At 40.4% G+C, this 144,179-nt stretch overlaps 8 protein-coding genes across 8 annotated transcripts; 3 read left to right on the top strand and 5 right to left on the bottom strand.

Annotated features, from left to right (window-relative positions):
- Positions 1 to 3,290: 3,290 nt before the first annotated feature.
- On the top strand, positions 3,291 to 13,739 carry LOC139459624 (DBH-like monooxygenase protein 1). Its single transcript, XM_071241206.1, has 10 exons — positions 3,291 to 3,395; positions 4,030 to 4,222; positions 4,352 to 4,478; positions 5,388 to 5,483; positions 5,980 to 6,159; positions 7,745 to 7,899; positions 10,008 to 10,248; positions 10,924 to 11,017; positions 11,436 to 11,718; positions 13,408 to 13,739. The coding sequence occupies exons 1-10, from the start codon at positions 3,382 to 3,384 to the stop codon at positions 13,693 to 13,695; spliced, it is 1,671 nt and encodes a 556-aa protein (XP_071097307.1). The 5' UTR covers positions 3,291 to 3,381; the 3' UTR covers positions 13,696 to 13,739.
- Positions 13,740 to 31,380: 17,641 nt separating this feature from the next.
- Positions 31,381 to 47,578, bottom strand: LOC139459472 (dopamine beta-hydroxylase-like). Its single transcript, XM_071240913.1, has 11 exons — positions 47,557 to 47,578; positions 46,494 to 46,557; positions 42,063 to 42,267; positions 40,913 to 41,048; positions 40,027 to 40,119; positions 38,546 to 38,743; positions 37,567 to 37,721; positions 36,514 to 36,757; positions 35,570 to 35,666; positions 33,195 to 33,477; positions 31,381 to 31,780 (listed from the first exon to the last, which is right to left on the bottom strand). Exons 1-11 carry the CDS (start codon positions 47,576 to 47,578, stop codon positions 31,490 to 31,492), a joined length of 1,788 nt encoding a protein of 595 aa, XP_071097014.1. The 3' UTR covers positions 31,381 to 31,489.
- A 31,197-nt stretch (positions 47,579 to 78,775) lies between these two features.
- On the top strand, positions 78,776 to 93,505 carry LOC139459623 (tyramine beta-hydroxylase-like). Its single transcript, XM_071241205.1, has 10 exons — positions 78,776 to 78,866; positions 79,338 to 79,530; positions 80,003 to 80,129; positions 82,768 to 82,863; positions 82,992 to 83,171; positions 87,494 to 87,648; positions 89,416 to 89,659; positions 90,431 to 90,524; positions 91,803 to 92,085; positions 92,713 to 93,505. Exons 1-10 carry the CDS (start codon positions 78,853 to 78,855, stop codon positions 93,001 to 93,003), a joined length of 1,677 nt encoding a protein of 558 aa, XP_071097306.1. The 5' UTR covers positions 78,776 to 78,852; the 3' UTR covers positions 93,004 to 93,505.
- Positions 93,506 to 100,908: 7,403 nt separating this feature from the next.
- Positions 100,909 to 110,836, top strand: LOC139458918 (tyramine beta-hydroxylase-like). The gene is made up of 9 exons (XM_071240355.1): positions 100,909 to 101,097; positions 101,607 to 101,733; positions 102,983 to 103,078; positions 103,617 to 103,796; positions 104,270 to 104,424; positions 106,228 to 106,471; positions 107,249 to 107,342; positions 107,811 to 108,093; positions 110,367 to 110,836. Exons 1-9 carry the CDS (start codon positions 100,963 to 100,965, stop codon positions 110,658 to 110,660), a joined length of 1,608 nt encoding a protein of 535 aa, XP_071096456.1. The 5' UTR covers positions 100,909 to 100,962; the 3' UTR covers positions 110,661 to 110,836.
- Positions 110,837 to 115,222: 4,386 nt separating this feature from the next.
- Positions 115,223 to 118,608, bottom strand: LOC139458917 (tubulin beta chain-like). The gene is made up of 4 exons (XM_071240354.1): positions 118,552 to 118,608; positions 116,992 to 117,100; positions 116,254 to 116,609; positions 115,223 to 116,041 (listed from the first exon to the last, which is right to left on the bottom strand). The coding sequence occupies exons 1-4, from the start codon at positions 118,606 to 118,608 to the stop codon at positions 115,223 to 115,225; spliced, it is 1,341 nt and encodes a 446-aa protein (XP_071096455.1).
- Positions 118,609 to 123,123: 4,515 nt separating this feature from the next.
- LOC139458916 (tubulin beta chain-like) lies at positions 123,124 to 125,639 on the bottom strand. Its single transcript, XM_071240352.1, has 4 exons — positions 125,583 to 125,639; positions 125,050 to 125,158; positions 124,335 to 124,690; positions 123,124 to 123,942 (listed from the first exon to the last, which is right to left on the bottom strand). Exons 1-4 carry the CDS (start codon positions 125,637 to 125,639, stop codon positions 123,124 to 123,126), a joined length of 1,341 nt encoding a protein of 446 aa, XP_071096453.1.
- Positions 125,640 to 130,683: 5,044 nt separating this feature from the next.
- On the bottom strand, positions 130,684 to 133,163 carry LOC139458915 (tubulin beta chain-like). Its single transcript, XM_071240351.1, has 4 exons — positions 133,107 to 133,163; positions 132,449 to 132,557; positions 131,978 to 132,333; positions 130,684 to 131,502 (listed from the first exon to the last, which is right to left on the bottom strand). Exons 1-4 carry the CDS (start codon positions 133,161 to 133,163, stop codon positions 130,684 to 130,686), a joined length of 1,341 nt encoding a protein of 446 aa, XP_071096452.1.
- A 4,417-nt stretch (positions 133,164 to 137,580) lies between these two features.
- LOC139458914 (tubulin beta chain-like) lies at positions 137,581 to 140,005 on the bottom strand. Its single transcript, XM_071240350.1, has 4 exons — positions 139,949 to 140,005; positions 139,119 to 139,227; positions 138,583 to 138,938; positions 137,581 to 138,399 (listed from the first exon to the last, which is right to left on the bottom strand). The coding sequence occupies exons 1-4, from the start codon at positions 140,003 to 140,005 to the stop codon at positions 137,581 to 137,583; spliced, it is 1,341 nt and encodes a 446-aa protein (XP_071096451.1).
- Positions 140,006 to 144,179: the final 4,174 nt, after the last annotated feature.

The raw sequence follows: 144,179 nt of genomic DNA, 5'->3' as shown, positions 1-144,179 counted from the left end.
TATCTTTTGCCTTCGACTTTGCCTTGAAACACCGCCGTCGGATATGTAGCATGTTTGTTGTGGAAACCAACACAATATGCAGGTGGCAACGCAAACAGCAAATGACACGATTATATAATGACATCATGGGACGACAATAGGGAGAGGGGACACTTCAGTGTGTTCTAATATTTTGACGTGTATTGAAACTACAGGAGAGCATGAACCTATACTATGTACCTGATTATCTGCTTGGCACATATAAACAAATTGATTATTAAACGCAACAAACTGGATAGAAAATGATGACACAAGTGTGAAGTACAATCGACACCAAATTTAACTTCATAGTAGGATCTTACTTCTACCAAAACAATCAGTTGACACAAAACAGCTGCTACATCTCAGTTAACCATCATCTATTATTCAAAGATGCTCACCATTTCACAAACGCCTGGTAGCATCATTATTTGATGGTGATAAACACATGCTTATGATGCATCGGAAAGGTTGAATGGACTCTGCTTTCAGCAAAGATTTTTTATGAATATGGAAATGGTTTTGTCGCTTTTATTTTTTTGCTACAAGTTAAAAGGCGTGATAAAGTACTTTTTGTTTTCGTCATCATGGGCTGCCGTCATGACGCTGTTCATTTTACCTCCTCTCCACACAGAGCTAACGTATCCATGGTAATATTGTTCCACTATTCATTTTTAATCAAGATGGCGCATCCGCATCAATCATCGATCGATGAATAAATTATTTAACGCAAAATCTTGTCGGATAATTGTTGAGTACATATATTCATAATTTTCCTTTTTTAGTAACACATCAACATGTTCTTGTCGTTTTCAATATGAAGGCATATTACATTATTCATCCCCTTGTCCAAGTTATAGTGAAATAAGGCACGATTGGTTCTTTATGGCAAAAGTTATTACATAACGTTTGGTAAAAAGATACATGCTGATGACGTCATCAGAGAACTACAGACACAAACGGGCTTCCATAGACTCATGTGACTCAGCTACATAAACAACGTCCTCCACATACAGGTACAGAGACACAACGTGTTGACCTGCCCCCCAGCCACTCTGGTCGTGAAAATTCTTATGAAAGAAACGTGTACATTATAAGCGATGTACGGAGCGTTAACCCAGATGTCGACGAAAGTACACAACTAAACAGCCGAGACGTGATATAAAGAACCTCGGGCTCACTTGAGGTTCATGAGAAAAGATTTCGCAATCGGAATAGCCGCGTGAAAATGCGTAATTGGGTGAATACCATTGCTAAAATATGACAGTACAGGCTGATGCATGAATGTACATAAAACTTGATTTCAGAAATCAGAAATGGGCTTGAAATGGGCTTCACATCTTGGATAAATTAAGAGTAACGAACCCGGGCCTTCGGCGTAATCAACGTAATATTGTCTTTACGTGTATTGTATACACTGTATATAAACAGTTTGGCTACGTTTTCATGTGTTAGCTCGATCAAACAATGTACGTGTGGAATGTTTCGATTCACGTGATTAAACTGAACCAAATTTATATAAAAAACTTTAAAAGTAAATCCTACTTGGTGCTGGATGGGATTTTAGATAATGACACACTGAACGTGACTTATCAAACTTTAAACTGAAAATTGGATGTTTCAGTTTGTTTAAAGCGTATGTTGTCTCTTAACGCTAGGATGCAGGTTTATGAGGTGGGAACCGATTAGTTAGCCCTGTTCAAGGATTTTCACTTTACGGCACCTCTTATTACATATTTAATTTAAGACACAATGCTACTCATAATCATAAATTCGGTATCTTAAACGTGATAACTTTTGTTCTACCACTGCGTGTAGTCATTTGCTTTGCCCTCACACGTTCTGGTGCTTTCACTATAATAGTTCAGGGCAAAACCGTACACTATTATATATTGTTACGACACATGGGGGTACAGCAAGCTTTATTACTATCAATCAGGTGACGAGTTTCGTAATAAATAAATTATCATTCTATTAACTTCAATACTTGTGATCGTAGGTTTGGACACAGACTCGGCCTTATTATTGTCCTGGAACTCTGTGATGTTGTCCGACTATAACACTTGTCTTGTGTATACTTATGTTTGGTGTTTTTCCCAACATCGGGCTGGTCCAACCGGCTTAAACGCCAACTTACTCGTGTTCCAGTTGTCACTTTAGACATGTAGGCAAGAAGTGACGTCACCATGGATGTCAATTGTGCTTCTCTCCTTGCTAATCTGTTTCTTAATGCATAGGAATCGGAATTAGTGCTGCTTTTCAAAGCAAAATGGTGCATGCATATTAATAATGTATGATATATTTCAATAACTGTCAAATAACCAATTCCCTACCACTGATTTATCTTCCCGAAAACGAAATAAGAGAGACCGGGAAAACTGCCTCATATGTCATATTAATCCATTAAACATACAGATTAAGAGTGACAAAAACGTATCGACAAGTTGTTTGTTTGTTTTGTTTGTTTGTTTGTTGTTTGTTGTCAGCATTATTCCAGCTATATGACGGTGGACTGTAAATAGTCGAGTCTGGACCAGACAATCCAGTGATTAACATCATCAGCATCGATCAACGCATTTGGGATACGCCGACATGCATTAGCAATGCTGACCACCAGATGTTATAATTGACTGAAATATTGTAGAATGTAGCGTCACACAACAAAGAAAGAAACAAACATGATATGATTTTTGCGTTTTGCTCTACGCTCTTAAATTCTCTGAAACTGCACGGTGGCTCTACACTGATAAACATTCAATTTCTTGGATACCACTGGACGCTGATCCACAATCCAGTGACTGATATCATGAGCATCGATCCACGCATTTCGGATACGATGACATGCATCAACCAAGTCAGCGATCCCGTTAGTCGCCTCTTACGACAAGTATAGTCGCCTTTTCCAGCAAGCATGGGTTGCTGACGACCTAATTTACACCGGATCTTCACGGTGTGTTGTGGCTTTTTTTTATTTAAATCATGTGATTTAACTAAATACCTTGTGTATTGTCAACTTTATGTTTTAAAAGATCAAACCACCCGATGTTGTGTGTATGCCTCGGACTTGTATTGAAAGACATACTGTCCCACCCTGCCGAATGTTCTATTTGAAAGCGTAAATGTACACACACACAATTCGCACTGTCATCCACGGTGTGCTTATGACTGGCCGAGGGTACGGTGAATCTGCTTTTGCTCCCTCCTTTTATGGTAGTGACGCGATTGACGTAGATATGTGATTGGTTTAAGAGTCACGCGCTTGTGGGTCCACGTAGGTCATGTATGCACCACGTGATTTTATACGTTGACTACGTTACCGTGAACGAGACGGATTGAGAAGCTTCGGGTTTATCGTGAATTAACATGTTGGCCCTAAGGTAAGATTTGATTCTTGTGCAGACATACAGTAAGAATACCATGCTAATTTGTTGACAATTATATATTAATTTGTACACGATACTTTTGTCTAGTACGAATACACGAGGTTTGTGCTGAGCCTCACACAGAAGGCATTGCCAAATAGTGAATTATTTTGTTGTGGGCATCAGGCCATGAGCATATTACATGTTTTTCTCCACAAGAACTTGAGTCAACTCATCATGGGCATATTGTAGGATAAACAGTGGAAATTGATCAAACTTGAGGAACATTCAGAAAAGACAGAAAAAGAGCTATATATTTAGCCACCTTCAAACATGGGTATATACTTTTTTATACAGGTAATCTGCGTCTTTTATTTAGGAATTGTATTTTGTAAATAATACAGGTATGTACAATGTCTCCCCAAACTTGAAACCTGCTGCTCCGAGGATGTAACATAAGTGTACGTTCTATCAGGCAGAGGACATGACTGCGTTGAGGATCAAACGTATATCCCTGCACGACCGCTAATTTGACATAGAAAACATAGTAATGAGACGTTTCTGATCGCAAATAAGGTTGAAATGGGTTTAAAGCTTTTGAGTATATATATTCTTGCATGATTTTAATTCTTTACATAAATATTTTCAGAATCTCTGCGGTTTTGGTATGTGTGGGGTTAATCTCTGGCTATGGCTCGTACAGGGACAGGATACCCAATGGCCGCAACCTGCCCCACCCTTGTGTGGCGGGGGAGATGTGGCAGGGGGTGGGGCATTCGAACCCGGCGGGTGGAGGTGACAGAAATCAGTTCGGTATCGATTTTGCAAGTCAAGGCAGAACGGTGAGTAAACATAATACACACCTGCATTTTCTTATAACTATTATCAAGGATGAGATTGCAATACTTACAAAATCTGACGTTACGTGGAGCAATTTTAATTCGTGATACATACATTTCCTGTCTATACAGTGGGCTAACGTGTGTAACATGGACTCTGATGGTGATGGGATGACCAATGGTCAAGAACTGGGTGACCCTCAGTGCATCTGGACAACTGGAGCCACACCGGCAAGGACCACTGGCCTCACGCATCCAGGTTAGGATTGTCAGAATCGACGCTACATTGTTGGATGTTTGCATGGATAATATACCATCCACTTCTGTAATGATTAAGGAAATGTAGTTGCGGAATGCATCTCTTGTATTGTTTGTTGTTTAACGCCGCATCAAGCAATATTCCAGCTATATCTCTAGATAATCGAGTCTGGACCAGACAATCCTGTGATTGACATCATGAGCATCGGTCCACGCAATTGGGATCGATGACATGCATCAACCAAGTCAGCCTGCCTGACCATCCGATCCCATTTGTCGCCTCTGACAAGCATAGTCGCCTTTTACGGCAAGCATGGGTTGCTGGGAACTAATTCTACCCGGAATGCATGTAGTTTGCACAATGCAAATGTTTGTACCAATGGTGCCATTTCAATAATGGTATCCACTCACTCACTATGTGTCTAAATAGTGTAATGTTCCAAAAGGCAACAGTTTGTTGTTTAACCAGTAATATGCCAACTACATGACGGCGGACTGGAATGATCAAGTCTGGACAAGACAAACAGGTAATTGATATCATGAGCAACAACGTCCTTTACGATTCGAGCAATCGATCAAGTCACCGAGGCTCATAACCGATTCATTCAATCGCCTTGTTCAATCATGCCAGCTTGCTGGGGACATAGTCTAGCCCGAAATGATATCGGGCAACAAAAAAGGTTTGGTTTGAGGATAACACTATCATCCTCGATTATCCATTCATCTCAATTCAATGGATATATAAGATACTGGATAATCGAAGACAAAATATGTCAAATCTTTTGTGAATATGAATTTCATATCCTTCTAAGTTGACATGACTTTAATCCTTTATACATATTGTAAACGACAGTTTTCTTGAGTTTAAAATATCAAGTTTCAAACGTCATTTCTTTACTTTTGTTTTAAGGATATTGTGATGTCACATCCAGTCAGACGTGTTCGGGCCGTGTTACGGCTCCGTGTGAAAGTCTACAGTTCGTGTGTCCACCGACTACAGAAGCAGGCAAGGGAAAACATTGCATATTGAAAACTGATAAACTCGTCCTTCAGACTAATGTAATCATTTCGTGCTATCCGTACTTCGAGCTAACCGGGTGCCGATATTAGATCATAGCGTCAATAAGGATTCTCTCGATACTGGCACCTACATTTCTGAAACGTGTTTATGGAATTCGAATTACCGATATTTCGCTGTAAGCAGTTTTATAAACACGTAACATTGTATTCATATTAAAGTAAATATAGACGTTATAATCTATCAATGACGGCCGTCAAAACACATAGCATTATATTGTGGAATATATTTTTCAACTGTATAATGATAATACAAATTTATTCTTTTTTTGGTATTATTAGACACGGCACAAATACGAAGTAAATCCGATAATAAAACGTAAAATTCTCATTCTCGATAGAAACATCTACGTGTTTGCAATTTATGATGAAGTATATATTGTTAACAGTGATACAGAACATGACCTGTTCATTTTACTTTGCAGGAGTTCAAAGTCGGGAGTTAAGATTTCCGAGAACACAAGTGCCTAACACTGAGACGAATTATTACTGTATGACCTTTGACCTGGACCAATCACAGGATTACCACATGATTGCTAGCAAACCGGAAATAGACAACGTAGACGTCATGCACCATATTCTCCTTTACGCTTGTAGTGATGGTGGTATGTATTCATGCACTTTATTCTCCTTTACGGTTGTCATGATGGTGGTATGTATTTTATGGACCATTTTCTCCTTTACGCTTGTAGTGATGGTGGTATGTATTCATGCACTTTATTCTCCTTTACGGTTGACGTGATGGTGGTATGTATTCATGGACCATTTTCTCCTTGACGTTTATCGTGTTGGTGATATGTATTCCATGTACCATATTCTCTTTTACGGTTGTTGTGATGGTGGTATGTATACTTGCACCATATATTCCCCTTTACGGTTGTTGTGATGGTGATATGTGTCCCATGTACCATATTCTCTTTTACGGTTGTTGTGATGGTGGTATGTCTTCAGCTCCGAGTGAGTGAGTAAGTATGGTTTTTACGCCGCTTTTAGCAATATTCAAATCACATCACGGCGGGGAATACCAGAATTGTACCCATGTCGGAAATCGACCCCGCGTTTTCGGCGTGACGAGCAAACGTTTTAACCTTTAGGCTACCCGACCTTCCCCTTCAGCTCAGAGGTGAGAGATGATGGTAGTTGTCGATGCATAGCTTTTTCTTTATCATCTCATTTCAACTTCAGATAATAAGAAGAACAAGACCTATAAGTAAGTTTAAGGAATCGGTACTTTCGACTTGGGAGACAAGAAATATATAATTGAAATGAACAAGTGACATCATTTTCGACAATAATGATACAATTTATAATTTAGTTCCACATAATTGGTGAGGTCAGCGTAACGTTTGAGTGAGTGAGTGAGTGAGTGAGTGAGTGAGTGACGCAGGTCTCATATACGTTTACCACTTTGGTGACACGAGCACGGGTATGGTGCTGACAGACCCAGAAACATAATCGGGTCGAACCCAGATGCGAACATAGATTTCTGGCGTGCTCAAGGGACGCAAATCTGCACAGCGAATGCGGCACCTTAGACGACTGGGCCACAAGTGCCTATTAAGTTAATGTTTGAAGTAGACGTTTGCTAATTTGGTGAATCCCACGGACGTGGCTATGATAATAAGGATGATAATGGTTGAATATGGGATTTCAACCTCCGACCAGCATATTACTAACCTCGCCAATCATCGTACCTTTGCGGTACGTTAGTCATTATCATATGCTTGTTTTTTGTTTTACGCCGCATTCGGCACTATGCATTGAAGTAACATCTGACAATCTGCACGCTTGTCTTTCCTAGTCCATGCCTAGATGCTTAAAAACAAACTTTAAGGGACACAAATTGGTTTAAGAGTTAAGACGACCAAAGTGTATTTGTTTGTAATTTAAAGCCGTACTCGGCAATATTCCGACCGCATGAGGACAATCTGTAAAACATCGGGTCTCATCAAGGCAATGAAGTTACTGATGTTACGGGCAACGATTCACGATCAATCAAGTCACCGAGTCTGACCACCCGAGTTAAGCCGCCTCTTAAGCACAGGTTGCTGGGGACCAATTATACCAACCATGGGCCACCACCTCTTCCCAATACATCTTAACACAAATGGCATTTGATTTTGTCTTTGAAATAATCTTGAAATATTGAAATGTTTGATATAATTAATCGAAAATATTTTCCCTTTTAAGCATCTACAATAGCAAGTCCCCAGGCGTGTGGCATGGCCGTACAGGGTTGCAATGAACTCATTGGTTTGTGGACAGTTGGCGTGTCTGGACAGTGTCTGAATACCGCGGCTGGCTTCAAAATTGGCAGAACGGGCTACAAGAGGGTCCTCCTCGAGGTAAACATGTTAATGAAATGGATTTAAAGGAGCAAGCGGATCGGGCATCTGAAATTAAAATCAGATCTTAGTTTTCGCAACCACTAAACAAACTGAGGACATCCCATAACGCGTCACGTCAGAATGACCTTTCAAGAACTTTGACCGACCAGTGAAATGACTGACAAGAAATCGACATTAGCCAATCAGAAGGCATCTTTCTCGGGCTTTACGACACAAGTTTCAAACTGGCGACTACGCTTCGAAACATATGTTGACGTGTTCTCGATTAAAAAAAATAAATAAAACTGATAAAGAGGACATTCTGGAATGGTTCTTTATAGATGGCCTAGATCGTATGGATATAATCATAAAACCCGTAACTATCGTTCGGAATACTCTCTGTTATATTTTTCGATATGGCATGATTAGAAAACACATTCCGTCCGTCACTTTCATGATCTGGTAAGCGACGCTCTGATTGGTTGGATGAAAGGTTGTTCTGACGTGACCCGTAATGGGATGTTCTCAGATCTTTGTTTAGCGATAGCGAGAACTGAGATCTGATTTTAATGAGATTGCTGAAATCGTTTTCTGGGTCTCTCTGATAATATTTCTAGGCTTGTCAGAACAATAACCGCCCTCGTGTTTTCACCAGAGTGGTAAACGTCTAAGGTCCGTATCATTTTGGGCTTTTCTCTTCAACATCAAAATGACCCGCAGTGAAATAATTGAAAAGTCATTTGAAGCGGAAAACGCCCCAACTCTGTCAGATTGTATGTTAAAGATTATCGAGGCGATGTAACGATTTTACCTTTGGCAACGTCTTGACCTTGGTTTGAAGCTAGCAACAGACTGTGAAGAATAGTCCGCTTTAAAGGGCGTAAACGTGTATTACTTTATAGAAACCCACGAGCCAAGGCATGGTACTTATTAAATGTACAATAATTACCCTTGGGTTAAATGAAATCTTAAAGGTTTTCCAATATAATCTGGGAATTTCATCCTATTCTAAACTTTGCAAAGAGGAAGTACTAATAGTAGATCTTTACGGCTTCAGGCATATAATAAGATTGTGTATTCCGAAATGACACAAAACGAAAACGGGAAGTACATGTCATTTTGTTAACTGAGCTGAGCTAGAACTATGGGACTTTGAGGTTTAACATTTTAAATTAGATATGTTTGATCTGAAATCGGAATTGCTTGCTTCTTGAAACAAACGTAGTTATAGAATATTTTATTCCGGATCTAACTGCCCTGACAGAAGGTCTCAGTTGAGTGAGGTGGAAAAAGGTTTAGCGTAGCTTTCAAAACTATTGCATTGATATGGCGACGTGCATGCACGTGTGAGTGGGGCTCTCTGTACTAGTCCACCATGCCGTGGTTTAACATGAATATCACACTCAGCCACACTGTGTTCTGGTTCAAAGCCGACCAGTCCTTGTTTTAGCCCCTTCATATCGAGCGTAAGGCAGGGTAACAACCATCCTAACGTCTTTTGGTGTAACGCGACCGGGGATCGATCCCCGACCTTTCGCCCTCGGGGCAGACGCTTTACAACTAGACCACGGAAGCGGTCGGTTTCAGTTGAGTTGCCATAAAAAGACAAAATATTTTTACATCTTTAGGCTCTCCAAGTGAGAACATTTGTTCACTGAAGTCGTTTCTGCTGAACCAACTGTGAAACCTTGCGAAAGCAGTAAGAGTGTCCTTTGGACATAGCTGCTCTCATTCATATAAAATCCTAGATGAAAGGAAAATATAAACCGTTTCTTATACAATTTCGACAGCATGCAACAGTGTATTTTATTGTGAAAGACAATATCCTTATTTTAGAACGTATGTATTTCGTTCAAGCATCTTCGGGGACAAAAGATGTTTCGTGAAATTCCCATAAAAATTACCATAATCATATACTTATTGTGATCAGAATGAGAAAATGTACGGCTGTCAATTGATGAGAGAAACGTTTTTTGAGATAAACAAATATCCCATATGCATTTGTTTCCAATACTGCTATGATCTTCTGTCAGTAAAGATCAGTTGAATGTCATTTATATAAAGGCGTTTTGAATGGTTGCTTTATTTTGTCATCGGATTGATTGTGGAAATATGACAAATTTTAGTTCCATTGGAACAACCCGGAAAAACGGTCTGACTTCACAGATGGTTCAGGCTTCACCATCTACTACACGCCCAACCTCCGCCAGTATGACGCCGGGGTCTACTGGACAGGGCAGATGAACCTGGAGATCCCGCCAGGAAGGAGTAGGACGGTGTTCGAATCAACCTGCCCCTCAGAATGCACCAGTAGATTCGCGGACACCATTTACATCACACAGGGAATCAACCACATGCACTACAAAGGTAGGACTCGTCGAATGAAACATTCCTTCACCCCGGGTATTATAGAGCACTACTGGACAACAGGTGCCTAAAATTCAATATGTTTTGAAAACCGGAGCCTGATAACTATTCCAAACACCAATCCCAAACATAAGTTGCATTGTGTACATGTGAAACCTCTCTTCGACACCTACGTGATGAACATTTAATAATTTGTGTGTGTCAAATAATATGTTTATCTCACCGTGTGACCCGACAAAGTTAAATTTTTCAAAAGTGGAGCAGTCACGAGTGAAAGGACATTTTTGTCGGGCTACTCGATGAGATAAACATGCTATTTGACAAGAAAAGACAAATGCACTATTATTTTTTTCAATATGTTTTTTTCTAACAGATTTACAGCCTGAAAACCATAGTGACAGTGGAAGCAGTCCTTATAAATGCATTATTTCATCACTAAATACAAAAAAAATGCCATTGCTTCAGTTGTTTCTGTCATAACATACAATAATCACTGTTTTAAGTCAGCGCCAGAGAATAACCAGTCTCGATTATCCGCCGATGTACAGATTCCATGGGCGTGAAGTTAAATGACGGTGAAAATTATATGCATGGATGAATGAAAATCATAGGATTTAAAGGAATACGTTGATAATGACATAAACATATTTATATCTTTGAAGATGGTTCTTGTAGGTATTGTACAGACGGTGGAACACTTTAGTAATGGACAAAGGAGTTATCTTACCAATGACCAGGAGTACAGCTACGACAGTCCCAAAATCTATGAGTAAGTTGATTATCGGTATTTAAGAGGGAGGTGATGGTGACGATTTCATTTTTGAAAAGGCTAAACCATCGTCAAGACAAAAAGGCAATTCCTGGTGACTTTATGATATACTTATTTTTCCCTTGCTGTATTTAATCATCTTAAGTGACTCTGGGTCTGAAATGACCACCCCAGCACCTCATGCTTATAGTAATTCCTAATAAACTCTGGGATCTGAGGATCAAGCTGATTGTATGTCCGTGTAAACCGAATAAAATTTGGTTGTAAACATATCCGTTTGAGCCTTATCCTAAAATCACTCTGAAGGCAAAAAAGAAGAAACATATGACGTTAAACATATATGTTTAAAGGTAATGTAATTAGTCAAAATAATCAGAAGTGCGTTGGCGTTCATCAACTGAAATATTGTTTCACACAGGTATGACCCTCCGATTGCAGTTCGTCCAGGGGACTCTCTGAAGACGACCTGTGTTTACCAATCCCTCTCTGCTACAAAGACTACAATGTACGGGGAAGCCACAAGCGATGAGATGTGCTTTGCATTTTTCACATTCTACCCAAAGCAGTCAGTAAATAGAGCTTTCTGTGTCGGTTGGAACGACCTCAACATGTGCGAAATAATTGGTGGAAAACTGGATGGATGCGATTTACGTGATTTCGGCAACAATTCGAATCCTGAAACTGCAATGGTCATGGACATGGTACGTAAAAGTCCATTTATTGTTTAGCTCACTCAACTACAATCAGTTCACTTTATGCTATGGTGGACTGTTTGTCTGTGGTTTATCAAACAACGGAAATCAAGTCAATGTTAGTCATGTTCATTGTCCCTTCATTGTAAACTGTGTTTGTTTGTTGTTTAGCAATAATCCAGCTATATGACGGCGGTCTGTAAATAAGCGAGTCATGACCAGACAATCCAGTGATTAACATCATCAGCATCGATCAACGCATTGGGGATACGCTGACATGCATTAGCGATGTTGACCACCAGACGTTATTATTGACTGAAATATTGTAGAATGTAGCGTCACACAACAAACAAAGAAACAAACATGATATGATTTTTTGCGTTTTGCACTACGATCTTAAATTCTCTACGACTGTGTGGCTGGTGGAACTCAGTAAATATGTTTCTTTCTTTTTTCATATGCTGTTAGAGTTTCATTATAAAACATATGGACTTCTTCTCTGACATTGCTGACTTTTCCTTATGTCGATGTCCTCGTTAACATGTTGAGCTGTTGCCTACATATCGAGAGATGTTTGAGTGTCGTGACTTTGTTTATTACTTGCCCGTGAAGAGATCACCCGTTTAATAAACATACAGCTGTATTACACATTGTGTAATACCAAAACGCGTGCTTATGTACTCTCGGAACACGTTTCAAGAACAAAAATTGAAAGCTCTCAACATCCCTTGGCGTATTCAACATTATTGCGTGTGGAGTTGATAGATCACTGAGAGGAGTTTATGTACACTCGATGATCCCAGCAACCTTGTTGCTAGGCTGACGTCACATGGCATTGTTTCGCCGATGGATCTTGCAACAAAATTCCACAAATTACGTCATCGGGTATTGTGACGTTATTGTAAACTTGGAGATGCAAGACCCGTTCCACAAGGCGATCGTATATTGTAGCGTTAGTCTAAGTTAAAGTATGTGAGTTGCGAAAATTTTAGCCCTACGATAATTTTGTGAAATTCAAAAGGTGGACCGTTGTATGGTATTAAATTCCTACGTTTCAACTTTTGACGTGTTTGAAGTATTATTCTGTTAAAATCAATTGGACTATGCCATGGATCGTGTAGGTGTCAGCCTATTCATACTCAACAGTATAATTAAAAAAACGTTATAAATGGCAAGTAATAAATAAAATACTAAACTCGCTCCCGTGTAAAACCAATTTTATGAAACTCGTGAATAGTTGTGGTATCTGACTCGTTTTCGCTCGTCAGATACAACAACTATTCACTCGTTTCATGAAATTGGTATTACACGGGAGCTCGTTTAGTATTCTATATTTTCACATTTTCGACCCCTCCTCCTTTCGACGCAGAAACTTGCATGGATGTTCCCAGCAATGGTATCTCTTAAAATCAGAACTATTGCTGCGGCAACCATATTTAGAATTAGACAACACTTTATTTTTGCCTTTATTCAATACAATAATCATGTACTATGCTCTAATATATTTAATAATATTTAATATTTTGATATTCAAAAAGGTTCGGACATTGATCTCAACATCCCCATTTATCTAGTTCTAGGGCATCTTCGACATGACAAAAAGTAGATCTGTTTAATCACTGTTGATTAACAGTCTCTTTTACTTTTACACATGAAAGTATTAGAGGACAAGTTCATCTCTACAAATGTATTTTCTAGGTATTGGACAACTGTAATCCCTACGGTGGATGTCGCCAGGAATGTCCTGCTGCTATTGCTCGGGCTGAGAAGCATCCTTGTCTTGCCAGAGGCACCATGCAGGAATGGATGTTGAATGAGAAGTCGGAGGAGGACCTTAAATCCTTTAAGTTTGCGGCTGCAATGAAATCGTGTTCGTGTACCGAAGATGATAACACCACTGGTTACCCGTATAGCTCTGGCGGAGTAGCGGCAGTCGTGTCCATCGTCACAACTATTTTGTGTGTCGTGTTTCCTGTGATGCTGTAGAATCTGTGGCGTCTCATTCATACAATAAATAATGCTTATGCGTTTGCGTTGCTTTTAGTCTGTCGTTATGCCGTGGCATGAGTGCTATGATAATTCGTGATGCCTTTCTCTGGCTTTGAGAAACATCCTTGGCCGGATGTTGACCATGAAGGAGAAATGTGGTAACACATCCTTGAAGTGTGTTGCTATATGAAATCTTGTCCTTGCATCATTAACAGGAACAACGATAAACGGGTGAAGTGGAGGTTGGTGGCGGAGTGGATGTTGTTGGCTGTTTTTTGTTTAACGCTGCCCTCAGCAATATTCCAGCTATATAACGTCGGTCTGTAATCCAGTGATTGTCTGGTCCTGACTCGATTACTTTCAGACCGCCGTGCGGCGCTAAACAACAAACAAACAATCCGTAATCAACACATTTTGCATTAACTCAATGTATGGCGGCTTTCTGTTTCGTGAAATAACCTTTTCCCTCGCTTCTTACGACAAGCATAGTCGCCTTTTACGGCAAGCATGGGTTGCTGAAGACCTGTTCTAATCCGAATCTTCACGGTTTCTTAGAGAACGAATGGGACACTCCACTTAACTCGAAACTGCCCCATGAGGCATGACCTGTTCTAACCAAGAGTTCAAGATATATACAATCAGGGTTCTCTGTACGTGTTAGTTTAAAGTAGACTAGCGAGCACCCACGTGATTATGCATGAGTTCTATATCTGTCTGGGTGGGTTTGGTTCTCAAACAAACACCAGGCGGAATATCCTCCGGCTTGGCTATGCTTGGGCTCTAGCTATATATGTCAGGAGTTTGTTTGAACATGTAAAGAAGCTTATGGTGTACACACATTGCGGATGATTGCGACACAATTCATGTAGTCCCAGAGATCGCAGGGATACCAGGACATTCAGGTACAACTGTATATTATATTCCTTCATCCCGCACTCACCAATATTTGACCAGACAATCCAGTGATTGACATCGTGACCATCGATCTACACAGGGAGAGCCTGACTGAGATTATTTCACTTTGGTTACGCCGCGCATATACGTGTGTGTACATATCTACGGGTGCTTGTTCTAGTCCGGACTTTTCATAGTGCGAAGGTTTTCAAAATGCTTGCCAACTAAGAAACCATGCCACACTTTACGTCTATACTCAACTCCGAGCAGACAAGTCCAGTGTTATCTTGGTGTACAACGAGTTAATATTTTAAAGTATTTATGCTTGCTGCCAGTATCAATAACATTTCACGATCTGATGAAACTGCTTACAGGAAAATTTCGTTTATTCGAATTCTGCTAACACGTTTCGGAAAAGTAGGAGTAAGTACCGATAGAATTCTTTTTAATATTATGATCTAATTTTGGCACTGCGTGTCTCGAAGTACGGGTAACACAATGCTTACAATGGTATAGATGACTTCGAGTTTACGAGCCTTGCATGTGCAGTGTGATCCTACAACACGTTTGACTGGACGTGACAACACAATATCCTAAAATTATAAAATAATAATGGCATTTGAAACTTGATTTTTCAGTGTAGTGCAGTAGTTGATGGAAAAGGACTTCCAAAGTAGAGCAGTAAGTGGGTGCAAATGCCTTCCAAAGCTTGATAATCTTGAAAGAGCAGTAACTGGACGAAAATTGACTTCCAACGTTTGATAATCCTGTGGAGCAATGTGTGGGTGAAAATGATTTTCTATCTGGCGGTCGGGTAGCCTAGTGGTTAAAGCGTTCGCTCGTCACGCCGAAGACCCGGGTTCGATTCCCGACATGGGTACAATGTGTGAAGCCCATTTCTGGTGTCCCTCGCCGTGATATTGCTGAAATATTGCTAAAAGCGGCGTAAAACCATACTCACTCACTTTTATCTATCTTTCTATTGCTAAATGGAAACCATGCCGTAGATATTTGTTTGATTCGAACCGTGACTTCAGTACGTGAGGGCAGTAGCCAATACAAGAACAATATACTCTGCCGGGTCACACAAAATACACCCAAATCAAATTAAATTTGTTTTTTCGTATGTGTTGCTGTGAGTAATATCATGTTCGTTGTTGGCGCCGTTCCACAAATAGATCGCAGCCCTACGAGTATATAAAAGCTTTGTTTTTGGTCGTCTTATTGGGTGGTCAGGCTCGGTGACTTGGTTGATAACGTGTCGTCGTACCCCGACGGCGTTGGTTGTCACACCATATGACCCATGTCTGGTCCAGACTCCATTATTTTCAGTCCGCCGTCATATACCCTGAGTATTATTGAGTGTGGCGGTAAACAACAAACAATCTTTGATCGTCATAGTTCTCAAGACGCGTGAAGATTCCGGGGTAGAATAGGTCTTCAGCAACCCATGCTTGCCGTAAAAGGTGACTATGCTTGTCGTAAAAGGCGACTAACAGGATCGGGTGGTCAGGCTCGCTGACTTGGTTGATGCATGTCATCGATGCCAATTGCGTGGATCGATGCTCATGATATTAATCACTGTATTGTCTGGTCCAGACTCGATTATTTACAGACCGCCGTCATATAGCTGGAATATTGCTGAGTGCGGCGTTAAACAACCAACCAACCAACCAACCAGCCATAGTTCTCAAACCACTTGTTGGCCCTGTCTTGACGAACACGAGGGATGGACTAGGACAGACAATGATTTCAGAGGAAGTCATACGGCTCTTGCTCAAAAGATGTGTGATCAAGGTTACAGTCATCAAGCCATCAAGTCAACAAGTTTCGTAGTAGATATGGAGAAGAGATTTCCAAATATGACGCATCAGTAACCAACATGTGTCCATGTGACAGTGATTCACAAGCACGAGCTCTTGCATCAGACTATGCTTTAAGTAGAGATTATTTATGATTGTGGAAAGAGTTATGTTATGTTTATTATTGTACTCATGTTAATAACTTTATTAGCTGGGGGCACGGGTGGCCCTGTCGTCTAAGGCACCACGATTCGCTGTGCAGAGTTGCGTCCTTTAGGCACGCCAGAAACCTATGATTGTGGGGTCGAATTCCGGTTCGCTCCGATTATGTTTGTAGGTTTGTCAGCACCATACCCGTGCTGGTGGGTTTCACCGAAGTGGTAAATGTCTGAGACCTGCATCACTTCGGGCTTTCCTCCCACATTAAGCCGTGATATGACTGAAATACTGTTAAAAGCGGCGTTAAACCCAACTAACTAACTCACTTTATTAAATGCGTATTAACGGCTCACGTTATTTGTCAATAGATCTAACCTCAAGATCTAGTGTATATACCTCGTGACCGTTAGAATTGGAATAGACGTGAAATTGAACATACGGACCCTCCCTAACAACTGTGCTTGCTCTATTTGAATGAGTAAATGTACACATAGTTCTCCGACTGTCTCCAAGCGTTTCTATATGGCGGACCGAGGGTACGGTGCATTTGCTCTAGCCTGACCAAACAAAGTACACGACACCCTCTTTGACACTATTCACTTAAGTGCTGCTTCATTCAAACGTCACGTCTCCCTGAGTTCTGTATCACATGATATGCTCCTTTTGGAGGAGTTCGAGTTTTTATCGTGGCTTAACATGACATGATTTTGCTGTTATACAGTAAGAGCACCATGCTATATTTGTTGACAGTTGTCTTTCCCCTGAATATACTGGATTAAAAAAAATTCTTCGTCTATGTTTCAAATTGTATCGCAAAAGTTTCGCCATCGTGATGTCATTAATTAAGCGTTTGATTTTAAGATTCAAGTGACCTGATCATGAAATAATCGAGGATACCACATTTTCTGGCAGCCAGGGTTGAATAGATTCACCCTGCTTCAACACGTGTTAATCAAGGATGACGCAAAGAAGTACCCTAAATAAAACACATAAAATGCAACTTTAGACGTAAATAGTCGCAAAATCACAGCAGACATGCGTATTGGTACTACACGCAACTATAAGAAGTGAACAAGTTTTTTAATGCTTGACGTAGCTGTCAACTTTTATTCTTGTCATTGCATGCAACAAGTTCAACATAGCGCAAACAACATCAAAGATCAAAATCATCATCAAAGTTGCGTTTTATATTCTAAAATATTTATATCAACTAATAAGTAGCTGGTTTATAATTTCATAAAAAATGTGTTTGTTTTTTTATTAAATCGATAAATAACATTTTTGTAATCTACCTCGTATCAAAAACACGATTTACAAATATTTCTTTACGTGTATTTATTATGTAAACCTTTGAAAGTCACGATATGGCTGAAATACTGCCGATATGACTTTAAATGTTAACTCACTCACTCACGCCCTCCAATTGTGTCAGGTATTTTCAAGTGTCATTTGTCACTCCTTCATGTGTCCAATGACCTATTGCCAATCATCGAAACATTGCAATATATATTTTGTTGTTTACCACCGCTTGTAAATAACCCAATGTTGAACATCATGAGCATCAATCCACGCAATTGGGATACGATGACATGTCTGGTCACCCGATTCATTTTGTCACCTCTTACGATAAGCATAGGTTGCTTGTGACCTGTATTCTGTCCCCGAATCCCCACGGGTTCAATATATACAGTCAGATTCCTTTATGTGTATATAAAAGAAACGCACCGACGTGATTATGCATGAATTCTATTCCTGTCGTTATGGGTTGGGTCTCAAACAAACACCAGGTGAAGCAACCGCAGGCCTTTCTATACTTGGGTCTAGCTACATGTAGGTCAGGAGAATATTTGAACACGTTCAGGACATAAAGGTGTGCACACATTGCGGATGATTGCGACACAGAAAGAACTAATGTGGTCCCAGAGTTCGCAGAGATACCAGGACATTCATGTATACCTTTACATTTTGTACACATGTCTGTGATTGATAGTTGTTTAAGATCACACATTCAACAATATTTCTGCAATAAGACAATAATAGAGTGCTGGCTATGAATGAATGTTGGCACGCAACCAAACAGGTCACCGAACTTGACCACCCGGTACATATTGAGTACATAAGTAAACATATCTGACAAATTCTAGTCCGGAATCCCTACGGTGAATTTGATGTTAGAGAATAGGCTAATGTATAATAATTCCCATCTTCCCGATGCAAGGGTGTTAACTGACTGTAAAAGTCCAGTTTCCACCCTTGCCAAACTAGGCTGGGATTCCGGAGTTACATTTTGGCTGGACTAACGAGTTTAGGCATAGTCCAATGAAAATCGTGTAATGAACCAGACATCAGTTTCGTAAACAACATGGATTTAAACGTGCAGATTTCGGTTGACTGCAGGAGTTGCAAAGCATTCGTACCGTCAACTCGGCGTCGACAGATATATTGCAACTGTTTTCATGTTTATAATCAAGGTGCTCAAGTGATGCTCTCGATCCGTTTTATTACAATAGAGATCATAATAATTGATAGTTTTGACTGGGTGCCGCCGTTTTGTTTGAGGCAATGCAAGTGATATGAGCGATGGAATCTGATTGGTCAATATGAGGGACATAGAAGGGACAGAACTCATAATAGCCACTGCTGGCACAACGATCGAGCCACGAAATTCCATCCTAGTTCGGCAAGGGTGGAAACTGGACTTTGAGTCAATTCTTATAATTTTTTTTATCACAATTTCTTACCTCAAAGGAGGTAGGCCAAAATCTAAACACAATTTAGTACATGTGACTTCATGTTTACACTGACATCCATACAACAACCAGCTATATCGCGGAGTAATATAGTTCCTCAAAAAGAGAGGTGACATGGGCGTATGGATGCACAACTTGCTCTTCAGAAATATCTTACGCATCACATGTGTTCAAATCATATCCTCTTTAGATGAGAAAGGTCTGTAAAGAACTACCTGAGTAAGTCAGTCACAATGACAGCGCGTCGTAATATATTTACATCAAGTACAAGACGTCACAATGGCCGACACGATAAACGTGACGGGAGAGATTTCCGAAGTTGTTAATGAACCTGTGGCGGTTACATGTGTTAGTCATCATTGATCAACTGGTCGATCATTGAAAGGTGAATAAAGATGCTTCAGACACCAAGGCAAATTCATAGATTGCCGGAGACGGTCAATGTCAGCCTAGGCACGGATCGAGTCGATACAACGATAGTTTAGATGTGCATTTCTTCGTTTGTTCATTAGGATACGCCGCAGCGAGGATATTCGTGAACAATCATGCAGTCACGCTCTCTGACATTTCTCAATGTATACTGAAACGCTGAGACCAAGAATAAAGGTTCTAAATGATCAGAAAGAACGCTCATGTATGTTTTCATGCTAGGGCATTCCCAGGGGTTTCCCCAGGAATGTAGAAGTAGTCCGTCAGTGTTTACGTCATTTCGAGAACAGGGTCTCGTGAAAAACGTTTGAACGTTAAATTGTGTCGTTCATACACTTATGAACGTCAATTTCGCGGTCATGTGACCGACCTCTCGTCCAATGTAAAAGCCGTATATCGTGTAAACTTCAAATTAAAAATATTATAGTCGGTTAACTCCCTTGTCTCGGGAAGTTGAATAATTCCTAGGCTGGAATCCTTCTCGAGAGCAAATTAGCATTATCGTTATTATGGTTGGTTGGTTGATTTGTTGTTTAACGCCGCACTCGGCAATATTCCAGCTATATGACGGCGGTCTGTAAATAATCGAGTCTGGACCAGACAATCCAGTGATTGATATAATGAGCATCGATCCACGGAATTGGGATCGATGACATGCATCAACCAAGTCAGCGAGCCTGACCACCCGATCCCGTTAGTCGTCTTTTGCGACAAGCATAGTCACCTTTTACGGCAAGCATGGGTTGCTGAAGACCTATTCTATCCCGGAATCTTCACGGGTCCGTTATTATGGACCTACACGATGTCTGAGCCACATTTGTTCCCCGCTGGTATGGGTAAGGGGACGAGAAATGGGGTTCAGCGTCGCGTTCAAAATTATTTCACTTTTATTGCAACGTACTTCTACGTGTACATGTGTGTACATCTGTACGGCTGCTTGTACTGGTCCGGACTTTATAGTGTTTTCCCACTGAGAAACCATGCCGCAATTTAACACGTGTTGCTGACTTCATGCCGAAGAGTAGTGTTTTGTGCCCTTAATGTCGAGCGACAGGCAGGTTAACAACTAGTTAATCCTTTCAAGTATTTTAGTTTGGCGCTAGTATCAATTACATTATGCAATCTTATGAAACTGCTTTCAGCGAAATCGCGTTAATTTGAATTCCATTGAATCAATGTTCGTGTTCGTACCGATAGAATCGTTAGTGGCACTATGATCTAATGTCGGCACACCTTTTGTCTCGATAACACGATGTGTTTAATCTGGTCTGGAAGACATCTGTAATCGATGGGCAGTAGCTAGGACTGGAACTGAACAAGGCCAATGACCGTCCACTGACCGTCCAAGTTAGCGAAACCTGTACGCGATAGGTTTTGAGAATTGTTTTGTCATTATAACCGACACATTCATGTCAGTTGTAATTACGAATATGCGATAGTTGACACAAACAGGCATCCATAGACTCATGTGACTCAGTTACATGTACAATGAGCTCGAGTGTGGGTACAGACACAAGTGTTGTTGACATGCTCCTCAGGTTCTCTAGTCGTGGAAATTCTGATGAAAGAAATGTAAACTAAAGTACAGAAAGCTGCGTTGAACCAAGCGTCGAGGAAAGTACACAGAACACGTGCTGTAAGCGGCGTTGACCCAGATTTACAACTAAAGAGCCGGGTCCTGGTTTTGAGTGAGACGATGTGAGGTGAGGTGAAATGGGGTTTGACGTCGCGTCCAGTGTGCGCGCGCGCGCGCCCGTGCGTGCGTGTGTGTGTGTGCGTGTGTTTGCGTGCGTGCGTGCGTGCGGGCGGGCGTGTGTGTGTGTGTGTGTGTGTGTGTGTGTTTGTGTGTGTGTGTGTTTGTACTAGTCCGGACTGCTGTCAATGGTGTGGTGTTAGCCCAATGAGATATCATGCCCCAGTTTAACATTAATACCCCACTCAGACACACTGAGTTTGACATACAGTGTTTCTCGTTGTATTTATACCTGAGTATCATGGTACAGGGGTTGTTATCTCAACAGTCGAATGAACCTGCGCGTATTGGTGAACATCATTACTTAAAGATGACAACACAGACTGATGCGAGAATGTTTTTTTCGCGAGTTTGGTATTACGCTTTTTTGCAATTTTCCAGCAATATCACGGCGAGTAACATCAGAAATGGACTTAACAAACTGTACCCATATGAGAAATCGAACCCGGTATTTCGGCGTGATGAACGTGTGCATTTCTGTATGTATACTGTAAACACTGCATATAGACACGTTGCATGAGAAAACAGTTATGGCAAGAATATTCGTAAAGTGCATACCTTGTTGTCGGTGTCATTCGGAGAATACATTTAATTCGCTTGGACAATCTCAGCATATATAAATCAAAGGTACTGGGCTTTGTTAAGGGTAGGAAATAGTCTTTAACAGACAGTTAAATTAGATTTGCTTTGTCGTATAGCTTCTGAGAGTATTAGGGGGGCACGGGTGGCCCTGTCGTCTAAGGCGCCGCGATTCGCTGTGCAGAGTTGCGTCCCTTGGGCACGCCAGAAACCTATGATTGTGGGTTCGAATCCCGGTTCACCCCGATTATGTTCCTAGGTTTGTCAGCACCATACCCGTGCTCGTGGGTTTCACCGAAGTGGTAAACGTCTAAGGCCTGCATCACTTCGGGCTTTCCTCCCACATTAAGCTGACACGCCGTGATATAACTGGAATACTGTTAAAAGCGGCGTTAAACCCAACTCACTCACTCACTCTGAGAGTATTATCATGCACAATGTCGGCATCATTCCACAAGCAGATGCAGCTAATGCATGATGCTGATGCCGATACGTATTGATGCGTACTGTTGTTGACACATGATGCTGATACGTATTGATGTGTACTGTTGTTGACACATGATGCTGATACGTATTGATGTGTACTGTTGTTGACACATGATGCCGATACGTATTGATGCGTACTGTTGTTGACACATGATGCCGATACGTATTCATGTGTACTGTTGTTGACACATGATGCTGATACTTATTGATGCGTACTGTTGTTGACACATGATGCTGATACGTATTGATGTGTACTGTTGTTGACACATGATGCTGATACGTATTGATGCGTACTGTTGTTGAAACATGATGCATATACGTATTGATGCGTACTGTTGTTGACACAAGATGTGATACGTATTAATGCGTACTGTTGTTGACACAAGATGCGATATGTATTGATGCGTACTGTTGTTGATACATCGTGCTGATACGTATTGATCTGTACTGTTGTTGACACAAGATGCGATACGTATTGATGCGTACTGTTGTTGACACAAGATGTGATACGTATTGATACGTACTGGTGTTGACACAAGATACGATACGCATTGATCCGTACTGTTGTTGATACATCGTGCTGATATGTATTGATGCGTACTGTTGTTGATGCATCGTGCTGATACGTATTGTTACTTACAGTAGCTGATACATGATGATGTTACATATTGATACTTACTGTTAGCACATGATGCTGATACGTATTGATGCGTACTGTTGTTGATACATTGTGCTGATACGTATTGATGCGTACTGTTGTTGATACATCGTCCTGTCACGTATTGTTGCTTACAGTAGCTGATACATGATGCTGCTACATATGGATACTTACTGTTGCTGATACATGATGCAACTGTATATCGATGCATACTACTGCTGATACAAATTAATACCTGATAGTCAAGATTCAACAAGTGTTATCAAGGATAACGAAGGACAGTACCAGAAATAAAACGCAAGATAATAATAAAATAATGTACCACACAACATTGAGACGTGCAAAAGTGGTTTACTGCTTGATGTAGCTGCCACTGTAACGTTTTATTCTGTTCAATGAATGCAAAGAGTTCTGGGATGTTATGTGAAAACTAGATACTATTTTAGGTACAGCTGCAGGGCAATATATTTAAAAAACAACTACTATGAGACTAAATACTTGTAATATGTGGTGCACATAAGGCTGATACGCCACGATTCAACTAACTGTTCAAAGCGGCGTTTAACAATACTCACTCACTATCTGTTCTCTTATATGCCAACTTTTCGAAGATAAACCGCCCTTAAATGTCCCTTTTAGTATCCCTGAATCGTCTGATAAATCATGGAATGTTTGAAATAAATGTTTCCTGATGTTGCCCGCTTGATTTCCCGTGGTCCATCAAGGGAGGGGGGCACGGGTGGCCCAGTCGTCTAAGGCGCCGCGATTCGCTGTGGAGATTTGCCTCCCTTGGTCTCGCCAGAAACCTATGATTGTGGGTTCGAATCCCAGTACGTCCCAATTATGTTTCTAGGTTTGTCAGCCCCATACCCGTGCTCGTGGGTTTCACCGAAGTGGTAAACGTCTGAGATCTACATCCACATCTCCTCCCCCTCCCCCCCCCCCCCCCCCCCCCCCCCACACACACACACACATTAAGCTGACACGGCGTGATATAACTGGAATACTGTTAAAACCGGCGTTAAACCCAACTCAGTCACTCACACACCCATCAAGGGAGACACAGCCTTGTGCATGCTGTAATTAAGACAACATTACCCCCATTTCACCAGTGAAGAAATGTCTCAGTTCCCCAACTGAAGGAATATGTGTATAAGCTTTTATCTCAAACAGTCATAATTATGTGTAAATGGCGACCAATGTGTATATTCTCTGTGCCTGATGCACCTTCAACACACATTGAACCTTAAGATTCTCAATATCCTTGGTCGCTCGAAGAAATAACAATAGAAATAATAGCCATAAGAAAAAACAGCATTTTTTTGTGAAATACACTGTGACAGGAATGTTAAAATTGTGTCGCGTTTACATTATACGATCGGAGTAGCTGTAAAGTAACATACAGTAATAGAAAATTGAAAACAACGACCACTTTATTCCATATAGGGTCAAATACATGTAGACATTTTTCAAATAGTCCATTTTCCAGTTGGCATTTTTGTAAATTGTGGCAGGAATGTTAAAATTGTATATTGTTTACATTAGAACAAAGAAACACATCACGAGGAGCAATGGATCGTAGGTGAGCAAACATGGGCGGGCGTTGTACATTCCCTCTGTCTGGGTCAGGTCGGGAATTCAACTGTGATGGTTTTACTTAGTCTGTCATACAGACCATGATACAAATATATCCAATACAGCCCATGCAAGTCTATAATGTTTTGCAAGTCTAGATTACTGCAGTATCTGAAATGAAGAGAGTCTCTTGGCACCTTTTTATTATATTTTTATTGAGATATTTTAACAGCTGTTTTTGTCTGTAAGATATGTTCATTTCAGAGACTAGATGTTAGTCTAGGTTTTACTCACAAACGTGATTATCATGCAACAGGTAATGTAACAGTTTTCAATATACACGGAGACGACACTTCTGCTCTTGACACATATTTAGAAAGTGGAAATATTTAAGAAATGTAAAATAAGTCGTCTGCAGTGTTCGAAATAGACATCGGCCCGTAGACCCATGGGTTTCATATTTGTTCTCGGGCTTATAGTTACTTTGTAAAGATCTTGAATTAGCTGAAAGCACCCAACGTGACGTTGCTAGAATTATACACGGTTTTGAAAAACGTTCTCCCACTGATGCTACTATTGCTAATCATGGACTTTGGAGCATGGTTGGCTGTATAAATGTAGACTACAGCTGCTAGGGCGTCTCTGCAACAACTCGTGTGTCTCAATTTGTAAAACTGTTTTCTGCGCATCTACGTGACGCTATTGTTTCTAACAATAATGTACACAGTTTATGTGGAATGTTGCTCTCAACTGCTTAGAAATATAATGTACTTCATCATGTTTGCACAGGGAAATTCCCCTAGAAGAATAAGTGGAGAAAGACTGTTTTAAATGAAATAACTAAATTGCCATAAATTGCCATGTGGTGCTGATCTGTTTCGATTTTCTAAAATTCACACAACTTCTACTCCTCATTTGCTATACAGCATTGTGAAAAATGCAGTATGTAAAAAGGATTGGATCCAGAAGCAAAATATCTAAGGAATGTACAAAATGTAATAATTTAAGATTATTATCATCATGTCATCTTAAACTGTGAATGTCTACTTTCAGAGAGAGAGAGACGTATTCTTTTCGACTCTAATTGATCATCTTGATGTTGAAATGCATGTTAAAATAGAGATGATTGAAGACCATGATATGTTAACATTCTTTCTTGGTGCAGATAACAATGACATTGATGAAAAAACGTGATATTTCACTATTTTAGAATTCTCAAAGTACTGATTACTCAAACTAAACATATCCTAAACAACATGCGGCAATATTACTGTTTCTAACCTGTTTATATGCGGGACATATAAATAATTTTGATGTTTTGAGGAAACAAATTGATTGATTGATTGATTGATTGATTGATTGATCTTGTCTGGGTCATGATCAGGTCGGGGAAACAGCTGTGGTGATTTGACTCACAAACGTGATTATCAGTTTTCAATATACACGTAGACGACACTTCTGCTCTTGACACGTATTTAGAAAGTGGAAACATTTAAGAGATTTAACATCAGTCGTCTGCAGTTTTCGAAATAGACCTCGTCCCGAAGGCCCAAGGCCGAGAGATTTGATCTCGGGCTGAAAGTTTTCAGTTTCAGCAGGCCCCTACGGCCTGCAGGTTATTTTAAGCTGTAAACATGGTAAATGAATCATAACACTGAGATTGCTTGGTGAAACAGGGCCCAGCTTCAAAGTACTCCACTCGTTAACTCTTCCAACACCAGCCACACCGTAGGCACGTCAAAATAATATATAGTTTCATTAACCTACCTGTCATATCATTCATTTATTAAATCTACCACTTTTCACAAAGTCAGAAAATACGTATTCCATTGCAATGTACGATATTTAACAATAAATTTAACATTATGAACTTTTCTAGCAATATTATTGAAAAAGATAATAATCTGGGACAACGGGTCCATATCGAACATGTCAAAGAGCAATATAAAGACGTTTCAGGCAAATCGTAAATACATTAAATTAAGTAAAAAATAAAATCAGCAAACTAAAGTTTTCAAGCTTACATCAATGTTACTATTTTCCATCTTTTCGTGCGATCTTGTAATGTAAGTCAAATGACATTTCGACATTGCTGTAATGTGATCGGCTGCCTCAGGTCATGTGCTTGATTTTGACCAATCACGATCCCGATATATGATTACGGGTAAAGCGTCATAAGTAACCAATTTGTATCAAATAAAATCGCATGTTACAAATACGAAAATACTCAGCGCAATATTATTGATGTTCAGTGATTTCTAACGATACCAAACATCGAACGAATCTTCCCGCGTGTTATTTATACAAAGCTTCGAAAACGGATGTATTTCCCGTTTTTTTCTCATGTCACTGAGCGGAAAGCTACTTACAACGGGAAATAGGTGATTATAGGTCGTACTCAGAAGTCTTTTCATCATTTCCCGATTACTTTAGTAATGAAAATATATAAAAAATAAGTAAGTAGATGGCTTCCTCACACTTTTTATTGAAAACTAAGTTAGAAATGCATTATATATTAATGTGATAAACATTACTTATTTATAAAGAGTAAGATTAGACCATTCAAATGGTGTATGACATGTAATAGCAAAGATGTTTAACCAGCTGAAAATTTTCTTGATAAATGTTGATTTCATCTGTCACCACAGAGTCTCTGGGAACTCGCCCAGATCTACTGATGAATAAAAGCGACATAAACCCTTTCCATAATCCTAAGGACCCGTGAAGATTCCGGGGTAGAATAGGTCTTCAGCAACCCATGCTTGCCATAAATGGCGACTATGCTTGTCGTAAAAGGCGACTAACGGGATCGGGTGGTCAGGCTCGCTGACTTGGTTGATGCACGTCATCAGTACCGATTGCGTTGATTGATGCTCATGATGTCAATCACTGGATTGTCTGGTCCAGACTCGATTATTTACAGACCGCCGTCATATAGCTGGGATATTGCTGAGTGCGGCGTTAAACGACAAACCAACCAATCAACCATAAGCCTAAGGTAAACAGGTTTAAGTTTCGGTGTGACACTGCCTGGCACTCGGCTTTCAGGGGATAACACAAGTAATGGTCTGCCCTCAGTCAGTATATTTATTTCCGAACAGGTTATTCATGTTAAACTTGCACAATGGGCTCGCACTGTGAACCCGCTGTGTCACTATAGTGCAATCATTTAAGCACAATTTCACCTTACGCCTCACCATTTATGTCTTATCCCAGAATGAAATTCCCCGCTCAACCCCATATTCCAAGATTTTACAAACGAATTGCTCATTTAAAGCCAATATGAAAAGTTATTCATATTCAAAGTAAACAGTTGGAGGGTGTAATATTCCAAGTGTAACTTAGTGAATTCCTCGTCAGTACTGAGCATAATGCAAGATCAAAATGTATTTTAGGTGTACCATTCCAAAGTTTTACAAATGAGTAGGTGTTCGAAGCCCTATTGGAGCATTATTCGGGTATAATTTTCCACTCGATAATACTTACCACCGGAGATGAAACAATGAACAGTGATTAGGAGGAGATTTTGGTCTTGATTGTCTTTCACCCAGTTCGTGCCATGTATGCGCGAGCAGTATCAAAGGTAGCAGCAACCAGGGCGAGTTGGGAACTTCATCTTAGGCCCATCCATGTCAACACTCAAGGTCCAACCCGCAGGCACTTAGCAGGTTCCGAGCGTTTCGATGTGTTCCTTCCCAAGACGCAATGAGCATGCCAGCTACCCAGACGCTATCAGAGGGAGAGACTCGTCGATACGTGATGGACAAGGCAGAACTAATGACCATATCATATATGTACAGTAAATAGTACATTTGTCTTTCTTGTCAAATAACATTTATCACAAGGAGTTGCCCAACCACGGTAGCCATATTGCAAAACAATACAAACAATTGCGCATGCTATTACATTGCCATTTCAGTTTACAACATAAAGAAATGTGTATATGTTTAGGTACTAGTGGTATTCCACACATATATACGATCCTATTTTCACTACACTTTTTGATAATTACTTGTCTTTTGCGTTTCGACAAGGCCCTTAAGTTCCCTCAACCTGCCTCTTCACAGAAACAGTCAAATGAAACAATTACTGAAACTTCACATGCATATGATTCTTCCAACAACACATAATTAAGTTTGAATCCGATTTTGAATATGGCCGCCATGGTACACATTGGTTATTGGTGGGACTAAACACATTATATGTTTTTGTTGTAAATTTCGACCTTGCTTTGACCTTGTTCCTAAACTCTTTCATAATGCATATTTGGCTTCTCAGAAATATTCGCATGATAACACTAACATATTAATGACTTGAACAAATTATTATACAAAGTAACATACACATACAAACCTGGATCGTCACGGGTCTCCTATCATGAATACACCTGGATCTGTTCAAGAGGTTGAGATCCATGAATATCCGGGGTAGAATAGGTCTTCAGCAACCCATTCTTGATGTAAAAAGCGACTATGGTTGTCGTAAAAGGCGACTTACGGGATTGGGTGGTCAGGCTCGCTGACACGGTTCATGCATGTCATCGTATTCCAATTGCGTGGATCGATGCTCATGACGTCAATTATTGTATTGCCTGGTGCAGCCTCAATTATTTACAGACCGCCATCATATACCTTGAATATTGCTGAGCGCGGTGTTAAACAACAAACAAACAAACAAATAAAGTGGTTTGAATCGGATGTTTAACAGCAGCTATATTCTATTTATGATCTTTGCTCAACCAGTTCTGCATCGGCGACCCGTGGAAGTCCGGGGTAGAATAGGTCCTCAGCAACCGTAGATTGCCGTAAAAGGCGACTATGCTTGTCCAGACTCGATTATGTACAGACCGCCGTCATATAGCTGGAATATTGCTGAGTGCGGCGTTAAACAAAAAAACAACAACCAGTCCTGCATTGGCACGTGCGTTCCCTTTATGAAGACATGTTTTGAACAAATCTTTAGGACTTTACTTCGTGTTTTGTGAAACAAATGAGACATGCGTTTTCTTTTTGAAGGTTTATGAAGCTCAGAGCTGGGGCTTCTCTGTTGAGTAAATTTAATTGTTGTATATTACACTATGTATTATCGAGTTAACAAAGGATCGTGAACTTGTGGTTGCACATGGCTAACACTCACCAGCAAGCTGTTATGATTCAAGCAAGAAGAGGACAGACCCAGGACAGGGAGACCACGTGTCGCCACACCCACGATCGTTATTTATTTATGATAATGTTCTATATTTGAGGCCATCAGCGTGAAGGATCCAAGGACATGTTATCTGATATGACAAGTGATTCTATTAACCTCTCTGTCATGATAGATTAACTGGAATAATATGAAGGAATACGGTGGCCTTCAACTTTGTTTTGAGTTGCATATAAATTGTAACCGTGTGAACTCACATATGCTAACCTGTATCGGATGCGCTGGTACGTACGTTGTCTGTGACGCCACTTTGAACAGTATTGTATATACGTAGACATAACAAAACGCCAGCTTCTTGTGGGGGAAAAGGGGGCGGGGAGGCTAAGTGAAGCAAATCCTAGAAGATTGTCACTTTCCTTAAATCAAGGTGAAGACAATTCAAGCATAAACACACATTAAGAAGGTTATCGATAGTATTGTATAGTCCATAGCAAAAGCCTACCCCCTTGGTTTATTTTGTGATTGTCACACTCGGCATTATTCCATCTATATTTTATGGGCCTAAAAGCCACTGACTAATATTAAAAGCAACGATCAACGCCGTGGGGTATGATGACGGGCAATCACCCAAGTCACTGAGCCTGCCCACAAACCCATAAAAAACATGCAACGTCAAAAATGATGACACTAATAGTGACTCAATATTTAGAGCCGCCATTCGCGATATTCTTGAAAAATCACAGATAATAGCTTTATCACATTGTAACCACGTGAGAATCAAAACCAGGTCTTCGACGTGACGAACTATCGGTTGGGTCACTAGTCCTTATACTGCTTGCAGTTTGAGGCCGCGCTCAGCAATATTACAGTTATATAAATAACAAAGTCTGGACCCAGACAATCCAGTGATTGGCATATGGGCTACGATGACAAGCAATGAACAAAGACACCGATTCATTGTGTCGCCTCTTACGACAGCATACGTTGCTGGAGACATGTATTTTGTAACCGGAATCTATGGGTGCGCTAGGATGAGAGAGACAAGAGTGAAGTCACTCATTGTAATAAATAAGAGCAGCTAACTCTAGGTTAATAATCAACAAATGCATGATTATGTTCACTTTGAAGGAAACACTTTTCGTTGATGATGCATGTTTTTTTCATTTTGATTGATTTGTACCAATAATATACACAAATCAGAAATGAAAAAGAATCTGTATAATCTTGATGGCGAAAAAATATTTAATGACAGACATATACATGATCTATGATAGACAATTTTGGTATTTTCATTTCGTGACCAGATGTGTTCAGCGTTACAATGTATGTCATTAGTCGATGTTATTACTAAGATATTTTCAATATAATGGGGTAATTTCCACATGGTATTCATGTGTTTGTGACTTAACTGAACACAATACACTAAAACATATGTGTTAATTATTTGGAAAATCCATATGGGAAGAAGATATGCTGAAAGTTTCAAGAATGTTTCCGGGAAACGAAAATATCACTTTTCGTGCTGTGTATAATCTCACAAAGGATCGACCAATGCACTTTATTAACCAAGACTATAGACAAGCAAAGATGCGGCAATCATTATAAGGGAGAGCCCAATAACTTTTCCGGCGTTGTCGGGCTGGCTGTCGCTGACACTGGGCACATTTATTGGACAGCTACAAGATGACAGTGCTGACAGGAACTTGATGTCTTCTGCCACCAGAGACCAGGAAAGTGCCCACTTAGCGTATTCCCCCACCTCGCCCTGCAGACACGGATGTTCCTTGACTTTAGCTAGAACTTCGGGGCATTCTGGACGACAGGCTCCATAGAAGTTGCAGCTGTCAAGAACCTGGTGAGGAATTCAGAAATTATTTGAGTGAGTGAGTATGGTTTACGCGGCTTTAAGCAATATTCCAGCAGTTCCAAGGCAGGTTGTTTGACACGTATTACTGATGTTGGTAATAGAAAGACGTTACGAGTGAGATCTTTAACAAATACGCTTCCTCACCTCTTGAGAACTAATCTAATGAGACCTTTGCTCAAAGCGCTTGTCTGTCTCTTGTTTAATGCCACACCTAGTTGGTTTGGTTGGTGGGTTTGTTGTTTAACGCCGCACTCAGCAATATTCCAGCTGTATGACGGCGGTCTGTAAGTAATCGAGTCTGGACCAGAAAATCCAGTGCTTGATATCATGAGCATCGATCCACGCAATTGGGATCGATGACATGCATCAACCAAGTCAGCGAGCCTGACCACCCGATCCCGTTAGTCGCCTTTTACGACAAGCATGGGTTGCTGAAGACCTATTCTACCCCGGAATCTCCACACCTAGCAATACTCGAGCTATATGACGCCGCTCTGTAATTATCGAGTCTGGAGACAAACGGAACAATAAATGATATTTTGAATCCCACTCCGTCGGAAGACGATGACACAATACCAACAATGACACAAGTCCCGAGCCTGGCCACCCGATCTATGTTATCACATCTTAAGACAAAGAATGGGTTGTCCTGGAGCTGTTAAAAAACACAGGGGCTGATGGGGTACCCCACGATCTGGTACCCTTTTCAAGTTATGTCCATACGTTGTAATAAAAGCTAAGACAAATATTCACGTTACATGGTAACTAGTAGATTAGTTGAAGGAAATGTGAGTTCGTAGGTCGACAGAGTGGTTGTGATTCATTTACTTCAACGTTTTGTGACTTCAACTTGAATACCGTGCCCATGTAAGTACGTATCCATAGGTTACCAATGTTAACCTTGTGTTTGCGATTAGCCATGTATCAGGGTAGATATAATGTATCACTGTTTACGCTTATGGCTTCAATGGCTCGTCGGAAGAGGATTGTGTGTCTCTAAATACTAGCATAGGTTTCCTGGGCCAATTTCGGACCGGGAATCTCCAGTGGTGCACAGCTTAGTCGCCTCTGACTACCAAAAAATGGGTGCAGTGTATACATTCTGCTATGTAAAATCTGGATAATGAACATATGAATAGAGTTGAAACAAAACCATTATATATGCATTCTGGGAGGTGTGGTGTGTACGGGGGCACTTCGATTCTTGTAATGAGAGATCGCATATTATTTACTGCTTCCAAACCAGGATGTTTTCTGTGCAAGGAGCTGAACAATGTAAAAATAAAATTCAGAAAACATTGTGTTTCAGGACTTCCTGAGAACAAATGCTTTTTCGGAGGTCTATTTAGTTTCTCGACTCCTAAATGCGTGGGAACAGGTACAGTTAATAACCACTCACCGTTCGCCTCATAGAACTTGTTTCAGGATCGGATGCATTAAAAAATGTGCTCATGTTGCATGTTTGCAAAGGACCGGTTTCTAACCCGCATAGTTCAATCGATCCCCAGGTGATACAGGTAGGACGAGTCAAGTTCTCAATAGGGAACACGGTGAAGATGCCGTAGCACATCTCGTTGAAGGTGCCTTCGCCGAAGTATGTGGTCGTGGTCCTTGACAGAGACCTGTAGGTGCACGTCGTCTCGAGTCTGTCTCCAGGGAGGAGTTCGACGGGAGGGTCGTATCTGCAAAGCATCATTTGTAAGTTTGATAAGGAGATTGTTTGTAGTTTAACGCCACACTCAGCAACAATCCGGAGGTCTGTAAATAATGAGTCTGGACCAGACAATGCAGGTATTGATATCATGAGCAGCGATCTCCGCAATTGGGATAAGATGACATGCATCAACAACCAGCAAGCCTGATCACCAGATCCCGTTGTCGCCTCTACCGATAAACATCGGTCGCTGAAAACCAATTCCAAGCCGGGTCTACACGGGTTTTGATATGGAAATGAACATACTGTGTTTTAAACGCTGGGCTAGGTTAAATTGAGATTTTACCACGCTAAATTTAATTTAAATTTTAATCGAACGTGGATTAAAGTAAGTCAATGAAATTGGTTGAAAGCCGCTTGGAGGACTATTTCAGGTATATCATGGCCAACATATTTATTGCATGTAAGGCCTCCGGCCCATATACAAAAGAGTTACAAATAAGTAGTTTTACATATTTGGATATATACACATGTTTAACAATTTGTTTCTGAGGAAAATTGCATTTTTGACATATATAGCCAATTTTAAGAAGACAGCATCATCTCATCAAAGAAGAGAAATAAAAGGAGGTACAGGATAATTTGACAGACAGCGTTCTGGTACAAACTTGTTTCTTAGATCACAATAATAAGGACATACAAAAGTAAAATGAATTTCATTTGCTATAGCTGAATGACATAATGGGCACAACCTCTTCGACTTTTCAGTGGACATTTTTCTTCCTCCATTTATCATGAGATCTAACAATCCGAGCCTAAATTGAATAAATGGACGTCGAAGGGTTCTTGATGTTAATGTAGATAAGTATTTGTCTGGTTGAATAAGACTGTTAAAGGTTCTATACGTCATACCTTGAACTGTTTTCTAGGGTGGAATGCTATGCTTGGTAAAACATATTTATAGATTGTTCACGAAATTGTTTCAAAAAGAGTTTAACATCACCATCTGTTTGGTTTAACCACACAAAGCCGTAGCATTGAGAAAACAAAAGGTTTCTAATATTGTGATGCCCATGTTACTTTGCCCATGTCGTCTAAATGTACAAGCATATTATGAGCAATTTTGGGGATTCGGCATTCATGCATTCCAAGAATATTAAACCATTACTTCAAGCATCTAATTTGGGAGTCGATGTATAACGGGTATCTGCCACACTCGCCGTAGACCATACAATTGGGTGTTGATGGACCAACGGATAAGAATTTTTTACAGGCTAAAAGACGTAGCTTTTCGAGACAATCGTATCGCTGAAATCCTCATACTTCTGATCCATATAACAGTATTGGTTGGATTTGGGCATCAAATATTTAAGAAAATATATTCAGTGTAAAAGCTCCAACTTTCTGCGAGAGAGACAACACATTGATCAAGGCCGTCTTTGCACGCGATGTTAAGTCCGAGACACTTTTCTTGAAGTTCATTGTATGAGTAAACATTACACCAAGATACGTATATTGGCTCAGAACATTAACACATTTACCATCGAAAAACCATCTTTCATTCAGTGCCACCTGACCCCCTCTTCTGAAAATGACAATATTTGTTTGATCATAGTTAACTGATAGTTTCAACTCCTTGGTGAAACCTTCTAAAATGTTTATTTGTTTTTGGAGTCCAACAACAGAATCTGATCCTCAAATGACATCATCGGCAAAAAGAAGTATCAACATTTCTATTACAATTGGGAACATTTGAATTCCATGTTTACCCTTAGCCATAATTTCATAATATAATTCGCTAATACAAAATGAGAACAATATCTGGCTTAAGATACATCCTTGTCGTAAGCCAACAGGACAGTCAAAGAAATCGGTTATTCGTCACGACATCGTACACATGATATTTGAATACATAGCTTTTAATATAGAGTACTTTTGTATTTTGGTCCTTTTGTATCACTCGCGGGTAAGAAGATCTAACCATCGATCTTCCGCTCTCCATGCAGACGCTCTATTTACTTCACCATGGAAGTGGTCAGGAAATAAAGCTCCACACACCTTTGTAAATGAATTATGGTACAAATACCCAGACACATTTTCTTCAGATTCCATTTGCTTACAGGTGAATGATGGGGTTATCATAGCTGTACACGTCGTCCTTGGTCAGATCTCGAACCTTCTCATCATTCCGGAACATTTCCACATTCTGCTGGTAACCTTGTGAACAGAAAACACAAAAAGTTTTCTTCAAGAATATATGCCTATTTTGTATCTTATTGGTAAATTTTTATATTGAATTTTGTCTGTTTTGTTTGTTGTTTTAACGTCGCACTCATCAATATCATAACTATATGACGGACTTCTGGACCAGACACTCCAGTGATGGACACAGTGAGTAAACGGACCATATCGTTGTCACACCACACACGGCAGATATATCACCAAAACTGACCCCCCGATCCATGAAGTCACCTGTAACTAGCATCGGTTTCTAGGGACCAATTCTTACCCGGAATAGCCAAGAGACCCCACACTAACGATGATATGAATTAAATGTCATCCATTTACATTGTCAATAAAAACGTCTTGAATTATCCCGGACATGGTAGATTTTATTGTGTTTGACCCTGAGAGTGATCCAACGAATAAATAGCATATGCTTCTCGTTGTAAGTAGGTCACAGTGACACACCACGGATATCATTTATATATCATCACTTGTTGCTCATCCGTATGCACATTATGTAACAAATACAGACCCGTGAAGATCCGGGGTAGAATAGCTCTTCAGCAACCCATGCTTGCCGTAAAAGGCGACTAACGGGATCGGGTGGTCAGGCTCGCTGACTTGGTTGATGCATGTCATCGATCCCAATTGCGTGGATCGATGCTCATGATGTCAATCACTGGATTTTCTGGTCCAGACTCGATTACTTACAGACCGCAGTCATATAGGTTGAATATTGCTGAGTGCGGCGTTAAATAACAAACAAACAAACGGAATGACATTCAGACATAACATTAAAGCATCCCCATTTACAACAAAGTTGCTGAATTATTCCCACCTAGGTAGTGCATGTGGTTGAGCCCCGTGGTGATGTAGACGCTGTTGTCGACATTCTCCTGTGTACATTCAGAGCTGCACGTGGATTTTTGAGTGACGCGCGGCTGACCAGCAGGAATCTCGAGGCGAGTCTGGCCGGTGTAGAAGAAGCCGGCGTTGTATTTGCGGAGTTTGGGGGTGTAGTACAGGATCATCCCGGAGCTGTCCCAGTAGTCTGTCACCAGCTCGGGGTTAGTCCAGTGGAACTGTGCACAACAGGCAGGTGATACTTCATGATGACTCATGCGTAAAATACGTATAAAACCGGTGCCCAACTAGGCAATATTCCATCCTTATGATAGAGATCTGTGTGAATAATCAAGGCAGACAACTGTACAAAGTGTTGTATCATTATCAACGTCCCAAACTCTCGGGGTACGATAAGTCAACGAGACCAGAAACCCGATCCAATTTAGTTGTCTGTTACGAAGATCATCATACTAGTTTTAGACACCTATTCCAACAACACATGACAACTGCAATATATATGTATTTGTCTAGGAGAAATCCCCCTTGTAGTAGTTTGTTGTGGTACAACCGTAGGGTCAGTGTTCTGTTATCGGAACAATAGTTTTGGAAAGACCATTCTTGATATCGATTGCAGTGGTATTGCTGGAAATGGTATTAAACGCACTCAATCACTCACGTTGAAAACACAATAAATGATTTAGTGCGACCGAACTAAAATGTAGTGTTCCTTCATTTAATACATATGATTAGTGTTAATGACAACAGGGGACACGAGTGGCCCAGTCGTCCAAGGCGCCGCAATTTGCCATGCAGAGTTGCATCCCTTGGACACGCCTGAAACCTATGATTGTGGTTCGAATCACGGTTCGCCCCGATTATGTTTCCAGGTTTGTCAGCACCATTTCCGTTCTCGAAGGTTTCACCGCAGTCTAAGGCCTGTATCACTTCGACCTTTCCTCCCACATCAAGCTGACAGGCCGTGATATAACTGGACCACTGTTCAAAGTGGCACTCACTCAAAGTGGCATTAAACTAACTCACTGACCTGCATCATGACGGTGTGTGTTCCCTTCCCGCCTATCTTGAATCCAGCTTCGTGGTAGATACACTCCCCTGCCATCCCAAGCGTCCACAGACCCATGCTGATGCTGCAGCCGCCTTCGGTCATGAAGCAGTTCTTCGGTTCTGGAATCTTGCTGGCTAAAAACATAAGAATGTAGAGATACCACCAGTTTAGTTGAGACTTCTTATTCCGGAACACAAACTCGATATGACTGTTAGATATAACTGCCCAGATGTTACTGGGTAACCTTGATGCAGGCAGTATTTTATCTCAGGTGAATAAGAAACCCCATGAGGATTCCGGGTTAATATATTCCCCCAACAACCTGTGCCGGTCGTCAGCGGTGACTTAATAGATCAGGTGCTTTGGCTCGCTGACTCGGTTGAATGCTGCTATCGTGGCCCGACATTGTCACTGGTTTGTCTGGTTAAGTCCAGATTATTTACCGGCCGCCGTCATAACAAGCAAACAAACAAACATAAGTGACAGAGTGAGTTGGTGTTAGTACTTTGAACCTTATTTCAGTTATGTAACGGATGTCATTTTTATGATAGCGGCGACTAACGGGATCGGGTGCTCGGGCCCGCTGACGTGGTTGATGATGCATGTCATCGTATCCAAATTGTGTAGATCGATGCTCATGATGTCAATCACTTGATTGTCTGGTCCAGATTTGATTATTTCCAGGCCGCCGTCATATAGCTGGAATATCGTGAGTGCGTCGATAAACAACAGAAAAAATAAAAACAAAACATTTTTCTGAGTAAAGCATTATGTGACGCAGGGTTTGTGAACGCACGATCAAACATGATGCAAACAAACCAAAGTACATTATCGGAGCAATTCCGAATCTGCAAAATACTGGCAAAATTATGCATCGATTTTGTACTGCAGTTACTTCGCCGTACATTGCATGGCTGAGGAAGACAATATTTTTACCAATCTAAAGTAAGACTTCTACCTGTGTCCACGCATCCCGAGACTGTGATGTGATGCATGACGTTAGGGTTGTCGATTACAGGTTGTGTTGCTATCAGGTGGAATTCTTGATCTGCAGGGTACTCATCTGGAAACTCCAGGTCAAAGGTCATGCACATATACGTGGTCTCCACAGCAGGTACTAACGTGCGTGGGAACCTCAGTGTTATGTTACGTACGTCTGAAAAACAGGAACGTCATATTTTCAACTCGAGAAGTCAAGAATGAGAACGTCATAATTTCAACTCGAGAAGTCAAGAATGAGAACGTCATAATTTCAACTCGAGAAGTCAAGAATGAGAACGTCATATTTTCAACTCGAGAAGTCAAGAATGAGAACGTCATAATTTCAACTCGAGAAGTCAAGAATGAGAACGTCATAATTTCAACTCGAGAAGTCAAGAATGAGAACGTCATATTTTCAACTTGAGACGTGAAGAATGTCATTGTGTCAAATTTTAGGGGCGGTCGGGTCGCCTAGTGGTTAAAGCGTTCGCTCGTCACGCCGAAGACCCGGGTTCGACATGGGTATAATGTGTGAAGCCCATTTCTGGTGTCCCCCGCAGTGATATTGCTAAAAGCGGCGTAAAACTATACTCACTGACACTTATACATTTTAAGCTTTGTCGCAGAACGTGATGTATACGTATGTCTTAGACGTTTGCCACGTTGGTGAGGCCCGTGAAGACGCCGGGGTAGAATAAGTCTTCAGCAACCCATACTTGCCGTAAAAGGTGACGACGCTTGTCGTAAAAGGCGACTAATGGGATCGGGTGCTCAGGCTCGCTGACTTGGTTGATACATTATCATCGATCCCAATTGCGTGGATCGATGCTCATGATTTTCATCACTGGATTGTCTGGTCCATCCTCGATTATTTACAGACCGCCGTCATATTGCTGGAATATAGCTGAGTGCGGCGTTAAACAACAAACCAACCACTTTGGTGAACCGACAAGCACGGACACACATCAAGGAACACAATAGTGCGGAATATAGGGTTCAGACTCAGGTTCGTTTGACACTGACACGACGCTCCTCTCCACAGTGACACCTCTGGACAATCTGCATCTGAGGAAGTGCATCAATGCCTGGCTTCACATCTCACCCGCTGAGTGCCGGGTCGAGTTTGGTCTGACGCCTCTTATTACATTATTTTCTGTTATAACAGGTGGCAGTTTCTAGACGTTTACCACTTTGGTAGAACTCACGAGCACGGGTATGGTGCTGACAAACCATGAAAAATAGTCAAGACGAATCTTGGAATTGAACCCAAGTTCTCAGGTTTTCTTACAAGCCTAAGGGTCTCAACTCTCCTTTTCAGTTTGGTAATTATGTGTTTGAAAAAAGGTTCCACATTTCGTTTTTGTCTCGTTCATTTGTAATTGTTGTGAACAAGTAAATAAAAAACGTCAACGCCAGAGATTAAACAAATTATGATAACTGGAAATTAATATCTCTCACGTGATTCGTTGATCGCAGGGCATATGAATTCCTCGGTGTCACAATTGATGATCATCGACTCGCACAGTGGACTATCAAGGGGGTCACACACGCCTGTGGCAATGAACAAAGAAAGTGGAATGTAATGAAATTTGGAATCAAGGCAAAATCTGCACGAAGTTTCATATGCAATATCCTTAAACACAAGAGGCCGACAATTCGATACTTTTGGTGGGGATTACTTATAATAAGAATGAGAACAATAAAAGACTATTTGGGGCGCCAAAAAATTCACACCATGGTGCATACCATGTTGATATAAGACAGATTAAAAAGATAAGTTTTCTGTTGTGCTTAGGAAGCAGAATGAGTTTGCACTGTCATACGTTAGTTTGGACGAGTGTTCCACGACATGGCAGCTGCTATACTGAAATGTCGGGGCCAGTATTATCTGATTCCATCTGGGGAGATGCCTCTGTCCAGAACTCAAGACCCTGGTGGATCAGTAATGCAGTGTGCAGGTTACAGAGGTAGCCGGTAGTAGAGCCGTACACACATCGACACGTCAGGGACAGAATCTCAAAGTCCGTTCTCACTGGTAACTTATGAAGCGACATACGTGCTTCTAAGTGGTACTGTCAACAATAGTTTTTATGTGATAAGAAAAATCAAATTTTCCGTCCCAACGATTCCGAGGCAGTCACGACACCCAAGGCATACTTGTCACCACTGCAATCAGATTGTTACAATGTTCACTTATGTGTCATCGTACCTCGACGGCGTGAATCGATCCTCATGTTATTAACAATTACTTAATTACTTATCTCTAATAGAGCCCAGTGTTGTGTTGAACCACATACATCACTGACCACACAAACATGGGGACCACTTTTGGGGTTGACCTCACCTGGGTGTGTTATCCCTGTTTTCCTCTCGGGAAAGTTGCCGCTCGCCGCAGTCCAGGAACAGCTTGGGTCACCAAGTTCCATCCCGTTAGACTTCCCATCCCCGTCAGAGTCTAGCTCACACAATGTCTTAGTCCACTGTCAAAGAATTATTAAAAAATTACAAATGTAAATGTGATAGTGTAACCTTCGCATTTGTAACCTGTATCATGTGGTCAGGCTCGATAACTTGTCATATTACAACCCGACGGCGCGGAATATTGATCATCTGATTTATTTGGCCCAGTTTCGAAATGCATCATTAAACAAGAAACAAACCCTGCATATATTATTGACATGAACGCAATTTCGATATGAAGTTAAAGACAGTGTGGTCACTGTTCCTTTGTCTGAATGGCAATGTTTCACCCGACGAGTGTGTGAATGTTGATGATGTGAGTCAAAATGGGTGTTAACGCCTCGTTCAAGAATATTGCACTTGTACTTTTGCCGGTTTTATGGTCCAAGCCCACTTAGATACCATTCCGCATTTTAACATGCATATTCCACATTAACACAATGTACTAACTCCGAGCCGAGCATTCGTTTTATCCCCTAATGCTGAGCGGCAGGCGGGATAACAACAAGTACCTACTTTTGACGTATTTTGGTATGACGCAGCCGGGGTTCCAACCACCGACCTTCTGCTCTCCAGACAGACGCTATATCCACAAGACCACGGACGCGGTAGAATGTTGATTAACACCGAGGTCAGCAACATTCAGGCTTTACTACGGCTGGCTGTCAATAATCGAGTCTGAACCAGGCAAACGAGTGACTGAAAACACGAACAACGATCTGCGCCATCGGGGCACATTCAACCCGATCCAAGTTTTGAGACGATTGTTTAACAAAAGAGAATGTGCTTGATGTTAAACGCCATACTCGGCAATGTTCATGCTGTACGAATGCTGCCTGTAAATAATCGAGTACAACGCAGGTATTGATATTTTAAGCAACTATCCACAGTGATGGGATATGATGACATGCAATTATTAAGTCACCAAACCTAGCCACCCGAACCGTGACGTAGCCTCATGCGACACGTAGAGGTTGCTGGGGACCAATTCTCACCAGGAATGCCCAAGGGGTTAGTGAATAGTGTGTATCTACCTTATGACCATTGTTAGCAAAGTCTAAGCCGAACTGATTGTTGTCGCCTCCTCCCAATGCACTGAGATGTCCGACTCCTCTCCATATAAAGTTTGGTTTACAGGGGTGCGGAACCTGATCCCCGTTAGGTATCTGATCTTGGTAGTAGCGGTAGCATGTTGTACACTGCAGCAAGAGCAGCTGCACCAACACCAACAGGCTGTATCTGATAGAAATATGAGTCAGTCAAACCGTCATACATAGTGCCCCCAGTCGCGTAGAAAAGGTTTGTGTTGATGAATACAGAGAATTGCACATAGTAAGGTTTTCAGTGACTCGTCAGCATCAGTTTGTCACGGGTACGGAACAATGTTAAATTATCATGTGTACATACCTTTCGAATACACCACGATGTGATTTGGTATTTCCTTCTCTTTTATGTTGAAGTGTATCAGTTTTGCTTAATATATCCACAGGAGCTAATTCTGTCAAATATTCCCACATCTCACACATGGCTATGTGCGACCAACAAGTTCCCCGTAGATACCCCGTGTCTCCACATCCATAGCTAGTCTTTCTACTGTTGCTCATTATTCTGTCCCTTGCTCAAGAATACCCAGACTATGTGTATCATTGCGTATGTATTGTGTATCTTCATACAAAATCCAATACTTCCACTAGTACTATTCCTACAGCCACCATGCGAGGTGGCTCCGTTAATGTTTCTAGGTTTGTCAGTACCGTACCCGTGCTCGTTGGTTTTACCGAAGTGGCAAGGCTGACCTTACACATCAAGCTTCACTGATGTGGTACAACTGAAATACTGTTTAAAGCAGCGTTACACAAAACTCACTCATTCACCAAGCATCGTATTCTGTAATCTATTCGCACATGTTCTTAAAAATCAAAGTAGGACATTTTGCATTAAGGCATAAAGGCATTTTGTGATAACAAATGAAAGCTTTTCTCAATTTTCCCCGCAAACAACCCAAGATGGTATGCGGTCATATAAGACTTTGGTGCCATGTTAATACACAATAACCAATATTGCCCGTGAATGCATGTACAGAGTAACGCGAATAGGTCCTCTTACCTTAAATCCATTGTGATAAGTGACTTTAATGTTTGTGACGAGAGGCTTAATATATTACCCACTGACGCACACCCGTGTGACGGTTTATCATTGGCAATTTATGGCATTTTCCCCATATCAATTATCCAAACATCGAATGACTTCTGAAAGTGCCATCACTTAACTATAAATTTAGTTCAAAAGATTTTTATCTGAACGATGAACTTGCAGTTTTGAACATTTACATGGAATTGACTTCTATTATACAATTTTTATTGGTGGTTATATTCCAAGCCGAGAAATCGACACCTCCCATAATCCGTCGGGATGTTGTTCAGTTCTGTTTGTTTTGTTTTGTTCACGCTATTATATACTGAAATAAACATCCGGGGCCTGTAGAATATTTACATAAAATATCCAGTGTATTTTATTAACACGGTGGAATTAGGTCAGAAACAAATCAGCCACGCCTTCTAACGGATTGATGTGTCCTGATTGGTTGATAATAGGAACAAAATTCTGACAACACAACATACAACATTAGAACTGCTTATAATATAGCCATGCCTCTATTACGTACAAAGACTGCTGAATCCTCGTTTATACCATCATCTATTAAATTGTGAAATGTATGACCCATTCAAAAGGATATTGAAACCTTCTCTCAATTCAAATCAAGTTGAAAAACAGAAAAATCTAAAGTTCCTCCATATTTCTCATATGGCCTCAGATAAAATAACATAATGCATACAAAACTAAGACATGGTGATAGTGAATAAGAATATGATTTATTAAGAAGAGTTTACACGAGGTTCCAAAATGTCGATGTGGCAACCCATGTGAAAAAAACATTTCACTTTTCCTTTGAATGTCCAAAGGGCTTCACACATTGTATCCATGCCGGGTGTCGAACCCGGGTCTTCGGCGTGACGAGATAACGCTTTAACCCCTAGGCTACCCGACCGCCCCATATGAACGAAAAAATCGTCAGGAATTGCCATGCATATGTAGAGAAAACCAAAAGGTTTCAGTGGAAAATGTTAATGGTAAACACGTTTCTCTATTTCGGTTCTTTCCTCCCTGTTATTAAAAGTTTTAATTGTAAATAAGCTTACATGGAACTATGGGAGAGGGCGTTCTAAGTTGTGATATCTTGTGCCCAATCCTTTCATGAGAATAAATATGTTTAAACTAAACATTAATGCGCTAAACGATGTCCCTGATTTTGTATTGCTGTCTACAGCTATGTTTGTGTTACTCATTATACAAGCAATCTGACGTTATTAATGTTGACGTTGTTATTTATGAAAATTGACGTCAATATGTGTTTGCGTTTAGGGTAAATTTAGGTAAATCGCAAAGAGGCGTGGGTTCTTTCACGATAAAACATTGTTCTTTCGTGACGTCATTTCTGGGAGATTCGAACGTGCTCTCCCAACTTGATGACGTGGTAAATTGGAAGACGTCTTTTTTAGATGAAGTGTCCAGTGAGTTGTTCCACATAGATGTAGCTGAGGAATGTAGACACACGCAAAGGCCGAACGATTGCATCCAAAAGTGGAAGGGATTGGTATTGGGAGAAAGGTATAATCGACATGAAAATTGTGAGCATATCTGGGAAATACCAAACTTAACCCCCTGTTGTCCGACATTGCCGAGATGGTATTGAGTGAGTCATTATTATTCAAATACTGGTATTTTAAAGCGTGTACATGTTATTAACATCCTTAAAGGGGCTGTACATACTGTTGAAATCCTTATGAATTATTCTCCCGATGAAACCTCCATGAACGCTACAAAATATTGAAGTCAAATCATGCCTCGACGTAATTATGCATGTGATCTACATCTGTCTTTGTGGCTTGGTTTCTTAATGCATACTAGGCGAAAGGAACACAAGGCTTGGCTCTAGCAATATATATGTCAGGTGTTTGTTTGAAGACGATAAGGAGCTTAGTATATACACATTGTGGATGATTGTGGACCAGATACAATTCATGTAGCCCCAGAGTTCAAAGAGATACAGCGATATTCATTTTGAACTTTATATTGGTCATATATCAGAGTTTGGTTGTTGTTTAAGGTCACACCATTCCAGCAGTATGACTTCAGGCTGTAAATTACATAGTCTAGTGATTGATGTTATCAACCCACACCCCCCCCCCCCCCCCCCTTGTGTCCTGTACGTTGAGTCACCAAGTCACTGAGCCTGACCACTCGATCCACTTAGTCGGGTCGGTAGCATGGGTTGCTCTGAGCCAAATCTAACCCGGATCCGCCCTGTGGCCAACATATATCATGAATAATCTTTATATGTATTAAGACCTCTCTTTCATTCACGTCGTTTTCGGATATCTTACAAACTGTAGGGTCGGTGGTTAAAATTTTAACGAAGTCGAATCCTGTGATTTAAATGTGTATTTTAGCTACTTTTAGTGTCTTTTCATGACATCATGAAATAACGTAACACATTCGGTGGGAATTGAAAAGAAAAAGGCTAACCTAAAACATTTTATTCCATACTTTTGAAAATCATGGTTTCGGATACCCAAACCAAGAATTGATAACATTCAACGGCCAAAATAGCATGATGATGTGTTAACCGGCGCTGGGAACATCATGAATTATATCTACTTACACCTGTCATGCTGCCTGTTTTTGTTGTTGATTTGCTCGTACTGACATGACATGGACGATGGCCGGGTACAAAAGGGTTTGGTTACAACTATTTCACCACACATTTATCAAGTGTGCTTTCAATGAGTCACTAGCCCAACTGTTTGACCGGCACTGTAGAAGTTGGTGCAAAAGTAAGAAAACGCACATCTTTATGGATAACAACTTCTGGTTTATTGCGTAAAGCGACGTTTCGTTGTCGGTTCTTTCACCGTCACCAAGCTGAGTTGTTCTTTTTTAATCACTAGCTATAGCCTAGTTTAACGATGACTTCCCATGTAGTTTGCAACACTGCAGTCAGCATTATTCCGACATATATGACAGCGGCCTGTAAATATTCGTAGCTTCTATTCGATGACATGCAATAGTCCAAGTCAACGATTCTGACTACCCAATCCATTTAGTCACCGGTTACGACAAGGTTAGGATGCTGGGGCATGTTTTCTTCCCCGGAATCCTCATGGGGGGACAAGTCAAGGTTACTGGGTACGTATGTTCTTAATTACCCAGAATTCCCACGGATGTCTCAGCTTGAAAATATTTTGTTTACCTTAAGTAAACACGAGTTATATCATGTACATGTCAAGCTGCTTACATAACACGGAGAAGTCCACACATTCTATACTGTTAGATAAACACACTATTCCAGCCGTCTTTGTCAACTCTTGTGCATTGCATTAATACGATATTTGATGTAAACTAACCTGAAAATGTATGTTGTCTCCCAGCAAATGTGTTCACATTTGGATCGTTTTCGTTTTGTCGAACCTGAGGCAAAACATTATTTTCATTTTAGCATCTACTAGAACAAATTAAAATACATCCCAGTAAATATGTTCACACGAGCAAGACGTAGAATTTAAGAGTTTAGTTGCTATAGATATGGAGGCTCTTACTTTTACACATTCAAGTAGTATGGACAAGTAGACACCCTCTGCAAATGTCTTTTGATTCTAGTTGGCAATGCAACTTTACATTATGATCATATGAACGAAAAGTGAGTGAGTAAGTATGGGTTTACGCCGCTTTTAGCAATATTCCAGCAGTATCACGGCGGGGGACACCAGAAATGGACTTAACGCTTTGTACCCATGCCAGGATTCGAACCCGGGTCTTCGGCGTGACGAGCCAAGTCACTGAGCCCGACCACTCGATCCACTTAGTCGCCTCGGTAGCATGAGATGCTGTGAGCCAAATCTAACCAGGACTCCGCCTAGTGGCCAACATATATTATGAATAGTCTTTGTATGTTTTAAGACCTCTCTTTCATTCACGTCGTTTTCGAATTTCTTACAAACTGTAGGGTCGGTGGTTGAAATTTTAACGAAGTCGAATCCTGTGATTTAAATGTGTATTTTAGCTACTTGTGTCTTTTCATGACTTCATGAAATAACGTAACACATTCGGTGGGAATTTAAGAAAAAGAAGGATCACTCAAAATATTTTATTCCTAGCTTTTGAAAATCACGGTTTCGGATACCCAAACCAAGCATTGATAACATTCAACGGCCAAAATGACATGATAATGTGTTAACCACCGCTGGGAATAACATGAATTATATCTACTTACACCTGTCATGTTGCCTGTTTTTTGTTGTTGATTTGCATGACGTAAGGGTTGTAAATTACAGGTTGTGTTGCTATCAGGTGGAATTCCTGATCTGCAGGGTACTCTTCTGGAAACTCCAGGTCAAAGGTCATGCACATATACGTGGTCTCCACCGCAGGTACTAACGTGCGTGGGAACCTCAGTGTTAAGTTGCGTACCTCTGAAATACAAGAACGTCATATTTTCAACTCTGAGAGTCAGGATTGAGTGATGTGGCCCTGTTGGTTGAACGCCGCTTTGAAAGTTTTTCGTGAAGCCGACAAGCACAGATAATATCTAAGATGGTTCGCTGAAAGATCAAAGGCGCCGACGACACTTTATTCTGCTGTTCAAATGACCTCCCCCGTGATCTAACGTGTCCTTGGTAACAGCGCTCTGTCATTACTGTCATAAGTTCTCGTACTTCAACCATAATAGTTCAGGGCAAAACTATACTTTATTACACGATTTTACAGCGATTTGTTACGGTTTCATATCTCGTTTTCGTCTTGCTCATTTGAAGCTGCTTTTTTAACGTAAATACATGACATGTGTAAAAGGTCAGCGCTACAGAATGATACAAGGTATGATAACTTCCATGTTTTATCTCCTAAGTGATTCGGTGATTCCTGGGCATAGGATCTAGAGTAACTGGAATGCAATGAAATTTCGAATCAAGGCAAAACAGTGGAATCCTAGAATGGAAATTGTCGTGTTGTCGCCCTTACAAAAGGAAGCAAAAAGTGTCAAAATTAACCACAGCACGTCAATGCGACAGCGCGACATATATCTAAATAATATAATATAAAAATTGCGTTGTCGCATTATCCCGCTTTGGTTAATTTTGACAAGCCCAGCTTGTTTTTGTAACGGCGACAATGCGACAATGTCTCTCTAGGATTCCATACAACACGGATTTACGTAATGAAATATCCACACAAGAAGCCGACTATTCAATATTCTGGGGAGGACAGAATATTATTCGCTGAAAGAAGAGTTCGATCCGTTTTCTGTCTTTTCTAATGCAATATTTTCAGTATATCAAGCATGTTCCACGAATAATTATAATAATAATCATAATCACAAATGTTCATATATATCGCGCATACATCAATTATGTGCTCATGGCGCATATTGAGGTAATTTGTGAGGCTTCCAGCATCTCCAGAGAACAATCATATTCATGTGAGCAAGAAATCAAAAAGTTGGTCACCAATATGTCTGGCATGTCACGAGAGACCAGTACAATCAAGGCTCACTTGTCTTGTTGTGTTCATCGTACCTCCACGGCGTGACTCGTTCCTCGTGTTATTAACCACCAGTTGGTCTGGTTATAAGCCACTGTGACATAGCTCTAATATTGCCTGGTGTTGTGTTGAACACCATTCATCACTGACCACAGGAAAAGTGGCGAACATTTTTTTATTTCCTTTCTGGGAGTGGGAGTGTTATCAAATGGGAGTGTTATCCCTGTTAGTCTCGCGGAGAAATTACCACTCGCGGACCCCGAAGGCGAGGAATTTTTTTATCATTCCCTGATTGTCTTTGGTCCAGACTCGATTATTTTCAGACCGTCGCATTGACTGCAGCAATTCTAACGCGGAATCCCCAGGGCGTTAGCATGGTGGACCCCGTGAATACCGAGCCAAACCCCACTGACGAAGGGTATTACCAGGTAGCTGTGATTCGCTATAGGGGAGGGGGGAGGGGGGAGGGGGGAGGGGGTTCAAATATAAGTAATGAATTTAAACATTATTTACAGACTGGTCATTTAGTATTGGGAGGAGGCTAGGGGGCAACGAAAAATGTTACACAAAATAGGAGGATCCATGATATATGGTACACAAGCATGGTGGCTTTCTCGCCTTCAATTACGGCCGCGAGAAAGCGATAACACGAGACGAGAAAGCGATAGAAAGCGATAACACGAGACGAGAAAGCAATAGCACGAGACGAGAAAGCAATAGCACGAGACGAGAAAGCAATAGCACGAGACGAGAAAGCAAAAGCAAGAGACGAGACAAGAAAGCGATAGCACGAGACGAGAAAGCAATAGCACGAGACGAGAAAGCGATAGAACGAGACAAGAAAGCTATAGCACGAGACGAGAAAGCAATAGCACGAGATGAGAAAGCGATATGAATATCTTGCTTTCTCGCTGTTGTTTTCTTCATTATTGGGGGTTGGGATGTGCGTGTGCTGAGGTGGTTTTTTTCATGAAAGAGTTGGGAGATTTTCTCAGTCACATTTCAAATTATGTCAATGGAGGAATGTTGAAATATTCTCGCTGTTTACGTAAAGATAATTTAACTGTACAGACGTAGGTGAATTATTGCTATTGCTATTGCTGAGTCCGGCGTAAATAAACAACTATACAAATAATTGGAGGCTTGAATCAGGCATTTACGAAGATGTACATTCATACAATGAAACACGGTTGCTCTGGACCCTTTAGATACATACACAAAATATGTAACTATATGAAATAGGTATTTTTGTGTATACTGCAGCAAGAGCACCAACAGGCTGTATCTGATAGAAATGTGCGTCAGTCAAACCGTCATACGTAGTGCCCCCAGTCGCGTAGAACAAGTTTGTGTTGATGAATACAGAGAACTGCACACAGTATGGTTTTCAGTGAATCGTCAGTACTAATTTATCATGGGTACGGAATGATGTTTTTCATATGGTAATACGTTTCGAAAAAAAAAAGCCTCTATGCGTTTTTATTGACATCGTCTAGACTAACGGGTCTATATGAGATGTATAGCTATAATAGTGTAATATGATAATAGATGTCATATTTTAATAATACTCACATGAACAGTTTCTCTGAAATATATGTATTTCTTACATCATGAAGTATTTATCAATCGCTTTCCATATTGTTATCCTTCTTCTCTCTTTTTTTCTGTGTACTTTTGGTGCTTTACATATCCAAAGAAGCTAAGTCTGCTTCCACCATATTCCCACTAGACACACCGTCTCTTCACAGCTATAGCTAGTTCTCTGTCACCGTATTTCTATTCATGATTCCGTCTATTGCTCCAGACTACCTAGACTTTGTGTATCATTGTCTCCACCTATCTTCATACGAAATCCAATACTGCCACTAGTACTATTCCTACAACCACCATGCGACGTGGGTCCGTTAATGTTTTTAGGTTTGTCAGCACCATATACGTGCTCATTGGTGTTACAAACGTGGTTGACGCAGACGACCTACATCACGTGAAGCCGTCCTTCCTCATCAAGCTTTATTGCTGTGATATAACTGAAATACTGCTGAAAGCAGCGTTACACCAAACGCATTCGTTCACCATTCATCTTCTCAGCCTTAATGCAACACTGACTTACAAGGAGAGACAAATTGCAAACGTACCACCAAAGCTACGTCTCAAAGATTGACCATACTCCTTAATACAATCAAGGAAGGACTTTCTTTTTATTAACAGAAAGTAGTTGAGACAAGCAGAGTTAATAATACCCTGTAGATTTTCAAAACTCAAAGAATTCAGAATTTCAGAAAAGAACCAAGTTCAATTATGTCAAAACATCTGGGTTTTCAACTTTGCACACACATATCCCACATGACAAACGGGCGCTCGTTACAATTAAAGAACTTCTTCACAGCTACAAACTTCAACAACTAGAACAGTTAACTACTACAAATCATTATCACCTGGTGCAGTGCGAATGTGAAATGATTTTCGGGATAATAAACATTACCGTATTTGGTTTCACTAAAAGTATCACCACAACTAAAAATCTCACATTTTTGGCTTTAAATCAGACTAAGGCACCAGTTTCTGTCAAATTTTCCATCTCAGAAAAGAACCAAGTTAAATTATGTTTTAAACATTTGATTTTTCAACTTTGTACACCACTATCCCACGTGATAAACATTCCTTGATTCATGGGGCATTGGTTAATAAACTAACCGGGTAGCCCAGTGGCGAAAGCGTTCGCTCGTCACGGCAAATCTCCGGCTACGATTCCCCACATGGGTACCATGTGTGAAGTCCATTCTGGTGACCCCTGACGTGATTTTGCAGGGATACTGCTAAAAGCGGCGTAAAACTATACTCACTCACAAAAAAAGGTGACCATAGATATGATTACATCATAAAAAAAATGAGAGCAAATGTCATCTAAGGTTTACTGAGAAAACAATATTTGAAATGTTGGACTTTGTTGTCATTGATAACATCTCTGTGACACTGGGGATAAGACATTACATTTTTTCTTAAAACGACTAAAATTTGGATTGGTTTCCTGAAAGATGTATATTCCTACTGCAGCTTTCACTCGTTGGTTTAGAGTGGATAAATTAACACAGTATATCAAATGTTTGCCTGTCGGATAAATTAAACGGACTCTGGTTTAATTAACCTAAATAAGTTATGTGAGTATGATTAAACTGCTTTTTAGTAATCCTCCAGAATCATAAAGGATGAGGACGCCTGCCATGGGCTTCACACATTGTACCATTCGTGGGAACGTTTTGACAACCATACTACCCACACCGTAACTCCTTTTGAAAGCTGATCAACCCATATCTCGGTCAGTTCAGTACAACAAATAACTCCAGCTTTAATATGAATCGTGGATATAAATACTTACATTACTCACTGAAAACTGTCACCATAGAACTGAAAGGTCCCTTGTACATACTGTCTTTCGCAATGTAGCAAACAGTGTATTTCTTATTTTATTGCTTGTTGTTTATTATTTCAGTGATAGACATGAGCATCAATCCACGCAAAGTCACCCTGTTTGACCAGCCGATCCATTTCGTTGCCTCATGCAATGGACATTGGATGATTGGGACCTGTGGTCGTTTCCGAAACTCCACGGGTTAAGATACATACAATCAGGTTGCTTTAACATAGTTCAAATGCGCTGGTATTGACCGATGTGATAAGGAAGGAGTTCTATAGCTGTCTTTATGGTCTTGGTTCTCAAACAAACACCAGCCGAAACAAACGCAAGGCTTGGGCTGTAGCTATATATATGTCAGAAGTTTGTTTGAAGACGGCAAGGAGCTGGTGGTTTACACACATTGCGGCTGATTGCGGCCCAGAAACAACACATGTTCACCAGAGTTCGCAGAGATATCAGGACATTGTTGTACAACTTTATATATGGGTACGTTGACACACTATCAGCAAATTCGAATTCACCGATCCTGTCCACTCGATACATTTAGTAACCTCGCATAAGCATAGGTTGCTGTGAGCCAGTGCTAACGCGGTTTGCCAACACTGGCCAAAATATATAAACAATCTTCGTATGTATTAAAGGCTTTCTTTCATTCACATGGTGTTCGAACGTCTTTGGAACTATAGGGTTGGTGGTCGAAATTACAGAAAACCATGTAACCCAGTTCTCTTTTAATGTTTTGTTTGCTCATACTGACATGACTTTCCGATTTGATTTATATATTTGTAAACGCCACCCAAGATGCTTTCAGGGCTGACATGTGTGTTCAACAACGGGTACAAAAGGGTTCGGTTACGAATATTTCACAACACATTTATCGCGTGTGCTTTCGATGAATCTCTAGCCCAGGTTTATGATGACTACCAGTAATAGTCTAGCTGTATGACAGCGGTCTGTAAATACTCGTAGTTTCTATTCGATGACATGCAATTCACAGAGCCCGACCATCCAATCTATACAGTCGTCTCTTACCACAAGACTGGGTTGCTGGGGACATACATTCCTACCCGGAATGCCCATGGGGAGACAAGCCAAGGTTGCTGGGGACACATATTCTCGGCCGGAATTCCCACAGGAGTACGAGCCAAGGTTGCTAGGGACATATATTCCTACCCGGAATCTAAAAGGGAAGAAAAGCCAAGTGGGCTGGTGACACATATTCTCACCCGGAATTCCCACAGGAGGACGAGCCAAGGTTGCTAGGGACATAGATTCATACCCGGAATCCAGAAGGGAAGATAAGTCAAGGTTGCTTGGGAAACATATTCTCACCCGGAATTCCCAGAGGGGTACAAGCCGAGGTTTCTAGGGACATACATTCCTACCCGGAATCCAGAAGGGAAAACAATCCAAGGTTGCTAGGGACACATATCCTCACCCGGAATTCCCAGAGGGGTACGCGCTAAGGGTGCTGGCCCATGGGGACACATATTCCAACCCGTATTTCCCACAGGGGTACAACCAAGGTTGCTAGGGACAGAGACTCGAAAGCCGAGGGTGCTGGGGAGAAATATTTCCTACCCGGAATACATTCCAACAGGGAGACAATCCAAGGGTGCTGGGGACAGCTACCCGGAATGTCCACGGATGTCCCGGCTTGAAATCATTTAGTTTACGTTAAAGTAAGCACTAGGTTGTCATATGCATGTCAACTTGCTGACATAACACATAGTAGTCAACACATTCTCATACTTATAGATAAACACGCTACCCGAGCCTTCCTTGTCAACTTCAACAACACATGCATAGTTCCCAAATCACGGACTGACACCAAGTTATCTTTCCTTCACGCCGCGTCCCACTTCCTAAAAATAACACATGCAAAAGTGACTTTGACTACGAAACAGATATATATGAAGTACTTACATACCTAACAGCATTGATCTTTGGTTATCTTATCAACGCGGTGTCGCAAAACTTTCCAGAACAGTTAACTAAGGCTATTGTGAGCCCTCGCAATAATTTCAAGGGGCAAGAAATTCCAGATTTACAGTATTTTTATGCTGCATTCGGCAATATTCTAGCGGGGTGTAAATAATGACGCCTGAACCAGACAAAGAGTGATTGATACCAAGAGAAATGCTCTATTCTATTGGGTAGTTTGCCACACAATTAAGTAGGTGAACCACCAGGCTGCAGAGGCGCTGATAAACCACATTTATTATACTAAAAGAAGTTTATAAGACAAGGACTGGTCGGTTCGGAGTCAGTATATATGGTATCTCATTGGGCTTTGCACTGTAAAATCGGTTTGGTTTCTTAGTTCTTTAACGCCGCACTCAGCAATATTCCAGCTATATGACGGCGGTCTGTAAATAATCGAGTCTGGAACAGACGCTATGAGCTATGAGCATCGTTCCACGCAATTGGGATACAATGACATGCATCAACCAAATCAGTGAGCCTGACCACCCGATCCCTTTACGACAAGCATAGTCGTCTTTTACGGCAAGTATTTAGTCCGGACTGGTACAAGCAGCCACACACCCACACGCACGTGGCTATATTACTACAATTATCCTGAACGCGACTATTAAAACTCAATATCACCTTACTTCACCTCAGTTGATTAGGATTTTTGGTTCTCAGTATTTATTTAGAAATATCAACGTTTGTTGTCTGGTTGTCTTTGTTGACGGTCTCATAAAAACGGCCAGGGCAACTATACTGAAATATCAGGTCTACCCGTTGCACACAAAACATATATACATAATATATACTACAATGCATTCTGATATACAATTAGCATGTAGAATGCGGCATTACATATATTACTATGCCAAAAACGTAGGCTATAGTGGGAATCATCTTCTGATCTGTATGGTATTAGAAATGATGTGATCATATCTGCTTGGAAGTAGGCGATCAGATCTAATGGGTTCTTATGGTTGGTATGATGAGATAGTGTCGCACTAGGTCGTTGAAATGGTCGGATGTCAACTTCGAAATTTGCATTTTGCAGCCAACGTCATTAATATGGGGTAAAGTCACCTCTGTTTGCCAGACATGCACGAATTCTTCGAGGTATGCGACTGAAGAGTCGACCAATGTCAGCTTGGATCATCAGTGAGAACAACACCGAGTTCATTGAGAGTATGGGTGGACGTACACGTCTGCAAATGACGTCCCTGACGTGAACATTGGGGGAAAGGTCATGACTGTGTGCTGGCCATGGCATGACATGGATGTTTTGCTGTTGGATGAATTGGGTCACAATCTTTGTACGTTTAGCACGTATCCCCAAATTTCACATAGATGTTCTCTATGAAGAAATCCAGCATTTCACGTTGATTTTTCAGTATTTGCCATTTTTTTCATAAGTTGTCCACAACCTCTCAAGATGTAACTATATTTATGGTCCCATAAGTTTTTTATTGAGGTTTGTCATGTGGGATAGTGGTGTACAATGTAGAAAAAATCAAATGACAGAGTCGAAGTTGGTTCTTTTCTGTCGCTGCATAGAGTCAAGCCCATCCCTTGAGGTTTTAAGAATCCACGTTGAATTATTTCACTTGTCTCAAATACTTTCTGTGAACAAAATGAAGTGGAACCAGTGATCGGTTGCAAACAGGCACCTGGTGTAAGAATACATACCCAGTCGGGCGAAATCGTCTGCATAGATTGTCCACGTGTCATCCCACAACTTACTACACGTCATTTGAATCAGAAGCGTCCGCGGTGCAGGGAACGTCAGCACTGAGATAATCAACGTTGAGGTAATGTCATGTTTTCTGACAAATGGAGATTTACTCTCGACTTACACGACCGAAGGAATCGAGTTTGGAGACGTCCTATTGAGCGTTTTATGGACGTTAACGTCGTATAGCTTGATCGTTTTGGGGGTGGGTCCATAATGGCATGGGTCAGCATCACGATGACTGTCCGAACTGCGCTCCATATTATCCATGGCAGAGTCACAGTTCAATACTATCGGAGCAACATCGATGCACTACTCGTGGTGCCATTTGCACAACGTGTTGGGAAACGTTTCAATACCATATTTTCAAAACGACTAAAGTTGTGATTCGGTTGTTGACAGAAATATCCCGGCGAACTCTATTTTCGAACATTTAAGATGGCATTGTTGATATTTCGAGGGATGAGTGAAGAAAAACTCACTGCTTCGTACAATTAGGTGATGTCTTCAACAATAGAATTCAGCTCTATTCCGAAATACTCGAATACTTTCATTGCCACCTAATGTTTTCCGTGTTGACTAGAATAACAATGAACGTAGCTAAGGGCAGGCAGAGTGACTTTGTTTGTTATCAGAAGATGGTGTAACAAAAGAAAGATGGAAATAAGATGTAACAAATGAAATGGAATGGGGATTCGGAACTTTGTACTTCAGGTCCTCATTTGCGAAGATTTGAGTGCATTGCTTCTTTCGTAATCTGTGGCATACCAACTGTAGTTATCAATAGTTATCAAAGCTCACCTTACAAATTAAACTTCTGAAATCTTACAAATTTCAGCTCAATAAAAAAAATAGATATATATGTTTCCACTAAACATTCCCATTCTGTTACTTTGGTCACCTTCTCTGGTGAAACGCTATCCAGACGATCTTGAGGTCTGACCAAAGTCAAAGTCAAACTTGTTGCCGTGGAAACGAAATAATTACATATCCCTAATATAGCAAAAGGCACCAGTTGACAACCTAGTCTTTGTGTGGGCAAGGTTTCATGAAACGATACCTATTAGTTAAAGAGCGGAAGGTCCGGTGTTCGATCCCCGGCCGCGTCATACCAAAAGACGTTAAAAGATGGTACTTGTTGTTACCCTGTCTGGCGCTCGGAATTACGGGGCTAAACAAGGACTGGTCGGCTCGGACTCAGTATACTGTGTCTGAGTGGGGTATTCATGTTTAACTGCGGCATGGTATCTCAGTGAGCTAGCACTATAAATCGGCATGAGTCCGGACTAGTACACGCAGCCACACATACACACACACACGTGCATGCAAAATAAGTGCAATAATCTTGGACGCGACGCTAAATCCAATTTCACTTCACATCTTCTTTTGATCGAAACACTTAAGAATATACATCTCCTATTATTGTCGTTGGGCAGTGAATGACACATATTTCAATGTGTCATGACACTTTTTTCTGTTTACAACTTTAAATAACATGTCGTGATTACATAATCTGGCAATAACATGGTGGCGCATCAACGTGACTTGCTCTCGTAACCTGTTCAAAACAGTTTTCATTGAACGATCGCGAGAAGGGAAACAACTCCTCCCGCTTTAGCCAAGTGTTCGTCATCTGTTTCTGTTGTGGGCAGCTGTCAATTTGAACAAAAGTCAAGTGTAAGTCATTCAATATGAGCAGATTCATGCCACGACTCTAAATAGTAGATGCATCATATGATTAATATACAGGTTAATCATACGATTCTTGATATTTTATTTACTTCTCTTTGAATTCATTTCTTCGCTGTTTTCGCATAACAATAAGGATTTTACGAATGTTCTAATGCATATAATGTGAGGTGAGGTGAAACGGAGTTTAAAGTCACGTACAAGATTATTGCACTTGGATATCGGCGTGTATGCACGTGTGTGTGTGGCTGCTTGTCCGGCCTTTATGCCATTTTTTTAGTGCTAGCCCACTGAGATACCATGCCGCAGTTTAACATGACATCCCCCTCTCAGACACAGTAAACTGACCACGAGCCGACCAGTCCTTGTTTAAGCCCATTTATGCCGAGTGCCAGGCAGGGTAACAAGCAGGGCTGCAACGGTTCGGTTCGGTGCACCGAGAACCGGTACTTGTCGTCTCGATTCGATCTTCGATCTACAATTTCTAGATTTCGATTCGATTCATTCCAATTTTTGTAATAAATTTAAAATTAACAAACATAATCTACCTCGTTGACGAAAAAAATTAAAAGACTTGCGTTCATATCGACGAAATGAAAATGTCCATTTGTTTGAAACTTTTGACGACTGTCACTTGAAAACGATGATGATGCAGAACCACCTGCTAAAATAAAAGCCAAGGTCGACAAGGATAGTTGTGCATTATCTGATCTGTTTGGTGATGTCTTTGTGACCCATGTGGAGGAAGCTAAAAGTCTGTATGAACGTACAGAGAGTAAGATCAGTATGCATACAGAATTTGAGGTGCCCAGCCTAGAGTCTGACCCACTGAGTTGGTGGAGGGTGAGAGAGGGAAAGTGTCCCTTGTTGTCAAAATATGCCAAACAGTGCCTTGGCACACCTGCCACAAGTGTGGCTAGTGAGAGGGTCTTTTCAACAGCCGGGAATGTTGTGACTGCTAAGAGGGCTTCCCTCAGTAGTGACAATGTGGACATGCTTGTGTTTTTATCCAAAAACATGATCATCCCTGATGACTTGATTGACCTCACAGTCTGAGGTGATTAGTTTGTCCTGTTGGTGCACAGTGTTGCACTGTTCAATAAAAAAAGTTAAAGTAAATACACGTTTTGTTACTTATTTATGCATATTATACACGAATCATTGTATATTATTAGACTAATGAATCGAATCGAATGGAAATAATCGAGCATCGAACCGAATCGAAGTATTGGTGAACCGTTGCAGCTCTAACAACAAGTACCATCGTTAATGTCTATTGGTATCACGTGGCCGGGGATCTTGTGCATATAGTATTTGTGAGCTGATTTGGAAAACCACTGAAATAGATATCGATTTCACATAATTCCAACTTAGTTCTTAAACTCCAAAATACTACAACTACTTCTGATTTATATTGCACAATATGGTGGCAGTCGTGACTCTTATATACTCGCTCGAAGTCAACTTGTTCACATTATTTCAGTTAAGAATATACCATCGTAGATTAAGTTAATACATGTATTTGTATATTATCATATCCAAATGTATAACAACGAATTTTTGTGACCCTAAATAATTTTGGTTAGTTTTGTTACTAATTCTTAAGATTTTGCAAACACAGAGCTACTTTTTAAGTCGTTATTACATAGGGTGGTAAAACGTCCCTGCGTTTTAGGTGGGAAGAATTTACGTTTCAATATTTTACATTTGTAATGAAATAATTTAATTTTCCGGCAGTTAACAACCCGAACAGTAAGTATATAAGTAAATTTTAAATAGGATATCCCATGTGTCTCTTGAAATATCATGTTTCTCTCATCTCGTGATGGGGGAAAGGAGATATTTCACTGGATACATGAAATATCCTCTTTGTATTTGTGAGTTCCATTCCTAATGCATAGATTGAGACCCGCGAAGATCCGGGGTAGAATAGGTCTTCAGCAACCCATGCTTGCTGTAAAAGACGACTATATTTGTCGCAAGAGGCGACTAACGGGATCGGGTGGTCAGGCTCGCTGACTTGGTTGATGCATGTCATCGATCCCAATTGCGTGGATCGATTCCAATGACGTCAATCACTGGATTGTCTGGTCCAGACTCGATTATTTACAGACCGTCGTCATATGGCTGGAATATTGCTGAGTGCGGCGTTAAACACAAAAATAAAAAATAAACAAAGCATGGATTGATGGAGGTCAATTCTTATCCGGATATTCATGGGGCTTTTTGTAGTGTACTTCAACAAACTGATTTGTGCATTATATACTTACATTGGCGGCTGTGCAATTTCCTGTTAGCATTATGATGAAACGAGTAATGATTTATTTCCTTCACACACGGCTTTTGTTTGTTTGTATTGCAACGATTCATAGACGATGGGAATAGACTTGATTTCATAACGTTTTTGTTGACTCTGTTGCAATTTGCATATGACGTTGTTATTGTAAAGTAAATCGAGAAATTACAATTATCTACGTTGATAATTATTTGTTTGAGGGAGTGAAGTTCAACTTCAAGTTTGAACAGTGTTCAAGTTATTTCAAGGCGTGTCGGCTTGATGTGGAAGGAAAGCCCAAAGTGATGCATGTATGTCTTTAACCTATACCACTTCAGAGAAACCCCACGAGAATAGGTGTTGTGATAAGCCTAGAAACAGAATCGGGGAGAACAGCGATTCGAACCCACGATCAAAGGTTCTGGCACGCCCAAGGACGACATAATACATTAAACCGTACAGTACGTATGACCAACACAAACAACACGAAAGTACGTAGCCTGTCATAATTACGTATTAAGAGGTCCTACAGTATGTTTCGGATACGCTTTGAGCGACATGTATACCAGGCAAGTACAGAATGTTGTTGACTGTCAGCCTTGGAGCGAGGTCGATCGTTCCATTATGTTTGTCCACTAACATGTGTCGCATCCATTCATTGTACGATGGTAAACAACTCAAGTCCCCAGCGTTACCGAATGCACAGCGACCTACATATCTGCTCACTCAAGTGTAATATCCTACTGCTAAAACTTATTTGCTCAATGACTAACTGACATAATGACACTATGAGTCATATAAAATCCTATGATGGTAGTGGTTGATCGTTGTCAACATACATTATTGTTTGTGTAAAGTAGGTAAGTGTGCACCAGTGAGTGAGTGAGTTTGCTTTACGCCGCTTCTAGCAATATTCCAGCAATATCACGGCGGGGGACACCAGAAACGGGCTTCACACATTGTACGCTTCAACCACCAGGCTACCCCTGCGCACGTGTACACGAAATCATATTATAAATATATTACTGTTAATTTAACATTAGACATCAATGATCACTTACAATTCTGAAAGGATGCTTTACTGTAAAACGTTTCAAATCTCTCAAATGGTAAGGTTAAAAGTCACTTTGATTCCACCTTATTTTTTTCTAATCATAATAATCATATCAGCATTATGACAAACTTCGTGACATGAATATAATAAAATGCGTAGAAACATCTTTGTGTATCCATATTATATTTCTTATAAGCGACAAAACCGTTTCCGTTATAAGAAATTTCTGCTAAATTCAGAATCCATTGTTCAATTCCCACTGTATCATAAGCATGTGTCTATGGATCACTATCAAATAGGTTTCCTCAGTCCAAGTTGAGATATTTCTGATATAAAACTATCGTTTTTTCGTACCGTTGTAAAGAGTGGTCAAATAAATATGTAGCGATACGGATCCACGAAGAACCGCCCACAAGTACAGGGCGGTTCAGGGTGCATATGCCTGAGAAGGCGACGTAACAACATCGGAGTGGGCATATGTGACATTCAAGCAACGCACACCCCACGTCACCAACCAAATACACCGCCAATAAATTTATAAAGTTATACACAAACATACCAAAACATACAATCAAACACGGGCATTTAAAATAGTTAAGGGAGTGATTTGAGCCCGGAGAGTTAATTGTTCCAACGAGGATGGAGTGCTCTGAGCTGTAGGATGGTCTCAGCCTCGGCCCAGTAATTTGAGCCGGAGATTGAGTTGGGCCTCTTAGATCGGCATGCAACTTTTGAACATTACGTGTGTAAACCATGCACAGTATCATTTCAGTTATCAGGTGTGATACATTAGGTCCATTATTGCAAACCATATTCTGGTATGTTCTTATTTTTGTCAAAGTTTTATATCTTCCAACGAGACGACCAAATATAATACAATTTAATAGTGAATTCACTTAAGTGATCAGTTTATATGTTTTTTTCACTATTTTCCTATAGAGCCCTATGGAATCTGTTTCGGCAGAAAATTGAAAATAATTATTCTCTGGCATTGATTTTTATGATTAAGGTAGTTTTTAATCCTTATTCATGATATAACACAATTGGCAATCTTAATTTTACAAACGAACTATTTCAATTGTTTCTTTTCATTCAAACTCAAATGAAAAAACCAAACAGCCTACACTTAGTTCCCTGCTGACCTAGTTTTCAACTTCGCTCCCCGCAATCTAAACCTTTTAGAGAATCACTACACTGTTACCCAAGCCCTAACAGAAGCAATGAGCACAAATGAATCACAATATGGGGCCGGATCGTCATCATGTCTTGCTGTCTACTTCAGTCGTTAATAATCTGTAGTAAGACCGTGTACCGTAACGAATTTGTTTGAGAAAATACAAGAAGGAATTCAAGGTCAAAACTTGTGTTACATTGTGTTACTTGTACACAAAACGTTTGTTTTTTAAAGTAAAAACAACAAAAGTAAAACCCAAGAGGTAAATATAAACAAAGTAAGTTGAGCGTAGCCTACACAAAGTAAGGTTGTGCATTAGCACGATGCAAGGTTGTGTTTAGCCCATTGCATGACAATGCAAGATATCAACTACATGAGCACTGATGTATGTCAGAACGTGAGGCATTCATTGTAACACGAAGTAGTACTTATGCACTGACATATCTGCCAGCGTCTTTCATGTAACTGTATAGCTTCAAAACAGCTTTGAACGTTCCGCCTCGTCAATTTTATGTGTCATCCACAACTCCTAGGCACACTCTGTAAATCACTGCAGCTGAACCAAACCAAAAAAACAAGGACATCGACAAGAAGGTACAAGTTACTTCAAGCAGTTTATGAGGATTATAATAGCGTCGATTTGAAATTAGTTATAGCCATGACAATATGTGTTATCAATTAAACGTTTGATAAAAAATAATAGAATTAATGACAAATGACACACCAAAAGAAATGTATAAAAATGTATGTCTTGTATGGCTCTTCCATCACAATGATTTTGTTACAGCGTTCTTGATGTGTAGTACCATATTACACAGTGGCAGTGATGCGTGCATGCATATACTCCCAGTCAATACCACTTTGAATCTGATCAATATTCTAAGAGATAATGTGAAATATTCACTCATCTGATTTCAAACAAATTTATATTTCATAAAGATATGATTATTAATTAATAGAGTGTAAACTGTTATGTTCTCCCTGCTTGAGGACAGAACGTTCAACCATTGTGATAATACACAAGAAGTCCAAGGTATTCCTGGTAGCAATCAAAGCCAGCTATTGATGAAATGTCCCGTACTTTTGATTATATTGTTGCACCTGTCTAGCCGTCATGTACCAGGTAGTGTAGCGTTAAACAACAAAAGAAGTTGAAGGTATTTTCAAACACCGATATCTAATTACCTAACTTACTGTCAATATTAAGATCATTTTACGAATGTATACTTTGTTTTTGTCGCTTAGATATTAATTATATATGCGACTTTAAACTCACACACTCACTTTTTGTAAATGCATTGTGTTAATCCAAATGCGAACCAAATCAATTCAAAAATATATAACATGATTTGAATTCTTAACATTTAAGTGACGGTTCTTTTGTTCCACAAATATTGACTGATTATTTTCACTAATCCTGCCTTAAGGACGTTCCTAATAAAAGCCCGTGGTCTAGTGATAAGAACATGTGCCGGAAAGCGGACGGTCGGTAGTTCAAACCCCCGCCGCGTCATACTAAATACGTTAAAATATGGCACTTGTTTTCCTGCCATTAAGGCGATAAAACAAGGAATGCCTGGGGTATCCATGTTAAATTGCGGCATGGTATCTAAGTGGGCTAGCACTCACCTCATCACCCTATATACCAGCATTACCTTGTTATAAATTGGCCGTCATTACTTCATAATAACATTTTTCGCGCACTGGGGAGGCGGGCAAGGTAAAACAGGTTCTTCCATGCATTGACATTACATACAGACCGTATTGCCTCGTTGCTGTGTCACATCAGCTCTTGTCAGACCATTTGCATCTACGTGGATCGACCATATATAGCACTCATCACATTGAAAGTCAGTCTGTATCGTCATGATGGTCAGGTATGTATGATCTCATTCAACTTCAATGTGACATTTTCTTATGATGCTTTTACAATGCATGGACAATGGCCTTGCACAAGTGAGATGGCAAATTGCTTGTAAAAAATCGGAGAGGAGCTGAACTTGATCATAATGGCAACAATCCCTCGAATGGCATACTGGATAATTGATAGAATTTCATATGTGTTGTGATTGAGTTGTATCAGCATGGATGCGACCTTAATGTCATTTATAAAACAGTGTATACCATGGCAGTTCTTTCTTCTAATTATCCACACATTAACATGTGATATTAATGATTGTAATGAGAAATATTAACATAAAACGTCGTAATCGTTTCCGTAGTTTTGCTTCATTTTATTTTTTGAAACCTTGCTGGAATTGTTAGTTCAACATAAATGGAGTGAAATTATACACAGTTTTACTTAGCTTCATAGATACAAAATTGTGAACTTATATCTGTTGAAAATGGTAGGATATCTCCATGCGAACAAGGAGGAAGGCGATTTAGGATCAACTGTCTTGCAGATATTGATGATGCGATAAATTCATAAATGTGTTGTGACCTCATGAGCCGTACCTTTTAAGTAATTTACCAATGGCATCATTATATTCAGAATGTGACGATCATATTATTTTAAAGCTACCTGTTTCTTCCTAACATGATGTAGTGATATAGCGTCCGCCCGGAGAGCGGAAGGTCCGTGGTTCGATCCCCGGCCGCGTCATACCAAAATACGTTAAACTATGGTACTTGTTGTTACCATGTCAGGCGCTCGGCATTAAGTATCTAAAACAGGGACTGGTCGGCTTGGAGTCAGTATACTGTGTCTGTGTGGGGTATTCATGTTAAAAGTGCGGCATGTATCTCAGTGAGCTAGTACTATAAAATTGGCATCAGTCCGGAGTAGTACAAGCAGCCAAATACACACGCACACAGACGCACACACACTGACACACACACTGATAAACACACGTGCATGCACGTCTCTTCTCAGTTTGTGACAACAGACCTTACTTGTCGTCAGTATCATGTTGTACACTAAACGCCTATGTATCATATTTCTTTTGTTAATTTTGAACAAGACCCAGCTTTTTCTGCATCTTTTCTATTTTACAATGTACTTGTTCATACACCACGGGTTCGATTCCCGACATGGGTACAATGTGTGAAGCCCATTTCTGGTGTACCCCGCCGTAATATTGCTGGCACATTGCTAAAAGCGGCGTAAAACCATACTCACTCGCTCACTCATTATTATCATGCCTCTACAGTGCGCTTAACTTTCGATAAGTCATATTCATCGTTGCCCTCACCTGGTACATTATTCTCCCCAAATTGGGGATGTACAGGGCAACGATTGGATAATTGTATGGAAGATGTATGACCTACCTTAAGCGTCAAGCGTTTACCAGTATATATCCAGTATATAAGTATATATCCATTGCAAAATTCATTTCACAATTTACATATTACACTTTTGTCATGACATGCGATATGACCTGTGTGTAAGCATGAAATGAATCGCTCTTCTTCTGTTACTCATTGCTGGTGATTTGCATTCAAATCCCGGTCCAAACCAATATGCTTATGACTAACGATGTAAGCATATTGCTCTTGAATTAAAGAGGTATCCGACATAAATTGACGAAAGTCTACGATGAGATCTGTGATTTCGTTGTATAATGCTTCACTGAATCTCAACTAGTCGCCAACGTTCAGTCAGCCGATCTTCGCCTTGGGAGGGCACAGAGATTGTCTTGGAGGTGGCTTAATTGTATATTTCTCTAATTCACTTAGCATCAAGCATTGAACAGACTTGGGAGTAATTAATTCTGAATCAATGTGGTTTCATGCTAATTCATCACAGCAAAGATTTCTACTCTGTGTCACCCATCGCGCACTCAAACCCCTCCTGCATATTGGATTGTTCTGGAGCACATGATAAAAACTGCACTTGATCGTCTTTGCTGGTGTCCTGAATGAAGATCTTTTCAATATGAATATACGCAGTGTTAGGCATAAAGCAACACGACACATCCGGCTAGGATTATTGATCCTATTTTAGTAAGTAATGACTGTAATTGTTCTTTATCCGGTGCACTTGATTTTTTCAACAGGGGAGTTTTCAGAACGTCAATCTGTCTGGACGGACGTTTCAGGTATCACCATCTTCTACACACCCAACCTCCGCAAGTATGACGCCGGAGTCCTCTGGACAGGGGAGACCTATATCGACATCCCGCCTGGACGGAAAAGGACCGTGGTCGAATCTATGTGTTCATCTCGGCCAAATTTGTGGCTGCTCTTGGATCTTGTGCATGCAACCAGAACAACGGCAACTACACGAGGGGCTACCAGTTGCTCCATAGCAAAGCAGCGTCAGTTGAATCTTTGGTGTTTACCACTATGTTTGCAGTAGCTGCTACACTGCTTCTATAGAAATGTTCAAGTTTGCTTCTGTCTTATTTATGACATTGGTAATATACTTCAAGGATTATTATTATATAACATTTTCATTATAAAGTGTGTAAAATAGTTCCAAATCACAAAGTAGTTGCAGGATCAATGATTGACGTTTTCACTTATCATCAATGTGGTAAAAACAGTTCTCAACCTCTTTAACCTTGTGTACATGGGCAAGACTGCCCAATCATGTATTTCACATTGGTCCCATATCGTGATCTGCATTTCCGTTCTTTTGATTACCATCTGTAATGGGTTGACATTGATCAGGCAGCAAGAATATTTCCGTTTTGGCAGAATTAACAGAGCCTCTCTACCCATAATCATCACAAGAATGGTTCACAACATTGTCTATATCTGGAACATGTTCACATGCTCTCGGTGGATGGGGAAGCAGAATTATGAAATTCTTATGTACACAAATCGCTTTCTGACATTTGAACGACTCTTGCATTAATTTACTCTTCATTCTCCATTCGTGTTAAACATAATCTACAGAAGACTCCAGGTCCATTCGTTTAAGTCGCCGCAATTCGCAGTGCAGAGTTGCGTCCATGTGCCAGAAATCTTTCGTGAGTACGAATCTCGTTTCACCCGGATCATGTTTCTAGGTTTATCAGCACCATATGTCTGTGGCTTTCACCAAAGTGATTAACATCCAAGACCTGCTACACATCGGGCTTCTTCTCATGTCAAGCTGACATGCAGTGATATAATTGAATTATTGTCGAAACTCCCTCACTCATGTTTTAGTCAGCATGTATTAGTGTTCCTTTTTCACAGCGCAAAGTCAACCCCACTTGACCACTGTTGGTGCTAGGTTACTATCATCATCACTGACTCTAATCACTGCTAATGCCACTGCTATTGTACGAGGCACTCTATTGTGTACTGGCATTGAAATTACTTTGCAGTAATTTGTAATACAATAGTTAATTGTACAACGTTTTTCGTTATTTGTTGGTGTCACACTGAATTCTTTTGCGTATATATTTCTGGGCTAACTTATTGTTTCAATTTGGAAGTCGACACGCAACAGTGTAAACATGAGGGAGAGGGGCAAATCCGAGGGCCTTATTTCCCTTGTGATCGAGAGATTTTCTACGGAATTGAGGGGAACATTTTGTAGAATATCCCTGGGACAGGAAAACTTTCTACAGAATATTCCTGAGACAGAAAAACCGTCCACAGAATACCCCTGGGACAGGAACACTTTCAATAGAATATCTCTGGGACAGGAGAACCATCCATAGAATATCCCTGGGGCAGAGGGACCTTCTGTAGAGTATCCCTGGGACAGGAGAACCGTCCGTAGAATATGCCTGGACAGATCAACGTTCTTCAGAATGTCCCTGGGACAGAGCAACATTCAAGTTTGTAGTTGTTCTATCAACTTTGCCTTGACTGTAAAACCAATCCTCTTGTGTACCTGATTCCATATATCCATGAAAATCAATACAGATGTACCACCAAATCTCTTTTTCATGATTAACCGTAATTTTTAACACAATGAAGGAAGGGCCTTCTTCATTTACGTTCAGTGGAATCTGATTCGTCTGAAAATCGATACAGGTTATTCTAGCGTTGAAGTTTTAGATTATATAAATAATTATTTGCGACAAGTGAAATTAAAACCATATGCCTTTTCAAGGATTGGCTTGATTGTTTTACAGTTTCAGAAAAAACAGGTTAATGTATATCAGAACAGTTGATGTTCCAACTTTGTACAAATCTATCTCACACGACGAACTTACGAACACACAAAAAAAGTTTTTTTGTCCCTAAACATGGTGGCCATAGGTATTATTATATCTTCAAAAGTTAAGGACAATATGACAAAGATTAAGATTATAGATAATATACATGTGACATTTGGGGATTCGACATTTAGGAGAAAGTAGGCCACTCCCATAAACACAAATTGTGCGCACCTAAATTTCTAAATCATTTACAAGCATTTGACATTGTATGTCTAGTTGAAACCAAATAGGTGGTTACCTGGATATGTAAGTTTTTATTCAGCTGCCATCCAAAGATCTAAATACGGTAGTTGTTGTGGTGGTGTTTGTGTCTGTATTAGGCAAGCTATTGATGGTGTTTGCACCGTCATGCAAACCAATTTCGACAATGTTGTTTGTCTCAGGCTATCAAAACATATTCTTGAAATTGATTTTGACATTGTTCTAGTTTATGTATATATTCCTCCACAAGGATCTACTTATTATGATAATAAGTAACCAACGTGTGCTATAGACCAGCTTGAGCTGTTTTTGTCTGATTTATTACCCGATGTATCAGATTGTCATGTTGTGTTGTGTGGAGACATGAACGCTCGTTGTGGTAATGAGAATAACTACAGAGACTTTAACCAAGACAGCATACAGAATAGAGGTGACCCTTTTCCCGAGGATACCACCCCGCCATTTGAGGATAGAACTTCACAGGGTACCAGTATGAACAGATTCGACCGCACGCTGTTAAGCTTATGTGATGTATTTGACTTCTGTATTGTGAACGATCGAATGGAGGGTGACACTAATGGTGAATATACGTATTTGTAAAATTAATCCCACCGAATGGTTAACTCATTTCAAAGATGTCTTCCATACTGCTGATATGTTTGAGAACTTAACCATATATATGTAAGTTATTATGAGCATTATACTGATATAGATCGATGTATTCTTGATGCGAATACCAATGTATTCTCTGAAGAATGGAAATTAAGTCCCCCTGGACTAGATAATCTTCTTGTTGAAATGCTTAAATGTTCTAAGGAAGTAATACTGCCGTTTTTGGCGAAATATTTTAATAAGATATATTCATGTAGCCGTTTCCCTAATATGTGGTCGAAAGCTATAATTGTACCTCTACACAAAAAGGGTGATCCTAATAATCCAGATAACTATAGAGGAATCACCCTGAATAATACACTGAGTAAAGTCTTTACCTGTATTTTAAACAAGAGACTTACGCTTTGGGCAAGTATGAGAGACAAAATTCCGGAAACGCAAGCTGATCATTCTACTACTGACCACATGTTTACACTTGTTCAGAAAAATCTATTAAGGCGTAAGAAGAAGCTTTATTGAGCATTCGTTGACTTTGAGAAAGCGTTTGATTCTGTTAAACGACATAAATTATAGCTTTGTTTGAAAAATAGAGGCATGAATTGTAAAATGCTACATATGTTAGAGCATGTGTACGGTTTGATGGTCAGTTAACAGACGTTTTCGATTGTCCTCTTGGTTTGAAACAAGGCTGCTTATTAAGTCCTATGCTGTTCTCACTTTTGATTAACAAGTTAACATACGATAGTGTCAGACAGGGGAAACACGGTGTTCAGCTGTACCCAGATAGTTTAAAGTTATTCATGCCATTGTTTGCTGATGATGTTATACTTGTATCAGATAGGGCTTCAAAACCAGCTGAATATATACTTTAGACAAGTTTACAGATGAATGGAAACTTACAGTAAACATGGATAAAACAAATGTGGTTGTGTTTAGGAGAGGTGGTCAACTCGCTAAGTCCGAAAACTGGTTTTACAAAAATACCCCAGTTAGTCTTGCAGATGATTATAAACATCTGGGTATTTTATTTACTAAGACTTTGAATTTAGGAAAAACTGTCCACAATTTAGCTGTAAGGGCCAAGAAAGCAATGGCCATGTTACTTACCACTGTATCTAAATTAGAACCTGTTTCACCTTAAGTTTATTTTAAGCTATTTGATGCCCAAATACAGTATATCCTTTTATACGGCTCAGAACTTTGGGGTTTTAAAAATTATGAACCAAAAGAGAAAATACATTTATATGCATGTCAAAAGTTTTTGAAGACAGGAATAAACACTCCAAACTGTATGGTTTATGGCGAATGTGGAAGATATCCGATGTACATTAATGCATATATTCGTTGTTTAAAATACTGGTTTAAAATTTAGAAATGCACGAAGACCGCCTGCCTAGAAAAGCATACACAATTCTACTGGACAACCATGGGTACACAACATTGGTATCAAATATTCATTATATGCTATTTTATCACGGTTTCGGTTATGTGTGGTTGTATCAAGGTGTCGGTAATAAACATGATTTTTAAGATTATTTCATAGAAAGTCACTAGATATGTTTCAGCAGGATTGGAGGATTCAAGATATATCATGTATAGATCTTTGAAATCATTGATTGAACCTGAATTGTATTTAATTGTTATAACATGCAAATCTCTGCGCATTACATTGGTTTCGTCTCGGATTGTCTGAAATAATGGTTAACATTGGACGACATCGTCCAATACCGAAGTCAATGAGATTATGTCCTTTCTCTCAAACTTGTATAGAGGATGAACTTCATATACTGCTTGTTTGTACTGTTTATACTGATTTAAGGGAAGCATATATTCCACAGAAATACCTGCGTTTATCAAATTTGTATTCATGTAAATCTCTGTTGAAATCTAATGAAGCAATTCTGAGGTTAGCACTTTTTGTTCATCATGCACTTTCTCGGCGCAAGAATCTTATAGTATCGTGAAGTCATTGTGTACACCCACTTTGTAACATTGTCTCCACATATGTATTGTATGCAGCGCATCCCTATAGCTGTGTTGTACTCACGGATATGATCTCTTTGTACTTTGTTTTGTTTATGGGCCGGGGGCCTTAAGCACAATAAAACCTCTTGAACTTGAACCTCCTTGCTGATCTGCTTTTTATGCATATGATGGGTCAAAACGGAATTTGACCAAGAAACTTAGTTAAAGCTTTAGGGATATCTATGATCTGATATCGTTTAATAATGGTCAAGTAGCCAATTCCCTTCAGCAGAGTTTCCCACCGTAGCGGGATAAGAATATACGCCGCGTTATATATCATCTTGTATACATGTATACACCAGATTACATGTTTCATATTGCACTCATGGGACGTCAAGTATAGGTGACCAAACCCAATCCAAATCATAAGAAATAAATGCCAAAATGAGAGTCCATTGTACGATTCCGACCATAACCAATCATGACAAGATAATGTATTCAATTACGGCATGTCCCCTACTCCATTGTCCACCCGCGTTATCAGAAGCATTACTTGGAAGTGGTGTATAATTTCGAACGAAAACCACAACAATTATTTATCTGTTCCTATGAATACAGACACATAAATGTGTTATGTAATACAAACGACTCGGTTCAATATAAAATTAACCTACCAATTGCAACGTCCATATCAGATTGCTATGTACATGACAAGGTTTCACACCTAAATCATACTTCATATGCCACCACATGTCTGTGGTATCATTGACACATTGTTTACTTTTTCCTGTTTGACCCTGGTTTCAAATTCTTGTAGGTTCAGTCCAACCCTGTCCAGAATTGTCCATATGGAAACAATTCTATGTTATGTGCTCCTGGGTCATCTGTCATTTGAACAAACTTCAAGGTACCACAAACAGCAAAATAAGCAAACCGTATAATAATTCAGGTAAGCAAGTCATCACTTATAAACATTGTGTTGTCACACTTGACCACAAAAATAGTTTAAAGGGTATTTCAAGTTGAAGGAAACTGCTTGGAAGCACGAAGGGCAGTTGATGTACATATCGCATTACAATCCATAGGCAGCGTCAAAAAGGTAGGGTGTTTTGTTGTTCTGATAAGTTTACAAATAATGGTATCAACGTTTAATTAACAAAAAGTCCTTGGACACGAGATTCAGCTCAGTTTGCATTGTCGTCTTTCAGTGACCCCAATTCACTCGGTGTAATGAAATTGACACAAATCCTTCAGTAAATGCCTACATGTTGCGCAACAAATCTCGAACCATCACGCATCTTATGCAAGGATATTGGTGACGTCAGCCTTATGCTGTACATAGTCAGTTTGTAAGTAAGATTATTCTTGAGGACTTGTTATTCATAAAGTTAACGTAAAAAACGAGAATGCGATATAACATGACAGGATAACTGAAATACTGGCATAATAGAAGAAATTCAAAACATGTCACGGAAAACGACAAAACCATTTCCAAAATGATATAAAGAAGATAAAAGCAGATAAGAAGACTCCAATGTTAATATGGTTGTTTTAGTAGTTTGTATGAAACCAAACTTTGGGTACAGTCTCATTCGGTTTATAGCACATTAAATGATGCCTCAAGCTCTATCTTATTCTTTGCTCATGATTCAAACACAACAAGCAATGAGATAGAGCTTGAGGCATTCGTAGATAGGTTCTGGGAAGGTGATACAATTTAAGGGTACAAGCCATTTATGACAAGAAATGAGGGACTGGCTGTGGATGCTGTAAAAGAATCACTTACCCATGATTCAGAGAGGTACAATGTTGGTGTTCCATGGGAGGATAAGTCAAAGCTTCCTGAAAGTTATTATGATAGTGCTTTCAATCGTCTGAAACAAACTGAGAAAAAGTTATCAAAAGATGTCACAATTCAGACAGCATATGGGGACGTGATATCACAGTGTCTGAAAAAAGGATACATCAGAAAAGTTCCTGAAAAAGACATCAACAAAACATCTTGCACCATCATTGTCATGTAGTAATCTATTGTGTGTCGACCGACATACTTCAATACCACATGACACATTTGTGGAACATAATTTCCCAACATGACGGATTCCTAAACACCGAAAGCAAAACTTCAAATCTTTTGCTTTGACCCATCGATTCTGGATATCTAAAGCTTTGAAGCTTTTACAGTTTCCTATCTGATGAACCTTCTCGTGACAGAGTTGTACCCGTTGCCTACCAAAGAAAGATCGTCACTTTTGATTTGGACGTATGTTCCCCATCTTTGGGCCTTTCAATGATATCTAGTTTTACCTTATATGCTACGGTTTGAAATTCGGATTCTTTTAGAAACCATTTCTCTTAATGTTTCAACTGATTCCTGACGTTGGAGTTCACACAGCCCTCTTTGGTAATCTGTCGTCATTCACCCGGTCATTTTCCGCAACAATTGGGAGTACAGACATCCGTCACTCAATTCCTCATTTTTAGCAGTTTCTCTAGGATTGAATACAGTCTTGTGTAAATGTTGGGCATAATTCTCCAAGTCCTTGGCGTTTCCAGGAAGAATGGGCCTGAAGTTATAAACTTACTCCATTATTAAAGCAATATCTGCCTTCTTTCACTACCATACTTTTTCTCAAACGGTTCTAAAACTTCATCAATGCTTCATCATCAAGCTGCAGCATTGTGACCTTGCCTTGAAATGAGATTAGAAGCCTTGCTGTAGTTGTAACAGCTTATACTCATTAGTGACATTAGCTCTGTCCACGCATGCCATGAAAGCAGCTTTCCAACTTTCCTATTCTTGTATGTTGCCATGAAACACAGGAATTGAGACCCGTTTCATCTTGCTCCACATGGCCGGAATGATTTACAAACCAGTGCTTATTTATAAAACATTACCTTGCAATCCCTTAACACTGTAGCATCATATATTTATATCTAGCCTGATTTAATTAGAGCGTAAAGCCATGGCTCGTTACGCCTTGACGCTGTGATACCAGAACTCCCATAAAACTCATAATTAGACCCATTAATAATCCATTTGTTTTCAGAGGCTTATTCGCGAATGTTTCGCAACTTACGGAATATCTGCGGATTATTCTTAATTGTACTGCAGAACATGACAGCAAAAGTTTGTTTTCTATTGTACGTGAGGTGAGGTGAAATGGGATTTAACGTTGCGTCCAACGTGGCTGCTGCCTGTGTTATTCCGGATGCCGATTTATAGTGGTAGCCCCCTGAGATACCATGCCGCAGTTTTACATGAATACCTCACTCAGACACAATATACTGACTCCGAGCCGACCAGTCCTGGTTTTTGCCCCTTAACGCCGAGCGCCAGAGAGAGTAACAACAAGTACCACCTCGGATCGGTCGGGGATCGAACCCAGGACCTGCCGCTCTTTGGGCGGACGCTCTACCACTAAACCTAGGAGGCGGTCTTCTATAGTGACTATCTATATACATATACATGGCCTTGACTAACAAACTTAAAGGGCCGCTGAATCAGGGTTCATGTTAGTAGCTCAAAACCACTGTTCTCGCAATATATCATTTAGCGTGACAGTGTAGGGTCTGTTCACCAGAAATTGCCTTGTCATGTGTGTTGTTAGTTTTATGTTACACGACACAAAAAAGAATATGCCAAATACATTACATTGTTGCAAGGTGTTTAACTTAAATAAAAGGGGCATGGGTGACCCAGTCGTCTAAGGCGCCGCACTTTGCTGGTCTGCGATGTGCCCTTTGTGCATGCTAGACTCATACAATGTTCGAACGTTTGAATCCGATTCGCTCTGTTTACGATGCTTTGTTTGTCAGCAACATGGTCGTACTCGTGGTTTTCACCAAAGTGTTAAACGTCTGAGGCCGGCATCTCTGCGGATCTCCCAACCATATGAAGCTGAGACGCCGTGATACAACTGGAATACTGTTAAAGTGCCGGTGAATTAAGAAGTTGACGGTATTATAATGAAGCCAGGTCACTTTAAAATCCTGTCCAACGTAATTCACAGGGCACATAATACCTTATGCAAGTCATTTTGACAAAGCTATAAAAATGCATTGTCAACACGATATATACTATGCAAAGGACGTGAGTCACACCACCTAAGTTCATTAAGTGATATTTCAATGGATGAGCACATTCAAAGTGGATATATGAACTTTTGCTGCGTACACCGCGCTACCAAAAAAAGACAGCACAGCAAGTCACAGCAACTATGTATATGACTAGCACTCAAAAGTAAAAGGAACTTTACTTATCGTAGTATATTAAAGCATAGTATATTGGCATATCAAATCCCATTATTTTCCTATGAAGGCTTAAAGTGTATCATTGGAGGCTTTGATAGGCATCAGGATGTTGGAGTGAGTGAGTTGGGTTTAACGCCGCTTTTAACATTATTCCAGTTATATCACGGCGTGTCAGCTTAATGTGGGAGGAAAGCCCGAAGTGATGCAGGTCTCAGACGTTTACCACTTCGGTGAAACCCACGAGCACGGGTATTCTGCTGACAAACCTGGAAACATAATCGGGGGGAAACGGAATTCGAACCCACAATCATAGGTTTCGGACGTGCTCAAAGGACGCAACTCTTCACACGAATCGCGGCGCCTTAGATGACTGGGCCACCCGTACCCCCATTAGGGTGTTGGAAGTGAATACATGAAACCTTTGATTGATAAACAACTTCTCTATTGTTTGTAGCGATGCTTCTGGGCTACGTCTTGCCCCTCATCCGGTGCTTATTTGGAAAAAAAGGTATTCTTGAGATACTCAAATTTCTTTTAAAACTGCACATTTGGACTTTCCTTTTGTTATTTAACATAACTATGGTGAATATGATTTACCATTAGCCATTTAAAGCAGAATGAGAGGCAAGGTATATGAAATATATAAATATTGATTTTGATTCTGAGTGGGTCGTGCTGGGTTGGTTCGTTGGTTGGTTGTTGTTTAACGCCGCACTCAGCAATGTTCCAGCTATATGACGTCGGTCTGTAAATAATCGAGTCTGGACCAGACAATCCAGTGATTGACATCATGAGCATCGATCTACGATATTGGGATCTATGACATGCATCAACCAAATCAGCGAGTCTGACCATCCGATCCCGTTAGTCGCCTCTTACGACAAGCATAGTCGCCCTTTACGACAAGCATGGGTTGCTGAAGACCTATTCTACCCCGGATCTTCACGGGTCTCGTGCTCGGTGGCCGCTCATACAGAGTGACTCTTTATAAAGGAGTTCCAACATTGATCGTTTACGTTACATTGTGCTGGGGTCCGATGTCCACACCAGTGCTAAAATGATCACTTTCGTTCACACCGTACGTGTTTCACGTCATGTTTCACCAGGAGACTTTTTATATACACAACAAGATTCAATCCAGCCACACCAACCGAGCCTTAAATAGATGGTATTTTTTGTGATCAGTCATCTGCATAATTTTAGTTGTTGAACAATTGTTTCATTCTTATTTGTGTGAGCCAATTTGAATTTGTATGCCATCAACCTTTAGCCGTTAATAACCATTTGGAAACACATTGGTAACACTTCATCAACACCTCTTTGAAGTATTAAAATAGTGTTTCTAACATCACATCAAAGGAATCCATCTTCTTTAAAAACAGGTTCATGGGTAAAGGTTATAAAATGTCCCGTTCTCAGTTATCAGAAAAAAATCTGCATACTTATGTCATTTGGGTGTGACACACACGTTTTAATGTCATAAACATATTTCATAGATGAATGATTAAACTACATGCTGTATTGTATTATCATGCGATTAATAATGTATACGTATATTTAATTTGAAGTAGTTTTTATGATTGTAATCAAGAAGGTCTTCGTTTAAAATCCATGATTAAGTGGAGTCTCAGTTTGACTAAGTGTTTGAAACGAAATGGAACCAACTGCTTTAGTTATCACACGGGTTCGAATACAATAGTTCTGTCCTGGTTATGTTTCTTAGTTTGCTCTTGGATTTCACCAAAGGGGTAAATGTCCAAGACGTTCATAACGTCAGTCTGTCCTCCCATATTAAGCTAATACGCTGATCTAACTGAAATATTGTTTAAGGCGGCGTTAAAACCAGATTAATTCATTCATTTACTTGCAATTTAAAGAAACCATTCAATGAGTACGTTAGTTTCTTTTCATTTGTTTTTATTTAACCCTCATCGGCAATACCTTTCAGGAATCACTTCCGAGAAAAAACATGCGTATATCATATATTTACATTCTTATTTAGACTACCAAGACGTTCTTTACGCACTTTGCAAAATCAAAAGGGACTTGTTTTCTGTCATCTCCATCCGCAGGGTTCAGATGCCCGATCCCCTGCCACATCTCCCTCGCCATACAAGGGTGGGTCAGGTTGTTAGGTTGCTGTCATTGGGTCTCTCTTTCTCTTTGTGTGTCTGTCTGTCTCTCTCTTTCTTCCTCTCTCTCTCTCTCCCAGGGGCACGGGTGGCCCAGTCGTCGAAGGCGCCGCGATACGCTGTGCAGAGTTGCGTCCCTTGGGCACGCCAGAAACCTATGATTGTGGGTTCGAATCTCGGTTCGCCCCGATTATGTTTCTAGGTTTGTCAGCACCATACCCGTGTTCGTGGGTTTCACCGAAGTGGTAAACGTCTGAGACCTGCATCACTTCGGGCTTTCCTCCCACATTAAGCTGACACGCCGCGATATAACTGGAATACTGTTATAAGCGGCGTTAAACCCAATGCAACTCTCTCTCTCTCTCTCTCTCTCTCTCTCTCTCTCTCCCTCTCTCTCTCTCTCTCTTCCAGTCAACAGAACACACCCTACTTTCTCAAACCTACAGTGCCCTCATACATTTATACTTTGACAAAACATTCTTTTGGAGAGAGTATTTGAAAAAAGAGAACTGTATTTATTATGTGTGAGTCATCTTTGCGTCATACACGTGGAAGGTGTTCTCTGAAGCCGTTGAATGTGCACCAAGCTCCGTCGCTAATTGATCTTTACAATTCATGGTACATGACACAGACTCGCGAGGTATTGTTGTCAATTACTTGCTCGTTTTGAACTAAAATGCCGAAGGTGATTAAAGGAAATCTAGAGCCCTGGGCAAGGATATACTAGTATATGTTAATATATTTATTTATTTACATCCATGGTTCATATCTATACTCTGATGTGAACATCGTATATGTGACATAATACAACACAGCATTGTAAGTAATAATAATAATAATAATAATAATAATGACATTATTTACATGGAGCAGAAAGGCGCTAGGAAGGGATGTTGTGGTTGTAAGGATCAACTACTAGTTAAGAAAATTATCCTTGAAGAGGCTAAAACTTACCACTTTTCTGCTTGTCGAGTCCTTTTTCTAATGATATAGGCATGTCCTTTGGACTCGACAAATGTAACATTCTTCATTTGAAACGTGGCAAAGTAGAAGAGGGAGGATCACTCAGTTAACTTGGGGGAGAAGTTATTGACCATATCGCGGAAGGTCAGGCCTATACGTACTTAGGATTGCAGATCAGGAACAAACTCCAGAATGCCCATATCAAGGAAAATATTCGGGCAGAGTACAAATACTTGAACGCTCACAATAAAGTCACAGCCACAAATACTTATGCTGTACCCGTCCTTTCGTATTCGTTAAAACTTTGGTGTTGTTGATTGGACGAAACAACCGCTATAAGGATCTATGTTTTCTGGAAGGCGATTTCATAGTCTTCAGAAATCCCTATTCAGACACGATATTCAGCACACTGAACCATCCTTCCATTTCACAATGTGAAAAAATTTCGTTGCCTTTTAACACGTTGTTGTAACAAATAGTACTAAGCCAAATTTGACGACACATTGCTCGATTCTGACCTGCTTATCCAACTTGTTTAGGTGTAGTGATCCGATTCACTACATAAACTAAACCGGTTGTTCCTATTTATGTTTGTACCGTGTTGATACTCTACCACGTGATTGCGCTTTATAACCAACCGACTGACACACAAACCTGTCAAAAGCTTGCGGGTACAGCTTGACTTGGATCAACATGTGGGCCGTAAGGTAGGCGACAATGACCATTTGGACTCTTTCCACTTTTTATAATTTTGCAAAGAACAAGCATCATATGTCGCGATACCATGTTCACGATTCGAGGTTCTTATCGTTTAAATATATAAGTCGACACCAGAGAGTAACCAGCCTCGTTTATATGCCGCAGTTTCTGAGACAAAACAGTGGTGAAATTAGCATATAAATGGATCACTGAAAATCAGTGATGTCATTCAGGTGCGAAAAAGACGATAGTATGATTTACATCAATAGAGGGTTGTACGGTATGTTGCTATTCCCAAATACGTTGTTAGCGGTAGTTTGTATCAGAACAACAACACAAATGATCTGTGCTGGAAGAATGCAAGACCTTAATAATAATTAATTTCATTCCATAAATTCAGCTATTTAATCTGTAAATCATTAAATTTAAGCGTTAATACAGCCTCCATGTTTTTGTCTTTATATGTACGTTTCCTACAGATTTGCCGCTTTCCTCACATGCATTGGAGTGATCTCTGGGTATGGCTCGTACAGGGACAGGATACCTAATGGCTACAACCTGCCCCACCCTTGTGTGGCGGGGGAGATGTGGCAGGGGATGGGGCATCTGAACCCGGCGGGTGGAGGTGAAAGAAATCAGTTCGGTCTCGCTTTTGCAAGTCAAGGCAGAACGGTGAGAAAAGAAATAATATACGTTGTTGACTTCGTGGTACGGTATAGTGTTAACTAGAGCGTGACTACTTTTGATATCCGATATACATCGCATCGTGTTGAAAACCTATACTCCGTCTGTTGTTATTAATAAACCGTGTGAAATCACTGTTGGTATCTATGTGTTTTCACGTGAAAAATAAAGTCTGTCAACAGTTAACGTGAGTGAACAAATTTGGTTTAACGCCGCTTTGAACAAGATTTTAGTTATATCACAGCGTGAGAACAAGGACGTATATGGTGTTTACCACTTTAGTGAAACCCACGAGTATGATGGTGACAAACCAAGGATCAAAATCAGAGCGAATATAGGATCCAAACTCACGATCATCGGATCCTGCTACTCCTAAGGCAATTGCGGCATTTTCGTCAAATAGGCCCTCCATGCCAACATATCCGCAAAAAATAAATCAAAAACTTTCCTGTCCATACAGTGGGCTAATGTGTGTAACATGGATTCTGATGGTGATGGGATGACCAATGGTCAGGAGCTAGGTGACCCTCAGTGCATCTGGACAACTGGAGCCACGCCCGCAAGGACAACTGGACTCACACACCCAGGTAGGTACAACGATGGAACTTGATAGGAGTCTGGGTTCTCTTTATTAGTGTTTATTCATCTCTGACGGTTATAACACAGTTCGGTATTCTGCTAAAAGTTTACCCAATTTAAACTGATCAGTGGTACGATAACAATATATATTATACACACCCAGGAGATATTACGATGGAACTTGATAGTAGCCAGGGTTCTCTTTGTTTGTGTTTATTCATCTCTGTAGGTTAAAACACAGTTCGGCATTCTGCTATCAGTTTACCCAATTTAAACTGATCAGTGGTTCTATAACAATATATGTTATACACACCCAGGTAGATATTACGATGGAACTTGATAGGAGCCAGGGTTCTCTTTGTATGTACTTATTCATCTCCGTTGGTTGAAAACACGATTCGGTATCATTATCCCGATAAACATTGTTGATGGTTGTTAGTTGTCTTACGTCAGTGTGTATGTTGTGGTCGCCGCCCATTGTTCCGGCAACCCACCTGCCTTTGCAAAATCCTTGGAACCTGATAATCCATTTTGTTATACTGACATACGCTAATAATGCCGTCGTTCTTGTCAACTGCCCTCCTTCGTCAGGCAGTTAATGGAAGACCTCGCGCTTCTGCAAATGATCATTCCCTGAAAAATAGCGTTCTAATTACCCTTATAATATAAAAACATGTAGAAAATTGAACACTAGGAAATTGAACACTATCACAGTGACGTCAAGGAATGGTATTTTGAAATAGATGTGTTTATATCATAGCAAGAGTAAACTTTTAGAAGAGATAATGACAGGATAAGATATATGTACAGCGAACTGTTAAAATGTATCAAACAGATAAATATTTAAAAGATTAATACTGGCTGGTATGAATCAGATAAGGAATAGCATTAGGTACCACGACTCAAGGAATAGTCTTGTAGCTGCCTCTTCGCTGTGTCGAACTTCACTATATCCTTAATTCATGGTTATTTATCGTGAGACATTTGTGAGAAGCATAGAGGGAGTGAGTGAGTGAGTTGGGTTTAACGCTGCTTTTGCTTCTTACAGTATTAAAGTTAAGTCGCGGCGTGTCAGCTTAATGTGGGAGGAAAGCCCGAAGTGATGCAGTTCTTAGACGTTTACCACTTCGGTGAAACCCACGAGCATGGGAATGGTGCTGACAAACCTAGAAACACAATCGGGGCGAACCGGGATTAGAACCAACAATCATAGGTTTCTGGCGTGCCCAAGGGACGCAACTCTGCACAGCGAATCGTGGCGCCTTAACATAGAACATAGTTTCAATATTCCGATATTTATATATATCCCCACGTGAATATGGGTTTTTTGCTTTTATCGTAACGCCACACCCACCAAAATTCCAGCCATATGATAGCTGTCTGTGAATAATCGAGTTTTAACACTATGAGCATCGATCTAAGATACGACGACATGCCTCAACCAAGTCAACAACCCTAACCAAGGCCATCTGATCCCGTTACGACAAGCGGACGCTGTTGTAGCCTTGTGGTTCGCTCGTTACGCCGAAGACCAAGGTTCAATTCCCTATGATTACAATGTGTGAAACCCATTTCTGGTGTCCCCCGCCGTGATATCACTGAAATATTGCTGAAAGCGGCGTAAAACAATATTCCTGTCACTTACGACACGCATAGTAGGCTCCAAACCACTTCTAACCCGGATCTTAACGGGGAATGTGACTGTGAATCAGTGCATGTATGGTCGACAAACATAAGTTTTCGTTCAAGTGTATGGCATACCTTTTTATTTACACGTCTCTGAGGTCTACCGATTGCGAATATTTTGCCAGCGGGGAGATTAATATTCACTTCACATGTGTGATGTCGCTATGAATAGATTGTTCCACATCAGCAACCTTGTTTGTTTGTTCATTAACCTGCAGGGTACATGAAACGCACTTTAACTTTGTGAGGTCAATGTTGAGGACGTGTATTCTTTCGCAATACCATTGGTAGTGAAAAGTTTGTGTAAGTGACGCTGTGCTTGTATGTTATTAACATCGGTCCCATCACTGCTCGTTGTAAACAAGGCAATGCATATTTTATTTCACGCTAGGCTTGTATCTGTAGACGATCTGAAAGTGTCCCATCGCTGTTAGTTCTATACATATCTGTGTATATCTTGATGTTATGCCTGGCTTGAATCTGTTGACAATCTGAAAGCGTCACATTTCTGAAAGTTTTATACATGTCTGTGTACATTTTTAGGTTTTAAAAGCGCCAGACCACTGACAGTTTTATACATACGACATACCTATGTCCATGTTGAGCTATTTGCCTATACTGTGCTGGTGTTGATTACCTTGACGATCTCAATTTGCCCCTTCACTGCTAGGAGTAATCATTTTCAGGGATTGAATGCTGTTATTAAACTGAAGGAGTCCTCCAGAAAGTATGTCATCTGATATACTTCATAGTGAGTGAGTGAGTGAGTGTAATTTTTACGCCGCTTACAGCAATATTCCAGCATTTTCACGGCGGGGGACACTAGAAATGGGCTTCATATATGGTATCCATGTGGGTACTTGAACTAGGCTACCCCAACGCTCCTAATATACTCCATAATTTGGAAGAGTCGAATCAAATCGTCAAGTTTGCCATGTATTGAAATATGATTCATTTCAGGTTTTTGTGATACCTCTTCAAGTCAGACGTGTGCTGGACTCATCACAGCTCCGTGTACAAGTTCTAAATTCAACTGTACAGCAACTACAGAAACAGGTACGTGATAATAGAATATAGTAGAACATTCCTTCCACCCGTTACCCGAAACATCGCAATTAGAGAGAACGGTCGGAGATCAAAAGAATTTTGTAATTTGTAATTGCATAATCTTTTCACCCTTGCAGTAGTCCAAAAACGGACTCTGAAGATTCCACGAACACCTGTACCTGGCAAGGAAACCACCTATGTTTGCATGACCTTTGACCTGGACCAATCACAGGATTACCACCTGATTGCCACAGAACCGGAAATAGACAACGTTGACATCATGCACCATATTCTCCTTTACGGCTGTCGTGATTATGGTAAACATTTAGTCTATTTTAATATGCAGCTTTGCCAAGAGGTATATAGACAATATCAAACCCATTTTCGTATACCATTTGTAAGAAAAATGTGGACTTTCTATGATATCTGGTCAAGCAAAAGAGAGTTCAGATACCATAGAAACTTCATGAGTTTCTTAAAAATGGCATCTTGTGAGTGTGGCATGATATCTATTACCCACATAAAATATGTATATAAGTGTAATAAAATTGAAAGTTTCTTTCGTTAAACAAACCATCTTGCAAATCTGGTTGCGCTTGGACACTGATCTATGCCCAAATATTGTCGACATTTCTGTGCATACACATCAACACAATCTTCCTGATATTGTGCATGCAAAGAACCCGCAGCAACACCCAAGATCTTTATTTGAGAATGGCAATTCAAAAGCAAAGTTATTTCAGTACGCACAACAACCGAAAACGTCAGCTGCAACAGCAACTGTCCAAATCCATCCATTACTGGCCGCGTTTCCTTATTCTCAAGACTATTGATAAGACACCTCTAAAGTTGAACCCATCTGCAGTATCCAAGAGTGTACAGGTTACGTCGAAAATATCAAACGCTCGCGTTCAGGCTCCTTGTTAATTGAATGTCACAGAACATACATGTAGCAAGCTACCCCTCCTCATGTCAACTGAATCGTTTGTTGGCGTCCCGGTTGCCGTCTCTTCACACCAAACACTACACATCAGTAAAGGAATTGTGAGAGACTGGGATTGATTGTTTGCTGACATGACAAAACTTAATATTGTCTCAGAAATGAAAGATCAAGGTGTAACTTATGTTAAACGATTCATAACCCGTAAAAGCAAAGATACCCTTCAAACTAACACCTATCTTCTTCTACAAATGTCCCCAAATCAATCAAGTCAGGTGACTGCAATATCGATCAACGTTGAAATCTGCATTCCATATACCCCGAGATGCTTCAAATGCAAAAAGTACGGCCATGGTGTCAATACTTGTGCCTTGTCTGTTACATGTTCTCACTGTGGTGAAAATACACTTACAACAGTAGATTGTAACAGCAATGTTACATAATGCACCAACTGCTCAGGAAGTCAACCATCTCCTTCTCAAGAATTCCCAGTTTTGCTAACGCAAAAAAGCTGGTCCAAATCTCAGAAGCAAAAGAAACCTATGCTTCAATGCTTCAACAGACCACCTTCTGAAATATACACTACGTAGACATTCGCCAGTAACCACATCAATAAACTGTCAAACAGATTTGACATGGGTGAAACGGATTCTCCTAAGATTTTTTTCACCAGAACAATCCACCAAACTGCAGAATCACCTTTCCAGGCACATCCCATGTTCAATCAGTCATCTCGTGATCAGAAAAAACCGTCATCCCATTCAGCTCCAAGACTATATCTGAAACAAATTGTTAAGAAATTGTTAAAACCAAATAAAACCTAGAATTAAATTTTCAAAACATGTTAAAGTGGCAGAGCCTCAAAATGACGTGATAACTAAATCCGGGTGACAGGGCCACTGGAGGATCTTCAATCAGTGTCCACTGACCTGTTTTACTTAACAGCAATCTCCAAGACGTCGCAGTGCGACTTACTCTGCATTTCCCGGTATGTGTTGGATCCACCTTTACGACCAAGATAAAGGTGTCCCACAAGGTAGCATGTTATCGGTAACGGTGTTTAAATTAGAAAAATAATAGTGCATCTAAGGTTATAAATGACTCGTCGATGATTTTAATGAGTCATGTTGAGGTAAAAATATGCTACGATTGACACACAGTTGCAGCTTTGAATAAAATCAATGATTGGTCACAACGTAACGGTTTTAAGTTTTCTAAATGGAACATTTTGATCACCATCTTACTTTCTTACCACATGTCGAATATCTTAAAGCTAAATGTCTGAAGAGACTGGATTTATTGAAAGTAGTTTCTAATTCCAAGTGGAGAGTAATCGGTCGACCATCCTTTATTTGTATAGATCACTTATACGTTCTAAACTCGATTATGGATCCATCATTTGTGGTGGTGCTTACGATGATAACCTTACCTTACTTGATCCAATGCATCATTAGGGTCAAAGACTATTCTAAGTTCTTTCCGTAAATCTATTGACAGCCTGTATGTTGAGTTAGACGAACAGTCTCTTAAACAACGCCGCACCAAACTCTCTTTACAGTAACTCACAAAGTAGGATCCAAACGAGTCCAACACTACATTCAACTGTGTGTTTAATCCCCTTTTTGATGACCTTTACAATAACATGTAATCTCTTATTCCATCTCTTGGAATAAGAATTAAACCTTTTATTTCCGCTGTTGATATTGAACTTGATAACATATTTCCTTTTCCCAGTTGTCTTCTCCCCCTTGTCAATGGGTAAATGGTCTCGAATGAAACTGATGGAATCAGGAGCAAATTAATTACATATCAACATGAATATGATCAGTTAAGAAGTACATATAATACTTTCAAATCAACTGAGGCTGTTGCCAACGCCACTATCGTTGGATCCATAGAGAATACTACACTCATTCTCGTTAGATACCATTTTTACGAAACGAGTGAACTTTCTATGGTATCTGACCGAGCGAAAGCGAGGTCAGATACCATAGAAAGCTCACGAGTTTCGTAAAAATGATATCTAACGAGAATGAGTGTGGTATTTTATTTATTACCCACGTTGAATATATATTTAAGTGTAAATACATAACAACTTGCGTTCGTTGACAGACCAAACTGAAACCGGTTGCAAAATCTGGTTGCGCATGAATATTGATAAATGACCAAATATGGGCATTGTTGACATGTTAATGCATACGCATTAACAACATGCGCCTGCTGATCTGTTTACAAACAAACCAGCACCGACGCTCAAGATCCTTTTGGAAGAAAGTCTTCAACTTATGGTAATTCAAGCGCCATGTTGTTAGTACGCAGGACACCGATAAGAAAATTTGAAAAAATGTCACATTAGCGCCGCGCTTTGAATATCGGACCAACAGTCACACGCATCACACTGCCGGTATCCCGTCTGTGCAATCAAAATGGTTCGGTTTCCTTGATCTATCAGCTGAATTTATATCATGTCCGTACCATTCTGGAAGAGGGAAATCAGACTGTTCGCCAAAGACATTCATGTTAACTGTACCACCCTTTACTGAAGACGTGAAAATCAACAAACTCAAATCTGCTTGCATGTCAGTGACAGCTTCGAACGATCGAAGGGCAAGGTCGCCACCGGAATAAGAAAAGACAACCGCGATCCACTCACAGCGTTTTACTCTAGAGATAGGGAATGTTACTGTTCACATTTGGGATGTTTTGGGCCACAAAATCAGAAGTCAGGCACACTTCCACGGAGTTTTCGAATGATTTGTATCGGAACTGTGAACTTTAAGTTATCTGGTCGTGCTGTGTTCGTTCATTCATGAGCAACACTTCCCGAAACAGCGCCACAACATACGCTTCAAAGGGGACACCGATGGCACAACCGGATCATCCCAAGTAAGTCTAGATATCTGTCCAGATAGTTTAAACAGACTTCATTTCACCACGCTTATCCTTTTACGTTTCATCAAATTGAAAGTTGCGAAAATGGTCGGGTGCGTCACGCGCTCGATCGGCAGTCGTACATTGTAAATGGATTTATAGATCTAGCTCGATTATACGTCTGTAGGAGCTCAATGCATAACTTATATAGAATGCAAACCGAATTTGATGCGTGTGACTATCTTGTTTGGTTTAATAAAGTGTTTCTAAATATCTCTCGTGCTCATGAATTTCTTCAGTTCTGCCTTGTAATCGCAAAATGAATGACGTCTCGCGATTCTTTATGAATGAAAAAAGTAGTCCCGGTGTGACAGAGGTCACGGTTATCCAATCAAAACGAATAAAACAAGGTCAACCTTGTACGACACACGTGTGACGTACGGATTTAGTATCTTACCACCTGTATCTTCACCACGTGGGTAATAAAGAACTGTATCAACCAGGTTACCTATGCTCAAGCAATTAAAATAATTTCGTGACCATCCAAATGTACTTGACATTGTTAAACTACATAATATCCTTGCTCCTGGCCAATACGACATCATCTTTTGTTTGTTATCCAGCCAAGCTGGAATCGTTGGTAACACAGTGGCTGATGCTGATGCTAAAGCAGCACTCAACAAATCTGTAACACCACTTGCTAATCCCATACAGTGATGTGGAACCTGTGATTCGATGTTGCATCGTAGATCTTATGCAAAAGAAATGGGAATGAAAGATGTCATGTTTGGTTCATTATGTCTACATGTATGATTTCCTTCCTTGCAGCGCCCATAATTGCAAGTCCAGAAGAATGCGGGATGTCCAGCCCTGCCTGCCAGGATGTCATTGGGTTGTGGAGCTTTGGCATGTCTGGTCAGTGTCTCTACAGAGAAGCTGGCTTTAGAATTGGAAAATCCGGCTACAAGAGGGTCCTCCTTGAGGTACTTAAAATACTTGTATTCTTATTCACAACTTAAATATGCACGTGAAACCATTTAAACCCAATCTGGTAAACCGCCAAGAGTTTGTTTGTTGTTTAACATCAACACACGCAAAAGCCTCAACGATATATGACGGCGAGCTGTTAGAGCTGTGATAGAGTCTGAACCAGACAAACCAGAGGCTGATATTAGGTGCAACTCGGTACGGTGACATGCAATCAACCCATTCCTAAAATGTCCAACATTATTTCAAATTGAAGGAACCACCAACAATTTCATTTTCCTATACGAACACCATTTCATCCAAGTTGTCCAATTATAGGAACATGTTGCAGAACTCAGACTGATATAGATTCAACTATTTGAGGATGCCAAGTAGCATCCTACCTCTATCTATCTGTTGATCCTTTAGTGACTTCTCTCTGGCTGACAATAAACAACCTTCATCAGTTATTCAAATATGGACCAAAATATAGTTTCCTACCAAGTTTGGTCACAATAGTAAAATCATTATAGATGCTGTGGCAAATGTTCCAAAAACTGGACCAAAGACATGAGGAAGCTGATTGGCTTTCAGAGTGGGATGTGTCAGTGCTGGAGGATGTCATTGGTAGTATGCACAAACTCTAAATGGGGATATAGAATTGGAATATACTCATTCTGTCCAAGCCAGCTGTCATCCAAAGTCTGACTGCCATACATGAAAAGTGTGTAGTTGTACTCACTAGGCCTCAACTAACATGACTATTATGTGTAAGCATCACAACATTAATTATTTGATCAAAGAACTTGGTATACGTGACATATAAAATAATGCCACAAATATGGCCAGTATGTTAACTGAGGAACACATCTGCAAACAAAATACACACCAGTGATATCATGTTTTGCTTTACTCTAAAACCACTGCTCTTTTGTACTGGATTCTAAACCTCCATAAAAACCCACACAAAGAGAGATATACATGTAGTGCTGGGTCCAGCAAATGTACCACAAAATCACAAAGATAGAATTAACCATAACCCTTCATACAATCAACGAAAGACTTTATATTCGCTTTATATTATTATGTTCACAAAAAGTGGATACCATGTTTGCAATCTCAGTAAAGAACCAAAACATTTGATTTTTCAATTTTGTACACCACTATTCCACAACAAACTAAATTCCTTGATTCTTGGGGCATTTGTTTCTGAACGTGGTGACCATTGATATACTTACATTTCTATCTTCAGAGGTTCAAGACAATTTGTCAAAAAAGAAAGAAAATGCAATCTGAAGTATACTGAGAAACCCAATTTGGGACATGCTGGACTTCCTCATTGATACCATGTATGTGAGATTTGGGGATAAGAAATTTTGGCAAGAAGTAGGTATCTCCAAGGGCACCAATCGCGGTCCCCTTCTTGCTGATCTACTTATTTATGCATAATTATGAATCTGAATTTCTTCTTTCGCTGGTATAAACAAAATCAAGGGAATTTCGGGTATATCGATGATTGGATATCGTTCATTAACAGTCAAAAAGCCAATCCCCTTCCACTGATTTACCCACTTGAACTAGAAATACATGTGACCACCTCATCCGTTTCGTAACTTTTGAGGTACAATCGAGCATGCTCATTCTACGAAGATTGCAAAGACTCTTGCTTAAAAACGTCATGACACTCCCATTGGTTGTCCCACTGGTTGTGTGACGACACGATGCTATATGACGTCATCAGATGGAAATCTCCGCACGTTATCCTTGTGTATGTTTTGTTTTAGTTTCACTGGAACAACCCCTTAAAAGCAACTGGCAAGATGGATGGTTCTGGCCTCAGTCTCTACTACACGCCCAACCTTCGCACCCACGACGCAGGGGTCTTTTGGACAGGAGACACAAACATTGTCATCCCGCCTGGACGCAGCAGGACCGTGCTCGAATCCATGTGTCCCGCACGTTGCACCAACAAGATCCTGAAAGACACCATATATTTAATATCGGGACTCAACCACATGCATTACAAAGGTTAGTTACTTCATATTATTCAGGAGACACGGGTGGTCAGGTCATCGAAGGCACTGACACTCTCTGTGTAAAGTTACATGGGCCTGTCCTTGGTTCGATTCCAAGATTCGCCCTGACTATGATTGTTAGTACCATATTTCAGTTGATGCCAGTTTCGTAAAACATTGAAAGCCAGGGTACCTCCTTAGGCCAGTTAGAATGCATGCAGTTGTAATTCTTCTAATTCCTCACTTTGTCCTTCAGCGCAACCACCCCTTACCTCACATGCTTATTCAAAGTGTGGTCTTATTAACATTTTATAGATATTGTTATCACTCTGAAGTAGATGTTTGATTTTTCTCATCGAATAAATCATGTAGGGGGTTATTTTTTCTATATGACAAGAACATTTGCCACTGCAAGTATTACACCCAAGTGCTTATCATTATTTCAGAGCTGATTTCTTTTCTGTAGAAATATAGATGTAGACTTCCAATCTTTCATCCAATATACTGTCTCTGCCCTCACATCACAGATAGTAAAATGTTACACCACGTGATGTTTGGAAGAATCCGGTGAGGGAGAACAATACTAGTTATGTCACGTCGAATTTGTTTGATTTGGAGGAAATTGATGCAGGTATTGGACGTTTAACACATGGATCCAAGCGCACATGTACGTGATGAGGTCGAACTGGAAGTTGTCTAAGGTTTCTGGTGCGCTTTAGGGATGCAACTCTACACAGCGTGTACATTGTTATAACTGAATATAACTTGGCTATCCTTCTCCCAGGCATCGCGCAGACGGTAGAACTCTTCAGCGGAGACCAGAAGAGGTACCTCACCAATGATCTCAACTACAACTACGACGATCCAACAAGCGTATCGTAAGACCTTTCAAAAAGCATCTGAATTACAGTTATACACGTAGCGATAGCATATGAATTTGTATAACTTTCGTTAACTTTTCTTGAAATTATCTTTAGTAGTAGAGTAATACCTTAATCCGCCAACCTCGCTTTTCGGGGGTATAAATAATAACCGCTGAGCGAGGCGGTATTTATTATAACCTTAAGGTGTAGGGAGGAGGTTCTGAATCTACTGCAGAGGAGAAGGTCCATATTTGCAGTACACAACTCGGTTTACATGGCTTTGTATGATATTTTGACTGTTTACTCTATCAACACTCAAGGTTTGTGAATACAACAGAAAAAAGGTTTTCTCCGAGGTGCGATGCAAGCAAACCTGTGAGGTTTTTTCCGAGTCGGTTTCCTTGTATGGTACCAAGGAATATAAAATGTATGTATCTGATGTATGTATATATTTTCTTGTTAAAATTCACCTTGACATTTTTGAATATGTCCGATCACATCAATCGACAGTCAATCGATTACATCAGTACGGAAAAGGCGGTGAAATCTGAAATTGTAATAACTTTGAAGTATATTTATACTTGTTTATGAAGTACATAATGACTGCCGAACGGATGGGAAATGACTGTGGTCATTTGTAAGATCTAGCGAGCATAGTAATGTGTTTTACACCACACGATCGATCATTCGTGATGTATTACGTTCATGTTTGGACTCATCCATGGCCACACTGAAATATACCCCCGAACTAGGATTGTGCGGACAACAAACAAGCAAACAAACAAACTTCCGAAATAAATCACGCTGTGCAAGATTGATTGTATTTGATGACATTGGCACAACACACCAGAAACTTACACAGACATGATCATGTTCTTTCAGAATAAGGCCGTATTAATGTGTGGTAAACTTACTTCAAAACGTTACATTCTAGTCATATACATTTGTGCAGTGATTTCCGTATGTTCCTTATATACTAAAGAGTAGATTTGTTGCAGCGATGAACAGGTAGCAAGTACCATTCCGTTTGTATTCGAACTGGGGGCTGTGGGGGAGCCTAGTGTTTAAGGGTTCGCCTGTCACGCTGTAGGCCTGGGTTAGATTCACCACATGGGTACAACATTTAAAACCCATTTCCGGTGTCTCCCATCGTGATATGGCAAGAATATTGCTTAAAGTGGAAGCGGCATAAAAACACATTAACTCACTATAAGACTTGAAGAAAAGACTACATGAACCTTAGAAAAGATTTACTATTCTTAGATCTCCACTGATCCATTTTCTGTCAAACAGATATGATCCCCCCGTGCCTATTCATCGTGGTGATTCCTTGAAGACGACTTGCGTATACCAATCTCTGTCTACTAAGACGACTACATTCTACGGTGATGCCACAAGTAACGAGATGTGTTTTGGTATCTTCATCTACTACCCCAAACAAGCCAGCAGCAACAGCAATTGTGTCACTTTTAAGACTCTCAACCGCTGTGATATTGAAAAGGGAGCATTAATGGGTTGCAACATTGCCGAGTTCTTCAACAACTCACATCCTGTGACTAAAATGGTTATGGACAAGGTAAGTTATATAACATAACATATGATAACATAGTACATTAAAGACGTCAACGTCAGAGCATGACATGCGTCAAATAGCAGCGTAAAACAGATTCCATGTGTCAAAAAGGCAAATTTGTGATGAAAATTATACATGAATGTATCACTGAACCTCAGAGACACCATGCGTTCGAGAAAAGGTAAGCATGTCCCCGTCAGTTCCGGTCTTGTAAAATCAATGTAAATCACCATTTCGACTTATACCGTATGTTACTGTGTTCTTTCGGGTGAACACTTGACTTGCCTTTGCACGTGTTCGCGACGGATGCAACAGGTGGGCACGCTCACCTTTTCGCGAACTCCTGGTATATATCATCACTAGCTTTTAGGATTCACGAAGACATCTTCACACTCACAATATTATATAAATCATCAATCTGAAAAGTCACTTGTATTCACGGGTGGCCCAGTTATCCAAGACGCTGCAATTTGCTGTGCAGTGACGTCCCTTGGGCGTTGCAAACCCAATAACCAAGGGTTCAGATCTCAGATTCAGTCTGATTTGGGTACAGTTGTCCAAAACCAAACTCACTCACTGTAAAGTCATATAGTCGTTCCAATCACAATCTTTTGATATCATGCTTTTCAGGTTTTGGACAATTGCAGTCCTTACGGTGGATGTCGAGAGGAATGTCCTGCAGCTATTGCTGAGGCTGAGCGTCATCCTTGTCTAGCCAAGGGTGATGTACAGAATTACCTGCTGACCATGAGGTCCAGAAACCCCGATCTCAAAACAACCAAATTTGTAGCTGCACTTGGATCCTGCTCATGCAAGAAGGACGACAACGGGAAATACCCAATTCCAACTGACGGGGCTACATCGGCTGACGCCCTTGTATCAACTGTTGTCCTGGCATTCTGTGCACTCTTACTGTTGTAGATGACTGTGTGTTTTTATTCACCATGGTAAACTGTACCTGCATAATTTGTGTATCCTCCACAAGTCTACTGGACTCATTATAATATTCAACTGCCGGGAAAAGAAAGTATACACCCGTGTCTGATGGCTACAAATGAAACCGACAAAAAATGGTTCTATTTCGTAGGGGTATCATAGGTGTGTTTAGGACCTTACAGTGTTTCCTCGACTGTTTTCAGCCTTGTAACAGTTTGGTAACGTGTGTAATGTTTTAGTTAAATAAACTTTCAAATGTATATTTTCTTTGGCCCAGCAGTTTGCATTGAATTTTGAAGATATACAAATTATTCATGGACATGTGTATTTCTTTTTGGGATGGTCTTAATAGAGTTGCGTGTTAACTTGTCACCATCCCGTAATAACTTCATTTTGATATCTGTTAACAATCATAAATGACGAAGCATTCCCAGTAGGGGAGCGAGTTTGCTGCATGATTAAATTGCATGTATTGAAGTAATGAAAATAAGGCATCCGTCAAGTCAGCGAGCCTGACCACCCGATCTCGTCTGTCGATTCTGGTGTGAGTGATTGATGGCATGAGCATCAATCCACGCATTTGGAATACGATGACATGCATCAACCAAGTCAGCGAATCTGACCACCCGATCGGTTAAGTACTCACCATTGGATGACATTATTGTCAAGTGTTAAAACACATTTATTTCGTATTTTATAAGAGCGTCCTTTACATGATGACATACTGCCTTGTCTAACACGTCCGAGGGGTGATCGTCTTCGTGGTCTTGTGTAAACCGGAAAGTCGGTTGCCCAGTCCACTGACCGCGGCATATCAAAATAAGTTAAAAGATGATACTCGTTGTTACCCGGCCTGTTACGAGGATAAAATAAAGACGGCTCGGTGTCAATATGAGGTTCTTGGTGAGGTACATGTACCCATGTCAAACTGCGGCATGGTATCTCTGTGCTATATTATAAAACCGGACTAGTACACACAGTCACACACACAGTCAAGTGCATGCACGTCGCTAAATAAGTGCAATAATTTGAAACGCGACGTTAAACCACATTTCACCTCATCTTATGTTCGGGGGCACGGGTTGCCCAGTCGTCTAAGGCGCCGCGATTCGTTGTGCAGAGTTGCGTCCCTTGGGATCGCCAGAAACCTATGATTGTGGGTTCGAATCCCGGTTCGCCCCAATTATGTTTCTAGGTTTGTCAGCACCATACCCGTGCTCGTAGGTTTCACCGAAGTGGTAAACGTCTGAGACCTGCATCACTTCGGGCTTTCCTCCCACATTAAGCTGACACGCCGTGATATGACTGGAATACTGTTAAAAACGGCGTTAAACCCAACTCACTCACTCACTCATCATATGTTCCGAATGAATGAATGCTTTTCGCGAACACCAGGTGTCGTCACTGATTTTCAGTGGCCCATGGATATACTATTCACAGCCACTTTGCCCTTTACGCCAAATGGAATCTGTGTCGGCGGATATTCTAGATTTGTTATTCTCTTGCATTGGCAATTTATATATATGTTAGTCACCAACATAAGAGAACATTTACTTTGCATGTTAAGTGGGCGTATTGTGAACAGTTATTTTTCAGTTATATCGCAACGTTTGAAAACGTTTGAGAAAACCCGAAATGAAAACTAAGGTACACGTTTATCCCTTTGGTGAAACTACGAGCACGGTCATGGTGCAGGCAAACCCAGAAATATGATCAGTGTGGATCTGGGATTCGAAACGTTGATCATAGGTTTTTTGCCCGGCCCACTTAGTGCTTACGGTGCCCATGTACTTGTCCCATTAATATTGTATATAACAATCAATAACATGACAAACCAGAGACAGTATTCAACGTTATTAATCTATGTTGTGCGATTCACGTGATGCATGACAAATGTTACAGCAGTCGAAGCGCTTCGTTTGATTTGTTAACCGCCATAGCAAGTGAATATAGTTTTACGCCGCTTTCAGCAATATTTCAGCAATATTACAGCGGGGCACACCAGAAATAGGCTTGGTACATGGTGTGAGGAACAAACGATGGTTTTCGGCGTGACTTGCGAACGGTGTACCCACTAGCCTACCCCATCGCGCCTTAACAGCCATAGATACCACGGAGGCAGGGTTTTTATAATGATCACCAGTAGGCCATCCTTATATGCACCCTTACAAAATACATTCTTTCAAATTATCTGCCCATTCGCTTGCTTGTATTTCTATCCCCTGCCTCTGGTGAGACAATTTATATAAGCCGCGCCGTATCGTGAGAATATTCATAATAGGGAGATACCTTTGCCGAATAGTTTTTATTCTTCTATGGAACCATCAGCTTTCATAAACAAAACTAAACATTTAAACAGCAACATCTTCACTTGGTGAACCACTTGAACACATATATCTTGAAAAAAGTCTCTTATCCAGTTGTAGTCTTGCGGAAGCACAGTAGGGCAACGGTAAAATCTTTTTTGTCCAAGCATCTCCTACGTAGGACTTACTATGGCCTAGAATCACTATCTCCTACGTAGGACTTAGTATTTCCTACGTAGGACTTCCTATCTCCTACGTAGGAGATACTTAAACAAACAAAAATCACCGTTTCAACCGATTACTCCCTCTGAAGTTGAACCAAGATAGTTTTATTATTGTTTTGTTTGTTTGTTGTTTAACCTTGCACCCAGCAATATTCCAGCTATATGGCGGCGGTCTGTAGATAATGGAGGCTGGACAAGACAAGCCAGTGACAGCATGAGCATCGACCTACATAACTAGGATAGGATGACATGTATCAACCAAGCCATCGAGCCTGACCACCCGTTCTCGTTAGTCGCCTCTAACGATGCGCATACAATTCTTTACGCCAAGATAAACACATTAAATGATATGAATTGTAGCTTAAGGTTGAGCAGATATCCTTGATGGATAAAAACATTGCGAACGTTTGGCAAATAACTAATTAGGTGTTTGAAAGAAATCAGATGAAAATCAACATTATCTGTGGGACTTTTCGATAAAATATTTCAGGAGGTATCGATTTACGGGACAGTCTATATGGTGAACTACTGGTATTATACGTGTGCTTCAACAAACGACAGCATCATACGAGTTTTATTACAAATAGCATGATTTCCACATGTTAGTATGGGAGGTAGTTGTACTCATCGATGCTGTGAACAGTATCATAAGTATATCAAGATATAACCTAACTTCATTTTCCAGCGACTTGTACAAAACATGCTGTCACTTACTATTACGGCCAGTTACTTTGGAACAGAATTCAACAAATTACTGTGTTTACATTGGTTAATACTTCCTGTTATTAGAGGGATCTCACTAAGACTGTAAAGGCCTATCCCAACCACAAGAAAAAGGTGGTATTTGCCAACAGCAAATATTGAATAATTTAGGCGCGCCAGTCTGGTTTGTCCACACCCGCATAACTGTTTATTCAGGTTTTGGGCGGTAGAGTGAAATGGAACATGGAGTCCCCTGTAAAGTAGGCCGACACCTTCAAATAGACTCTGCTTGCTCACGGCCGAACGACAGTGTGTATTCAAGAGTAAATCATCTTCCCGAGGCAAGGGCGTTAAACTGACTATAAAAGTCCAGTTTCCACCCTTGCCGAACTAGGCTCGTATGTCGGAGTTTATGCTTTGTCCAATCAAAATCGCGGGACGAACTAGACATCTGGTTCGCGAACAATATTGATATCAACGTGCAGATTTCGTAGACTGCTTGATTTTCAAAGAATGTGCACCACTAACTCGGCGTTGACAGATATTTTGCAAATCTTTTCACGTTTTTAATCATGGCGCTCAAGTGGTTTCATGCACTTCAAGAGGTAAGACCCGACTTATTACATTATAGATCTTGATTATCGATCAGATCGTCTTCACAGGGTGCCGCCATTTTGTTTGAAGCAGATGCAAGTGATATGCGAGGGGGAACCTGATTGGTCAGTTGCAGGGACATAGAAGGGGCATAACTCGCAATGCCACTGGTTGCGCTACGATCGAGCCTTGAAATTCCAGCTTAGTTCGGTAAGGGTGGAAACTGGACTTTTAAAGTTAGTTAACGCCCTTGCCCCTGGAAGATGGACAAAATGGGCTCTGAGAGTTTTTTTCTAAAATTGTTAGTCACTCCGTATACACTGAGATACAGTTACATTGAATTTCGATCAAAGGGACAATACATATCAAAAGATTCACTCAACTTTTCATTTATTGGTGGAGTATCACAGCATCAAATTTGATGGGGATAATTATAAGTGCATCTCCGCACCAACACATAGCTGGTTTATATTGAACAATAACCTCAAGGTAAAGTTCTACGTGAGAAAACACCTCAGTGTATTTGGAGTTTGTTATCACCTGTGTCTGTGATACCACTCGTTTACACCACTGTGTAAAGCACTATGAAGTTTAGGTGCAAATCAATTGTGCATAACATTGTTCATATGTCAAGATTTGAATGTTTGTTTGTTGTTTAATGCCGCACTCAGCACTATTCAAGCTATACCACAGCGGTCTGTAAATAATCGAGTTTGGACTAGACAATCCAGTGATTAACATCATGAGCACCGATCTACGCTATTGGGATACGATGAAGTGTATCAACCAGGTCAGCGAGCCTGACAACGCGATTCCTTTAGATCCCCTAACGACAATCATAGGTTGCTGAAGATCAATTCTTACCTGCATCTTCGCGGGTATCATCGACAGTGAGTACACCAGACTTGGTTGAACCAAATAAACATATCCTACCCTGGGACAACAACTAACCCTGTGTTGTACACTCATATCACAGCCGATAAGTCTAAGGCTGTGTATACTACTGATAAGATTGGGGAGGTAAATGGATGCCATCTTCTTTGTCCACCCCAAAACACTCAGAATTGAAAGCCATTGAGCTGAAATTGGCGCAAGTCAAAGGTAGCGATGAAAAAATTGTGATGACAGGATCACAACTTTTAGACGTTCACTCAATCAAGTGACAGTGTGCTGAAAGATCGTTTTGTAAACGTTGACAAGCACGTTGAGGGCATTGAGTGACAGTTTTTGCTCCCACAAAAGTGAAAGTCCGACAGAGTACGTGATCTAGACAACCAGTTGTCGGACTTTCATTTTTGTGGGAGCATCGGTGGCTGTGTGGGATAAATCGCTGACTTCATTTGGCGATTAGGTGCCTCACTCTGGCAATGTTTGTTCGAATTCCGGACAGGACTAAACCAAAGAAAGTATGAGAATCTGTACTTTACTAAGAAAGTGTTATCCCAAATATAACGTTAACATTTGTTACATTTGACCACTTTCTAAATGGCATTGTGTGTTAATATCTATTATGTTTACAACATTATAACATACATGTATATCTATTACAGTTTGGAATAATAATTTCTGCTGTTTTTCTATTTAGAGTCAACTATTCTCTCTGTGATAGAATTGAAACACAATGCTCGTGGAATTACCAAAACATAAAATTTCTTTAAATGTAGTTATTGCGAGTTTTTACTAAGTGATATTGCTATATCAAAATGACACATACAGTGTGTGAACCATAAAGAGAGATCTATAGTTAATATTTGATTTTAAGTTACAAAGCATTGACATTGATGTAGATGTGTCTAATAACGCACTTACACGTACATACATCACAGTAGTATTTATCAAACAACTATTTATGCCAGGACAATATGCACGTAGATTTAAACACGACACTGGACACAATGCAAGTTGATCTGAAGTGGAATAGGAATGTCAGTAAACAGTAATTACGTACTATATCATGGCAGGAATATTTTGAAAACCGTGTTTAAATGAATGGTGTTGGGTGAGGGGACATAGAGTTTAACGTCGAGCGCGCGCACGGGTGTACGTGTGTGTGTGTGAGAGAGAGAGAGAGAGAGAGAGAGAGAGAGAAAGAGAGAGAGAAAGAGAGAGAGAGAGAGAGTGTGTGCGTGTGTGTTGCTCTTTGTACTAATGTCCACGCCACTCGAAATAGAACCACGAAGTATCGCCATTATTCAACGAAGATAATTGCGTGTGTTCTAATATTTGTGAAGTGAAAACATGCGACGAGAGAGAGAGAGAGAGAAAGAAAGAGAGAGAGAAAGAGAGAGAGAGAGTGTGTGCGTGTGTGTTGCTCTTTGTATTAATGTCCTCGCCACTCGAAATAGAACCACGAAGTATCGCCATTATTCAACGAAGATAATTGCGTGTGTTGTAATATTTGTGAAGTGAAAACATGCAATTAATGAATTTTACAGACATGACAAGAATCGCAAAGTGCGCTTTTCAAGAAATATCCAGTTTGCAAGGGATAAACATCATCATTGAATTTTGAACACGTGGTTATAATCCGGGTTAAAATAAAGGGTCTGCAGTTTGGTGTCTCTGAGTGAGTGAGTGAGTGAGTGAGTGAGTGAGTGAGTATGGTTTTACGACGCTTTTAGCAATATTCCAGCAATATCACGACGGGGGACACCAGAAATGGGCTTCACACATTGTACCCATGTCGGGAATCGACCCCGGGTCTTCGGCGTGGCGTGCGAACGCTTTAACCACTAGGCTACCCGACCGCCCCTTTTTGGTGTCTGTGAGCGGCTGTGTTCAGCAGGACGTGCAGCGTGCGTCCATTACCAGCACGAGCTGAAAGAACACGAAACGTGCAGATGTATCTAAAGCGATACTTATCTAGTTAGAGACGCACTCCCTGCTTGGTACAACTAAACACGTCTACATCTTTAAGTTAACGGCAAGTTCAAACATAAACAGGTATCGCGTCTTTTAAAATTTATTTCTGAATGAAACCATACACCAGTTTCCAAAATACCTTAAAATATGGTACTTGTTGTTACCCTGTCTGGCGTTCGGCATTAAGAGGGTTAAACAAAGACAGGTTGGCACGGAGTCAGTTTACTGTGCCTGAGAGGGGTAGCAATGTCAAACAGCGGTAGTGGTTCATGTATCTCATTGGGCTAGCACTACAAAATCAACATTACACGGACAAGTGCAAGCAGCCACGCTTACAAATGAATGCACGTCGCTATATAATTGCAATAAACCTGAACGTCACGTTAAACCCCAATTGCACCTCACCTCGCCTATTCAGGTGCAATATTCAGCATACAAGGTCATCGACTCTTTCAAACTGTGAAAAGATTGGGTTGTTATTTGGTATGTGAGAAAGTGTTGTTATAAATTCACTGCTGAGCCAAACCCTGACAACGTATTTGCATTGAAAGATCCTGACCTACTTTTACTGCACTGTCATCGAGCTTGCATAAGAGTTGGGATTCACTACATAAGTTCAAAGGTTGCTCCTATTTCATATATACAGTGTTGATATTGAGTGAACCTTAGAATCAATCGCACCATCAACAGAAGGCAGAAAAGCTTGCGGGTATAGCTTGACATTGATCAACATGTTTACCGTAAGGTAGGCGAGAATGACCGTTTGGACATTTTATAACCTTGCAAGCACGATAATCACATATCGCGATACCATGTCCCGCGATATGAGTTTCGTATCGGTAGGTGATGTATTATATCGATAATATGAGGTACATGTGTCAATAGCGGGTTTTACGAAGCGAAACCTCTCGTCGTGTTTACTTTTCCTTAAACGGTTGTAAGAGATAGTTTGTTTCAGAACAACACCTGAGCCCCGTTTCACAAAGCTATCTTAGCGCATAGGTGATCATAACTCCCTTACTTTAACACTGGCTTACGATACTCGTAGCGCTAAGATCGCTTTTTGGAACGGGGCCCAGCTGATCTGTGTTGGAAGGTTTCAAAGCATTCGTAACAATAAGTTTCATGCTATCAATGCTGCTACACTGTACTGTACTTGTGAACCATTTAAGTTAAGTTCCTGTTTATGTTTGTCCAGATTTGCCGCTTTCTTCACATGCATTGGGGTGATCTATGGCCATAGCGGGTACAGGGACATGATACCCAATGGCTACACCCTGCCCAACCCTTGTGTGACGGGGGAGCTGTGGCATGGGGTGGGGCATCTGAATCCCGGGGGTGGAGGTGACACAAATCAGTTCGGCATTGATTTTGCAAACCAGGGCAGAACGGTGAGAATATATAACTGAGGATTTTTTTGTAAGATAAAGTGTTAACGAGAGCATGAACGCTGAACACACTAACCTGTGAATGTTGATATTCATGATCATTTCCCGATATACATTGCTCCGCGTTTCCCATTTGTTCCCATGTGTTGATTTTTATATCACTGTTTGCATCTTCATGTTTTCACGTGAACGATAAAGTCTGTCTGGTGAGGTCGAACGCGAACAGACGTAACGTAAGAGAGTGAGTGACTTGTTTTTAACACCGCTTTGAACAGGAATTGATTTATATTACGGCACGTCAGCTTGTGGGGAAAAAGACGGATAAAATGTACGTAACAACTAACGAAAGGATCATTATCAGGCATTTAGCCTTCGAACTCACGATCATCGGATCATGCTACTCCTACGGGACCCAACCCTACTTGGCAATTTGCCATGATTTAGACGATTAGACCATCAATGCCAACATATTCGCAAACATTTTTTAATCAAACACTTTCCTGGCCACACAGTGGGCGAATGTGTGTAATATGGACTCTGATGGTGATGGGATGACCAATGGTCAAGAGCTGGGTGACCCACAGTGCATGTGGACAAGAGGAGCCACGCCCGCAAGGACAACTGGACTCACACACCCAGGTAGGTACAACGATGGAACTTGATAGGAGTCTGGGCTCTCTTTGTTAGTGTTTATTCATCTCTGACGGTTATAACACAGTTCGGTTTTTCTTCTAACAGTTTACCCAATTTAAACTGATCAGTGGTTCGATAACAATATATATTATACACACCCAGGTAGGTACTCATGTACAATGAAACGTGATAGTAGACTTCTCTTGGTTTCTATGGGTGAGGTAGTGATATCGAACCACCGACCTTCCACTCTCAGGTCAACGCTTTAACCACTAGACCACAGAGGTGGTCTCTTTGTTGGTAAAAATTCAATCAGGCTAAAACTTCTTTCAGTAGCGATTTATCCTGATCAGTGGTTAGATAACAATCTAGTCATTCGCCACTCAGAACATTTTTCTAATTAACATACTGTATATCCAAACAATATGTTATCCCAAAATAACGTTGTTGATGACAGTTATCTTGCTACATTGTGTATGTTTAGTTGTAATCTTCGCCAAGGCCTGCTATCACAGTCCAAGGAACCAAGAAAACTCTATTTTGTTATTGTGTTTGTTTGTTTGTTGTTTAACGCCGCACTCAGCAATATTCCAGCTATATGACGGCGGTCTGTAAATAACCGAGTCTGGACATGACAATCCAGGGATTGACATCATGAGCATCGATCCACGCAATTGGGATCGATGACATGCATCAACCAAGTCAGCGAGCCTGACCATCCGATCCCGTCAGTCGCCTTTTACAACAAGTATAGTCGCCTTTTACGGAAAGCATGGGTTGCTGAAGATCTTTTCTACCCCGGATCTTGTTATTGTGAAATTAATACTCTGACACTAATCAAATGAACATGAGGGATATCGTTTTAGGAACCACTACTCGAGGAATATACTTGACGCGATATACCCATGGTAGGATCTCGTTTACATTTGTGGAAAGCATAGATAAATGAAACTATCGATATCCAAGAATATATTTATGTTGTGGTGACCATACGTACACATATTCCTATGTTATTATTTGTTTGTTTGTTGATTAAAGCTGCAGTCGACAATATTCATGATGGCGTCTCGACCTGTAAACAATCGAGTCTGGATCAGACAATCAAGTGATTTTGAGACAGTGCATGTTCAGGTCACGCTGGGCTTGGATGCTGTTGTGGGCTGTCCTCCAGAAAGTATAACATCTAATATACGTCAAAATTTAGAAATGATAATTTATAACGAGCGTCATGTATTGACCAGAGAATTCATTTCAGGTTTTTGTGATACCTCTTCAAGTCAGACGTGTGCTGGACTCATCACAGCTCCGTGTACAAGTTCTAAATTCAACTGTACAGGAACTACAGAAACAGGTACGTGATAACATATTTTCACAGAACATCCCAGAGAGAGAGTGAGTGAGTGAGTATGGTTTTACGGCGCTTTTAGCAATATTCCAGCCCAGAGAGAGAGAGAGAGAGAGAGAGAGAGAGAGAGAGAGAGAGAGAGAGAGAGAGAGAGAAAGAGAGTGTGTGAGAGAAGAGAGTGTTCTAAATTCAACTGTACAGCAACTACAGAAACAGGTACGTGATAAGATATTGTCACAGAACATCCCAGAGAGAGAGAGACAGAGAGACAGAGAGAGGGAGTGAGGCTGAAAGAGTGTGTGTGAGAGAAGAGAGTGTTCTAAATTCAACTGTACAGCAACTACAGAAACAGGTACTTGATAATATATTGTCACAGAACATCCCACAGTGAGAGGGAGAGAGACACAGAGAGGGAGAGAGACAGAAAGAGTATGTGTGAGAGAAGAGAGCGACAGAGAGATACAGACAGAACATAATAGGGAGAAGAGGAGGAGGATTATGAAATTCTAGCCTTTGCGTTTGCATAATCCTTTTCCCCTTGCAGGAGTCCAAAAACAGATTATGAAGATTCCACGAACAGCAGTACCTGACAAGGAAACCACTTATATGTGCATGACCTTTGACCTGGACCAATCACAGGATTACCACCTGATTGCCACAGAACCGGAAATAGACAACGTTAACGTCGTGCACCATATCATACTTTACGGATGTGGTGATAATGGTAAATATTAATGATTTTAAACTATTTATTCCCGTTTTACCAAATAATTTTCTTTATATATTTATGCCCAGTAATACATATAAAATGTTAAATACGACTGGCGTGTAATTCTGTGACGACTGAGTGAACTTGTGTATCGCCCGTCTTGACAAGGGGTACCGGTACTTATTGCTCTTCCCGAGCAGTAAAATTCCAAATTGGAAGTTTCATACACAAATATCCAATTATAGTCCTCTTGAGGAGGTGTTGGAGGCAACCGTCAAAGTCGCCGTAATCCGCTGCTCGATCTCTTACGCGTATCAAAATACCTGCTGAAGGTTTAGGGGATTGCACATGGACAGTAATGGTTTCACTTTATCCACAAATGATATCTGACAAATGCTGAATTATGTACCACTTGGACAAGTTTTGAAGCTAGTAAACAAAATACCCGTATCAAGTTGGGTTCATATGTATAGTTTCCGTCCTTGCAGCGCCTGTGATCACAAGTCCACAAGAGTGCGGACAGTCTATGCCTGCATGCCAGGAAGGCATTGGGTTCTGGACGGTTGGTATGCCTGGTCAGTGTCTCCATAAAGAAGCTGGCTTTAGAATTGGCAAAACTGGCTACAAGAGGGTTCTCCTTCAGGTACACAAAATACTTACTCTTATTCATAGGTGAGGTGAGGTGAAATTGGTTTTTATTGCACTTTTATAGCAACGTGTGTGTTTGTGTGTGTTTGTGAGTGTGTGTTTGTGAGTGTGTGTTTGTGAGTGTGTGTGTGTGTGTGTGTGTGTGTGTGTGTGTGTGTGTGTGTGTGTGTGTGTGTGTGTGTGGCTGCTTGTACTAGTCCGGACTGATGCCGATCTATAGTACTAGCATACTGAGATACTATGCCGCAGTTTAACATGAATACCCCACTCAGACACTCAGACAGTATACTGACTCCGAGCCGACCAGTCCTTGTTTTAGCCCCTTAATGCCGAGTGCCAGACAGGGTAACAACAAGTACCATCTTTTAACGTCTTTTGGTACGACGCGGCCGGAGATCGAACCCCAAACCTTCCCCCCTCAGGGCGAACGCTCTGCCCCTAGACCACGGAGGCGGCCTACTCTTATTCATAACGTAATTATGCAAGTGAAACCATTTCTACTCATTCCGGTTAACATCTAAGAGTTTGAGTTTGTTGTTTAACGCTATATATTTTCCAAGCTATATGACGGCGGCCTGTACGTCATCGAGTCTGAACCAGTTAAACCAGAGATGGATATTATGTGCAACGTCGGAACATAGTGGGACACCAGGCCTGACCACCCGATCCATTTGGTCGCCTCGTATGACAGACATATAAATACTAACCCGGAATCCCCGCCGGGTACTTGTAAGAGTATTCATGTAGTTGATATCTACTATTAGCCATCTCCCCGGTCTAGATGCGGTGTGGTAGCCTTGTGCATAAAACCCATGATTGGTGAGCCAGCTGTATGATCCGGAATAGTTATAACGTGGAGAAGAATATAACTCGACCGATATCCCTTCTCAGATGTGCACCCTGAACGTCAGTCAATGATCGTCAGTAGGTTATCATCATAAACTCACTGTCATTTACAGTCCGTTTGGCTCCAAATGAGATCCATGAATCGCAAAATAACTTACAATCGGGAATAGTCTATTAAATGTCAATACGGTATACGGCAATGAATTCCCCGTACCCAACAATATCTGCTGTTCGTTATCTTTATTCCCTTCTCTGGAAAAGAGTTGTTTAAGAAACTATCATATTGTTATGCGTACAAGTTCGCATCTTGGACGGCCGCGTCACCAAAAAAAGTTACCTGCCTGGCGCTCGGCACTAAGAGGATAAAACAAGGACTGATCGGCTCGGAGTAAGTGTACTGTGTAGGAGTGGGAAGTCATCTCGTGGATCAGTGCACTTTTAACCGGGTAAACCCGGACCAGGTTATGTCCGGATCAGTCGCTATATAAGTGCAATAAACATGAAGGCGACTTCAAACCTTATTTCCCATCACCTCACCTCATTGCCATTAACAACTGAGGCGCAAAAAATCAAAGGAACACATATGAAAGCTGTAAGCACCCTTTGGGTTTTTAGGAAATTAGAATGCCCAACACCGACTTGTTGTCATAGAGAACAACCGACAAGTGAACAATGGGTTGGGACAATGTGAGACCATCGTACCAAAATGGCATGGATTGGTGTTCATGCTATCACCCACTAGTTACTCTGTTGTCTGGTTACGTAACGGCATAGACGTCATACTACATTGGAGTGAGCGTGCAGGTATGGTTTTACGACGCCTTTTGTAATTTCCAGCAATATCACGCCGGGGGACACCCTTCGTCGTGACCAGCGAATGCTTTAACAACTAGGCTACCCCACCGCCCTGTTATATTGGATATCTCATTTTACGTATGTGTTTTTGCTTCAGTTTCACTGGAACAACCCTGAAAAAACAGCTGGCAAGATGGATGGTTCTGGCCTTAGCATCTACTACACGTCCAACCTTCGCCCCAACGACGCGGGACTATTTTGGACAGGAGAAACCAACCTTGTTATCCCGCCTGGACGGAGCAGGACCGTGGTCGAATCCATGTGTCCCGCACGCTGCACAAACAAGATCCTGAGCGACACCATATATATCATAGGGGGATTCAACCATATGCATTACAGAGGTAAGTTATTCATGCAGGAGGGACAGCCATTCGTTGTTCCCCGTGTTGCATAGGCCACCGATCTGTTGTTTCGATTCCATGATTCACCTTGATTATGTTTGATAGCACCACATATCAGCTAATGTCACATGGTTTGTGCATGGGCTGAACAAAGCCTTGTGGTCGTAGGAGTCGTATTTCCCTGTACCGCTTTCCCCTTCTGCGAACACCTAGTGTCGTCACTGAGTTTCACCACTATTGCTTTTTACGCCTGATGGAATCTGTTTCGGCAGATAATCATTGAGAGACTGACTATCATTTGGCTTTGACTTTTTATATTCATATATATCATAACTGAATTTATAGCTAAAATGGATAGAATTGTCATTCAACCGCCCGCGTGTTATCAGAAATAAGCGGGCCACTGTAACTTGATAATGCCCGCATATTGCTTGACGACGGTCTTGGGGTAGGGATAGGTGACGTCATGTTCAAAAGAGACGTCATCTGGTTTGTTCTATGACGTTTCCATGTTTGTAAAGTGGGTCAGTGACATTTGTGTTGATTGCAGTGAATGTTTCAAAACCGATATTGTTGTTTCTTTGTATTTGATAACAAATTCCAAACATTTTAGCTATAATAACGGTAACGCTCTTTTTCTCTTCATTTGTAGAAGCCCTCAGTCTTTCAAATGCCCTCCTTCGTCGGGCAGTTAATGGAAGACCTCGGGCTTCTGCAAATGATAATGCCCTGAAAAAGATCGTTACCCTTATATTACCTTGAATATTGTTCCTCCAGGTGTAGCACAGACGGTGGAACTCTTCAGTGGAGGCGAGAGGCAGTATCTCACTAAACAGCTGAACTACAGCTACGACAACCCAAAAAGCATGACGTAAGGCTCTTCAACAATTATCAGAATTGTAGTTACACATGTGGGAAACATGAATTTGAACAAACGTTATCGCTCGTTAATTTCGGGAAGTAACTACAGTAAAACCTCGTTAACTTGGCAACCTCGCTTTCCCTGACGTATTATAAATAATAACGGCTGAGCCAGGCGGTAGTTGTTAAACCCTAAGCGTAGGTAGGGGGTCATAGGAGCTGCTACCAAGGTCAGTATTTGCTATTCATAACTCGTTGTTCATGTATTTGTATGACATATTGACTGATATTACTATTCGATGACATTAGCACAAGACACCTCAAATATATACACTCACGTAACCTTGACTTGTAGATATAAGGAAAGTCCACCGAAGTTCGTAGTTTAAATGTAGGATTTCATTTTGTATACTCACTAACGTTTTCATTCATCTATTCGACGAAAAGAAAATGCCGCAATCCACTTTCTATCCCACAGGTATGATCCGCCAGTGGCTATTCGCCGTGGCGATTCCTTGAAGACGACTTGTGTATACCAATCTCTGTCTGCTACAAAGACCACCTTCTACGGTTTTTCCATAAGTAACGAGATGTGTTATGGCACCTTCACTTACTACCCCAAAAGGGCCAGCAGCAATAGCAATTGTGTTACTTGGAAGACCATCAACAACTGTGATGTAGAAGGGGGAGCAATAATGGGTTGTAGGATTGCCGAGTTCTTCAACAACTCACACCCTGACACTAAAATGGTTATGGACAAGGTAAGCTATATAACTCACCAAACAGCCACATATGTCTTAATAAAACACATTCAAATCATCAACGCCAGAGAAAAATAAGTCTCAGTTATCTGCCGAAACGATTCCATTTGGCGAAGAAGGCAAAATGGTAATAGAAATTATATGAATGGATCACAAATCAGTGATGATGCCAGGTGTTCGCGAAAAGGGTAAGAATGTCCGGCCAGTCGCCGTCTGGTGAAACCCATGCAAGTTGGCCTATTCGTATATCATAACGTTATAATGTTGACGTAACGTCACTTCCTTGCAAAATTGTCACGTCAACATTACCTCACTGAAAGTCCAGTGGCGGGCACAAGAAATTCACCAAATATATGTCTTTGCCATTTGTGAGCTCGTATTGAGACCTGAGGTATGGTGATGTACAAGTTCATTCAGCCCGTACTAATGATAACAACTTCAAGGAATTGCCCTTTGTTGCAGAGCTGCAGTTCTGTTGTTTAAATCTTATGGTAGACTTGTGGAGAACATTTCCAAATATGACGCATCAAAATTGCAATTCCATATTTTGACTTGTACAATATGTTCCCGTGTTTTCGCAGATGAACTGCTAACTTGTCTTTGCGTGTGTTTGTGGAAGATGCCACCGGTATGGCAGGATACGCCCACACTTTCGCGAACCACCAATTTCATCACTTTTTTAATAGTGATTCATAAATACATGACCATAGTCGAGTCGGAATCGAACACTGAGCTCTGCTCATTGAAAAGTTTTCACTTATTAAACATGAACTGAGGAGGCTAGTCATACTTTGTTTCAGTTGTAATGTCTTGGTATGTTAAAATGTACTTGAACTGGAAGAAAATACTTAATTTGTCAGAAAGACATTTCGTTCAACGTTGATACGACTTGAACACAAAGTTTAAAAGCGAAGGCTAACTCAGAACGGTACGTACAGAACTATATTGTGAAATCAATAAATAAACACGGAAGATAAGTGAACAACCAACAACTTATATTGAAACCGGATTAGGATTACAGTTATAAAAGACAATACAGTGGTTCAGAAATGTGGCAACGGCAATATATAATCGGCCTTATCACATATGTCAGTTCACGCATGAATGTTCAGAACTTGCCACAGTCGAACGCCTAGCATGAGGCTTGTGCCTCGTTCTTGAATCGAGGAAATAGTGTTGGAAGCTGCCAAAAGAGTTGAGGCTTTTCGAAAGGTATCCTTTCCACACAGGGCAAGTAGATATGTTGCAATTGCAAGTCTAGTTATAGACGGCCTCGAATATGCCTCGTCTCGCTCTTGTGTACAGTCAGCCTTCTAGAAACTGTTACCTCGCGAGGCATCTCAAATGAAGGAGTATGTCGGAAGTGAATGAATGTTTGAAACAAGCTCCTCACTGATGAACTCTCTATACCGGGAAGATAACGAAGGTGGAACTTGGACTGAGGAATGTCACTCTTATTAGCGAGCTCACGTGGAAGTTTCACAATAGGTCATCAGAACATTTTACGTGCGTTTCAATCTGCTGCCACCAACAATAATCATCTGCACACTTCCTGCATCAACTGCCTAGACTGAACATATGCATCTAAAGCTAAAACTACAACATGTACCGGTTTGGTTTAATGTTATACGCAACTATTCACAACATAACGTATGACATCAACAACAATAAATTACGCAATATTCAAAATTATACGATTGGTTTTAGAACTCATTACCTTCACTTGATCAGAAACATGAAAATTAATCAAGTATTGTTGGTAATAATGAATATTCTGCCGTCAGGAATTATTCCTACTGATGCATGCATGTATAAAATCAGTAAAGATCGTCAAAGACCCAAATAATCTGAAAGTAATTTTTATTACTAATTAATTTCAAGTTGAATCAAAAGGTCCGCTGCAAACTTGGGGAGCATCCATTGAATTCCAGGAGGGAATGGGGAGACGGGAGTGTGTTCAAGATCCAACATGTGAATTACTGAATAAACTTGCATGTATCTCTTATTGTAGAAAAAGTAATAATGTGCCCTTTTTGCACATTATCTTTACGTGTCTAGAGAATGCAGTTGGTTACATTAAGAAAAAAACAAAATTGAACACATTTTGATCCTGTTGGACACTACATTAAAAATGATGAACTCCAACAATAATTACCCCACACTACCAACTGAAAATGAAATGATTTCTCCTTAGAAACTTTACTACGGAAGTTATTCCTCTTTGGAGTACTAAAGACATTGACTTGTTGCATTAGAGACGTTTTATTTTTCAGGTGTTGGACAACTGTAATCCCTTCGGTGGATGTCGCCAGGAATGTCCTGCAGCTATTGCTGAGGCCGAGAAGCATCCTTGTCTTGCCAAGGGCGTAATACAAGACTATCTGTTGACCTTGAGGTCCCGAAACCCAGATCTCAAAACAACCAAATTTGTAGCTGCCCTTGGATCCTGCTCATGCAAGAAGGACGACGACAACGGTGGCTTCCCAACTCACACTGGTGGAACAGCATCTGTTGACGCTCTTGTGTCAACGGTTGTCCTTGCATTCTGCACAGTCTTACTTTTGTAGACAACTCCCTGTGTTTTTGTTTCCACTGTTGTAAACTGTATCTGCATAATATTTATATACGAAAGTCTGCTAGGTCTATTTAGGGGCGTCGGGGTAGCCTCGTGGTTAAAGCGTTCGCTCGTCACGCCGAAGGCCCGGGTTCGTCTCCCTTTATTTGTACAATGTGTGAAACCCATTGCCCCCTCCGTGATATTGCTGTAATATTGCTGAAAACGGCAGAAAACCATACTCACTCACTACTAGGCCCATCATGATATTACATTGAATTTGTAAGGGATGTTCAGCAAATTGGATGGAAGTACATGTACGAGTCATAGTGTCTTGAAAATAAATTCAGTTTAAACATTTATTACTGAATATGTTCCAAAAGTTCAAATGATTAATGTATATATATATTACATGGACTTTCTGGGATGGGCCTAAAAGTCTTGCGTATCATCATTATGGAGCAGATTAATTCCGCTATCTGTTAAATTGAATAAACGAGAAGCAGAATTTATAATAATCACATCAATGTGTGCATGCTATGAGAATTCCTTTAGTCATGATTTATATCGGCATGCAAAACTCACACATTATTTATCAGGCGCTGCCATGTAACCGATACAGCCACAGCTTCACTTCAAACAGAGCACTTTGTGAATCTTTGAGAACATTTTGAGCACATGTCTTAAACAATAGTCTCTTTGTCATGCTCAGTTTTAATTTTATTCTCAACCAAAGCCAGTACTCTCTTTGTTTTCTTTACATTTTCTGAAGCTGAGCCAATGTCAAAAACACACTAAATGATAGAATAGCTTAAGTTTGAGGACATATCGTTAACGGATATGTAATTTGTGAAATAATTGCAATTAAATAATTCGGCTTTTTAATTAGAAGACGGGCGAAAAGCAGCAATGTCTGTGGGTCTTGCCGACAAATATTACAGCCAGTATCGATTATGAGACGATCATGGTTAACTCGTTATATTATATGTGCGCTTCAACAAACGACTCTTATCATAATTATTTTAATTACAAAACATTATTTCGAGGTAGTGAGTCAGTTGTTTTGTTGTTGTTCACTTTTAGTTGAGGGGCAAAAGAAACTATACCTCTCAGATGATTTTATCATATAGTTGATATTCATTTGAAAATATCTTCAGATAGCTATGTTAAATGTAAAACATGAACTGTAATGTCGCTAAGTCAGCACTCAAAAGATACTTCTACACGTTTTTTGTCTAAACTATAATTAAATTCAACATTTAATACTTCGAAATGATTCGCATAATTACACAACTGCTGATGGGTATCATACTATTAGTCAGCGTATCTTTGCAAAAACATAGACTTGCTTCCAAACATGGTAGAGGTCATGTGGTTGCATATTCATTTTTTATCCCAGCCTTCATTGAACCATATTTTTTCTACACAACATTACCCAGCCACAGGTTACATTCTACAAACTGTTGCTGGATTGAGTGATGTTAAATAGATACAATAAAATTTTACAACAGTTCTTTCAAATTACATTAAAACAATATTGGTATACTTTGCCCCTTAGTTTATCTCCCAAATAGGACATGAAGAAAGTCAGACATTTCACCGTAACGTGTGTGAATAATCAAATATTGTTTGGCAGAACTACTGAAATTTGAAATGGGATACAAATAATGTGAAACAAACATAATCTTTAAAAAGGCAGGCCTAGAGCTATGAGAGAGGTGCTTCTATATCAGACGAAGAAGAATCACACGCATGAGAATATGCAGACAATTTAGAAAGGACTGAGATGAGGAGGACAAGAGAGGAAAGAGCAGTGAGAGGAGGAATAGCTGAAGGGGAACAGAGGAAAAGAAGACGCAAAAAGAAACAAGAGTAGAAAGAAGTAAAGAAGTGCGAGGAGATGAAGTAGAAGTAGAAAGACAAAAGAATTCTTAGGGGGGCTTATTAAGATAAAAAAAAGGACGAGCAAGACAGGAAGTAGAACATTAAGACGAGGGAAGGCGACAAGAAACAAGGATGAGAAGAAGACAATAAAGGACCCGAAGGGAGATGAGAAGGCGACGAAGGAAGATGAGAAGATAAAATGAGCGAAAATATGAGAAATAAGAGCAGGATGAGACAAGGTGAAAAGCAGGATGGGAGGGACAGCATGTATAAAAAAAGGCTGTAGAAGTATTAGATGTAGGAGAGGAAGTAAAAAAGCCGAAGAAGATGAAGAGCGGAACGAGGCGTAGGACAACGATGGGGAAGTAGGAATATTAAAGAAAAATGAGGAAGTGTAGGAAAAGAAGATGGAGGCGAAGAAAAACTCGCACTTTTTTCTCTCTTTTTTTTATTGTACAGGTTGTGATTTCGAAATGTACAGTTCACACTCAGGAGTGGTACCGGGGTAAATTATTAATGTAAGTTTTTTAACGTGTTTACAGTTTAATATATTTATAGTGAGCAATGGCTAGGGGAAGGAACATTTGAAAAGATCAGTTATTTTGTATGGAATATCTTACAAATAAAATAAAGACTCATACCAAATAAAAACGGGCCTTGGTATCATATTATACATAGAATCCGTTTCATTCGCTTGAATAAGGAAAGAAAACCCGGTGTCAATCGTTGATGGTGATATTCGCATTTCCTAAAACGTTATCATTTCTTTCTGCTTGACACTTGACAGAATATACATGTATATCTCCAAAAGCTGAGAGTCGGTGTAAGGGAAAACAGTCCATCGTAGAACGATGTACCTAGTCTATGTACAATACGAGATCAACACCCGTAAAACGCGGCACCAAGCACCATGGGGCGACACGAAGAATTGTTGGACCTACATGTATGTACTCATTTCTACGGGAACCAAATTCTACGTTACAGCAGCCATATCAGAAATACCATCCAAGAGGCTTTAAACATAATACACTCAGTCAGTCCTATCATATGTTCTTAAATATAACACGGCTTCCGTGGTGTAGTGGATAGTGCGTCTGTCCGAAGAGCGGAAGGTCGGTGGTTCGATCCCATGACCTCGTCATATCACAAGACGTTACAAGATCGTTGTTGCGCTGGCTGAATCTTGGTACAAAGGGGATAAAACAAGGACTGGCCGGATCGGAGTCGGTGTGTTATGTGTCTGAGTGGGATATCCATGTAGCATGGTATCTCAGTGGGCTAACACAATAAAACCGACATAAGTCCGGACTCATGCAAGCGGTCATATACACACGTGAATGCATGTCGCTATACAATTTGAAGCATTCTTGAAACCCCTAAAGAAAATCAACTAAGCCTCGTAAGGTTTCATTCTGCTCCGCACGTAACTATCAAGACGTTAGACTGCCAGTCAGAACGAATAATTTCCAAATTCATTCTAGTTTGCGTGATAATGTCACTCAGGGGTAGATCAATAGAGGGATTACCTTGACCCTCCCACTGAAGCAGTGAATGAGTGAGTGAGGGGTAACGCCTCGAGGAACAGTAGTCCAGATATATCACGGCATAAAAGCTTTACTTGGGAGGAAAACTCTAACTTATGATGCAGGTCTCAGACGTTTGCCACTTTGGTGAAACCCACTAGCACAGGTATGGTGCTGACAAAGGAATCACGTCTTAGCGCTAAGATAGTTTTGTGGAATTGTGTGTTAGTGGTAAAACGCCTGTGACCTGCATCACGTCCGACTTTCAATCCACAATAAGATGACTCGCCATGGTTCAACAGAATCCTGTTCAATTCGGCCTTTTCTGTCACTCACTGTTTTGAAAATAGGAAGACTTTAAAAATGTGGTGTAATCCATGTGCTGAAGATTCTTGTTATATCTTAAGTGCATAATTCTGTTGAACCAATTTTGTTTTCAAACTAGAGAGAAGGACAACCAGATAGTAGATGGGGTAAGATATAAAAGAATTATATAAAAATATAGATGTAAATAAAGTCATATTTTATTCCAGAAGGTACAGTTTGTCATGTTAAGCTTCTTCAGCTTCTCCTTCTTCCTCATCAAACTCTACTTCTTCCTCGGCGGTAGCGTCCTGGCACTGCTGGCACTCGGACACCAAGTCGTTCATGTTTGGCTCGGCCTCAGACTTTTTATGGATAACAACCTTTTAGACAATGTAACTGTTCGTTTAGAGTTCAATATTTAAAAAAAAGATAGTAAGTGTATGTATATATATATTGTGATGTCGTTTCTTGTTGCTAAGGTGAGGTGAAATTTCGTTTGGCGTCGCGTTCAAAATAATTCTTGTTTCTAAAGTGGCACATGGCAGATAATTGTATCTTCAATATTTTCGATTAACATGTTTTCTTTGACAAACGCCGCACCAGTTATGTTTTTACATTTGTCAGGTCCCTACCCGTGCTTGTGGGTTTCGCCAAATTGATAAACGTCTGAGCCCTGCATCACTTACGGTTTTCCATTAAGGTGACACGTTGTGTTAATATAACTCGAATACTGTTAAAAGCGTAGTTAAACCCAAATCACTATCTCACGTTTCGATACTCGTATGAATTATTGAATATAAATAGAAACAAAATTGCTGATTGGATTCAGATTTATTTCTGACTGTACAGGGCAATAGCAAGTCTATGCTTCTTCTGCTTCTCCTTCTTCCTCGTCAAACTCTCCCTCCTCCTCGGCGGTGGCGTCCTGGTACTGTTGGTACTCGGACACCAAATCGTTCATATTGGATTCGGCCTCAGTGAACTCCATCTCATCCATACCCTCGCCAGTGTACCAGTGAAGGAAAGCCTTGCGACGGAACATGGCTGTGAATTGCTCGGAGATACGTTTGAAGATCTCCTGGATGGCTGTGCTGTTACCAATGAAGGTGCCAGACATTTTGAGACCACGTGGTGGGATGTCACAGACGGCAGTTTTAACGTTGTTTGGGATCCATTCGACAAAGTAGCTGCTGTTTTTGTTTTGGACGTTGAGCATCTGTTCATCAACCTCCTTCATGGACATGCGACCTCGGAACATGGTAGCCACGGTCAAATATCGTCCGTGACGGGGATCGCAGGCAGCCATCATGTTCTTGGCGTCGAACATCTGCTGAGTGAGTTCGGGCACAGTCAGGGCACGGTACTGCTGGCTTCCTCTGGATGTGAGTGGAGCGAATCCGGGCATGAAGAAGTGGAGACGAGGGAAGGGCACCATGTTAACAGCCAATTTACGGAGATCAGCATTCAACTGTCCAGGGAATCGAAGACATGTTGTTACTCCTGACATGGTGGCGGACACCAGATGGTTGAGGTCACCGTAGGTGGGTGTGGTCAGCTTCAGAGTCCTGAAGCAGATGTCGTAGAGGGCCTCGTTGTCAATACAGTAGGACTCGTCAGTGTTCTCAACCAGCTGATGTACAGACAATGTCGCGTTGTAGGGCTCAACGACTGTGTCCGACACCTGGGAAAAGAAGAAACAACAATATCAGTTCATTGCTTGATTCGGCATGGCCCAAAGAAAATGTTTTATTCAAATCAAACATACACTCCATAATCATCCATTAGATTGGAATCAACAGACGATGTGTTATTATCGAAGATGGAGTGACACAACCACACTGCAGCGTCATAATAATCAGACTAAGCGGCAACATGTGTCTTATTAGTACATACCTTTGGTGATGGCACAACTGAGAAGGTGTTCATGATCCTGTCGGGGTACTCCTCCCTGATCTTGCTGATGAGAAGGGTGCCCATGCCAGACCCGGTGCCACCACCCAGGGAGTGGGTCAGCTGGAAGCCCTGCAGGCAGTCACAGCTCTCCGCCTCCTTCCGGACAACATCCAAAACGGAGTCTACCAGCTCGGCGCCCTCTGTATAGTGACCCTTGGCCCAGTTGTTGCCAGCACCACTCTGACCGAAGACAAAGTTGTCTGGACGGAAGATTTGACCGAAGGGACCGGATCGGACAGAGTCCATGGTTCCGGGCTCCAGATCCACGAGCACCGCACGGGGGACATACTTGCCTCCTGGAAAGGAAGAATCAATGCATGAGCACTTCTTCTTGTTATTAAATGAACCTAATTTAGTGATGAGGAACACATTGTCATTCATAGATCAGAAATTATGTCTGCATACCATTGTACGTTTTTGCTCTTTGGGTCTTCCTCAGAACTGCTTGTTGTAAATGCTATTCCTCTTATTCCATAGTGATATCGTCATGGCATTTTGTTTGTATTCCAGCGCAACTATGATACGTTGTTTATTTTTGTGATTACAATTCACAATGGCACCAGGTGTTGGCGAAAGCACTGTTAGACATGTTAAACGATATTTGGAATTGAATAATAATTACACCGTTTGCTATTATTTGATTCATTGATTTTTTTCATAAATGTATCCTTTTCACACCTGTTGCCTCGTTGTAGTAGACGTTGATTCTCTCCAGCTGCAGGTCGGAGTCGCCGTGGTAGGTGCCGGTGGGGTCAATGCCGTGCTCATCAGAGATCACCTCCCAGAACTGGAATCAATTATAAGCATTATTGTTTCTTCTAAATATTTTCAAGATGGATATAAATGTAATGAAAGATAAATATTATGAATAAATTACTAAACAGGTCGGACTGTGTGCCTTGAGCTGATTGATCAAGTTCAACTGTTTTCGAAATAAGGAAATTATAAAAACAAGCTCACGACGAATGATTACCATTATTGACAAAAGAGAAATTTCAGCATGGCGACCGGAATATAATTATTTTGGCTGTTGTCTTCTCGAAAATATCACATTAAATATGTTTCTTCGTGTATTTTGCAAACCAGCCTGTTCTGTTAGTGTGGAGTTTTATGCCGTCAACCGTTTTGGGGATGACGTCATTGCATCCCAGAGACGCCATGGCTCCCCCACGCATGCCAGACAACACATACACAGTGTGTAATACGAAACAGTATATATGTGTTGTAAGAATGATACTGGAGTTATACTTGAGTAGTCGATGTCAGTATATTTTAAAGCACATAACAATTTCTTCTATGGAAATGACTGACTTCTGAGACTCCTTATATTCCATGAGTTCACGGTTCACCAAGTCCAGAGTATGGCTAACAATTTAAAAAACTTAACACGATTGACGCATATAAGCTAAAGGTGTCTGACTGCTATAATCTATAATTGCATTATGTTTTGCGTGTAACTATACAGTTTGTATGTTTGTTGTTTACCACCGCACTCAGCAATACTTCAGACATATCACGGCAGTCTAAAAATAATCGAGTGTGGACTAGGCAATCCAGTTATTGCCTTCATGAGCATCGATCCTTGTCGTCGGTGTAGGCTGACAAGTTGTCAATCAAGTCACCAATCCTGATCTGACCTAAACCGAAATTCACAAAGGGTGTGACTATGCAGACATGTTTCCCTGTTTCTTATAACCATGATGACGGTATTGCCACGACTTGAGGCACTGATACTACCTGACAGCCTGATTTCTGAAATTCAATAACGAAAAAAGAGCTGCCCTCCCTGTACTAATCGAACAAGATTTACCAAGAGTTTTTCTGAATGTTAATCACATTGTAACAGTTTGAAATTAAACGGAGTGCTGAAATAATAACCATGGAAAGTGTGATATATATGTATCAGAGCGTTTGTACAGATTGACTTTCAGAACATCTATACCAATGACATGCTCCCCTAATGATATTCCGATGCTGATGAAGCCATTTATAGTCCTAGTTGCATTATGACCTTAAACGTGTACCCTGTTTACTTATCTTGCCTTGCATTAAGACACTGACATATAAGGTCCAGTTAAGGTCCAGATAAGGTACAGGTAAGGTACAGATTAAGGTACAGATTCCATGTCTCCAACTAGAAAATGTCGAACTTCTTACCAATACGAATACAATGATATGATTATATTATGTCGGAACTGGACACCTGTCAGATGCATTGATACATGATAATGGTGTTACCTTAGCACCGATCTGGTTGCCGCACTGGCCAGTTTGCATGTGGACGATCTCACGCATGTTGAATGTTGGGGGAAGAACGGAGACGAAAGTCCTTGTTACTGTGGAATACAAGCTGGGCACTTGAGTTGTAACTGACCAGAAGTACCGGTCGCTGTTTTTATATTGTTATGGATTATTGGCCTCTTACAAATGATTGGTTAACTGTCGCTGGGTTCTTAGTCGCTACAAACACGGTTAATCCTAATCCAAGGTTACAGTACTCACTCATCCGTGATAATCCGTTAACTACATCTTTACGGATGAACTGATATATTTAGGCAGATTTAAATTCTGAAAATGTTTGGGTACAATTGAGCTTTTTCTATGAAAATTTCAAAGAGCTCAAAAGTTGTTTGACAAAGGCTACAATATTCAAAGCCTCAACAGGGCTTTCAAAAATATTGACTCATAAATCGTGATTTTGATAAGTCGGTATCGTACGCTTTCCTCTTATAAGATATTTGTTTTAATTACGGAAATGGTTTTGTAGCTCTTTATTTATAATACAAGCGTTGATCACATTTGTCGTGGCAGCCCATGCTAGATAATCTGTTTTGTTGATTTTTCGATAAGTTCCCAGAGAAACATGAAACACGGAAATGTTGGACGTGGTGCTTGGTCAATACCTTTTGTTTTAATACGGTGAAACCCTAACGTTTAAAAAAACCCACACAACTGTAAAGATTTGGATATAAAGTTCTTTTCCATTGCGTACACAATCGGAACAGAGATTATAGTACACGGTTTGATTCGCTTAACAATCTGCATGTGAGAGAGTTTGGTTTTACGCCACTTTTAGCAATATTCCGTCAATATCACGACTTTACACCATGTGCCCATTTGGTGAATCAAACCGGGACTTGAAGCACGACAAGCCCACTCTTTAACCACTAGGCTACGCTACAGCCCCTTCTTACATGTGGGTCTTGTAAATAGTTGTGGAGAATAATTAGTTTGACCATCGTTGGGTAGGTAGATATACGTGTAGAGAAGAACACTGGTTGAGGACATCGGTTTGAATGGATGACATATTCCAAGAGCGTCACACCCTATCGTAAAAGTTGTTCGATTAGGTTAAAAACATTCAAGGCCTAAGCAAAACATTCAAAACATTTTATGGCAGACATGTGGAATACATTTCCTAATTTGATGCATCAATGAAGAAAGGACGTCAGATGCAATTCCTTATTATGACTTGTACCTGTGTGTTTTTCAGGTTAACTCTGGACTTGCATTTGCATATGTTTGTGACTGGTGTGGCCACATACGCTTACCTTCACGCTAACACCTGGTATCATCAATATTTGATAGTCTGTCTGTCTGTCTACACACAAATACCCATTTCATATAGTTACATATTTTGCGTATGTATCTAAAGGGTCCAGAGCAACTGTGTTTCATTGTGTGAATGTTCATCTTCGTAAATGCCTGGTTCAAGCTTCCAATTATTTGTATATTTGTTTGTTTACTGTTTAACGCCGGACTCAGCAATAGCCCAGCTCTGTGTTGATGAAGATCAATGATAGCCCAGATCGCCTTCAATAGTAATGGGCTTATAGCAAATCTGCACATTGACTTTGCTTTTCTAACTGTTGTCGTAAAATATATATATACAAGTGATTACATCAGGTGTATAAGTATTAAATATAATTGAATATAGAAAAAACATCACTAGCTATGACGTGATATGCTTTATGACGTCAAAAGCACAACTTTGGCTGTTGCCTAGGACTACGTTTTACTTCTCCCTCTATTGTCACTATTACATCATAGGCATTATGACGCCACAACTAATATATATATATATATATATATATATATATATATATATATATATATATATATATGTGTGTGTGTGTGTGTGTGTGTGTGTGTGTGTGTGTGTGTGTGTGTGTGTGTGTTCGTATTCATATTGACTAACTTGACTTAACTATCTTATATAAAACGTGTATATATAGTCATTACAAAGTAGACACAATTAATGGATAACAACTTCTTTAATACGATAAAGACGACATTTCGGTTTAAGTCCTAATACCGTTGTCAAGCAATACTGAATGAGGAACATTGTACAGAATATATATAGTGGTGGGGGATTTACAGTAGAGAATAACAGTAACAACAATTGCATGCTTGACTGGGATAGCGTATGTAAGTAATGACAACAGAAAGATAATACTGTAACAACGTGATGGGCAGAGAACACATAGGTGGAATATATAGTCATTTATTTGGAACGTCAAAACATAATCACTCTCGATTATTCACCAAAACAGATTCCATCGGACGTGAAAGACACAATTATATGAACGGATTACTGAAAATCAGTGATGACAGCAGGTGTTCACGAAAAGGGCAAACATGGTCTTCTCTACCGGGGGCGGTCACCACTCATATAATCTGCATAGAGCAGTAAGTATTTGCTTGAGTGAGTGAGTTGGGTTTAACGCCGCTTTGAACAGTATTCCAGTCATATCGCGGCGTGTCAGCTTAATGTGGGAGGAAAGCCCGAAGTGATGCAGGTTTCAGACGTTTACCACTTCGGTGAAACCCACGAGTACGGGCATGGTACTGACAAACCTAGAAACATAATTTGGGCGAACCGGGATTCGAACCCACAATCATAGGATTCTGAAATAAAAACAGTCCATGTGTAACGAGAACTCGTTACCTAAATTGTCAAGTCATCCTTCAGGATTATCTGTTTGAAGATGCGATGTCGGATTAGAAGGGCATAACTCTAAACCATGGTTTGTTATGGATTATCCGGACGATTACAGTGAAAACGGTATCGTCTGGATTAACGGGGATTCATTTTATACTTATTCAAAGAGAATCAGAAGTAAATAAGTAAATGCTGTTTAACATCATGATGCATCTGTTTGAAGGTGGCCATGGCAATACAAGACAAAGCCGTCATTAGTCAACTCTCGTTCCGTCCCGGGATCTCTATTGGGTGTGGACCATGAACATGGTGTTTATTGTATATTATTGTATATCTAGTACTTAACATCGCACTCAGCAAATGTCCAGCTATTTGACGGCGATCTGTTACCACACAATCCAGTGATTGATATCATAATTAACGAGCCACCCAATTCTGAACGATTAAACCCGTGAAGATCCAGGGTAGAATAGGTCTTCAGCAACCCATGCTTGCTGTAAAAGGTGACTATGCTTGTCGAAGGAGGCGACTAACGGGATCGGGTGGTCAGGCTCGCTGACTTAGTTGATACATGTCATCGTATCCCGATTGCGTGGATTGATGCTCATGATATCAATCACTGTATTGTCTGGTCATGACTCAATTATTTACAGACTGCCGTCATAAGGCATGAATATTGCAGAGTGCTGTGTTAAACAAAAAAAAACAAAAAAAAACTGAACGATTAAATGCAATCAAACAAGTTACCAAGAAGTCTGACCAGCCAATCCAATTGGTAGCTTCTTACGACAAGTATAGGTTGCTTTGGACGTGTATTCTTACCTAAAATCCCCACGATTCAAATGCCAAATTGAATATAACATAACAACAGTGAGTGAGGTGCCCTGATATTGCATCTGACAGTGACAGTTAGAAACTTACATTTACATATACATATACTTGCAATACTGTCATTCTTTATATGTAATTGGAGTTATTGTGTAGTGCATATGTTAACGACACTGAAACCAATTCAACCTCACAATATATGATGGCCTGAAATCAGTCCCACCAAGACACAATTACAATATACACAATCAGAAGTAATGAATTCACTGGAATTTCTTTCATGTAAGATGTGATTGGCATTGCATTTTCGTTTCCAAATACATTGTCCTTTGAAAGTGAAATTTCTTTTGATGTATTTATATCTAGTGTGAGAGTATATATGGTTTTAGGCCACTTTTAGCACCATTCCAGCAAAATCACGACGGACACTCGAAATTGGCTTCACACATTGTACCCATGATTTATGACTAGTTTGACCTTATATACCCAAAATAACGAGTAAATAGAACTGAAGGCAAAAGTTCGAAGTATTTGAACCTCATAAAAACCAAATGAGCTGCATTGCCTCAACATTCATCCTAATTTTCATGGTTGCCTGCGGGACTAACCAATATCCCCGCTCTCACCCACGTCAGGTGACCTCACCTTGGGGCCATAGTAGCTGATGGTAACTGAGCTTTAATATTGTCTCACTTTTAAACAGATTACTTGAACGAAAGGTTTGGGCATTTCTTAGGTAAGAGCTGCGTTTTTCTCTGTATTTTCCCCATCCATGTGTGTTACTCTTGAAGTGTCTACAATTTCCCGTAATCGCTACAACATTTACACAAATGGAGATCGATATTTTCAAAGCTTTATTTTCAACTGGGCATTCGTCAGGCATGTGGTTTATACCTGAAGCAGAATAGTTTTATGTTATCTTATTGTTAACTGTAACAATATAATTTCACCTGGTTCTTTAGTTCAATAAAATATAATAATTGCAAAAATCCAAAATATTTGGTATTGTTTCAAATTTATTTATGTATTCAATAAAGAATCTAAGCTTCTTCAGCGTCCCCTTCTTCCTCGTCAAACTCTCCCTCTTCCTCGGCGGTGGCGTCCTGGTACTGCTGGTATTCGGACACCAAGTCGTTCATATTGGATTCGGCCTCAGTGAACTCCATCTCATCCATACCCTCGCCAGTGTACCAGTGAAGGAAAGCCTTGCGACGGAACATGGCTGTGAATTGCTCGGAGATACGTTTGAAGATCTCCTGAATGGCTGTGCTGTTACCAATGAAGGTAGACGACATCTTGAGACCACGTGGTGGGATGTCACAGACAGCGGTTTTAACGTTGTTGGGGATCCATTCGACAAAGTAGCTGCTATTTTTGTTTTGGACGTTGAGCATCTGTTCATCAACCTCCTTCATGGACATGCGACCTCGGAACATTGCAGCTACGGTCAGGTAGCGGCCATGACGGGGATCACAGGCAGCCATCATGTTCTTGGCATCGAACATCTGCTGAGTGAGTTCGGGCACAGTCAGGGCACGGTACTGCTGGCTTCCTCTGGATGTGAGTGGAGCGAATCCGGGCATGAAGAAGTGGAGACGAGGGAAGGGTACCATGTTGACAGCCAATTTACGGAGATCAGCGTTCAACTGTCCGGGGAATCGAAGACATGTTGTTACTCCGGACATGGTGGCGGACACCAGATGGTTGAGGTCACCGTAGGTGGGTGTGGTCAGCTTCAGAGTCCTGAAGCAGATGTCGTAGAGAGCCTCGTTGTCAATACAGTAGGACTCGTCAGTGTTCTCAACCAGCTGATGTACAGACAATGTGGCGTTGTATGGCTCAACAACTGTGTCCGATACCTGAAACGAAGCAAAGTTACATTATCATCTGATGTAATCGGAACCTTTGGAACTGTTCAGTTGAGCTTTAGTCCATTTGCACCTGTCTGAAAGCTAGTGATGATTAATTGTATACTGTTTCCTTTACAAGCTTTCGAGTAAACTTTTCAAACTATCAATACGATTAAAACAGCATTAGACTGAATAGTTACGACCTGACGTCAAGAAACTCTGCTATGGTATCGAGAAAAAGCAAGGGTCATAATTTCAGTGCGTATGTTGGATGCGCTGATTGATCGTAAATCTGCTCAGCAAATTGTGGCGTCTTAGGAGACTTAGGTCACATGTTCAGCCTACTAACTGGGCGACGGGATAAATATCAGAATCTAGCCACTGAAATATTTTCTACGTACCTTTGGTGATGGCACAACGGAGAAGGTGTTCATGATCCTGTCGGGGTACTCCTCCCTGATCTTGCTGATGAGGAGGGTGCCCATGCCAGACCCGGTGCCACCACCCAGGGAGTGGGTCAGCTGGAAGCCCTGCAGACAATCACAGCTCTCCGCCTCCTTTCGGACAACATCCAACACGGAGTCTACCAGCTCGGCGCCCTCTGTATAGTGACCCTTGGCCCAGTTGTTGCCAGCACCACTCTGACCGAAGACAAAGTTGTCTGGACGGAAGATTTGACCGAAGGGACCGGATCGAACGGAGTCCATGGTTCCGGGCTCCAGATCCACGAGCACAGCACGGGGGACATACTTGCCTCCTGGAAAGGAAGAATCAATGCATGAGCACTTCTTTGTGTTATTAAATGAACCTAATTTACAGTGATGAGGAACACATTGTCATTCATAGATAAGTATGATGTCTGCATACCATTGTACGTTTTTGCTCTTTGGGTCTTACTCAGAACTGCTTGTTGTAAATGTTATTCCTCTTATTCCATAGTGATATCGTCATGGCATTCTGGTTGTAATCCAGCGCAAATGTGATCAAGAATGACCATTCAATGCATTAGATTGTTTGCAATAAAATGAGACTTGTGTAGATTGATGTAATGCATATTTACACTTTTCAATAAAATATTTGTCTTTGAAAATTCAACTTCGTTATCATTATACATACCTGTAGCCTCATTGTAGTAGACGTTGATTCTCTCCAGTTGTAAGTCGGAGTCACCGTGGTAGGTACCGGTGGGGTCAATGCCGTGCTCATCGGAGATCACCTCCCAAAACTAAGACAATTTAAATTACTTTAATGTTTCACAAGGCAAGTTACACGTTTTGGTGACAGAATAGAACAAATATTATTGGTTATTACACTTGTTATACGTATCACTCCCTTTTCAAAGCTTTCACGTTTTGCGAGGTACAAAGAAACAAGTTTATATTTCCAACAAACCAGTAATGTATGAAAACACTGCTTACTAGAAAGTTCAATAAAATGATTGATTCCTCTGGATATGTCATGTACAGAATACAGACATCTAAACCTTGCCACAATACGTCGTTGGTACTGTATCTTTGTAGCTTTCTGAGAACGTAAATGTACGCTAACTGTGCTTCATATTAAATTCAACTAAATGTATAATTCCTCCAGATATTATATGTATCCGTGTTTTAAATCATGAATATAACATGATTTGAATGCGGATTTACCTTAGCACCGATCTGGTTGCCGCACTGGCCAGCTTGCATGTGGACGATCTCACGCATGTTGAATGTTGGAGGAAGGAAGGAAAGAGAAGTCCTTGTTACTGTAGAAGACTTGATGTGTTGCTAACCAGAACGAAATAGAGGCTGTTTTATACGACCACTCGCGTTGTATCCTTGTTTCTGATTGGCTGGTGGTTGCCCAGGCGTGTGTAACTAACAACATAGTAAATCGTAATCCTTCTGGGTCGCCATTGGATAATAACCTTATGTATCTTTCCTTCAATCATCACTTATTGTCATTGTCAAGACAATGTTGCCAATTAAATTAGACTGCCTTTCATATAATTAGTTTCAGTGTCTTGCGTCTTTTCAGTGTCTTAATTTATGTTTTTGTAGCGCACACAAGCTGAATGCGTGTGTGTTTGTGTATGAACTTTGGTTTAGTTCAACGCATTAGTTGTAAAATAAATTTTGATTAACATTTTATCGATGACAAGACCGTGTATTTTTGTATTTGTTTTGGAAAAAAATGTAAATGTTTCTGTGCATTTTAAGCACAAGTAGTGTAAGATAGAACAAATCGTAGTCACAATGATGGCATCGAGTACTTCAATATTTTTATACCTGACAAGAGATTAATTTAGTTTCATTTTGAGACATAGGTAAATTCAATGAAAACTTTATTTACCTTTCTATTATAGATACGTGTATGTTGTTCATAGTCTTCTTGTTTCGTATTCATTTTGCTCAGAGTATGTATGTAGGTATGTAGGAATGTATGCAGGTATGTAGGTAGGCACACATGCACGTATGTAAAGTTACAGGTAGGTAGGTAGGTAATAAAGAGAACATGTTACATCTGTTTTAACTGCGTCGAAGATGAAATGCATGTTTTATTGTTATGTCCTTCACATACCTATACTAGAAAGAAATTTATACAACCATGTGTTGTTTTAAGACCTTAACAGAAAGGACGTGTGTATTTTTTCAAACAAAACTCTCACCCTTTACATCGCGAGAACATGACATTTTACTCAAAATAAGAGCTATTGTATATATAAGATAAGAAGTGTGTTTATATATATATATCTGTGCATATATATATATATATATATATATATATATATATATATATATATATATATATATAAAAATATATATATATATATATATATATATATATATATATATATATATATATCATGAAACACTAAGTATGTATATACATGTATATGGTTATTGTCTGTCATAAATCGCTATGCGATTGGTCATGACCAATCTGAAAATATAGATATTTTACGAACTTTATATCTTATATCTGTGATACAGATAAACTAGATTATGATTGTGTTTATAAGTTATGTTTCATCTGTGCCCGGTTGATTGTGTGATATAAACACACCTTTGGAGTAGTTATTTGAGTGATTTAGAACATGGAACTATAAAACTATGGGAAAATAAACTCGTTTGACGTCAGAGTTTAATTTGCATTCTTATCAAATGATTGAAATTGCTATGGACGGATTTTTTATGCATACATAGTGATATCATGTTGATAATGATATGCTAGCTATGATAATATCAAAATTCTCTAACATTAATGACACATATTCTATGCTATGTTTATATTTGTTATTGATATAAATAATTACATAATAAACATATCCTCCACATAACTCATATTTTGGTACTCATTTTGGTCATTTGTCTACATCTTCCCGAGGCAATGGTGGAAACTGAACTTTCAAAGTCAGTTAACTCCCTTTCCTCGGTTAGATGTTTCTGAGGGGCTGTTCCACTTTAGTGAGTGAGTGAGTATGGTTTTACGCCGCTTTTAGCAATATTCCAGCAATATCACGGCGGGGGACACCAGAAATGGGCTTCACACATTGTACCCATGTCGGGAATCGAACCCGGGTCTTCGGCGTGTCGAGCGAACGCTTTAAGCACTAGGCTACCCGACCGCCCCTGTTCCACTTTAGACTAAGGTAAACAAGTAATTACCAGTGCAGTCAACCTTGTCTAATCCCGGTATAAGATGTCTGATAATTGGTAAGTTACCGTTTACTTTCACTTCGTTGCCATACAAAGAAGATATTGCCGTACAACTTTATATTGTTACTCACTCAAGCATTTATCAATGTATTTGCATACTATTGCAAATCACCAAAAGATAGAATCTACGTATTGGCCGATCACCCTTGAACGCCTGCTTAAATACCAAAATATGAACAGGTTGGGATTCATAAGATACACATACACATCTAGTAGCGCCTAATTAAGGGCTCAATGGAGATGACTGGATCATTAATTTTCCCCACTCAGCTTCATTATGTTGCCTTTGAACATATATAAGTCTGACACCTATTTGGAGTATAATATATATTAAAGCCACTTCAAGAGGGAATCAGATACAATATTTTAAAAATGTAATTTTATTAATGGTACACACATACTAGTGTTCTGACGGAGAAGTCACTTTTCAACATAACATTAGTGAAGCGACGAGGGATACTACTAATTATTAGTGTTAAGTCTGAATAGTAGTCATAATTGATGAAGAACAAAAACAAAATAATATACATGTAATTAGTACTCTAACGTTAAGGTTTCAGTGAACCTTCCCATCTCAATGTCCAGAGTATTGTAAAGTACCACGTCTTAAACTTGCCAAGATACGTTGTTGGTATCTTTGTAAAATTGTAAGAACGTATAAGAACTGTAAGAAGTGAAAAATGAAACCGTACTTCATATAGAGTTCAATAAAAAATACATTTATTTAGAAATGACACAATTGCAATCTCCTCAAATTTAAGGTCGTATTTCACAATGTGCACACGACGCACGATTTGGATGCGCGTTTGGTGGGAGCATGATACTCACACCACAGTTTCTTTAATATGAATAGCATACACTGATCGTTTGGCTATAAGGTGTTAATAATACGCTTTTGTTTAACCGTAAATAACGTTTTCGCAATGACACGGATTGTTGAATATCAGTAGTCCAAGTTCCCTTTACGTCGAGCAATATTCCAGCAGTTCCAGCCTTCAGTGTCTACATTTTACCCTTATGTTACCAAGATTTCAAAGAGTGTCATATCAGTGTTGCTTGAAAGTTGTTTGATCAGGGTTACAACATTCAAGGCATTTGTATATCTTTCAAAAAAGTGTTATGATAGACATGTGGAAGACATTTCAAAATTTGACGCAACAGTGACAAAAATGCTGACTGATTTTGACTTGTAAATGTGAATAACTGACTTGCCTTTGATTGTGTTTGTGTCGGGTGCCAGCAGTGTTTCGTGAACATCTGTTTCATCACAATTTGACAGTGTTTCTTAAGCACATGATTATGATATTATATTCAGAATTGCACAATAAACTACGTGTAGACATATTTCATTACAGAAATGATTAATTATCTACTCTTGTGTTTATCTCTATACACAAATTTTGACTGCGCAATAGGAGGATGAAACGTTTTTGTGGTTGTCTCAAACCTTTAACCTCCTTTACACATCAAAGGATTGCTTAATGCTGTTTGAAATCGAGATCACGACATTCCAGGAAATGTACGATCCCATTAACATTTGATCTTAGTTCTTGCTACAGCTAAACAAAGATCTGAGGACATCCCATTACTGGTCACGTTAGAACGACCTTACATCCGACCAATCAGAGCGTCGATTACCAGATCATGAAAGTGACAGTCGGAGAGTTTGTTCCTAATCATGCAACCTCGAACAATTTAGCACGGGGTATTCCGAACGACAGTTACGGGCTTTATGACTGAACCCATACAATCTGGGCCATCAATTAGCCGTTCCAGAATGTTCTGCTGTTCAGTTTTCAAATTTGTAAACGATAACTTGTCAAAATATGTTTCGAAGCGCAGTCGCCGCAAAGCACGAGAAGGCTGCATTCTTATTGGCTAATGTCGGGATCTTGTCAGTTATTCCATTGGCGGGTCACAGTTCGCGAAAGGTCAGTCTGACGTGACCCGAAATAGAATGTCCTTAGATCTTTGTTTAGCGGTAGCCCGCACTCAGATCTGATTTTAATGAGATTGGACCGACATAGGTTAATCAGGACCAACTCTACCCCTGTATCTCCACATAGCTAACACATCTAGTCTCGTGGAATGTTGGTGTAACATTCATGTTCACCCATGCTTGACATGGCTAGTCATGAAGAGTAATGTATTGTGTATATTGTGTAGTCCTTGACAACTGACTGATGAATTTCATTTAACGATGTAACAGCCACATACACAGCAATTGCTCCTAAATTATAAAGCACAGTATCGATGTCACCTATTTATAGTAACTATAACTGGTCATCGATATATCACTATTTGACCAAGCATGTTGGCAATAGATGAACATTCTCGTTGCTTATGCTATCAGCCACAGGTTTGCCTGGTCCAGAACTTATTATTTGCGGACGGACTTATTTATTAAGGAAGAAAATTTATGGATTACAACTTCTAAACAATGAAGTTGACATCCACAAATTCTCTTCCTTATGTGTACAACTTCTAAGTGCCTTTCAAAGTTTTGGATGTATTATTGCGTGGACAAGCATTATTCTCCCATCCACATATTAGTCGGGACCATAGGTTGGTATTCTAGCCACACATGGTCTCCAATATTAAAGAGGTTGTTTGAAATAGGCGAGGTGAGGTGAAATGGGGTTTAACGTCGCGTACAAGATCATTGCACTAATATAGCGACGTGCATGCACCCGTGTGTGTGGCTGCTAGTCCGGACTGACGCTGATTTAAAGCACACTGAGATACCATGCCGCAGTTTGACGCACTCAGACACAGTATATTCCGAGCAGGTGCTTGTTTCTGGTATGACGCGGACGGGGAACGTACCCCGGAGCTTCCGCTCTCCTGGCGGAGGCTCTACCACTAAACCATGGAAGCGGTTGTTTGAAAAAGGACGTGATTCTATCCTTACTGTAGCATGTCAACTCATTCTTTTACGCATTTCTAAGATGTGTTGTTATAACAACTGATGTGGTTTACAATAAAGCATATAAAGGAAACATATTTTTGTGAAGATTTATTTCTGAATATACATTTGAGGACCAGTTTTCTAGGCCTCCTCAGCTTCTCCTTCTTCCTCGTCAAACTCTCCCTCTTCCTCGGCGGTGGCGTCCTGGTACTGCTGGTATTCGGACACCAAGTCGTTCATATTGGACTCGGCCTCAGTGAACTCCATCTCATCCATACCCTCGCCAGTGTACCAGTGAAGGAAAGCCTTGCGACGGAACATGGCTGTGAACTGCTCGGAGATACGTTTGAAAACCTCTTGAATGGCTGTGCTGTTACCAATGAAGGTAGACGACATCTTGAGACCACGTGGCGGGATGTCACAGACGGCGGTTTTAACGTTGTTTGGGATCCATTCGACAAAGTAGCTGCTGTTTTTGTTTTGGACGTTTAGCATCTGTTCATCGACCTCCTTCATGGACATACGACCTCGGAACATGGTAGCCACGGTCAAATATCGTCCGTGACGGGGATCGCAAGCCGTCATCATGTTCTTGGCATCGAACATCTGCTGAGTGAGTTCGGGCACAGTCAGGGCACGGTACTGTTGGCTTCCTCTTGATGTGAGTGGAGCGAATCCGGGCACGAAGAAGTGGAGACGAGGGAAGGGCACCATGTTGACAGCCAATTTACGGAGATCAGCGTTCAACTGTCCGGGGAAACGAAGACATGTTGTTACTCCAGACATGGTGGCGGACACCAGGTGGTTGAGGTCACCGTAGGTGGGTGTGGTCAGCTTCAATGTCCTGAAGCAGATGTCGTAGAGAGCCTCGTTGTCAATACAGTAGGACTCGTCAGTGTTCTCAACCAGCTGATGTACAGACAAGGTGGCATTGTAGGGCTCAACAACTGTGTCCGACACCTAGAAAAGGAAAACGTTAGATTAATAATTTATTAATGTAACATTGACAGTTAAATCAACGATCGATGTAATGGGGTCCTTTTGAACCGGTCAGTTGAACAATATACATAATTATAAAAAACGTCAAAACAATAAAACCACAAATGATATGTTGATCACATTCTATTCGTATGACATGCAACTGAGCAAAATATTTCAAACTTGATTACATTCAGATTCGAGAGTTTGTGACAGTATGTGTTAAAGCCGTTTTAAACAATGTCAGTTTGATGTGAGAGAATAGCCCAAAGTGATTCAGGTTTTTTAGACGTTTACCAAAGATCATAATAAGGGCGAATTTGGGATTCCACACTGCAATCTTTGGACGTAAATCTTCTCACCAATGTCAACGTCTTAGAAGACATGGTCTCACTTACGACCTGCTGGGCCACGGAATGAATATTAGAATCTAAGTATTCTAGTATTGTATTCATACCTTTGGTGATGGAACAACTGAGAAAGTGTTCATGATCCTGTCGGGGTACTCCTCCCTGATCTTGCTGATGAGGAGAGTGCCCATGCCAGATCCGGTGCCACCACCCAGGGAGTGGGTCAGCTGGAAGCCTTGCAGACAGTCACAGCTCTCCGCCTCCTTCCGGACAACATCCAACACGGAGTCTACCAGCTCGGCGCCCTCTGTGTAGTGACCCTTGGCCCAGTTGTTGCCAGCACCACTCTGACCGAAGACAAAGTTGTCTGGACGGAAGATTTGACCGAAGGGACCGGATCGGACAGAGTCCATGGTTCCGGGCTCCAGATCCACGAGCACAGCACGGGGAACATACTTGCCTCCTGGAAAAGAATAATGAAACTAATCTACATTGATGTCATTCGCTTTTTACATTTTGTAAGAATGTGTTTGCTTTTTCTTAAGTCAACTGCTTTTTTTCCCAAACATCACACACACCTGTAGCCTCATTGTAATAGACGTTGATTCTTTCCAGTTGCAGGTCGGAGTCCCCGTGGTAGGTACCGGTAGGGTCAATGCCGTGCTCATCAGAGATCACCTCCCAGAACTGGAATCAATTTAAATCATTGTTTGTTATGTTTCACGAGGCAAGTTACCTTTTTTCGATTACCAAATATGAAAATAGTATTTAAATAGCAGCATTATTGTATGGCGGTTCCGTAAACTCTGTATTTAGTGCTTGAAAACATAACATTGTTTGTAACTGATCCAGTAAATGTTAGCATTAAGTGTTGACAAGGTAAGAACGCCACAAAATCTCCAAATGATAATAATTAAGTATAAATTTACACCCTGCTGGCCTCCATGCCTAGATATGCTCAAAACGCTTACATTTATCAACTACATGTAGTCTGCGTCAAAGAGAACAACAACTGATTTAACTTGGCACTACCTTGCCTCATTTTATGTTGTGACAGGTATAAATAAAAATGTTGGAATTTCCAACAAGCCAGTAAAGCATGAAAATATTACACGTACCCATGTGCTTAAAATATTTACTTAATTTGAAATAATCACAGGATTTGAATACGTATTATATGTATCCGTGTGTTAAATTATGAATATTTATGATTATAATATATATATTATGATTTACCTTAGCACCGATCTGGTTGCCGCACTGGCCAGCTTGCATGTGGACGATCTCACGCATGTTGAATGTTGGAGGAAGGAAGGAAAGAGAAGTCCTTATTACTGTAGCAGACTTGATGTGTTACTGACCAGAACGAGATGGGGACTGCTTTTATACAACTCGTGTTGTATTCTTGTTACTGATTGGCAGGTGGTTGCCTTGGTGTGTGTTACTAACAACATTGTAATCTTAATCCGCTCTGGTCGTCGTTGAATAATCCGATTTTGGGTCATTACTCTGATCATCACATATTGTCATTGTTCAAACACTGTTGACTTTCTCTATAATTAATTAAAGTGTGTAAAATGTCCTAATTGGTGTTTTTGTAGTGCACATTCACTCATTGAGTGTGGTAATTAATTAATGTGTTGTCTGATTTATGACTATTTACGTTTTTAACTGTTTCAACGTGTATTGTACATAAACGCATCATTTTATAATTTACCGCTTTCAGAACAATTAATGTGTTTAACATAAGCTAAGACCTGTTTTCATATTTTACAAACCTGTTATATTTCGTATGTCACTTATGTATTATAAAATATTATGTTACATGTACTGTAAATACAAGTGTATACACAAAGTGAGACTCAATTGAAATACATGTCTCTCTGTCTGTATGTATGAAATGTATGAAGTATGAATGTATGAATGGATGGATGGTAAATTGTTATATTAATTGCATGTCTTTCCCTTCCACTGATTTATCCAGCTTAGTTAGAATAAACGGGACACTGAAATAACTTAATATGTTTCGCGTTTAGATCTAGGCATAATGCATGGTAAATTATGTTATACAGTGTCTGTCTTTCTGTTTGTATGTCTGTTACCACCTCGCCTGTTTCACATTTAGATCTGTGCATAAAGCTTCACAGGGATAAAATAATATCCATGCAAAAGGGATGACTTCAACTTCCCCATAGTCAACTTTCCTTTGATCAGGGTTACAACATGGAAGGCTTTAGTCAAGCTTTAAAAAGGCTTCAGAAAGTTTTATGGTGGAGACATCGAAGACCTTTCAAAATTTGACGCATCAGTGTCAAAAACGTATCTGCCTATTTTGACTTGTACCATATGGTCTCGTGTTTTTATCCCAGGTAAACAATAATAATTATTGACTTGCTTTAGTATGTGTTTGTGGCTGGTGCCACCGATGGATACGCTCACCTTTTCACGAACACCTGGTATCATTAGTATTTGACAGTGAATCACAACACACATCCTTATGATATAGTCGAAATCGCACAATGGACTCTTATGACTAATAAATGTGAAAAGAGTTTTGTTGCTTTGATGTATAGAAAGAAGCCGATGAACACATAATTAACAAATATATGCAAAGGAGGGAACTCTGTCCTGTTTTCAACTTTACAGAAGTAATGAACGATATTCATCCACCCCTGATAAAGTTTAAGGTAGAGACCATTTGATATTTAGGGAGGGGGTGGGATCTTATATTGAGGCAAGATATTTTTAAAGCTACAGTCGGCAAATAGATGCGTTTTTAACAAAAATAAAATTATCAGCCAAAGTACTTTTTTTTCTGTAATAAAACCGCATTGCATCAATGTCATTATGGTGACAGGAATTTTTTGTTTTTCAACTATATGAAGCATAATTTTTTTTTTTCAAGAATTTTAGGGAACAATTTAGTATTTTCGATTAAATCCCAGCGCACGGAGATGACGTGACGCGATACACGGATAACAACAAATAGTTGTGACAGCGGATGAAACTGCACACTGTAGTTACATATTGCACTCAAATTACCTTGTGACTGATACCGGGAGATGGAAAAATAGCGCCCTATTTAATCGGAAATGCAATCTCAATGAAGTCGGAGATGAATTACACTATCTACATGCATGTCAAGCATTTGGAAATGATAGTACAATGTTCTGTTCATAAATATTTACATGTTCAACCAAATGAAAAATTGTTAACTCAAATTTAGGAACACGAAGGACGTTGTCCCAGTGATGGAATGAAATAATAGAATAAATTGTACGTAAGGTAAACACATTATTACTCTATGTTCTGTATGTATTTCGTGTATGTATATTTGTCACCACAGATATGTACATATATTTTGAGTGTACAGTATATTTCAAATTGCATTGATATATTCTGTTGTGCCACCGACTGTGGCCTGAGTGTCATTCAGTTCAGTCGTTTCAGGCCTCTCCAGGCGTTATCCACTCTCATAATTTGTCACCAATGTTTGTGTTAGTTGGGTATCCATGTGTATGATAACTTGCTTGATAAAGGTCCTGGCGTGTCTACTAAAACGTCGTTTTGGAAGGATAACCATAAAACAGTTCTGTTGTCATTAATACTTTTTAATATTTTTAATATTACTTTAAGATATTCTATGGCATCGTTCATATATAGCTGTATCAAGCGCTGCACAGTTAATCTTCACATTCAGCTCTTCTTGTGAAGTAATGGTGTGATCGGAAATATTCAAGTGGACAACAGTTCCACGCGAGATTCATGTGGCCATTGATTTGACAGCTGGCTATTTCGCTATGTTTCGCTGTGTTTTTGCATCATATAAAGCAAATTCAAATTCGAAATCATCACACGCCCAGATCTCATGTGAGGGAAACGGCTTTAGACTGATTCTCCCCTGGCGTTGATATTTTGATTCAGAATAACAACACAGGCACAATGTGAAGAACATTAGCTCAACAGACATCAGAGATCTCAATTAAATATAGTAAAGTTCTTTCATAGTTTTATTTATAGTTTTTTAAATATATTTGCGCTCGTATTGGATTTTAGAATCGGTATGAATTACCACAGTTTGAAACACTAATTTAAACAGTTACATGTATTTGCAGACGTATTGCATTTAAACGTATTCATTACCAGCTACAACTCCGTAAATATATTTTATCTGTGCAATAACCGAATTAAACGAATTATTGATTGTCAAAGATAATAAATAACTTGTTGTATACGTCTGGGGATGCGAAAATGGTATTTGAATCAACAAACATAACATTCCAGAAATTGAATGGCGACATGTACATATCTGTGACAAAACCATGAAAACAACCGGTTGATGTTATGAGAAAAGTATCATTTCGTTGTAGTACGATGCCATGCAAAATTCACTGAGCTTGACTACCTCATCCAGTTCAGTTGGTTCTTACAACAAGCATAGATTATTGGGGACCAATTCTGACCCAACATCCCACAGAAGCTTACATGTCTAGTCTGGAACACAGGTGATACATAACGTACGTGTGTACCCTTGTTTTACAAAGCTAATGAAGAACAGTATTTTAATTGAGTAGTGTATCATGACCAGTCTTTGACGGACAACGTGATCGATTTTTTATGTACATGTAACTATTTAAAAGTCAGACACACATTCATTGATCCTCAGTCATATCCCATATCTTTCGTAGATCTCTGTATCGATATAACGCCATCCGACCAGTGGTATTTGCAATGGATGGACAATTCCTTGGCAGTTTATTTATACTATCAGCAACTGATTAATTAGCCTGGCCCAAAACATATTTATTTACAGGCGGATATAATGAAAGCATGAAGCAACAAGATGAGATGGTAATGTGACTGTTAACCCCCTAGCACCCAATCACGGGCAGCTTGGGGTGTATACCCCTAAGGGAGTTGAAATAAAAATCGAGTGCATTGATCCATTGACCAGGGTATCATCACTATTTGTCAGTGATTCTTAAACACATGCTTATTGTATCGTCGGAATCGTGCAGTCGACTCTGCTTTTGACGGATATTTCTTATCAATACGGAAAGCGTTTCATCGGTTTTATTAATACAAAATGTAGCGCCATGAATATTCGCTTGAGAGGAATGGTGCATTATATATGGACTCGGTAGTTGTATTAGTTGTGGTGGTGGAGCTGATGGTAGTGTTTGGGGTCGTGGTGATAGGAGTTGTAGTAGTTGTAGTAGTATCAGTGTTATTTGTATTACCCCATCCGCATACTGCATGCGAGACCAGTGAAGATCCGGGTTAGAATAGGTCTTCAGCAACCATGCTTGCCGCAAGAGGCGACTAACGGGATCGGGTGGTCATACTCGCTTACTTGGTTGGTGCATATCCCAATTGGTAGATTGATGCTCATGATATCAATCACTGGATTGTCTGGTCCAGACTCGATTCTTTACAGACCGCCGTCATATAGCTGGAATAAGCTGAGTATGACGTTAAACAATAAACAAATAAACTGCTTATAACCAGACGTTGGTTATCACAGTCAACCGTATCGGGATTGTTTCGACCTTCCTCACGTGATTGGCTATCCTTCATACTGCGTTGAAATGTAAAGAACCATGATTGTTTCGGAAGAGTAAGGTACTTCTGGAAAGTGTCTAACAAAAAACATTTAAAAGAACATTTCTTTAAAGATTTATTTCCGTTTGTTTATTTGAGGACCAGTATTCTAAGCCTCCTCAGCTTCTCCTTCTTCCTCGTCAAACTCTCCCTCTTCCTCGGCGGTGGCGTCCTGGTACTGCTGGTATTCGGACACCAAGTCGTTCATGTTGGACTCGGCCTCAGTGAACTCCATCTCATCCATACCCTCGCCAGTGTACCAGTGAAGGAAAGCCTTGCGACGGAACATGGCTGTGAATTGCTCGGAGATACGTTTGAAGATCTCTTGGATGGCTGTGCTGTTACCAATGAAAGTGGCCGACATCTTGAGACCACGTGGTGGGATGTCGCAGACGGCAGTTTTAACGTTGTTTGGGATCCATTCGACAAAGTAGCTGCTGTTTTTGTTTTGGATGTTGAGCATCTGTTCATCAACCTCCTTCATCGACATACGACCTCGGAACATTGTAGCCACGGTCAAATATCGTCCGTGACGGGGATCACAGGCAGCCATCATGTTCTTGGCATCGAACATCTGCTGAGTGAGTTCGGGCACAGTCAGGGCACGGTACTGCTGGCTTCCTCTGGATGTGAGTGGAGCGAATCCGGGCATGAAGAAGTGGAGACGAGGGAAGGGCACCATGTTGACAGCCAATTTACGGAGATCAGCATTCAACTGTCCGGGGAATCGAAGACATGTTGTTACTCCTGACATGGTGGCGGACACTAGATGGTTGAGGTCACCGTAGGTGGGTGTGGTCAGTTTCAGTGTCCTGAAGCAGATGTCGTAGAGAGCCTCGTTGTCAATACAGTAGGACTCGTCAGTGTTCTCAACCAGCTGATGTACAGACAAGGTAGCGTTGTATGGCTCAACAACTGTGTCCGACACCTGGAAACGGCGAATATCAGATTATTGATTGAATCACTTTAACAGGGGCATTTCGATACATTTCCAACATCATAGTATATGAATTGTAGAAATTAATATTCTAAAAGGATCAAACAATAACCAATAAAGATGAAATAGTATACAATATGTTTATGGGTTCATTATTCCACTGTTTCTACGTGCCTTTGGTGATGGAACAACGGAGAAGGTGTTCATGATCCTGTCGGGGTACTCCTCCCTGATCTTGCTGATGAGGAGGGTGCCCAAGCCAGACCCGGTGCCACCACCCAGGGAATGGGTCAGCTGGAAGCCCTGCAGACAGTCACAGCTCTCCGCCTCCTTCCGGACAACATCCAACACGGAATCTACGAGTTCGGCACCCTCTGTGTAGTGACCCTTGGCCCAATTATTGCCCGCACCACTCTGACCGAAGATAAAGTTGTCTGGACGAAAGATTTGACCAAAGGGACCGGATCGGACCGAGTCCATGGTTCCGGGCTCCAGATCCACGAGAACAGCACGAGGGACATACTTGCCTCCTGGAAAGAATGCGTAACTTCAGTTATATTGATTTTATTGATGTACATTGATGGTATATGGAGAATAATCTGCAATGAGTTGATTTTAAATATTATATTAATTTCAGAATATTTCTGTATCTTTATTGGTGACCAGTCGACTATGTCTGTCACTTGAATTCCAAGTTTCTTTATACATACCTGTAGCCTCGTTGTAGTAAACGTTGATTCTCTCCAGTTGTAAGTCAGAGTCACCGTGGTAGGTGCCGGTGGGGTCAATGCCGTGCTCATCAGAGATCACCTCCCAGAACTAAAATTAAAGAATTCAGTTTATGTCATGCATGCCACCAAATAACGTTGCAGAGAACACCAAAGTAAGACAAATGACTCAAGTGGGTGGTCTTCTATTTTGTATTAGATATTGGTCCTTGCCCCATTCCAAAAAGCGATCTAAGTGCAAAGTTGAACACACGAAACGATAACATTTCAGTCGTGTCGCTAATAACAGGGAATGTATCAGTGGTCGACCTCTATATGTAATGAATACAATATTAATGTCACAATGCCAAACTTCACCTTTTTTAAACACGAGAAAAACTTCAATCCTTCAAAGCCAGCGACATGAACCCAATTAATCATGATTTTCAACCAATCACATAGCATTACTGTTAATTGCAATATTGCTTATTATCCGTTGATTGGATTTTGAACAATTCAGTTATACGTAATACCATGCAGAAATTACAGGTATATAACCTTCAACAAATCAAACAGAGTAATGTTTTTTTTCTGCGTCGATATCACCTGTGCATGTTTGTTTACGAAATCATAATATATCAATATATATATAAAATAATGGGAAAACAAATTATCACCGAATTTTAACAACACATGTATATTTGTTCTTACGATATGTTGTTGTTCTTTACCTCAAAGTGTACAAGAATTTGTACTTTACCAAGAAAGTGTAATCCCAAATGTAACTTATATTACGTTCTGTACAAAGTCAAAGAATATGAATGCTAATTTACCTTAGCACCGATCTGGTTGCCGCACTGGCCAGCTTGCATATGTACGATCTCACGCATGTTGAATGTTGGAGGAAGGAAGGTGAGAGGAAATCCTTATTGCACTTGAGTTGTTGCTGACCAAAACAAGAAGGCAGCTGTTTATATATCATCGCCAGGATCTAGTCCTCTTGCTGATTGGCTGACGGTTGCGTTGCAGGTAACTACCAACAAATGTAATCTTAATCCCTTGTAATCGTCGTTGTATAACCAACAGATTAGCGACCTTGCCAGGTGTCCGTTTCTTCCGAATCTCTACATTTATTATTATAGTAGCCTAATATGAGTTAGATCCTTTCAAGATCTGTCTGCATGTGCCCAGTGGCAAAAAGATGTGATCAGGCGAGTAAAGGGTATCGATTGTTGTCATGAACTTGAATTTAGAAACTGGCAGAACACTAACAATAATTTATAAAACACATCTCAACATTTACACCACGACAAAGCATTCTCTGGTTGAAATATTTGAAAAACACCAGAACTCTCTGTAACCTGTATTTATACTGTGTGACGCACGTGCACTCTGTTTTCGGGTACTGTTGCTCCTTTGCGAGATGATCTCTACACTACATGGTACGCGTCTCTTAAAAGTTTCGTGGAGTACCAATCGAGTTTCTTTTCAATCGGTTACAATTTTAAAAGGATGCTGACAGGGACTATAGGATATATAGTGCCATGAATAAGGATTCATATGTTTATCAGATTTTTAGTGTTTCTAGTCAAAGGTTTATTCAATTGTTTTAACATAAACATCGTTTTAGGTGAACTGATGTAACACAAAGTTATATATAAATCTGAAAATATTTAATAGTTCATTTTACACCGTACTGCCATAGCCATGTGTCGCTATGACCTTTTACACGTCATCAAATAATACAGTTCTTGGTCGGGGGCGACACATGTTTTCCGACATTTTCCGACTTTAAAATCATCCACATTAGTGTAAAAATTAAAAAGATATAGTTCTGCTAATTCGAAGTGTAATTTAACTGAAATGTTGGTTCAATAAAATGAATATTTAACAACTAACTGTTCATTTGTGAAAACAAATGGTGCGTTTTAACAACAGAATGATATCACACGTCCGTAATACAAGTAGGAGAATGTACGTGTTACTATCCATTCCTTATAATATCGGACCTCGGGTCCATCATTTGTAATGTATGGAGAGTCATTCGGACATTCCCCTCTTTAGCGTGAGTGAGTGAGTATGGTTTTACGCCGCTTTTAGCAATGTTCCAGCAATATCACGGCGGGGGACACCATAAATGGGCTTCACACATTGTACCCATGTCGGGAATCGAACCCGGGTCTTCGGCGTGTCGAGCGAACGCTTTAAGCACTAGGCAACCCGACCCCCCTCCCCTCTTATAGAAGCTGTTATACGCATAATGTTTCATACTTTCACGAGTGAACCCGCCTAAATACAACCGTCAGCAAATATGACAGGTGTATTAGGACGGCCATATAGTATATGGTAAACCATGGTAAGCTACCGGTTGATGGTATGAGCAAAGTTCAACAGGCAGGGTTAGATGACACGTTATCAGCTTGGTCACACATTGCGACAACCAGACCACCCTGTTCTTCTATCAGCCGCCATCGTAAGGGGACACTCTTGGAGATGACATTTCTGTAATGTCCTCATGTGATGAAATGTTCACACATAAGAATGATTTTTCCCCATAATGTAAGGACCTCTGTTTCCCTATTTGAACCATTACGTCATACATGTAAATGATTAAGTTTTACGATTGTGCGCTTGTGTTTCCTGTTTTTGGAATAGAGTTAAGTGACAAATCATGGAACGGAGCCCAAATCGTTTTATCACGTACATTTGGTAAACACCATTTGCAATGAGAATATCATAGTAATCAGTGGTTTTCACTGTAAGTAATGATGGCCAAATTCCTAGCAGTGTTAGTGAAATAATAGCATTGTCTCTCGAACGTGGGCTAACATCCCTAAATTCAGTGTTTGCAAAAAAAAAAATTCTGTTTAGTTCAACGATGGAATTGTTATAGCTACGCGGTTGTTGCTGGGTGCGGCGTTTTGCAACAAAGAAACATTTTGGTTTTTTAATGCAAATTGTGTGAGTGTCGGGTTCTACCTGTGGGGCAGGACATGCTTACCCTTTTCGCGAACGCCGGGTATCATCACTGATTTTCACTCATCCATTCATATGATTTTCTTCACTATTTTGCTTTTTATATCAATGGAATCGGAGACTGAGACTGATTATTCTCTGGCGTTGACAGGTTATATTTCTACTCAGACTAGTTAAGTCATCTGGTTTCAAATGCTGATAAATATAGGAGACAGTCGGGACCCAAAACAAGGTACTATGTTTTTGGGGTATCAAATATCTATTTAACGAGATTCGAGTGTACTCTTTCAGTCTGATAAGTACATTGACTTGGTTGGTGCATGCAATCGTATACCAATTGCATAGATCTATGATGATTATGTCAATCAGAGGATTGTCTGATGGATTGACTCGATTATTTTCAGACCGTCATTTGATTGGAATATTGCTGAGTGCAGCGTTAATCAGTACGCAAATAGATGAAACTCAATTCATCTCAGAAAATGCTGGAAATCGATGCTGGTCCTGCAAAAGTAAATATATGTGTAAAGGGTGTTCTTACAATTTTGAAATGAATACACAAAGTGGAATACATTAACTAGAACCTTTATATTAACATGTTTTTTATCATTTTTAAAATCTATCAAATGCATTTCACTTTCAACGATTCATATTTGCATAAGATGCATGTTTGCACATACGGATCTCACTAAATACAACATGGAAATGTAACAATATTTTCTATTTCAGATTATGACAAAACACGCCAGTAATGACTCTAGTTTAAGGGACAATAAAACATCATTAAATTGCCCCTGTTATACCCACAGCGTGTGTCCATCCTAATGTGTATTCTGTAATTCTATTTTATTCTGGATGGATGTTTAGGCAGTGTTTTATTTGACAGGATTTTTTTTTATGTCACATGTCAATCGGGTTACGACATATAGCTCTTGTATAATCTAACGACACCCACCCCACATTTGGTCCACAAAAATGTTTGATTCATGTTAATTACTTTTTTCCAAGATCCCAACAGCCAACAGTTGATCTTTTCCTTGCCTCCACCAAATATGTTTTCTCCGCCTCTAATCAAGGCTCACTTTGCGCATCTCCAATCAAGTTCCTTTTCCCTGCCTCCACTCAACTCGTGCTTTCTTGCTTTACTCAACCCCTGTTTCCCAGCGTCTATTAAACCCTGTTTCTCATCCTCCACTCAACTAGTTTCCCAGCCTCCATTAAACCCTGTTTCTCATCCTCCACTCAACCAGTTTCCCAACCTCCATTAAACCCAGTTTCTCAACCTCCACTCAACCAGTTTCCCAACCTCCATTAAACCCTGTTTCTCAACCTCCACTCAACCAGTTTCCCAACCTCCATTAAACCCTGTTTCTCATCCTCCACTCAACCAGTTTCCCAACCTCCATTAAGCCCTGTTTCTCAACCTCCACTCAACCAGTTTCCAAACCTCCATTAAACCCTGTTTCTCAACGACCACTCAACCAGTTTCACAACCTCTAATAAACCCTGTTTCTCATCCTCCACTCAACCAGTTTCCCAACCTCCATTAAACCCTGTTTCTCAACCACCACTCAACCAGCTTCCCAACTTCAACTCAACCCAGTCTACCAGTCTTCACGCACGCTGTTCCCTTGCCTCAACTCAACCCGTTTCCTTGCCTCCACTAAATTCTGTTTCCCGGCCTCGACTTAATCCTGTTACCCAACCTCCACTCAACCCAGTCTACCAGTCTTCACCTATGCTGTTTCCTTGCCTCAACTCAACCCGTTTCCTTGCCTCCACTAAATTCTGTCTCCCGGCCTCGACTAAATACTGTTACCCAGCCTCCACTCCTCAACCTCTGTTTCCCTATCCTCATTCAGGTTCTATTCCGCGGCCTGCTCTGCCTCCTCATAACCCTACTCCTCATCCACCACTTCATCCACTCTCCTCCCCCCCTCCCCCCACCCCCCCTCCCCCCATCCCCCCCGCGCGCCTCCCTTGCCCCTTTTATACTGTTCATGTCTATCCCATCCCCTCTTTCCATGTCTCCCTCAAAACCTACTATTGCTATCCCCTCTACCAGGCTCCTCAATACTTCTGTATGCC

This window comes from Haliotis cracherodii, unplaced genomic scaffold (genome assembly GCF_022045235.1).
Source record: "Haliotis cracherodii isolate W230 unplaced genomic scaffold, xgHalCrac1.p SCAF_13, whole genome shotgun sequence".
Classification (NCBI taxonomy): domain Eukaryota; kingdom Metazoa; phylum Mollusca; class Gastropoda; order Lepetellida; family Haliotidae; genus Haliotis; species Haliotis cracherodii.
Note: the sequence above shows the minus strand (reverse complement) of the source record. Positions and strands in the feature narration are given on the sequence as shown.

What these genes read in the sequence shown, in the direction of transcription:
- LOC139459624 (XM_071241206.1), top strand. An exon ending in CAACCACATGCACTACAAAG is followed by an intron (nt 10,249 to 10,923) that starts GTAGGACTCGTC and finishes TGGTTCTTGTAG; the next exon opens with GTATTGTACAGACGGTGGAA. An exon ending in GACAGTCCCAAAATCTATGA is followed by an intron (nt 11,018 to 11,435) that starts GTAAGTTGATTA and finishes TGTTTCACACAG; the next exon opens with GTATGACCCTCCGATTGCAG.
- LOC139459472 (XM_071240913.1), bottom strand. Translation starts at nt 47,578, where the DNA reads ATGACGTTCTTGTATTTCAGAG. An exon ending in GAGACAACATACATTTTCAG is followed by an intron (nt 42,268 to 46,493) that starts GTTAGTTTACAT and finishes TATTTCTATCAG; the next exon opens with ATACAGCCTGTTGGTGTTGG. An exon ending in CACACACCGTCATGATGCAG is followed by an intron (nt 36,758 to 37,566) that starts GTCAGTGAGTTA and finishes TGTTGTGCACAG; the next exon opens with TTCCACTGGACTAACCCCGA.
- LOC139459623 (XM_071241205.1), top strand. An exon ending in TTGCAAGTCAAGGCAGAACG is followed by an intron (nt 79,531 to 80,002) that starts GTGAGAAAAGAA and finishes CTGTCCATACAG; the next exon opens with TGGGCTAATGTGTGTAACAT. An exon ending in AACTGGACTCACACACCCAG is followed by an intron (nt 80,130 to 82,767) that starts GTAGGTACAACG and finishes GATTCATTTCAG; the next exon opens with GTTTTTGTGATACCTCTTCA.
- LOC139458918 (XM_071240355.1), top strand. Translation starts at nt 100,963, where the DNA reads ATGATACCCAATGGCTACACCCTGCCCAACCCTTGTGTGACGGGGGAG. An exon ending in TACAGGAACTACAGAAACAG is followed by an intron (nt 103,079 to 103,616) that starts GTACGTGATAAC and finishes TTCCCCTTGCAG; the next exon opens with GAGTCCAAAAACAGATTATG. An exon ending in ACAAGAGGGTTCTCCTTCAG is followed by an intron (nt 104,425 to 106,227) that starts GTACACAAAATA and finishes TTTTTGCTTCAG; the next exon opens with TTTCACTGGAACAACCCTGA.
- LOC139458917 (XM_071240354.1), bottom strand. Translation starts at nt 118,608, where the DNA reads ATGCGTGAGATCGTCCACATGCAAACTGGCCAGTGCGGCAACCAGATC. An exon ending in CTACTACAACGAGGCAACAG is followed by an intron (nt 116,610 to 116,991) that starts GTGTGAAAAGGA and finishes CTTCCTTTCCAG; the next exon opens with GAGGCAAGTATGTCCCCCGT. An exon ending in CAGTTGTGCCATCACCAAAG is followed by an intron (nt 116,042 to 116,253) that starts GTATGTACTAAT and finishes TTCTTTTCCCAG; the next exon opens with GTGTCGGACACAGTCGTTGA.
- LOC139458916 (XM_071240352.1), bottom strand. Translation starts at nt 125,639, where the DNA reads ATGCGTGAGATCGTCCACATGCAAGCTGGCCAGTGCGGCAACCAGATC. An exon ending in CTACTACAATGAGGCTACAG is followed by an intron (nt 124,691 to 125,049) that starts GTATGTATAATG and finishes CTTCCTTTCCAG; the next exon opens with GAGGCAAGTATGTCCCCCGT. An exon ending in CCGTTGTGCCATCACCAAAG is followed by an intron (nt 123,943 to 124,334) that starts GTACGTAGAAAA and finishes GCTTCGTTTCAG; the next exon opens with GTATCGGACACAGTTGTTGA.
- LOC139458915 (XM_071240351.1), bottom strand. Translation starts at nt 133,163, where the DNA reads ATGCGTGAGATCGTCCACATGCAAGCTGGCCAGTGCGGCAACCAGATC. An exon ending in GCAACCAGATCGGTGCTAAG is followed by an intron (nt 132,558 to 133,106) that starts GTAAATCATAAT and finishes AATTGATTCCAG; the next exon opens with TTCTGGGAGGTGATCTCTGA. An exon ending in CAGTTGTTCCATCACCAAAG is followed by an intron (nt 131,503 to 131,977) that starts GTATGAATACAA and finishes TTCCTTTTCTAG; the next exon opens with GTGTCGGACACAGTTGTTGA.
- LOC139458914 (XM_071240350.1), bottom strand. Translation starts at nt 140,005, where the DNA reads ATGCGTGAGATCGTACATATGCAAGCTGGCCAGTGCGGCAACCAGATC. An exon ending in GCAACCAGATCGGTGCTAAG is followed by an intron (nt 139,228 to 139,948) that starts GTAAATTAGCAT and finishes CTTTAATTTTAG; the next exon opens with TTCTGGGAGGTGATCTCTGA. An exon ending in CCGTTGTTCCATCACCAAAG is followed by an intron (nt 138,400 to 138,582) that starts GCACGTAGAAAC and finishes CGCCGTTTCCAG; the next exon opens with GTGTCGGACACAGTTGTTGA.